At 42.0% G+C, this 144,179-nt stretch overlaps 3 protein-coding genes across 4 annotated transcripts in view; 2 read left to right on the top strand and 1 right to left on the bottom strand.

The window, feature by feature from the left end:
- The window catches only part of gart (phosphoribosylglycinamide formyltransferase), a 42,954-nt gene extending 1,168 nt beyond the window's left edge, over nt 1-41,786 (bottom strand). The window contains exons 1-21 of one of the 2 annotated variants that reach the window (XM_072585537.1): nt 41,658-41,786; nt 34,665-34,813; nt 32,321-32,416; nt 25,097-25,271; nt 22,898-23,009; nt 22,352-22,420; nt 21,527-21,652; nt 19,229-19,316; nt 18,392-18,477; nt 18,088-18,256; nt 16,701-16,932; nt 15,344-15,438; nt 14,424-14,533; nt 14,107-14,305; nt 13,292-13,543; nt 11,169-11,321; nt 9,608-9,811; nt 6,904-7,047; nt 6,295-6,425; nt 5,153-5,294; nt 871-986 (exon numbers count right to left, since the gene is read on the bottom strand). In XM_072585537.1, coding sequence (XP_072441638.1) covers nt 871-986; nt 5,153-5,294; nt 6,295-6,425; nt 6,904-7,047; nt 9,608-9,811; nt 11,169-11,321; nt 13,292-13,543; nt 14,107-14,305; nt 14,424-14,533; nt 15,344-15,438; nt 16,701-16,932; nt 18,088-18,256; nt 18,392-18,477; nt 19,229-19,316; nt 21,527-21,652; nt 22,352-22,420; nt 22,898-23,009; nt 25,097-25,271; nt 32,321-32,416; nt 34,665-34,809 — 2,844 coding nt within the window. In that variant the 5' untranslated portion in view covers nt 34,810-34,813; nt 41,658-41,786. Of the gene's footprint in view, nt 1-870; nt 987-5,152; nt 5,295-6,294; nt 6,426-6,903; nt 7,048-9,607; nt 9,812-11,168; nt 11,322-13,291; nt 13,544-14,106; nt 14,306-14,423; nt 14,534-15,343; nt 15,439-16,700; nt 16,933-18,087; nt 18,257-18,391; nt 18,478-19,228; nt 19,317-21,526; nt 21,653-22,351; nt 22,421-22,897; nt 23,010-25,096; nt 25,272-32,320; nt 32,417-34,664; nt 34,814-41,454; nt 41,599-41,657 lie in introns of those variants that run through there. The other variant, XM_072585538.1, reaches the window with a different exon arrangement.
- A 4,274-nt stretch (nt 41,787-46,060) lies between these two features.
- dnajc28 (DnaJ (Hsp40) homolog, subfamily C, member 28) lies at nt 46,061-48,397 on the top strand. Its single transcript, XM_072585536.1, has one exon. The coding sequence runs from the start codon at nt 46,356-46,358 to the stop codon at nt 47,433-47,435; it is 1,080 nt and encodes a 359-aa protein (XP_072441637.1). The 5' UTR covers nt 46,061-46,355; the 3' UTR covers nt 47,436-48,397.
- Nucleotides 48,398-56,314: 7,917 nt separating this feature from the next.
- On the top strand, nt 56,315-133,059 carry LOC140486424 (transmembrane protein 50B). Its single transcript, XM_072585535.1, has 7 exons — nt 56,315-56,446; nt 75,860-76,026; nt 101,293-101,405; nt 106,831-106,898; nt 119,055-119,147; nt 122,081-122,138; nt 132,380-133,059. Exons 2-7 carry the CDS (start codon nt 75,928-75,930, stop codon nt 132,423-132,425), a joined length of 477 nt encoding a protein of 158 aa, XP_072441636.1. The 5' UTR covers nt 56,315-56,446; nt 75,860-75,927; the 3' UTR covers nt 132,426-133,059.
- The last annotated feature ends 11,120 nt before the right edge of the window (nt 133,060-144,179 follow it).

The following is a 144,179-nucleotide window of genomic DNA, read 5'->3' as shown; positions in this document are numbered from 1 at the left end:
TGCCTTATTCAAGCAGTGAGGAAGCATTGCAGATAGAATGCCAGCATGTCTGTATCCAATTGTTCAGGACAATTTTGCCAAGTCTTTTCATTCAAAAGCCAATCAGGACCAGTTATTGGGGGTTCACCAGAGTTGTTTCTGGACAGGTGGCTACTGTGCATGTGAACAACATGGCAGAAATATTCAGCCTGCAAAGAGAAAGCAACAATATCTCTCTCACCTTCTGCATGGAGAAACCCCTAACAATTTGCTACTCCTAATCTCCTTTCTCTGCAAGTTGTTCTCTCTGCAAATCTGCTTTTGAAAGCAAAAAGGGGAATAAAGAACATCTTTCAAGGTACTGAAGTGGTGAATCCTCAACCAATGAAAGAAAGCATGAGAACTGATGCATCATCGGCCTTGCCTCATCAAATAATTAGAAGGAATCAAATCAAAAAACAAGGGCAACAACTCATTTATGTTGGTGATCTGGAGTGGTGCCAGAACTAGAACGCAAAATTTCAAACTGGTTTAATTGGCAGTAAGAAGCAGCCTGGGACATTATATAGTATTTTCCATGCCTACACAAATACAAATCTTTCTTCCATACTGTACCTTTAATTCGGAAAGTTAGGACAGTATAAAATCACTGCACTTATAATAAAAATCCAATACAAAAAAAAACGTTCTGCCCTGGAACAACAGCATGGCCCATTGATCCTGTCTGTATTGGGAATGTCAAATGTCATACATCTTTCACGTCAGTGTTCAGTGTTCAAATCTCACTTGAAGAGAGCAGGGTAGTCGTGAGGGGATTTGGGCCAAAAAACTGAGAAAGAGAATCAGAAAAAGGGAAACCAGAAACTGAAAGCTCTAGAGGAAAATACTTACAGCTACAAAATGCACAGTACAGCCAGACACCCGTACTCCAGCCTGCAGCACCTGTTTGTGGGCATTAACTCCCTTGAAAGAAGGCAGCAGAGACGGATGGATATTCAGTAGTTTCCCTGGAAGTTAGATTTTAAAAAAAACATTATTTAATGAAGTCTTTAAGAGACAATTACTTGTTTACAATTTAATTTTGGAGCCCTTCTTGCCATATTTTTAACATTCCTCAGCAAAGAATTGCTTTCAGCTATTTAAAATGCATGACGACAACTGCAGCAAGTCACCTTAGTCTAAATACAACTACTAATAGAGAAGAATTCGGGGACTAAAAACAGTTTACTCACCCAATAACGGTCTCATGTTCAAAATCGTATCAGATCTTTAATAATCAAACTGGTGTTCAACTCTCAAATTCAAAATATGTTGAAAACAGATCTTTACCATGGGTCCACAAGACCATGAGACAAACTAATAGGCCAATGTTCCAGCATTCAATGAGATCGTGACTGATCTGATAACCCTCAGCTACATTTTTCTGTTTTTTCACCATAACTCCAAATTCCCTTCCCGAATAAAGACCTGTGTCTGCTTACTGTATTTTTAAATAACACAGCTTTGACAGTCCTCTGCAATGAAAAGAGTTACAGAGATTCATTGTTCTCCAAGAAGAAATTCCTCTTCACCGGTGTCTTAAATAAGTGGCCCCTGAATCTAAGATTATGCCCTCCAATCCTCTCCCACAACTGGAAACAAACTCTCTGTATCTAGTTCGTCAAGCCTCTCAGAATCTTGTACATTTCAAAAAAGGTCACCTTGCATTTTTCTAAGTTCCAATGAGCACAGGCCTAATCTATTCAACCTCTTGTTATTGGAAAACCCTTCCATGGACAGGATAAAGGGGAAAAAACTGTTCACAGTATTTCAGCTGTGGTCGGCCTCATATAATTTTGATAAGAAATTTCTACCCTAATACAATATTCCTTATAAATTAATGCCAATGTTCCACTTGTTTTCTCTATTTTCTGCTGAACACATAGGCTAGCATTCTGTGATTTATGCAGGAGGACCTCCTGTTGCAGCCTTTTCTCATTTAAAGAATATGCAGCTCATCTGCTCAAAGTGTATCACCTCCTATTTTGCACATTATTCCAGCTGCCAAATTTCTGCCCACTCACTTAACCTGTCAATATCCTTCAGGAGACTCTGCCCATCTTCCTTACTCCTAACCTTCCCAATTATTTGTGTGTCATCTACAAACTTGGCAATAATTCATTCACTTTCCACTTCCAAGCCATTGACTTATACGGTAAATGACTGTGGCCCCAGCACAAACCTCTGTGGCACTCCAGTAGTTATCAGCTACCATGTTGAAAATGCCCCCATATCTCAACTCTCTTCTATTTGTTAGTCAATCCACTATCCATGCTAATATACCAGAAAATGGAATGAGTTGCATGGTGGCATGATTACTGGACGAGTCATCCAGAATCCCACTGGGGACATGGGTTTGAATTTAATTAAGGCAAATGGTGAAATTTTTGAATTCAATAAAAAATCTGGAATTAAACACTAGTTTAATGGTGACCATATAACCAGTATCAATTGTCAAAGAATCTTGAACCGTACAGCAGTGGACAAGGCTCTTTGGCCCACCATGTTTGTGCAACCATGATGCCATTCTAAAATCAACCCATCTGCCTGTACATGGTCCATATCCCTCTATTCTCTGCCTATTCATGTGACTGTCAAAGTGCTTCTTAAACTTTGCTATCGTATCAATTTCTACCACCTCCCTTAGCAGTACATTCCAGGCATCTATGACTTTGTAAAAAACAACTCACCTCGCTCATCTAGTTAAAAAAATTTCCCCTTAACCCATTAAACCTATGTCCCCTAGTATTTGATATTTCCATCCTGGGAAGGAGACTCCAATTATCCACCCTATTTTGCCTCATAATTTTATATACTTCCATCAGGTCACCTCTCAGCTCTGATGTTCTAAACAATTCACGTTTGTCTAACTTCTCCCTTTCACTAATACATTTCAATCTAGGCAATATCCTGGTAAATCACTTTTACACGCTCTCCAAAGTGTCCACTTCCTTCTTATAGTATGGTGACCAGAATGAAACACAACACTCCAAATGTGACCTTACTAAAGTTTCATGCAGCTGAAAAATGACTTGCCACCTTTATACTCAAGTCCCCGATTAGAGACCTAGTCATAGAGATATACAGCACAGAAACAGACCCTTCGATCCAACTCGTCCATGCCAACCAGTTATACCAATCCAATCTAGTCCCACCTGCCAGCACCCAGCTATATCCCTCCAAACCCTTCCTACTCATATATCCATCCAGATGCCTTTTAAATGTTGTAATTGTACCAGCCTCCACCACTTCCTCTGGTAGCTCATCCATACACGTACCACCCTGTGCGTGGAAAAGTTGCCCCGATGTCTCTTATATCTTTCCACTCTCACCCTAAACCTATGCCCTCTAGTTCTGGACTCCACGACCCCAGGGAAGAGACTTTGTCCATTTATCATATCCATCCCCGTCATGATTTTATAAACCTCTATCAGGTCACCCCTCAGCCTCCATCGCTCCAGGGAAAACAGCCCCAGCCTATTCAACCTCTCCCTCTAGCTCAAATCCTCCAACCCTGACAACATCCTTGTAAGTCTTTTCTGAATCCTTTCAGGTTTTACAACATCCGTCCAAGAGGAAGAAGATCAGAATTGCACGCAATATTTCAACGGTGGCCTAACCAATGTCTTGTACAGCATGACCTCCCAACTCCTATACTCGATGCTCTGACCAATAAAGAGTAGCATACCAAATGCCTTCTTCACTATTCTATCTACCTGCGATTCCACTTTCAGGGAACTATGAACCTGCATTCCAAGGTCTTTTTGTTCAGCAACACTCCCTAGGACCTTACCATTAAGTGTGTAAGTCCTACTAAGATTTGCTTTCCCAAAATGCAGCACCTCGCATTTATCTAAATTAAACTCCATCTGCCCCTTCTCAGCGCACTGGCCCATCTGGTCAAGATCCTGTTGTAACCTTCTTCACTGTTCACTGCACCTCCAATTTTGGTGTCATCTGCAAACTTATTAACTATGCCTCTTAAGCTCACATCCAAATCGTTTCTATAAATTTCAGTAAGTAGTGGACCTAGCACCGATCTTTGTGGCACTTCACTGGTCACAGGCCTCCAGTCTGAAAAACAACCCTCCACCATCACCCTTAGTCACTGAGCCACTTCTGCATCCAAATAGCGAGTTCTCCCTGTATGCTGTGAGATCTCACCTTGTTTACCAGTCTCCCACGGGGAAACTTGTTGAATGACTTACTGAAGTCCATATAAATCACGTCCACTGCTCTGCCCTCATCAATCCTATTTGTTACTTCTTGAAAAAAACTCAATCAAGTTAGAGAGACATGATTTCCCACACACAAAGCCATGCTGACTCCCCTTAATCAGTCCTTGCTTTTCCAAATACATGTACATCCTGTCCCTCAGGATTCCCTCCAACAATTTGCCCACCACTGATGTCAGGCTCACCAGTCTATAGTTCCCTGGCTTTTCCTTACCACCTTTCTTAAACAGCGGAACCACATTAGCCAACTTCCAGTCTTCCGGCACCTCACCTGTGAGTATTGATAATACAACATCTCAGCAAGTGGCCCAGCAATCACTTCCCTAGCTTCCCACAGAGTTATAGGGTACACTTGATCAGGTCCTGGGGATTTATCCACTTTTGTGTGTTGAAAGACACTCAGTATTTCCTCTTCTGACTGAATGTGCCATAAGCCTTCTCTAACACCTTATCCACTTGCTCTTGCAAGGAGCAATGCACTTGCACCCAAGGTCCCCCTGTATATTAATACTTCTCAGGGTCCTGCCATTTACTGTTTACTTTCCTCTTGCAATTTTACTTTACACTTGTCCAGATTAAACTCCATTTGCATGTTGCAACTACTTCCCCTTGTTATTGCATAAAACCTACCCATATGGATTCAACATTTTCTGATACCAGATCATTTCTTGCTTATTCCATCTCGTACTAATGAAGCTACCCCACCACTTTTCTTCCTGCCTGCCTTTTCAAAAAGTCCCTGATTATTTAATTCCAGCTTCATTTTCCTTAAAAGAATGACTCTCTCTTTGCGATTTTTGAGAAGTTTTTTTGAAATAAAGAGATTCTCTCCTTATTTGTGACATAGCGCTATTGACACTGTTCAGATCAACTGAAGGGAACAAAATATCAATATTTACCATTCCACTTCTTGACGAAGGGACCAGAGAGAATTCTCATAAATCCTGCTAGACAGACCAATTCAACGGAGAATTCCTGAAGGACCTGATCAACAGTGCTATCAAACTCCGAGCGACTACCATACAATTTATGGTCAATTACCTATAAATTTTCAAAAGCAAAAAAAAAACAATCCAAATCAGGCAAAATGAGCAAGTGCTTTCACCAGTCATGTAATGTACAAAAATGGAAAGGTGATCAATTTTTTTTTCTGAAAGTCAAATGTGACTTCAGAACTATTGCCCAGCCAGTTAGAACCCATGTTGATTTTTGCAATTGCTATTTAATTTTGCAATACCATTTAATAACTAGCTCTTACATTACACATGTCAGTACATGGGTTCCTGTTTCAAGGTTGATCCGAGCCATTAGTTAACACTGCATTTGGATAATTAAAGTGGTTGCTTGATACTCTTGCATCCATTCTCTCTCACACTCTTCATTTGTGTAAAGTTTATTATGTATCTATAATGAAGCATACTGACATGGCTCAGTACTGCTGCCTCACAGCACCAGGGTCCCAGGTTCGATTCCAGCCTCAGGCAACTGCCTGTGTGGAGTTTGCACATTCTCCCAGTGTCTGCGTGGGTTTCCTCCGGGTGCTCCGGTTTCCTCCCACAGTCCAAAGATCCAAAGATGTGCAGGTCAGGTGAATTGGCCATGCTAAATTGCCCGTAGTGATAGGTGCATTAGTCAGAGGTAAATGGAACTGGGTAGGTTACTCTTTGGAGGGTCGGTGTGGACTTGTTGGGCTGAAGGGCCTGTTTCCACACTGTAGGGAATCTAATCTAAATCAATGTATATATACTGAAACCATGTCTCATGCCTCAATGATGCTGTATATATCATATTTACCCATGTATGTATCCACCATTTCTTTCCCTCTGCTCACTGTAACCTACAATACTGGTTTGTTCCAAACTGGTGTATTGTTGGATTGAACATGGAACGTAAACCACTAACCACTGGCAAAATGTTCAACAATAGTGTCCCTCCTGTTGGGGGCCTACACTTCGCCACGCATCTTGGGATTTTACTTACACGTGACACTTATTTGTTATTATTTGTGTTTGGTCAGCCCAGATGGCTGAGGTACTCTCACCCGTGTAGGAATGCCAGCTCGAGTTGCTTTCTTCAGTCCTTCAACGCCAATTTTGTTGGAGATAACTATTACAATTTCCACACAGCTCGCAGGATCCTTGGTGTGCTCTATAATGGCTTGAAGGTTTGTCCCTGATTTAAAAAAAAGCACAGAAAAATGTAAACAAGAACCAACTTGTTCAGACCATCTTCTTCTATTTCTTGAAAATGCTCTGGTGATTCCTCTAGAAGAACTGGGCTACTCATGGATTGTGGAAATAGGAACAGATGTGAAAGCAGATTCCAAACCTTTTCTGTATACAATGTCCACCCCAACAGGTTGGAAATCTAATCAATACCAAATTCAAGATCACTGAATGGTCAAAACTATACATTGATTCTCCTTTTGAACGGAGATCCCATAGTCTGAAAACACACTAGCTTTCTTTCCATACACTCAATGATGGCTTTCAGAATGGAAAAGCAGATACTTTGGGATTATCAATGAACAAAAGGAGTGTCTCATTAAGGAAATATATCTACATTCCTTCTTCAATAAACAGTATTTCAAACCAAGTACGTACAGTTCTGGTCAGAGCTGGAGAAATACAAACAAAATGCAAGAACCCACCTGTTCCCGAGATGAGAACACCCACTCTCATCTTCCGAGTCTGTGAGGAATCCCATGATAAACCATCACCTGACGCACATTGATTAGACTGCTGGCTTAAGTGAAGCATTTTCATGAGATTTTTAATTGATACCTTTTCATAGCCTAACAGTGGAGGAGAAAGGAAAAAAAAAAGTGTGAAATCCTTGAACAGGTTTTTTAAAAAAAATACTCAAATCAGCTTAGTTTGATTCTGATATGCACAAATGATGCCATCTTGGAACAAAACAAGTGGACTAAGAACATCAAATAAAATATTTTCCACATTATGAAACGGTCAAGATGACTGCTGGTTATTAGACCCTTCAGTCCAACTCATCCATGCCGACCAGATATCCTAAATTAATCTAATCCCATTTGCCAGCTCCCTCTAAACCCTTCCTATTAATGTACCCATCCAGATGCCTTTTAAATGCTGTAACTGTACCAGCCTCAACCACTTCTTCTGGCAGCTCATTCCATACACGCATCACCCTTTCGTGAAAAAGTTGCCCCTTAGGTCCCTTTTAAATCTTTCCCCTCTCACCTTAAACCTATGCCTTCTGGGTTTTGGACTCACCCACCACAGGGAAAAGACCTTGTCTATTTATCCTATCCATACCTCTCAATTTTATAAACTTCCATGAGGTCACCCCTCAGCCTCCGACGCTAAAAAAAAGGCAAGATTTTATTTTCTGTTCAATGTTGTTTCAAGGGACAGCTGTGCTCCCCTCCATACACCACTCCATCTCTCCACCAGTTGGAAATATGGACCATGATGAGCAGTGGCACAAAAGAACACCATGAAGAACCAGTTTATGCAGTCATAGAGCATGGAAACAGACAGTTTGGTCCAACTAGTCCATGCCAAACATAATCCCAAACTAAACTAGTCCCACCTGCTTGCTCCTGGCCCCTTTCCCTCCAAATATATCCTATTCATGTACTTACTCAAGTGTCTTTGAAACGTTGCAGCTTTACCTGCAACCACCACTCCCTCAGGAAGTTCATTCCACATGTGAACTACCCTGTGTAAACTAAACTAAACTTAGCCAGCAATTCGACACAGAAAAAAGCATAAGACATGAACATTAAATGCAGCGTTGCTTTGATCTCTACCTCAATTTCTTACCAAACTCTCTGAATCACACCTTTACTTTTCTGGAGAATGTTCACTAAGCTAGTGCCCACAGATGTAATGACAGTCCTGCAGCAAACCGATATGGTAGCTATCAGCAAGCATGAAGGACACCACAGCTCCATGTAACCCTTTGTCAGCTGATATCCACACTCCTACTTGCCAGGAAGAGTCATGAGACAGCCTTCAGGAGGAGTGTGACTTGCTGATTAATTTGCTTCCCCTTCCAGAGATCCTAGCTGAAGTCAGACTAATTCAACACAAGTTACATACCTAGCTGCTGTCCAGCTGAGGCTACAGGAGAAGTAGGTACTTTGACTCCTTACCCCAGGCATTAACTCTCAATCACCATAGAATATAGAAGCCGGATTAGGCCATTTGGCCCTTCAACCCTTCACTTTGGTCATAGCTGATCATCCAACTCAATAGCCTCTTCCTGCTTTCTCCTCATATCCTTTTGACTCAAGTGCTATATCCAATTCTTCCTTGCAAATATTCAATGTTTTGGCCTCGACTGTTTTCTGTGGCAGTAAATTCCACAGGCTCACCACAGTCTGAAGGTTTCTCCACATCTAGTCCTAAATGGCTTATCCTTTATCCTTTGACTGTGACCCCTGGTTCTGGACTTCCCGGTGATTGGGAACATCCTTCACGCATCTACCTTACCTAGTTCTGTTCAAACTTTATAGGCTTCAATGAAATTCCCCCTTTTCATCTAAACTCCAGTGAAAATCATCATAACCAATCTCGTTTATCTTCATACATCAGCCCTGCCATCCCAGGAACCATCCCATCTCGCTCCTGGCTGAATGAGATGGTCTCATTTAGAACATACAAAAGATCAGATTCAAGAAAATCTTGCTATTATGTCTCAGACCCACACCAATGGTACATTTTGCTAGCAGTAATCAACTGAACAGTTGATAACACCCAATTGCTAAACTCCATCTATTCTGTGTACATTGTGAATTCAGTAAAAATGATCTTGAACAAAAGAAAAAAGAGAAATTACTCAGCAGATAATGCACTGTCTCTTCTGGATTCAAAACAACAATTTATAACGTTCCATCATTGCCATATGCCTCACTTTTGTAGCCTTAAATGTTGGCAATGATAAATTCCAGTCGTTATTCACACCTCCCCCAAAACTTTGTTTTGTTTCTTTCCATCAGCATCTCTTTTTGTCTTGCTGGATCATCATTTTGGTAATTTAATCTCTTCTTGACATTATCACATTTTTGTTTCTTTCTCTGTATCTGCTTTAAACACAATACATCTCTGCATGGATATTCTTAAGAAGGATAATCGTCTGAAAAGTTAATGCTTCTTTCCCTCCACAGATACTGCATGACCTGTGAAATATTGAGGATTCTCTGTTCTTTCAGATTTCCACTGTTTTCAATATTTTGCTTTGGTAGGCAAATAATTCCTGTTACACCAGCGAAATTTACAATTGCAATTCAACTAAATATCAGAGACTGTAACAAACAATATTTTCGACAGTCTTCCCCTTCCCCATTCATACACATCTAATGGATAAGAAGTAACCTGTTTTATGCTGCACAACTGTTCCAATTGCCCATGCCTCGTGATGGCTCTGCACACTTTGCAGCACATTTTCAACTTTCGCTTTGTCCACTATAAGCACGGCTCCAATTCCACAGTTAAACGTACGAGCCATCTCCTCTTCAGAAAGGGCTCCATGTCTTTGCAACCAGGAAAAGATTTCAGGAATCTTCCAACATGACGCGTCTTTTAAATGACAATAAAAGTAGTATTATTGTAAGTGAAAGAGAAGGATTTGAATGTCTTTGGCATTCAGAAAGTTTCTAACTCATTCCCTTCCCCCAATACAGGAATGTAATATCAATAAGTGAATTACTTAGGAAGAAAAGATTTGTAGGCACTTCAAAAATAATTACTTAAAATTCAACATGATTAATTGTATCATAAGTCCAAGTCTTTTCAATTGGATCATGTTGGATTACAATCTCACAAACCAAGATTTGTGGGCGGCACGGTGGCACAGTGGTTAGCAGCGCCAGAGACCCAGGTTCAATTCCCGCCTCAGGCAACTGACTATGTGGAGTTTGCACATTCTCCCCGTGTCTGCGTGGGTTTCCTCCGGGTGCTCCGGTTTCCTCCCACAGTCCAAAAATGTGCTAAATTGCCCATAGTAGGGGTAGATGTAGGGGTATGGGTGGGTTGCACTTCGGCTGGGAGGTGTGGACTTGTTGGGCTGAAGGGCCTGTTTCCACACTGTAAGTAATCTAATCTAAGACTCAAATCTAACTCCGAGAGATCTGTTCAAGCCGTTCAGTCCAATTCCTTGTATGTATAAATCTATGTCCCAAGACAGGCTGTCATTTACAAAGGGAGTCGTACTAAATATTTAGGTGACAGTGTTGTATACAAAATAAAAATCAGTCATACTGGCACAGTTCTATTCTAATGCTTCATTCGATGGGAGGAATTTAAAAAAAAAATTCTTTCATGGCACCTGAGCAATCCCTCGCAAGTCCAGAATTTTTTGATCATCTCTCAAAATGGTGAAGGTATTACAGGAAGCCCTCGTTATCCGAAAGTAGAGCATTCCCAGAAACCTTTTGTAAGCTGAAAATGGCCTAAAGCGAAGGTGCACGGTTTGTATGGGAAAAAGTCTCACCGATTTTCGTAAAAGTGAAAATCCTCTTTGGTTTCGAAAAAACAGGTACTAACGTAGGTCTGTCATAAAATTCATAAAGTGAACTTTCATACCTGTACCTGGAAGTTGTTTAATGAGGTATAGATGCATCTGCCATGATTGGGATCCAAATCACTCACATCCCAATGAAAGTTCAACTTGCAATGTGAATAGCAGGCCCTGGTTTATGACTAGCAAATAGATTTTAACAAATGCCTTGAAACCCTTTCTCATTACGAATTTTGATGTAAAGAGAACAGAGGTAGAATTACGTCAGCAAGTTTATCAAATGATACAATCAAAACAAATCCAGAATTGGGATTGAAAGAGAGCATTGCATGATGAACAAAATGTCACGGCAACTGAAAAGGTGAATGAATTCTTTCTATGGTGCACCATTCTATACTATGTGAAGAAAGCTCTCACCTAATGCAACACCAAGCTTTTCGGGAAGCACCCTGGGGATGTTCTCCAGCAGTCCGCCTCCGGTGATGTGAGCGTAAGCCTTCACATGTCCCAGGCGCAGAATTGGCAACAAGGCCTTAGCATAAATTCTGGTGGGAGTCAGAAGGACGTCTCCTACAAGAGAGTTGAAGATAAATTTTATAAACCTAAACTGAGGAGTGCCCAGAGGGGCAAACTGCCTGTTCTCTCACGTTATGGCTTGAACCTTTGTTTTCTATCAATGGAGGCGAAGAACTAGTTATAAAACTCGAGCTTTAAAAGTAACTACTGGTCAGCAGTACTATTTTTATTATGCACGTTTGTTCTGCTATAATGAATATTTCTTCAATGCGAATTGGCGTTAACATGATTGAAGAATTTAGACCCTTATTTGTAGAATGCAAACTTTCCTTATCTGTATTGGCTATAATGCAATTCCAGCCCCATTAGTTTAAGTGGCGCGACTATTGCGTAATTTTCATGTAATGCGAGATTGCACAAGAACAGAACCATTATGCTTTATCAAAGCTTGCTCATGTAAAGTTAGCTTTGTGATGCATGGTGTGTGGGTTATATAGATTTTAATTTTAGTTTCAATTATTTTAGAGTTTAGACTTTGAACTAGTGGCATATTGCTTTAGCTCTGTGTCTGAGAGGGTCTAATGATTAACATGTACATTTTTCTGTAGCCATAGTGATTTATCATAAAATACAGTACGAGACTTCTGGAGAGTAATAGACTTCTATTTTCATTGCATGAGTTTTACGAACAGAGTAAAAATTATGCATTAGAAGGATCTGGAATTTTGTGTTTTGGCATCGGGCAACCCCTAAAGTTTGAAGAAAGCTTTTTGTTTCAAGCTGCAGAAGTCTTGGCTGAAACTGAATGAGTAAAACAGTTGCTGCTATAGAAGGGAGTTTAGAATTGTTAAGAAATAGATTACCTCAATGTAAGGAGTGCAGTTTTAAAGCTCCAGACCAGAATTGTTTGATTAAAACCTTGAAGTGAATTATTCACAGCTGAAAAGTATATTAAACTCAACTCAATTGAAGAATCAGGAAGAGGTGGTCAGATACTTAAGACTGCGAATCGAAGCGACAATAAAATTAATTCCTATAGTTGTGCGTGTGTGTGTGTGCGCGCGCGCGAGAGAGAGAGAGAGAGAGAGAGAGAGAGAGAGAGAGAGAGAGAGAGAGAGAGAGGTCCCTGGTGCAAGTCCTGTAAAAGGATTGCTGTTCACACTTATGGAATCTTTGAAGGTGGTTTAGCTTCTTTTATTTTGCCATAATTTCTTTTGCATAATTACTTTCAACCTAATTGTTAAAGAAAAATCTGTAGTATTACAGATTGGTTCAATTAAAGACCACCTCCACCTTCATACCAAATGAACTTCAAGACTGTGCATCCACTGCTTTGAGAAATTAAAAGCAAATCATCTATTTAGATGTTACATGCACAGACAGAAGCCACAATAAATGAAACAAACACTTTGGAATACGGTTCATAAATTCTACTCCTTTTGGATGTAGGTTGTAATCAAATCAAGCGACATGTTCAAGAGTTACCCTAACGCATTGACCTCAATACCAAACATGTGCTGGTCTCGGAACAGCAATATTTGTTTACCTTTCAAAAGGGAAGCATGAGAGTGGCAACATTGTCCTGCTGCCTGTATAATATGTTATTCTCATGTGAGAGGGTTAATGGTAGGTCTCTTTTCCCTAGGTTGGGGGATTTCAAGAGTAGGGGACATATTTTTAAAAGTTGAGAAGAGAGAGATTTACAAAATACAGGAGGGGCAATTGTTTTGTTTTACAGAGCATGTTTCTCGTGTGGAATGAACTTCCTGAGGAAGTACCGGATACAAGCAAACTTACAATGTTTAAAAGACATTTGGATAAGTACATGAATAGGAAAGGTTTGGAGGGATATGGGCCAGGAGCAGGCAGGTGAGACTAGTTTATACTGGGATTATGTTAGGCATGGACTGGTTGGACTGAAGGGTCTGTTTCCTTGCTGTATTACTCCATAAATGTTTAAGTCAGGTTCAAGGCATACTTATCTTAAGAAGGTCTCATAACCAATATTTTTTCTGAAACCTTACCAAGGGTCTTTGAACCATAGCTTGATGGTGCTGGGGAGGAACACTGGAAAGAGGACTTCTCCAAAATGGTTCGAACGAGGCTAAAGCCATTACTGTGGAGGCCAGATGATGCGATGCCAATGATAGTATCACCTGCAGAGATGCTCTCCAGCTGTGGGAGAAGCTGTTCACGTTCCACTGCTCCAACTGCAAAGCCAGCCAGATCATACTGTCCTGGGGAATACATGCCTGGCATTTCAGCTGTTTCTCCTCCTACAAAACGATAAACAAGAGAATAAAACTGCCATGGTTAAAATGGTCATGACAGCACAATAAGAATGTGGCACTGTCATAATGAGAAAAAGATCAGTCTGCCAATTGTTTATCCTGCATAATTTGTAATGATCGCACCTTTATCAGAGACATTCGTCCTTTGAAAAGGAATGATCAGATAAGAGGTCTTTAAAGCTCTGAATAGGTCAGATAAAGTAGATGTGGAAGACATGTCTTCATTTGTGAGAGAATCAAAAAAACTAGGAATCTGCAGCATGAGATATTGCAAAAAACAGACACAAAAAGTAATGTGAACCAACAACTCTTATGCCCAAGGCAACCATGATATCACTAAAACTAAGGCTGCCACCTTGACCATTTTATAATTATGTTGCACCCATTAAATATGCTGTCTGTCCTAGTTCATTCTCAAAACAAGACCCAATAGTTAGCTTTGCTCACTGTAATTGTAATGCATTGTCTTAGAAAATTGTTCAGAGTATATTCTTACTTTAAGAATTAGCATCATTGGGAATTGTACTGGTGCCACAGTATTGCCTTACCCAGCAGTGCACATCCAGCCATTTTACAAGCCTCTGCAATACCAGCAATCACGGTCTGTGCCACACCGACATCCAATGTCCCACAGGAAAAGTAGTCGAGAAAGAAGAGTGGTTCTGCTCCTTGTGCCAGAAGATCATTTACACACATCGCTACCAGGTCTTGACCCAATGTATCATGCTTATTACATATCTGGGCAATCTGTCCATAGTCAAAATGGGATGTGAATGGGAAGGGAATAGAGGAATAAAGAAATTTAGAATCAAAAACTTTACATTTTTTAGAATCCTATTACAATCGCAACACAAGTAAACATCACCTTAAGTTTGGTTCCAACTCCATCAGTTCCAGAGACAAGGACTGGATCAATGTATCCAGCTGCCTTCAGGTCAAAAGTGCCTGCAAATCCTCCAAGCTCAGCATTACAGCCTAAGAAATAGACAGAAACAATTTTTTAGATTCATAGCCATTTGACCCACCATATCTGCGCAGTGTTAGCCCCATACTCAATCTTGTTTTATCACAGTAATTACTAGTGCTTATTCAATTCCATTGTAAATGCTCAGTGTAGCTTAGCTTCAATGATCACTTGTAGTATTACATTCCATATTCAAGTCATGCTTTGCAGTGAAAACAATTCTCTTAATCTCGCCTTTACAGTTTTAGTACTCAGTGTAACTTTATGCTCCTCTGTTTCCCAATTCATTGATCTATGGAAATATTTTTCAACTCCTTACTCCTACAGCTGCTTCATAACCTGGAACCTGCTATTAAACTCCCTTATAACTTCCACCACTTCTCTGGGCTTCCAAGTTGTTGAATATAACTCATTTCACTCTTCCTTCAACATTATCTAGCAAATTTACATCACCCTACCATCGCCCCAATGCCCTTTCCATAATGAACTGTCCTAAACTACTTTCGGTTTTCCAACCTTAGCCCAACCAAAGTATTGTACTATTTCATAATCACATCCTAAAGTATATATTATCATCCTATGAGTCAGTTTCCTTAGAGTACAAGCAATTTAATTTGTATATAAAACAAAACCAACTCCTCATTTATGTTATTTTCTGATCAGAATCTATTCCACAACTGGTACTTGAGCATGCTACTGTTTAATGCCTACCTTCCAATGATATCTTATGCTTAAAAATGGTATTTTATACATAGATCAAATGTATCTATTGTTAATACAACTAGTGGTACTACATTCAATTAGAGTGGCTGCCTGCCCACCTGGTCTGGAGGTAGCTGCCGCAAGTGGTTTTATCGAATGAACCAAAGCATTCCCAGCTGCAATATCAACACCACTATCTTTGTAAGTCAGTCCTCTGTGGAGAGGGGTAGTGAAGAAAAAGATGCATTCAGCAGACACAGAAAAATGTGAATGTTTTTACAAAGTGTAGTTCAGGTTAAACTCAAGGTTGTTTGAAATATTGCAAAAAATTTGTATTACACAAATTCCAATCATGTACATTTTGGGTCTTCTTTAATGAAACGAACTGATTGATGAGTGACCTGTATTTATACAACAGCTATAGCAGCCATTGGCAGATTTGAAAATAACTGTCAAATTTGACTAGCAATTTCAAAGATAAAACATTTCAAAGATAAGACTTGGCTCATGTTGAATTGTACATGAAAGTAAGGTTGTTTTGCTTCAGTGATATAGGACATTGGCGAGACTACATTGGGAGTGGGAGCATCTCTGAATATGATAGCATTTATTGCCCATCCCTATTTGCCGACAAGACAATTAAGAGTCAACTGCATTCCTTATATAGGCCAGAACAGTTAAGGATGGCAGATTTCCTTCCTTAACGTAGCAATATCGAAGATAGAAGCAGGAGTGGCCATTCAACCCCTCAAGCCTACTCCCTCAGGTAATAGGATCACGCTTGATTATCGAACTCAATGCCCTAATCCCATCCTTCCCTTCCAGTTTTGCTCTTCTTTCTTGAACTGTTTGACCCATACTAGGGTATGACTTAATAGGCATTGCTGCTTCTGATACCACAAATGCCAATCTCCCCTTATTACCCCAGACTACAGCACACAGGTCACCAGGCTGGTTGAACCTACAAATCTCACAGCAAAACCTGCATATTCATACCCATTCCACTAACGTAAATATCCATATATACAAAAACTACATACTTATTCTGGTAGTAGTTACCAATAGTAATCAGAGAGATTTCGCCCTCTACACTTTCACAGTGTTTTTATTCCATGAAGCAACAGTGCACAATTGTTTAATGCTGTGGTTCCATTGCTACTTTGACAAAGATTAGCTTATTCACCATAGATTGGGATCGAACCACGGACCAGGTTAAGCATGTTCAGAGATAAGATCAGGCAGTGAGGGGGTTTAATGAACTTATCTGAACTGCATGAAATAATCTGCAGTCACTCTAAATCTTTTGCAGTTCACATGATACTCCAGCAAGACATTAGATAAATGTACTGTACACAGCAATAGTGGGCATTTTAAAATACATTTGCTCATTTGAAAAGAGCAGTAATTGCTTCCTAGCCCCATGCTCAAACAGAATTCAAATATCAGGAAAAGATTGATTCGCATTTCAATACAAACCTAGACTGTTCTGTGAATGCAATGGCTCGATGGGCAATATCCTTTCTGTAAATAGCAGCTTGAAACTGAACAGTTTCAACCCCTTTATTTGCTTCTTTTACTGCCTGAATCAGGTCTTTACTGACAGCAGTTACTGTAACCACTCGACCACCACTTGTCACAACCTTCCCATCCTTCACTGCAGTGCCTGCGTGGAACACTTGTAGGCCCATATCCTTCGCGAGTGACAAACCTGCAAAATAAACTAGTTTTCAGTCAAAAGAAATTAAATACCATTCATCAATTGTTGTTCTTCTGTAGAAGTTGTGCCCTACACTCAATTCTGGTGTCCTGACACTAAACGTAAACTCAAAATTAGAATTACTCACCTCCATCTCAGTCTTGCCTTTCCTTACAATCTTTCATTTCTCTTCTTCACAACAATATTTCTTCCTTCCACTCCTCCAGAAGGCGATCACTGTTTAATGAGGTTCCAGCAGCCCTCCAATGTCAAACCAAATGGCTTACTGTTTGTGTTTCACTTGAGACACAAAGTGTCAGTAAGCTAACTGATTATGGGATATCACAAGTTTAACTAGTGTACCCAACATCACATCAAGCAAATCCCTACAGCATTTTGATTTCCTTAATGCTGCAGGATATCACGGTCAAATACAGCAGCCAGGATCAGCATATTTTACATAAACCAGCAACTTTTCTGATCCGTATGGTTCAATTGATCACTGCCTTGACTGCAACACGCTGACATTTTACAGGAGGTACCTAGAGGCTTTTAAAACAAACAATTTGATATGGCCTTCAACCTCTCCCTCTCACACACATCCTAATTAACAAACTCATCATCAGGGCTGTATCGTGAATGTTTAGCTAGATAGGAAGTTGTCAAAGCCTTCAGAAAAAGATAGAAGGGGGTTGAAATTCACAACAAGAAGTTTGGGGACACCCCTGCTTTGGTTTAGCTCGTTTTCTGCCTTATTCTCCTGAATCTTAAAATAGTGGTGAGCACAATGACATTTGTATATTTATTAATGAAAAAAAAACCCAAAGTAAAAATTTACATAACTGGATTGCTCTACAGAGACGGAGCATGGAACTTGATGAGCTGAACAGCATCCTCCTGTGCCACGACTCTAAACAGTAGCAAATTTATTCACAAATAAGCAAAGAAGAAATGCATTTTGTGATCTCATTACAGGCACACTTACATGTCAGCTGATTTACAGATTGCATAAAACTGAATACCTTTACCCAAGTCTATTCCATTGCATTTTAATACAAACATATTCCTGTAATTCACTGCTGACACAAAAGAACTACAATTTTATTAAAGTAATGAGCACCGCTCTATTAGTCTTAACACAACTTATCTGCAGCGTAGAGACTCTACCTGTGATCACATGGCCCTTTGCATAGCTGCCTGGATAACCACCGCTGGCCATAACTACAGTCACAGCTGCACTGTTTTCCAGCCAAGATGGCATGGCTCTAGAAAGCTTTCCATCCACAGTTGCTTGTATTACTTCATATAAATCACTGTTTAATAAGGGAAGAATGACCTGAAAATAGAGTCAAGAATCAACATGAGATTCCTCAGATAAAACAAAAAAAGCATAATGAAGCCATATTATGTAACCTGGATCCCTGCTTTTGTAAACACCTCAGACACAGTACACAGATAACAGTATTATTACCTGACATTCTGGATCGCCAAAGCGACAATTAAACTCCAATACTTTAGGTCCATCTTTGGTTAGCATCAACCCTGCATATAATATCCCTGGAAAGAAAAGGAGAAAAATGTGGTCTGTTTCATGCAGATCTGTCACTTCAACAATGCTGGCATTTCACAGTGGTCACCTTACGGATTTCACTTGAAATCTTTATCTCATAAATATAAATACTAATTGAAGAATGGAGATGTGCAAATCCGCACACCTTGAAGCACAAATAAAGGAATACATTGCTTTTTCAGAAAAGCCAACTAACTACCTCAGATAAACAGCAACAAGATTCACTGCAATACTTTACACATGTTAAAAACCCATTGGCACAAACAGGGAATGAAAAATGTGTCAGGTGAAACTCACTATGAAAGACTATTCAGATCAGAATATCAACTATGTGTGTTCGTTGCCTGTTAACTGCCCTGAAGCTTCAAGGATTGATGAATCACCAACAATCTTCAATTGTCTCAAAATGTCTACTTTTTAACATCAGTTTTGATCACAAATATGCTTTGACAATTGATCAAATTACTGTGGAGTCTACTCCTGCTCTTACAGCATAAAAAAACCTTACCAATGGAGTCACGAGACAGGAATTTTGACAGATTTTCTCCTACCTAACTCAGACAATGCTGTGGACAACTGCAATACCTAAAGGATAGTCTCAGTGGAGATCATGTGTTAACTCAGCACACATGCAAAATGAGCTCAGATCAGTTTAGCTCAATCCCAGTAGGAGCAAGTAGTTTGTCTACACGCTTGGGGTTTGAGACACTAATTTTAACAAAATCAAACAGCACTCACCAACATAAGGGGCTCCTTCTTGTCTCATACCATCAACTGTTTTCTGAAGGATCTTTTCCCTGATCACTTGCAGAAGGTTTTTGGAAACCTAAAGAGCCAAAATTTAAAAAATAAAAAAATCCCAAAAATCAAGAACTGACCAGCTAGAAAGAGATTACAGACTGGTCATCATCTGATTAATCATTCAGTTGAAAATCTTTAAAGTCCCACAGTCAGAACTGCAAGCAAAATGTCCTAGATGTCAGTTTAATTATTTTATTGAATACATTTAATGCTACAGTTTGACACTTGCAGGAATGGAACAATTTACATTTATGTACCCAAAAAAAGAAGGAATTAGTTTCGACTCCCTTCTACATTATTGCAATCCCTCACACAATGGTAGTTTCTCCATTTAAGATTACTGAATAACTGGCAGGGATGAGTTTGATTGAAAAATAAATAGTTGCATTTAAACAGCATTTTTCATGACACCAGATGCCATATCATTTTACATCAGTAACATACTTTTGATGTGTCGTCACTGTTGTAGTGTAGCAGTGAACTTGCATACAGCAAGATCCCAAAAACAACACTTAATAATAACCAGATCATCAAAAATCACAAAACAAAATTCAAAAGCCAAGTGATAAATATTGACCAGGACACCAAGGATAAATCCCTTGATCACCCTTCAAATAGTGCTCCAAGATCATTTATGCCCACCTGCCTGGCAGATAAGGCCCTAATTTGACAGGTGACACCCTTCACCATGCAGGAATCTCACAGTACTGTCAGCCTTGACACTACTGCTGAAGTCTCTGGAACACTGAGAACACAACAAACTCACTTGGCGAGTTCTTTCAATTAAAACCTCAGCCAAGATAGCTCTATCTTCTTTCCCCCTCAATTTGTAACGTTAAGTAAAAGAAATTAAGCCAAGAAAATCCCTGAGGAACTGTGCGAATGAAGACAAGGGACGCAAATTGAATAATGTTGCTTTCCAGGTCAGATTTTAATACACTATTAATTTTTTACGCCTAAAGAATAAAGCTCCTGATCTTGAAGCTCCAGAAAAGAATGAAAGTTAGGAAGTCATCACAGGTTTTAATTTCATATTCTCCACTAATCTTAGAACACTTCAGTCCACAAAGTTAGGTACCAATAAAGCTGATTTTAATTCCCAGTGGGAGTTATGTTGGCAAGATTTGTGTGGATGGTAAAACTGAGTCTTCCACAGAATGAGACCTGGAATATTTAATACCCTTATCGGCACAAGACTTGTCTGTCATGTGCCTGACCCAGACCAGGATCTGGGAGCTATGAATGATAGACTAGACAATATAGTGATTGAGGAAGAGAAGCCTGAAGTAGGGAGACTCAGGTTTCTCAACATGAGCCCAGAGGAGCACACAAGCCATCACCTTATTTATGCAAGCCTTCAGCTCAAACTGTAGCCCAGCCTTGATGATGCTATATATTTTCTAATAGTTCCCCTCAGTTTCTCAAAACAGTCAGTTAAAACTACAAATGGTGAAATGGCAACATGAGCAGAGCACGTCAAGTTACAGCATGAATAGAGTGAATAGCCAATGTCTTTTTCCGAGGGTGGGGTAGTCCAGAACTGGATGGCACAGATTTAAGGTGAGAAGGGAAACATTTTTTTTAAAAAAAAGGTTCCGGGGGGAACCTTTTCACACAGAGGGTGATACATGTATGAAATGAGCTGCCAGAGGAAGTGCTGGAGGCTGGTACAATTACAACATTTAAGCGGCATCTGGATGGGTATATGAATAGGAAGGGTTTTGAAAAATATGAGCCAAATGCTGGCAAATGGGACCAGTTCAGATTGGGAAATCTGGTCAGCACGGATGACTTGGATGGAAGAGTCTGTTTCTGTATGACTCTAAGTTGCACTGGCTATTTGAAACTTGACTCTTTAGTTTATTGCCAAATTTCATTGAATAAAGCATCACTTGATGCAGACTCCAATTGTCATAATATTCCAGTACAGGGCACATGACAATTCCACTGAGGCAATCTCAGTATACAAAAAAACCCACCAAAGAACTGCTGATGCTGGTAATCAGAAACAAAATAAGAAATTGTTGAAGAAAAAGACTCAGCAGGTCTAGCAGCATCTATGGAGAGAAACCAGAATTAACAGGTCTGCTTTATCTTCTTTAAGAGTCACTAGAACTCTGTTTCCTCTCCACAGATGCTGCCTAACCTGCTGAGCAATTTTTACTTTTATTCCACTATTAAACTCTACTGTGAAATAACCATCTTCAATTACTATTCAAGAATTTATTATTTTACCTGAGGGGTGGGGCAATAAGCTCCCATTCCACCTGTATTTGGCCCCTGGTCCCCATCCAGTAAGCGTTTATGATCTTGAGCTGGTGGCATACAGGCAACGGTAACACCGTCACTGAAACACAGGCACTGCACAATATCAACAGAATGGCATTTTAAGTAACAGAGTTGACTACCCACAAGTATTACTTCCTGAACTCCAGCTGCTCAGAAAAACAAAATGGATTCATGATATCTTAGCCAATTGTGATCACCCACTAGTACAGCACTGGAAATAGTAAACTAAATGCAAAAGGCTACATTCAAGTTTAATTGAGCTAACAAACTAAAGCTGCTTAAACCTAGAATTCCTGATGAAGGGTTTTGGCTCGAATCGTCAATTTTCCTACTCCTCGGATGCTGCCTGACCTGCTATGCTTTTTCAGCACTGCTCTAATCTTGATTTGAGAATATCACACAATCACTAGACAACAAGTATTTGGCACTGCTATTAATGCCAGCAACTGAAGGGGAGAAATGAATGACTCTTGCACTGGATTTCTCCATAGCAGTAGTATTTAGAACTACAAATCACTCCCCAGAACAAACTTCATTTCCCATTATTCTGTGGTGCAGTAAATTCAATTGACCATTACAAGGTTGTGCCAAAAATGAATGAATGACCTTCTCCTATGACCTGGTCTTTCAACCACAGTAAACCTTTATCAAAGTCACTCATGGTATAGTCCATTTTGAATCACTCTACACATACAATTGTATAAATGTTGCAATGATAAACAGAAAATAAACTTCAAATACTTCTGGGCCAGCAGAATAAATCTTACTTACAGAAACTTCCTCTCCTTCAAGCAGCTCCTCCACAACTATGGTTTCACCAGCTGAACCAAAGGTCTTTTCCTTCAGGAAAAAAAAGAAGTGTATTTAGTTCTGTGCACTGCGTACCAGACAGGAAAGATCTCAGCTGATTTGAGAGAACTACATTCGATCCAGTACACTGAAAGATTTAATAAACTTAAGTTTAAGCCGCATTATTGTCTCCAGTTCCCAATTTAAAGCCTGAACAATTCTCTTCACGCATGCCACTGAAGAATGCCAGTGACCTGTGGCACTGCCTGCCCTGAGGAGTCTGTGCACAGCTGATTAATTTCTCCCGCCAACAGTACTGTTACTCAAATTACTGAATGCAAAAGGATATGAAGCAGATGCTCAGTATCAAAAGTTACATGCAAAAAAGAATGACTACAGCATCACAGAAATCCTCTGGGAGAAGGCCACAAAAGGAATTTCATCAGGAATGTTCCCTTCATTTACTGACAACCGGATAGCTTTAAACAGATTAAGCCTTAGACAAAAAAAAACTCTGTGGTAACACACCTGCATTATGTCTCGAACTGCTTTGGAAGCCTCGCTTACATCAGCTGCTATAATAACACCTTTCCCAGCTGCTAAACCACTTGCTTTTACAACCAAAGCAGGGAAATCAGCACTAAAAGAAAGGCAACAATTAATTCAATGTAATATGTGGGGTTTCCTTGCTTTGAAGTCTCCCTTCCTTGTACCATAACACCGGGCTATAGTCCAACAGGTTTATTTGGAAGCACTAGCTTTCGGAGTGAAGGAGCTGCGCTGCGAAAGCTAGTGAACATAGAACGTTACAGCACAGTACAGGCCCTTCGGCCCTCGATGTTGCACTGACCTGTGAAATTAATCTGAAGCCCATCTAACCTACACCATTCCATTATTATCCATATCTATATCCAATGCCCATTTAAATGCCCTTAACATTGGTGAGACTATTACTGCTGTAGGCAAGCTGTTCCACACCCCTACTTCTCTGAGTGAAGAAACTACCCCTGATCTGTCCTAAATCTTCCAAATAAACTTTTTGGACTGTAACCTGGTGTTGTGTGATTTTTAACTTTGTTTACCCCAGTCCAACACTGGCTCCTCCAAAATCATTCCTTGTACCATACCTCTTATTCCCAATTTGAGGTTTTTCAGACAAGTAGCATATTGCTTGTACACCCAGGAAGTAATCTAGGGTAAAGCAAGAAGCCGAATGATGTACACCTTGAGTTCTGCTGCAGATATTAAATCAAATTATTTTGTTACACAGTTATGCAGCCCTTGAATAACTTTCATAGAGTCATAGAGATGTACAGCACGGAAACAGACCCTTCGATCCAACTCGTCCATGCCGACCAGATATCCCAACCCAATCTAGTCCCACTTGCCAGCACCCAGCCCATGTCCCTCCAAACCCTTCCTATTCTCATAGCCATCCAGATGCCTCTTAAATGTTGCAATTGTACTTGCCACCACCACTTCCTCTGGCAGCTCATTCCATACACGGACCACTCTCTGCGTGAAAAAGTTGTCCCTGAGGTCTCTTTTGTATCTTTCCCCTCTCATCCTAAACCTATGCCCTCTAGTTCTGGACTCCCCCATCCCAGGGAAAGGACTTTGCCTATTTACCCTATCAATGCCCCTCATGATTTTATAAACCTCTAAGTTCACCGCTCAGCCTCCCACGCTATAGGGAAAACAGCCCCAGCCTGTTCAGCCTCTCCCTATAGCTCAAATCCTCCAACCTTGGCAACATCCTTGTAAATCTTTTCTGAACCCTTTCAAGTTTCACAACATCTTTCCGATAGGAAGGAGAACAGAACTGCACGCAATACGCCAAAAGTGGCCTAATTAATGTCCTGTACAGCTGCAACATGGCCTCCCAACTCCTGTACTCAATACCAATCAAGGAAAGCATACCAACGCCTTCTTCACTATCCTATCTACCTGCGACTCCACTTTCAAGGAGCTATGAACCTGCACTCCAAGGTCTCTTTGTTCAGTAACACTCCCTAGGACCTTACCATTAAGTGTATAAATCCTGCTAAGATTTGCTTTCCCAAAATGCAGCACCTCGCATTTATCTGAATTAAACTCCATCTGCCACTTCTCAGCCCACTGGCGTAGATCCTGTTGTAATCTGAGGTAACCCTCTTTGCTGTCCACTCCACCTCCAATTTTGGTGTCATCTGCAAACTTACTAACTGTACCTCTTATGCTCGCACCCAAATCATTTATGTAAATGACAAAAAGTAGAGGGCCCAGCACCGATCCTTGTGGCACTCCATTGGTCACAGGCCTCCAGTCTGAAAAACACCCCTCCACCACCACCCTCTGTCTTCTACCTTTAAGCCAGTTCTGTATCCAAATGGTGAGTTTTCCCTGTATTCCGTGAGATCTAACCTTGCTCACAAGTCTTTTCATGGGGAACTTTCTTAAAATTTGTGATGAAACCCAAATTGTATTTCATGAGTGGGAAAAACATGGAGGCAGATAAATCCAACTTTAATGTTGCAATTGAGATTTAGTTGCAAGTCAGGACTCAAGGACATTATCGTTTAAAATATTCAGCTTTCAGTCTTGACGTTTACTGTGGAGCTGCAAACACTGAATTACAGAAGATCAGTCGTATATCACATCAACATTAATGGGAAGGCCTGCAACACGACAGAACGAAACCTCAATATAATGACCACACTACTGTATGTAGATGAACGTCCTGCTTACTGCTGGATGAAACGACATGCTTCCTCAGGATCAGTGAAAGCTTTCCAACGAGCAGTAGGGATAGCATGTCGATCCAAGAATTCCTTAGCAAAATGCTTGCTAGCTTCCAATTGTGTTGCCTTTGCAGATGGACCAAAGCATCTCACTCCTGCAGCTGTCAGGTCATCAACAATCCCTGAAGAACATCAAGAGTTAGAAAGCCAACAGATGGCGAACACTGCCAGACAGTTAAACAAATTAGTTGTTGCTTAAAAAAGTCTTGAATGGTTTTCTGATCCTCATCTAAACTCAGATGCTGGAGAATACTGAAAGGGAAGAACTGGGCAGAAGGAAAACAATGTTTAAACTCAAACAATATTCATCTCACACCCATCAACGGCCAACGATTGATTAGAAATCCTGCACGATTCCCCCTATCCCAGTGTTCACGAATATAGTCTTCACCTCAACTAGTAGTTGATTTCTTGGGAATCATGACTTTAAGCAACTGCCATTTTCCCATTTAAATCAAGATCAAAGCTGTAGTTTAGTTCTACAGAACATTTCTAATCTGAAACAATGCATTAAAGCATCATACCTTGTGAATTGAATTTTTTTTAATGGCTAAACTCCTGTATAGGTAAATGAAAATCCTTTCAACATAAAATGAATTTTAAAATTTACTGCAGAGGGAAAATGGTAATTTCCTTCTTGCTTTGCTGTCACTGCTTACCCTGCTTGGTGAAATTCTTCACGGACCGCTTGTCCCATGCTGACCACCCTGTTGCGGTCTCTCACTGATTCTCTCAACTGCAGCCTCTGCCTCTCCCAGACTCACCCTCTCACCAGTCCTTAGTCTTGCTGAACATGCCACTTGCCTCTTCACTGCTCTTGAGCCCTCACCAAGAATGGGGGAGCTGTGGTGACATTAGCACTCTGGGGATATAACTGCAGGGAGATTATGAATTGTACCAGCTCCAACACGATACTTCTGCACTACCAGGAATGTGCTTTCAAAACAACAGACTTCTGAATTTGCAAACTACATTTCACCTCAGTTCTGAGCACAGATAACATCTGAAGCCAGAGCTCCTGAGCTGTGAAAGTGCGGACTTGGAGGTATCAAAATCCATATCTTCATTGCAGTTGCATAGCCTGGGCCTTGGCATCACCCAAACTTCCTCAGGAGCAACACCACTGCAGTGCAAAATGACCATGGTAATATAGTAGGAAACTCAGGCCCTGAATTGAAAAGCAAGGAACTTTAGTGACAGGAAACCCTGAGAAACAGTTATTTGGGATTAAAGAAATAGCCATATGGAAAAGTGAAGCAGCACAGTGGCCAGCACTATTGCCTCACAGTGCCAGGGACCCAGGTTCGATTCCAGCCTCAGGTGACTGTCTGTGTAGAGTTTGCACATTCTCCCAATGTTTGTGTTGGTTTCCTCCCACAGTCCAAAAAGATGTGCAGATTAGGTAGATTGGCCATGCTAAATTGCCTATAATGTCCAGCGATGTACAGGCTAGGTAGATTAGCCATAGGAAATGGACAGTGTAGGGGGTTGGGTCTGGATGGATGCTCTTCAGAGGGTGGTTGTGGACTTGATGGGCTGAATGGCCTGCTTCTCCACAGTAGGGATTCTATGATTCTAAGTTTAGGCTGTTTCAGAACAGGCATCATTGATTTTTTTTAAGGCAAAATCATTTTTAACTCATTTGGATATTATTTGAAGAGATAATTGAAAGGGTTGATGAGGGGAAGGCTTTTGATATAGATTTGATATGTGGACATCGAAAAGGTGTTTGATATAGTGCCACACACAGACTTGAGAAAAGTGATAGGTCATGGAATAAAAGAGATAGCAGCAACATGGATACAAATTGGCTGAGGGATAGGAAACAGCGAGTAAATGGTTAACTGGTATTTTTCAGGCTGGACGAATATTTAGAGTTCCCAACAGACCAATATTACGTTCCCTGAATTTCCATAATAAATGACTGATATTGTGGCACATTGATCAATTTCAATGTTTGCAGATGACACAAAACTTGTGTCACAAGTTACAATGAGACATTTAAAGGGCACTGTCTGTATTTAAACAAATTATCCAATGTTAGAGTTATGGGGAAAAAGACAACAGATCGGCACCAAGTTAAAATACTGAGAGACAGTGCAGATAAGATGGGTTGAATGGTCTCCTTCTGCACCATAACAATTGAGATTCTCTGACTTAAAAATGAATCCCCTAAACAAGAATACAGACCTCAGTAACTGAGCAATGTTGAAATGAGAACCAAAAGAACTGTGGATGCCGGAAACTAGAAACAAAAAACAGGAACTGCTGAAAAAGCTTAGCAGGTCTGGCAGCATCTGTGGAGAGAAATCAGAGTTAATGTTTCTATCAAGTTCTCCACAGATGCTACCAGACCTGCTGAGCTTTTCCAGCAATTTTTGTTTTCATTTGTGAATGCGGAGGTGAGACAATATAAAATCAAGTAACTTTAAATATGAACTTACTGCCTTCAATTTTTCACAGAATGTAAAGTCAGGTTAGAACAGAAGGGATGCTTTCGAAAGCTCATTCATATTTTTGAGATGTAAGGGCAGGATTTTTGTGGAGTTATCCCAACTCTGCAGATCTCCAAAAGAAAAACTTGGAACCAAGACTTGAGAATCCCAACCCCATTTCCAACAGTTTGCAGCTAGGGAAGAGAGGGTGGGCTGTGATTTGCACATGGGGGAAACTCAAACTCAAGGGCAATTTGAACAGCGTTGTTCAGACAGACCCAGTTTGACTAATTGACCCGCATCATGAGAGTCACAAGTTGATGGAATAGATTTAAATGTTCTTGAAAACAGGATAAGGTCTTTTTAAAAAAAACTTCCCACTTTTAGTGTATGAAAAATAGGTTGCAGTTAGCAGTGAACTTTTAAAAAAAAACTCTGCATATTACTTTGATTGTCGGGCCCGGTATATAGTATCTGTTCTAGTAACTTCAACACTTGTTTAACTAGATTTCCCTGACAATTATCAACCTCTGACTGAGTTCCAAAAGCTACAATTTTCTCAGAAGGGTTTCATGTTCATAGTTTGGTTGACAAGTTAAACAGCCTATAAAGAGTTAGCTGACTTTGATGTAGGATCTGAAGAAATGTTTGTGTGTTCTGATAAGAAATTAAGTAATTGAGTTGTAAAAGCTTTGAATGGACTACCACGAACATAAATTATTTTACTATCAAAGTCTTTATGGTGAAAGATGTATTCAATTTGTAAGACTTTATTTAATCACCACATAGCCTCCTGGTCTGCCACTGGCAGATACCGGGTTAGTTGTCATGGAATTGGCATGGGAATATTTGGAATTGAGCTAACATGGAAGTATAGCAGGCCATGGTGAGGGTGTGAGGGATGATAGCATTAAAACTTTCTAACATAACCAGATTAAGTTCACGATAACCGAGGTGTGTGTTCTGACCAGGCTGCCTCAGCTATCCACATCTGCTTCTGGGGTCAACCAGCCCAACTCCACTTCTGGTACCCACCTCAGTCACCAAAATTCATCCCTAACTCATTTCAGCTTCCATATTGGAGCAAAATGTAATTATTTGTAAACAATCCTAAGGGAGCCATTTTAACCACACAAAGTAAGTACATTAGGAACCAGATTGGATGTTGAAATTTTAAAAATCTCAAATTTGCCCATTAGTTTAACAACTGCACAGTTAGCAGACCAAACAGCTTATTCCCATGATATTGGTCATCTAATATAAATTACATCGACACTGAACTGACATAAGAGTTGGACAACCCCTAACAAACACACTGCACTTTCTTCAATATCAAGTTCTGGGAGACAACATTAAATGTTACATCATGAACGACTAAAAGAAAAATTCTTTTTATCACAAATTCAGAAATAGATATAATTGGTAATCTGACTCAGTTTTTGACAGGGAATCAGTGTTGCATAAGTCAATGCCCAGCTTTTCTTATGGCAATGATTGTGTCCTTGTGAGATTAAGCTGACTGAAGTTGCTGGCTTATCCATGGACTATAATACTCAGCTTAGTTGGGTTTATTCACTTGGATAAACATGATGGCAGGAGATTAGCAGTGTAAACAAAAAAAAAGTCACACTAAACAAAAGTAAAATTAAATTGCAAACTTTTTACTTGGGAAGAAATGTGCAGAACAAAACCAAACTGGAAAGAATACATGATCGTTACCATGCAAAACAATACAGGCAATTTTGTAAATATCTAGACTGAAATTAACACCAAAAAAGGTAAAAACAATGACTGCAGATGCTGGAAACTAGATTCTGGATTAGTGGTGCTGGAAGAGCACAGCAGTTCAGGCAGCATCCAAGTAGCTTCGAAATCGACGTTTCGGGCAAAAGCCCTTCATCAGGAAAGGGCTTTTGCCCGAATCGTCGATTTCGAAGCTACTTGGATGCTGCCTGAACTGCTGTGCTCTTCCAGCACCATAATCCTGAAATTAACACCAACTTTTCAGCATTGTAGACAGTATTTAATATCTCCAAATAAAATTGCACCTATTATCTAAATCTATAAGTCAGAGTGAAAACAATATTGAACTGTCAAATACAAGCAGCTCTCTGAAGAAAACTTTATTTAAATCAGGGAATACTTTAATAATGACACACAATTGAATATTGCTGCAAGCCAAAAGGAGTAAAGAAGAGGCTCAAATCATCCTGACCTATTGGGAGAAAGTGAGCACTGAAGATCAGAGTCAAAGTGCGTGGTGCTGAAAACGTACAGCTGGTCAGGCAGCATCCGTGGGCAGGAAGAGGCATTCCTGATGAAGAGCTGATGCTCAAAATATCGATTCTCCGGCTCCTCGGATGCTGCCTGACCAGCTGTGCTTTTCCAGCACCACACTCCAACTCATCCTGACCTACTGCCTTGTTGAAACTATGCAACTGATAGGCTTTGTCTGAAGGTAACATCACTAATAATTAATCATAACATCTTCAACACAGCTGTATTATGTACAATGTGTGCTGTTGTACTGCTGGGCAGAGGAATGTGATTTCAAAGCCAACAAACTCCAAGGTGTACAACCTAAACCAGGTCCTTCATCAAGAGGATGTGACAGTCAAATAACATATTCCCTGCAGAAAGTGAGGACTGCAGAAATTGGAGATCAGAGCTGAAAAATGTCTTGCTGGAAAAGCGCAGCAGGTCAGACAGCATCCAAGGACCAGGAGAATCGACGTTTTGAGCATAAGCCCGAAGGAGTTATGCCCAAAACGTCGATTCTCCTGCTCCTTGGATGCTGCCTGACCTGCTGCGCTTTTCCAGCAACACACTTTTCAGCACATATTCCCTATCTATCAATCGATCTAGTGCAGTGGAGATTAACACTGAAATTTAATACCACACCCCCAAAGCAAGTTTGGTAGCAGGGAGCAATGTCTTTAACTGGGACAGAAAGCTGGATGGGGGCACTATCCTAACAAGAAAAGCTAACGGATGGTTTTTGAAGCTGCCAATAGTGCCAGCTCTCACTGAAGGATCGTATCCTAGCCGCCGCTGCTACCACTGTGATGGTGCTGTTGTTTGTGGCGGTATTACTCATTGAATGACCCCAACATCGACAGATTGGGGAGGGTGTCGATAAGTAACATGCCACCTTTGCTGCTGACTCCCCTGCAATCTTCTTCCTTTCCACACTGACCTGCAGCCTAAGTCTCTCGGCAAGCCTGGGCCTCATGTTGGGTGTACTTCCTTCAGCAGCCATTCTCCTCGTTTGGCACTGCCAAACAACACACATGGCTGTCAGGGAGAAGGACATTCACCCAAGGTCACTGATCCCAGAGAAAGCATTTTTAAAAAAAGACTCTCAAGGCATTGATGGCACTGGCTAGGCAGCAACTATCGTTCACTTCAAGTTACCCTTGAGAAGACGGTGGTGAGGTGCCTTTCTGAACCACTGCAGGCCATGTGCTCTAGGTAGACCCACGAAGCCATTAGGGTGGATAGCTGAGGATCTTGACCAAATGTCAGCTAAGGAACAGTGATGTATTTCCAAGTCTAGATGTCGAGTGGCTAGGAGGGGAACTTGCAGGTGGTGATGTTCCCATATGTCTGCTGCTTTTGTCCTTTTAGGTGGTCAAGACCAAGGGTTTGGAAGGTGCTGGCTTGGAGCCTTAGTGAATTTCTGAAGTGCATCTTGTAGATAGTTGCAATAGTGTGTACGGAGTGTCAGTGGTGGAGGGAGTGGATGCTTGTGGTTGTGGTACCTAATTGGTCCTTAATTCAATGCTTCTCAGAAGTAAATGATGCAGGAGTCTTGGCAGGTCTCCAGCCAGCGAGCAAGACCTCCATTACCCTCCATCTACATTAATTTCCACCTCAGGAATGGAGAAGAACGAAGGGAAAAATCAGAAAATCAGCAGCTCGCTAGAAAACTTGACTAAACCAAAAGTTCCTAGCACAAGATTTGTAGATAAATGTGTTAAAAAAAATTCTTGAAACCCTTTAAAGTCGTGATCAAAGCTGGCAATGTAGTTCTTGGAGTTGTGTTGATGCAGGAAGACAATGGCAGAAATGAAAGGCCAACTGGTTATTTTTCAAAGAAACTCACTATCCACAAGAGAAAATACTTCACCATCAAGAAAGATTTATTGAGTTTGGTACTGGCCTTACAATGTTTTAATGTTTATGTTGTAACAATGCTTCACAGACAGTTGTTTACATGGACCACAATCCTCTCACCTTTTAAAGACAAAGGTATGATACTATGTTGTTGGAGTCTTATGTTACAGACTTTTAGTTTACAAATTGTACATGTTGCAGATCGTAAAAAATGTTATTGCAGAGGTGTTATCTCAACCATTTTATGGATTACCATTACAACTACATTTGTAGAGAGCTAGCTTTATTAAAAGATCTAGGTCCTAAATTCATGCTATGAAATTTCAATGAACAAAACACTGCAGTTTTGGTAAAAAAAAAACACAAGAACTGCGGATGCTGTAAATCAGAAACAAAAACAAAAATTGTGGGCAAAGCTCAGTAGATTTAGCAGCATCTGTGGACAGAATGCAGGGTTAACGTTTCGGGTCAAGCGACCCTTCCTCACAACACTATAGTTTAAAAAGAGCGAAACAATCAATCATTCTTCAAAAATCTAGTGATACAAATTTTAAACAAACCTCCTAAAGCTGTGGAAAACTATCATCTTGTGTAATAATCCCAGGCGCCCTTTTGCTTACCAGCAGCAAGTGGAGCCTCTGGTCCAACCACCACCAGGCCGATGTTATGATCTTTGCAGTATTGAGCAAGAATTGCATGATTGCTGACAGAAACAGCTACAAGGAGAAGAAACAAAAAAAAATTGTGTCTCCAGTGCATGAAATCACCTTTTGTCTTCACAGTTTACTAAAAGTAGTGTCATATTTCTACCCATCAGCTTCATTCAGCGATTATTAGCCTCAATCTTTGATATTAATGAAACTTGCATCAAAACATGACACCATTCCAGTCACACAAAACCAGAGCATCAAGATATGTAGCAGATCATATTTTTTCCCTCTTTCTTTTATGTGTGAGACCCAGATACTTCAAAACTCACCACTTGGATTCCAGCATTTCTGATTTAGTGGCATTCAGTCAATCAACCATAATTTTTCAGTTTTAAACCAGAGGAATTAAAAAACGTGAGGCAAAAATTCAGTATCACCTGACAAAGGTTTCATTAAAAGTAGTCGCTCTTTTTCCCCTGAAAATTTAAATTCTTTCAAAAGGAGTCATTTATTGATTTACTCATTGGTCAACAGCGAAAAGGGCTAAACTAACTGAGATAAATATATTGCTACAGAGATTTCTAGTTGAGTTCAGGAGGCCAGGTGAACAATGTCAGTGTTTTGCAATCTTTAACTTTTAATAGATTAGATTGTTTTAAAAAGGTGAAAGCCCGAAATCTGAAATTAAAGTCAGAAAATTTATTGATTTCATCATGTCTGCTTCAAGCATAAACTCTCCTGACTTAGTGTATTAAACTCTTCAAATGTTTTGAATACAGTATTAATATTCTAAAACTCCTTGTGAAGTTTTTCTTAATACATTCACAGGATGTGAGCATCACTGGCTAGGGCAGCATTTATTCCCTTAAGAAGGTGCTGCTGATCCACATTCTTTGCTCACTGCAGTCCATGTAGTCTGGGTACACTCACCGTGCAAAAAGCACATTCCAAGGTTTTGATACAGTGACAGTGAAAGAGTGGCAATGTATCCAAAGAGTCTGGGTGGGGTGGTGCTGGTAGTTGGAGCGGGTGGGGAGTGTGAATGCAGGCAATGATGCCCCAGACATATGCTGCCCATGTTCATCTAGACGAGAGAGCTCACAGGTTTGGAAGGTGCTGTTGAAGGAGTCCAGGTGAATAGCCTTGTGCACCCTGGAGAAGGTGCACACTGCTGCATTTGCAGTTCAATGGCACAAGAAGTGAATGTCGAACATATTAGATGGAGCGTAAATCAAACAGTCTTCCTGATTTGTGTTGGCCTTCTTTGTGTGTGGCACAGGAAGAGGTTACTTGGCCCCGTTGGTCAGTGAGGGCTGAAAAATGTGCCACCCAGTCTCATCCCACTTACTCAATCCACAGGAAAATTAGCATTCTTAAGTGTTGTTGGAGCTGCACACATCCAGGCAAGGTGGACAGTACTCCATCGCACTCTTGACTTGTGCTTTGTTGATAGTGGGCAGACTTTGGAGAGTTAGATGGCATGCATTAGTCACTGCAGGATTCCCAATTTCCACCCTGCTTTCGTAACCTTATTTATATGGCTCGTCTGGATCAGTTTCTGATCAATGTTAAAAGCAAAGGATTCAGCAATAGTACTGTCACTGTTTTCAGGGGCAATGGTTAGATTCTCTCTCATTGGAGATGGTCATTATCTGGTATTCATACGACTCAAGTGTTGCTTGCCTGGGAAGCAACTCTGCGGTTCAGAACAAAACACCAGCAGTATAGGTTTAATTCCCATTCTGGATATGGATGACTTGGTATCTATAACCTCAACCTGCTTCTGAGAGTAGAATGCAGAGGCAAACCAATCTTGATTAAAAAAAACTGCCTAAAAATGGGTCAGGATGAAGCACCAGAAGATAATAAGTCTAACATTTGCTTTCAGTTGGAGCACACACAAAAGAATGAACAATGATTAAAACACAGTTTTATCTTGTTCAACATGGCTTAACATTATAAAGCTTTTTTACTGTATCATGCATAAAAAGTTGAAGGTCATGTCAAACTACAGATCCTTGATGACTGGATCTGTGATGATTATAACAGTTTTTATAAAGTACTGGTAAAAAACTATAACCCAAAATTCCATGTCAATATATTTAGGACCACCAATGGAAATGCTAAAAAACACAATCATACTGACCAGGGTACCTTAAAGATTTCCCTATTGCTCGTCACAACTGGCCACAGCAATTTATTTATGAATTAGTTGTGTAGTCATTTTCAGTTTCTTGATTATAATATGCACACTAAAAATATAGAGCGTTAAACATATCACCTGAAATAGAATTAAGTAACAAGAACACCTCACCCGAATTGGAGATTTTTCCACTCTCAGCTGTTCCCGCATTCCCAGGAGCAACCAGAACCTGCAGTACATGTGGTGACTGGGCCAGCTTCCACGCCAGGGCATGTTCACGTCCCCCGCTGCCAATAACAAGTACTCGCTCAGCCATGGTCCTAAACATAAAATAACCAGGTCCATTGCAACAGGTTGTTTTATTTTGAGCACACAATGACCCAGGACAAATCCAGCCATTAGTATATAGATCCACTGCACGGCTTATAAAACAAAAAAGGGCATCTTCCTAGTTCTTTTAGTGGCAAATCAATTAATCAGTCCTTCACACACAATGACAAAATGACCAAGGTAAAGATCAAACATTCGTCAGCCAACATTGTATTTACAATAAAATTAAACAACTAACTAACAAATAGCAACATAATCGGAAAGGAAGACCGCATTTAACAACAAATAGCTTTGATAAAATATGTTTTAGACTCAATATGACAGCCCATAAAATAAAGAGGGATATTCAGTCGAAATGTAAACAGCAAAGAAACAAACTTCAGACAAGTTAATTAGAAACCGACCTCAATAAGCAGGAGCTCTCAAATCTGACCTTTTAAAGCAGCTCAAGATAAAGTAAGGTCCTATCAATATTGTGTAAAAGAATGCAATGATACATTTCAAACTTTTCTTCAATTTTCACAATTTCTAACTAACTTAAACCAGATGGGCCACAAATTTACAAATGCAGCTTGAAAAAAATATCCCCAGACCACGGAATATACAGTTTTGTGAATAAAAAGGATGAACATAAAACACAATTTATTTCACAAGTCATGCAGGCGGACAGACCTCATGATCCACTTGTGACTCCCATCATTCAGTCTTCAATAAACCCTTATCAAAAGAATCAGCTTGGCCTATTATACTATCTATGGCATGAGATTTAAAAAAACTTTAAAATATATGGTCACAAAATAATTATTGACAAGTAAGGTCACTGGGTCCATCTTAATTCAATCAAGCAGAAAGACTCCTTACATTCAATGGTTTCTTAAACATTCCAGCATAGAGCAATTTAGTCCATGGGATAATCGCTCTGGGTGAAGACGTTTTTAAGATTTATCCTTACATTTGTCCTTCACGAGTTTTAACCATATCATTAAACAATTGCACACTATTTCCTCTCAATTTCCCCCCCTCCAGATTGAAGAGCCTAAATTTCTACTCTTTTGTCACAAGTCAAACTTTTGACAGAAGCAAGCAGCCGTGGGCTCTTCCTCTGCCCTAACTGGCATTTCAATGTCGATTACCTCTCGCCAATCAGTACCAGAGACATTATTCAAAATAGTTGATTCCACCATCTGCAAATTTGATTACTTTGCATTAAATCTCTGAACCTAAGATAACATATAGAACATTTTAAATCAAAACTTTACAAACTAAACAAGTAAATGTGGGTGAAATCATTGCTTTTTGATTAGTGCAATTCACAGATAGATCAGTAATGTCATCAGTAATGTGCAAACTTTGAACATCGGTGTTACATGTTGAAACCACCAACATGTTCTGTCACGGAATCATACATCTTAAACAGGGCTATTTTCAGGTTGGCAGCTGTAATTAGTGGAGTCACATGGGGATCCATTCTTGAACCTCAACAACTTACAAACTATCATCACTAAATTTGTTGATGATAGAAGTGGGATGAGATTGCAAACAACACCACCTCGCATTGCAGAATGAAAACACTCCTGTGACCGTAAGACATAGAAGCAGAAGTGGGCCATTCAGCCCATGAAGTCTGCTTCGCCATCCATTGTGATCAACAGCTGAACTGATAGTCAGCAATTTCACTCTCTTACCTTCATCCAAAACCTTTGATATTCCTACCGATCAAAAAAAACCCATCTCAGCCTGGAGTATACTTAACGATTTACCCTTATAGTTCTTCACAGTACAGAATTCCAAAGGCACTATGCTCAGAGAAGAAATTCCTCAACTTTGTCTTAAATGGGAGATTACTTATTCTAGAGGGCCTCTCATCCTAGAGTCTCCCACAGGGGAAGCAACCTTTCCATATTGTATCCATAAGAATCTTTGTAGGTTTCAATAAAGGTTGCCTCTCAATCTTATAAACTCCCATGAGTACAGGCCCAATCTTTTCAACTTTTCCTCATAACACAATCCCTCGATACCCGGAAGCAATTGAGGGAATCATCTCTGGACTGCCCTGCCAGGATATTTGTTCTTAGATTAGGGGACCAAAACTGTTCAGACTACTCCAGCTTTGATTCAATTAGTGCTTTCTATAGTTTTCCCAACACTCTCTTATTTTAATATGTCAATCTCTTTGAAATAAAGGCCAACATTCCATTTGCCTTTCCCTCTACTTGCTGACCTTGTACATTAGTTTTCTGTGATTTGTGCATGAGGACTCCCAATTCCCTCTGTTCTGTAGCTTTCTACAGTCTTTCTCTATTTAAAATAATATCAAATTCTTCCATTCTTCCTGCCAAAGGGCACAAGATCACATTTACCCACATTACATTCCACCTGCCAAGTCTTTGCCCACTTGTTAAACTGGTCTATGTCCCTCTGCAGACTGTATCATCCTCATTATTTGCCCTTCCACCAATTTCAATGTCACCTGCAAACTTGGCTATGGCACATTCACTTTTCTTATCTAAGGTTATTTATAAAAGTATATAAATATAAATATATCGCATCAGTATTGACGCCTGCAACACCCCACATGTTACAGGTTGCCATTTTGAAAACACCTCACTTATCCCAAGTATTTACCTTATATTAACTAATTCTCTATTCATGCTATGAAGTACCTTGGGATGCTAACAGACAAGATCTGACACCAAGCTGTATAAAGGACTATTCCAAGCTGTATAAAGGACTATTCCAAGGCTTCGGCAAAAAGAGTCAACTTTTAAAGGGTCAAAAGAAGGTGGAGAAAATAAATTCCAGTGCTTAGAATTTGCACAGCTAACAGCAGAAGATGGAAAGTTAAAAAAAAATCAAATTTCAATGAACAGAGAATTCTTGGAGGGTTGTACAGTTGGAGTTCACAGGAGTTATTATGACCACTGTAGATGTACATTGATCATACATTTTATGGAGCTTACCGGTTTCTGAGAGTACATTTAAAATGTTTCCAGGGCCTTCTGTGTAATGTTCAGGCACACACTCCTGACTAGAACAAGTGAACAGAGATCCTATATACTGCAGGATAATACCTCTATCACTATTCCAGAAGCTCTAGGGTCATGTCCCATTGGAGGAGTGGACAACTACAAAATAGTAGCACAGCCAATCAGGTTGCTTGCCAACATGCAAATCCTTGCAATATGTCTATGACAGACAATACGAGCATGAGAGGTTCATGGACAACCACACTTGATGCACAGTACAGCCCCTCAAACTGCAGCCATTGGCTTCAGGGTAGTGACCTCTTTCAGGAAAAAAGAGCGATGGAGACAGATTCAAGGACATGCTTAGTGTGCCTCATACAGAAAATCTAAGCTGATGAGAAGTAGTAACATTCAATGTTGTAATTACGGCAGAATACAGAGGATGCAGGAGATCTGAAATTAAACCAGAATGTGTTAGAGAAACTCAACAGGTCTGGCAGTACCTGTGGATGGAGAAACATGTTGCAAGGTCACTATAACTTCTGCAGAACTGCAGTCAAAATTATTTCAGTTGGGAGGTGTACTTATTGAGTATAGTTTTTGTATCAATTTATGGGATGCGAGCAGTGTGCTTTGGTAATATTAATTGCCGATCCCTAGTTGGTCTGAAGAAGGTGGTGATGAGCTACCTTCTTGAATTTCCACAGTTCCTGGGATGTAGGAAGACAGCCAATGCATAAAAGGTACACTAATGTCTTTAAAAAAGAAAGATCTGCAGATACTGGAAATTGGAAACAAAAACAGAAATTGCTGGAAAATCTCAGCAGGTCTGGCAGCATCTGTGCAGAGAAATCAGAGTTAATGTTTCAGTTCCAGTGACCCTTCTTCAGAAAACTAATGTCTTTAGAACACTATTGTCTATATTTCCAAGTCAGAATTGATGATTGACTTGGAGAGGAACTTGAAAATAGTGGTACTCCAATAGGTCTGCTGCCTTTGTCTTTCTAGGCGGAAGTAGTCGTGTGTTTGAAAGGCATTGTCTCAGGATCATTGGTGAATTTCTGTTGTGCATCTTGTGGATAGTACACACTGCAGTGACTGAGCATTGGTGGTGGAAGAATGTCTGTGGATGTGGTGTCAATCAAGCAGTTGCTTGACCTGGATGGTATCAAACGTCTTGAGTATTTTGGAGCTGCAGCCACCCAGGCAACTGGGGGGTATTCTATCATACTCCTGACTTGTGCCTTTTACCTGATAGCCTGTGCTTAAGGAAAGTACATCTGGGAGAGTTGGTCTAGTAGGCAAGGGGAAATAAGTTAGACAATTGTCTTCTTAGAATTTATTAACTCCACTTCAACAAAAATCTGAAAAAAATCATCCTAAGCAATAAGTGAAAGTTTTTTTTAAAAACCTCCCCTTCAAATTCTTACTGCTTGTTACTCACATCACTAACCAGTAAAGCATTAACATGGTGTACCTAATTATAAAGCGCAGCAGGTCAGGCAGCATCCAAGGAGCAGGAGAATCGACGTTTCGGGCAGGAGCCCTTCTTCAGGAATGAGGAAAGTGTGTCCAGCAGGCTAAGATAAAAGGTAGGGAGGAGGGACTTGGGGGAGGGGCGTTGGAAATGAGATAGATGGAAGGAGGTCAAGGTGAGGGTGATAGGCTGGAGTGGAGGTGGGGGCAGAGAGGTCAGGAAGAAGATTGCAGGTTAGGAAGGCGGTGCTGAGTTCGAGGGATTTGACTGAGACAAGGTGGAGGGAGGGGAAATGAGGAAACTGGAGAAATCTGAGTTCATCTCTTGTGATTGGAGGGTTCCTAGGCGGAAGATGAGGCGCTCTTCCTCCAATCGCCGTGTTGCTATGGTCTGGCGATGGAGGAGTCCAAGGACCTGCATGTTCTTGGTGGAGTGGGAGGGGGAGTTGAAGTGTTGAGCTACAGGGTGGTTGGGTTGGTTGATCCGGGTGTCCCAGAGGTGTTCTCTGAAATGTTCCGCAAATAGGTGGCAAACATCCCTGGTGGTGGGGGAAATGATGACGGATGATACGTTGTATATGGAGGTTGGTGGGGTGGTAGGTGAGGACCAGTGGGGTTCTGACCTGGTGGCGATTGGAGAGGTGGGGGTCAAGGGCGGAGGAGCAGGAAGTGGAGGAGATGCGGTGGAGGGCATTGTCGATCACGTCTGGGGGGAAATTGCGGTCTTTGAAGAAGGAGGCCATCTGGGTTGTACGGTACTGGAACTGGTCCTCCTGGGAGCAGATGCGGCGGAGACGAAGGAATTGGGAATATGGGATGGCAGGGTGGGAGGTTAACCAGTGGAGTTCTTTTCCCTCACCTCCCCTATCAGCGTTCTGAAAAGACCACTCCCTCCGTGAATCCCTCGTCAGGTCCACACACCCCACCAACCCAACCTCCACTCCCGGCACCTTCCCCTGTAACCGCAAGAAATGCAAAACATGCGCCCACACCTCCCCCCTTACTTCCCTCCAAGGCCCCAATGGATCCTTCCATATCCGCCACTAATTCACCTGCACCTCCACACACATCACTTATTGCATCCACTGCACCCGATGTGGCCTCCTCTATATTGGGGAGACAGGCCGCCTACTTGCGGAACGTTTCAGAGAACACCTCTGCGACACCTGGATCAACCAACCCATTCACCCCATGGCTCAACACTTCAACTCCCCCTCCCACTCCACCAAGGACATGCAGGTCCTTGGACTCCTCCATCGCCAGACCATAGCAACACGACGATTGGAGGAAGAGCACCTCATCTTCCGCCTAGGAACCCTCCAACCACAAGGGATAAACTCAGATTTCTCCAGTTTCCTCATTTCCCCTACCCCCACCTTGTCTCAGTCAAATCCTTCGAACTCAGCACCGCCTTCTTAACCTGCAATCTTCTTCCTGACCTCTCTGCCCCCACCCCCACTCCGGCCTATCACCCTCACCTTGACCTCCTTCCACCTATCGCATTTTCAACACCCCTCCCCCAAGTCCCTCCTCCCTACCTTTTATCTTAGCCTGCTGGACACACTTTCCTCATTCCTGAAGAAGGGCTCATGCCCGAAAAGTCGATTCTCCTGCTCCTTGGATGCTGCCTGACCTGCTGCGCTTTTCCAGCAACACATTTTTCAGCTCTGATCTCCAGCATCTGCAGTCCTCACTTTCTCCTCGTACCTTATTATAACCCTTCTCAATAATCTTGAACATCTTTTAAAACTGACAGAAGTCAAATTAGACAGGTAATCTTTTATTTTCACCACTCCAGTGAAAAGTACCTCTCATAACTACAACCTTGGTATTAACATTCCGGTAAATCAGTAATTTCCTGATGAAGGGCTCATGCCTGAAGCGTCGATTCTCCTGCTCCTCGGATGCTGTCTGACCTGTTGCATTTTTCCAGCACCACACACTTCCACTCTGATCTCCTGCATCTGCAATCCTCACTTTCTCCCAGTAAATCATTGCTGGCACTTTGCACTGTTTTTTTTTAATTTTCATATTACTAGGTTCCACTGAAAACATTAGTAAATAAGACCCATGCATGAGCAATTCCATCACTGCAACAAAGGAACAGAGTTCAAGGCACCATAACTACAACATTAAGTCTTGCAAAACAGCAAACCTCCAGGCTCGCTACTGAATTAGCCCACTCCCACCTTTTACACAGTCTTCTTTGCACGAGCTGTATTACTTCTTACGGCTGGCGCGAATACACAGGAATGGAACACATTAAAGTCAAATCTGATAGCTAGCTGTTCACAATCTCGCCTACTGAAGATTTGTGAGATGTAACAATAAAACACGTGCTTGTAACAGGAAGCAAAATCAATTTTAAAAAGTAGAAGCTGCATATACTCACGTGGATGGCGCTGCCTGCAAAGGCGTAAGAATGACTGAACTGTAAACTCTCAACACAGCGAATCGTCAAGGCTTAAAACTGAATGGTGGGAGGTTTCGCTCCATACGGCACGGGAGCACTTTTTAAAATTACTTTGTTAACTTCGTGACCTGAATAATGAAGGAGAATAAAAGCAATATTTGCAAAGTAAACTTACTTTTAATTACAGAAAAAAGTGTTTTTTTAAAGAATTTGGTTATGAGCAGAAGGGATTATGGGTTTTGTAGTTTCTAATTTGCTCTTATTTGGCCAGAGTGCAAAGCAGAGACCAAGTTATTTACGAGCATGTTGCTCCATAATAAAACCAAAATACTGCGGATGGTGGAAATCTGAACTCAAACACAGAGAATACTGCAGAAACTCAGCAGCATCTGTAAAAGAGGAACAGAGTTAATGTTTCAAGTATGATATGACTTCTGATCTTCTATGCCAACTAAGTTTCACCAGCATTCTCTATGTTGCTTTGTAATGCAGCAACGTGATCAACGTAGACGGAAGGAATTTTAGTTTTGAATTTGTGCTGGGTTCGAAATGTTCAACTGTAATTTTTTGGTAGATAAGCAGCTAAGATATATATCATTGAAAAGGATAAGTGTGCAAATCTCAAGAGGGGTGAACAAGTACAATATTCCAAATTGCCTCCTGTGTTGAATGATTGCTCTGTTTCGAATGGCTAACAACTCAGTCCAGTACAAGTTGTTTCAGACAATATTTCACTTTTGGTTTTGTGGTTCAACAAGTTAATTGGAAGTTGCACTGGGCCCAGTTGTTCAGTGATTAGATTAGATGAGATTCCCTAGTGTGGAAACAGGCCCTTCAGCCCAACCAGTCCACACTGACCCTCCAAGGAGTAACCTACCCAGACCCATTTCCCTCTGACTAATGCACCTAACACTATGGGCAATTTAGCATGGCCAATTCACCTGACCTGCACATCCGGACTGTAGGAAGAAACCGGAGGACTCGGAGGAAACTCACGCAGACACGGGAAAATGTGCAAACTCCACACGCCCAAGGCTGGAACAAATCTGGGACCCTGGTGCTGTGAGGCAGCAGTGCTAACCACTGAGCCACCGTGCCGCCTTGGCTTTTGAATAAGAAAGTGGTTTAGAGTGTACTAAAGAAATTGTGGGCTGTGCATGATTATCTTAAATATAATTTGAACTGATTATTGTAATGGTAACATTTTTGAATTGTTCTTTTTGCACCTTCTTTAATGCCCTCTACTTTTGCTGCCATCCTTGGCTTGATTCTTTCTGAAGTCTGTGTGCAGGTTCCTTCTGTGCCTCTTTTGAACTCCTCCTATGCACCCGACAAAGTCACTCATTGCTGTCATTTTAAGCACAGTAACTCTGAGTACCCTAATCTGTTCTTACAGGAACATGGGAACAGAAATAGACAATTTACTCCTTCAAGAGTGCTTCACTACTGAATAAGATTGAGGTTGGTCTGTGGTCCATGTTCCAATTCTGCTCTGGTTCCTCCCCACAACTCTTTCTCCAGTACATTGATGACATAATCAGCGCTGCTTCCCTGTCTCATTCAGAATTTTTAAAAATTATCAATTTCATTTCCAATTTCCACCCTGTGCTCACTTTCACCCAATCCATCTCCTCCATTTCCTTTCAAAGAGTGTGGTGTCGAATAAGCACAGCCAGTCAGGCAGCATCCGAGGAGCAGGACAGTTGATGTTTCGAGCATAAGCTCTTCATCAGGAGCACAGGTAACTGTCCGGTGGAAAAGTCAAGTTTGAGGCAGTGTGGTACAATGCCATTTGCATTGGTGAGATCCAGTAAGGACTCATAGTGGTGACGGCATCGGTGGAGGCACAATGGCACCAAAGAGTGGCAAATTTCATTCCAGTGTCACACCCAGCTTTCTGGGCACCATTCTATTTTCCCAGTTTTTCTATCTCTATTGCATCTGTTCTGATGATGCCATGTACCACAATAGGACCTCAGGAATGTCCACCTTTTTCTTCAACAGAGGATTCTCCGCCACCATGGTTGGCAGGGCCCTGAGCCATGTCCAACCCATCTTCCAGACTTTTTCCCTCCTACCTTCTCCTCCCACCTACAACAAGGTTCCCTTGGGTCCTTACTTTCACCCCACTAGCATCAGAAGCTGCTATATCCGCCACGTCCAGTGGGATGCCACTGACAGACACATATTTCCCTCCCCTCCCTCATCAGCCTTCTGCAGGGACCTTTCCCTCCAAGACACCTTGGTCTATTCTTCCTTCTCCATTCTGAACACATCCCCATAACTCTATGGCACCTTCTCTTGCAACCACGGAAGGTGCAATGCCTACCCATTTATCTCCTCCTTCCTCACTATCCAAGGCCCGAAGTATACCTTCCGAGCAAAGTAATGATTTACGTGCACTTCACTCAATCTAGTCTACTGTATTTATGGAACATGTAAGATGGTGGTGGAATAAGGTTTCTGAACACAAGCTTGTCCACTCTGCTTTTTTTTTCTGTTGCTTTCTTTCCTCTTTTAAATTTTTTTTCTTTGCTTTTTTTCTTTACTTCTTGTTGAAGAGCTTGGTTGCGGCAACGGTAATTGGCGCCAACAAGTAGGCCCAGCATAGACTCATGGTGGCGGAGGCAGAGAGAGTTTGGTTCCCAGTGGCTTCTGCATCGATGAGCTGGTCCTGGGGCGGACTCATGGCTCCTGCAGCAGAGACGAGTTTGGGCCCACTACCAATCTCTGCAGCATCGGCAGTGGCTACATTGGTGAGTTGGGCTCAAAAACAAGCTCATGGCGGCGGTGGAATAGAGTTTGGGCTGGTGTGGTACCTGGCAGATTGGTGGCATCTGCATTGGTGAGATCCAGCAAGGACCCACTGTGGTGAGGGCATTGGTGGAAGCAAGATGGTGCCAAAGAGTGGCAATTTTCTTTCCAAGAAGGACTGTAAGGTTGAAAACTTTTTCTTTATTTTTCTGCCTCAATATTCTATGTTTTGGTTTATTTTTCTGTGCTTTAAGATGGTGCCAGAGTGGCGACACTATAATACCTTTCACTGCATTTTGTAACAAAATACATTAGGCAATAAATAATTCAAACCAAATCTAAAATGACATGAGCTTCAATTACCTGCCACTTCAATACATCACCATGTTCCCTGGCCAGTATTTCTGTCCTGGGCTTGCTGCAGTGCTCCAGCAACGTTCAGCACAAGCTGGAGTAACAGCACCTCATCTTCCACTTAGAGACACTGCAGCCCTCAGGAGTCTTCCACTGCAGCCTATTGAGTTTAACAATTTTAGGGTCTGAACACCTGCTTCCATTTCTATGACATGGGCCATTTTCACCCACTCGTAGTCCCATGTATCAGTTTTTCTCCTTTCCTGGCTATCAGAGTAAAAATGTGTGGTGCTGGAAAAGCACAGCAAGTCAGGCAGCATCCGAGGAGCAGCAGAGTCAGTGTTTCGAGCATCGGCTCTTCATCAGGATGATCTCCAGCATCTGCACTCCTCACTTTCTCCTTTCCTGGCCATCAGTGAATCCTTTGTCTACCTAGTTGACTTTCTCTCTATATATATTCCATCTCCACCACACTGCTCACTCCTCCCCCCCCCACCATCCCATATAAAATACCACCTTTTTCTAGCTACTATCAGTTATGAAAAAAGATCACTGTTCTCAAAACCTTAACTGATTTCTCCCCATGGATTCTACTGGACCTGCTTAGTTTCTCCAGCAATTTCTGTAATTGCCCATAACCCTTGTCTATCAAGAATCTAAGGCTGCCATAAATAAATTCAACGAGCCTCTCTTTCTTGGGGAAGAGAATTCCACATACAAATAACCGTCCTCCCCCACACCTCTCCGAGTAAAAAAAGACTCCCTTTAACGGGAGAGTTCTTTTCTCTTAAACTGTATCTCTTAGTTCTAGTCTCTATTTACCTGAGCTTGCCTCTTTCTCTGGGTTCCTCTCTAAGTTTACCTTGTCCGTGAGACCCAGTAGACGGCTGACCAGACAATTTCTCCGCCTGGTCCACACCTGAGCTAACATTCTTGATAGTTCTCTCTCCTGAAATAAAGTCTCTTTTTCCTGATCCAACATCTGCAGTATTTTGCACTGGTTTGTTTTTAAAACTTATTTTTCTCGTTCCTGACAACACCTGGATTTTGCACCCAAGCATTTGCCAATGGGTTTTGTTTCCTGCTTAAGCGTTTTCATTTAAACTTCTACCACTCCGTTCTGGAACAATTTAGATTCGAAAGCCCGCAGTTTTACTGCATCAATTACTTCACCATTTCTCCCAGTTGAGAGCGCTCTACCTGGAGTTTTCAAGAAGTGTTTTTGAAGAGCAAAACTACAGCTCCCAGGATTCACTATCCACAACAGACATGGCTCCTAGCTGAGGGCTAGAAACACAAGGTGATTTCAGAGCTTGCTTTTACAACTGAGTTTCCCGACACTGTGCCCAGCATCTGCTGGATGCTTTTAGTGTAGGTCAACAGCTTTGTTTAATGTGACAGACAAATCTCATTCATTGCTGGTACGACATGTACTCAATCCTGTCCTGTAAATCCCAGCAAGGAATGCAATGTTTCTTTTTTATATCTCTCTTAAGTGCAAGTTGAAGTGGTCCCCTGCGGTGTCCCAGTTCCCATACGGTATTAGACATCAATCAGTGCGGCGACAATATGCTAACAGCGAAGAGAAGTTGTGTTGTGACCTGCAGTGGAAGCGTTAGGATGCTTTCCGGTTACAAACTCATGAGCAAAAGCCTCCAAGACTGCTACCGCCTGCTTAATGTACAGGAGAACTGCAGCCATGACGAAGTGAAGGAGGCTTACCTCAAACTGGTAAAGTTGCACCATCCGGACAGTGGTTCTGGGGCAGATCCTCAAAAATTCATCCAGGTGAAAGAAGCTTACAAGGCTGTCGTCAAACATATAGCCGAGACAAGAAAGGCAAAGTCTGATGAAAGATCAGACGACGAGGAAGAACCATCCAAATATGTGGCACCTCAACATAGACAGTACCTTAGCTTCGAAGGCATTGGCATCGGGACGCCGAGTCAGCGAGAGAAACAGTACAGAAAATTTCGGATGAACCGTGCCACGGAGCAGGTCCTGGACTACAGAAAGCAGAAGCTGCAAGATCCAGAGCTTGAGAACACTATGATGGTGAAAGATGTCCAGCAGAGCCAGAAAATAAAGATAACCCAAGCAGTGGAACGACTGGTGGAAGACCTCATCCAAGAATCAATGGCCAAAGGTGAATTTGATAATTTAAGTGGTAAAGGGAAGCCACTGCAAAAGTTTTCACAGTATCCATACATTGATCCCATGACTCATAACCTGAACAGGATACTCATAGAAAATGGGTATCAACCAGAATGGATTGTCCGGCAGAAAGAAATAAAACAAACTATAGAGAAGCTCAGGAGTGATATGGTAGGCTATCGAAGAAAGCTTGGTGAGTCCCTCACCCTCTCCAACCAGAAACAGTGGAATCTAAAATGTGAGCAGTTCAGAGACGATATTAAGCAACTTAATAAAATGGTAGATCGTTTCAATTTAATTGTCCCTCTACTGAACAGGCAGATGTTGCACTTCAACCCAGAGAAGGAGCTTGCTGTCATATTGAAAGAATACAGCATATTATTGGAGGCAAGCAATGCCACTTCAGAGATTATGGAAGAATCAGCTGAGAGAACTGGCACATCAGTATATGCAAAAAACAGCCTGTTTTCTTGGATCAAACTTTTTCTAAAATAAGGACTTAAGAAGTGAACAATTAGCACCTTTAGTGATCAGAATGCCAAAGATTTGTCATCAGATGTTAATATGCCTGTTTAATTATAACTACAATGTGTATGGGAAAGCATATCAGTTACAACAGGAAGAGGTCATTTGGCCTTCCGAACTTGCTTCCTCATTCCTGTACTTAGTTCTGGCATTAGATCATGACTCACCTGGAGCTCAGTCCCATTGCTTATGTTAGCTCTATACCATTTGATACCTTTACCTAATAAAAGACTGATAACAATCTGATTCATGAAAACTCTAGTTGCACCCTGAGATGTTTATAGGGGAATAAAGTTCATGTTTTTAACAGACATTTGAGTTAAAGTGGTTCTGAAAATTCCCTCCTAAATACCCGCCTCAAAGCACGTGGATATTTTCTTCTTCAGCCTTTCCAGGGTTGTTATTGGAGCAGGTGGGACTTGAAGCCAGGCGTCCTTGTTTAGAGGTAGAGCTGCTGTATTATGCAAATTCATTCTTGATAAACCCACCTGTATAACGAGTTTCTCAGTAGCTACCATTTTGGTCAAATTGGTTCTTGTCTGTTCATGAATGATTTTCGCAGCACTGTTTAATTAACTTATAAAGTTTCTGTGCCCTCGAATATGCTGTTCCCAACAAAAAAAAGCTTGTTTTTTTGTAATGGGTGGTTAGTAATTATTGTTGCACTTTTATTGGCTGATGGGTTGGTGTGAAGCATTCAAAGTGCCACTAAGTGGAAATCGATTTTAATCTGATTTTTTTTTAAGTAGTGAATTCACAAAATGGAACTGTAGCAATTTCACTGTTAACAATGCATATTTTGTTGCACAAATAGTATGTTATATAAAATCTCAGGCTCAGATTTCATTCCTGGAAATACATTTATTCAGTACGTAATCTCTTGTGAAGCTTTGCACATTGTAACTGAATAAAGTTGAATACATCAATTACAATCTAAGGCTTACAAGTTTTATAGAAAAAGTATTAATGTTGCCTTCTGATATGGCTATGCTGTTGTTGTACTCTAGTTAATTGAAAGGCAAGGATGGAACTACTAATGGAGGCCAGCAAAAGATCCATGGTGAAATTAGTATATTTTGCAACAATAATTCTTTAAATCCCCATCTTCTATGTTATCCTTCCTATATCATTCATTTAATACCATTCACATTCCTTTCGTCCCTCTTGTATCTTCCCCATCCCTTACCTCTTCCCATGCTATCCTAAAGGCTATTCTAAACCATTCCTCCTGTGTATTCCAACTCCATGTCATGTCATGTTCCCTTCCCGTTCCTGATCCACTCTAGCTGATGTTTTATTTTTAAGGTAGCCTCATATTGCCATTTCTAAAAACTTTGTAACATGGCTCAACTTCATCCCTGTCTTAGATTATCTGCTGAAACCTACATTCATGCTTTCATTACCTCTAGCCTTGTCTTTTCCAATGCACCCCAGCTGGTCTCCTACATTCTATATTCTGTCAACCGAAAGTCGAGAAGTCTACTATCTGTCTTAATCTGGAATACACCCAGCTGTCATCATGTTATTGCTGATCTATGCTGACTCCTGATTAAGCCATGCCTTCTTAAAAAAAAATTCTCCCTGGGTGTCTCTGGAGAAGGAGCACGCAGTGGCCACCAACATCCTGGAGTTGTTCAGGGAAAGGTGGGCGCCGCAGGGAGTGGAGTGTATTATTTCCCCCTCCAACTCTATTTTTATTTAATCCCTACCCTCCCCTTCACTGTTTGATCACACAGCATTGCCCTTTGATGTGAAAGGCACTGCTTGTCACTGGCCACTCGGGGGTTTCCTTTCTTCCTGGTGGTGGAAACTGAATAAAGATTTGTGCACCTTGTGTCTTTCACTGTGTCTCACACCTGCACACACACAACATGGGTGCTGGGGAATAAAATAAGCACTACCGTAGTTAGGCGTAGTGTCAGGGTTAGAAAAAAAGAAAAAAAAAACAAAGAAAAGAAAAAAATTCTCCTTGTTTTCAAATCCTTCCATGTCCTCATCCCTCTCTGTAATCTTTTCCAGCCACACTAGCCTCTATAATAGCTGTAATTCTGGCCTCTTGTTAATTCTTAATCATAATTATTCCACCCTTGGTGGCTGTGCCTTACATTGCCATGGTGCTAAGCTCTGGATTCCTTCCCTGAACCTCACCTTGCCCCATTACTCACAATCTTCTGAGAGAAGAAATTCCTCATCTCAGTCTTAAATTGTTGCGCCTTTATCCAGAGACTATGTCTTCTGGTCCCAGACTTTTTCCCACATAACATCTCCTTGTTTATCTGCAGCCACCTACTAAGCAAAAGCGCCACCCAACCAGATGTTATCAACAGGTGGATGTAGGATCTTGAGTGTGAATTGATCCAACGTCAGAGAACAATAGCTTGTTCTTAGAAGATTGACCTCAGACTCTGCCTGGTGTATAGCAGATGTCTGATTGAGCAACTGTCAGCTCGGCATCTGTTATACTATGTAAATCCGTGGCGATCTGGAGCACATTGGAATAGCACCGGACCATTCTAAGGAAAGGTGTGCTCCCCATGATATCATCAATAAAGTTTGTCAATCCTCAAAGTCTGAGTCCAGAGAATTTCTTCAACATGCCTTTATCCAGAGACTAGGCCTACTGGTCCCCATGAGCATTTACTCAGCATTTACTCTGTCAAGCCTATTAAGAATCCTGTATATTTCACACATCACCTCTCATTTTTCTAAATTCCAGTGAGTAGATCCCAACCTGTTTAATCTTTGCTCATAAGATAATCCCTCCATACTGGGGATCGTCCACGTGAACCTTCCCCGCACTGCCTTCAAAGAAATGATATCTTTCCTTAAATAAGGAGACAAAAATTCCAGATGTGGTCTCACCAGCACCGTGTACAGTTGCAGTAAGAATTCCCTACTCTTACATCCCAAAACATTTGAACTAAGGGCCAACATTCCATAAGAATTCCTGGTTATTTATGTGCTAGCTTTGTGTTTCGTGTATACGTTCCCCCAAGTCCTTTTATGTTACAGATCTCTGCAGCATTTCTCCATTTAAATAATATTCAATTCTTTTTTTCTTCCTTCCACATTTTGCTGCAGTTGTCGATTTTTGCACACTAGCTTAATCTAATAATACTTTTGCAATCTGTTTGCATCTCTCTCACAATCTGCCTTTCCCCCTATTGTAAACAGTTGCAGTCCTAGAACTGATCCCTGTGGAATCCTACTGGTTATGGGTCACTAACTGAAAAATAATTCCCTATCCCCACTTGCTGTTTCCTGACCAATAGTTCTTTATCCATGCTAAAAGAAAAACTACCTCCAACACTGCTGCTTCTTATGACTAACCTTTTGTGAGGTACCTTGTAGAATGCCTTCTGGAAGTCCAAACACAACACATTTACTGGTTCCCCTCTATCCACTGACTTCCTTGAAAACCTCAAAATACATTTCCCATTCAGGACTATGCTTGATTAGATTATGATTCTCCAAATATTCTGCTATTACTTCCTTAATAATTGATTCCAATACGTTTCTAACAATAAATGTTAGGCTAATCAGCCTATTATTATCTGATTTTTGCCTCCCTCCTATTTTGAATAGGGAAATAGTGTTATACCAGTTTACTGCTGTTATGTTATTGAAATTCTAGAGTATTAAGATATTATTGCCTTCCATCAACAATTTATTGGAGTAATGGAGCCAACTTATTTGTTCATGACCTTTCATCGATTTGGTTTTGTTTTAAACTGATATGTACTTTTCCGCTAGCAGGGTATCTTTACTGGATGCAGCAACATTTACATCATCCTTTGTAACAAAAGAAATTGGGATATGATTTTGAAAAGATACAAATGTTGTTTATTAAAGCCCACACATTGACATATCCAGCCATTTCAGTGACTGAGCTAACATTAAGTCTTCTGGTCCTAGACTTTTTCCCACAAAGAGTAGCCTCCGTCTACATGTCATGCTTCAGATGATCTAAATTCAGATGGAGTCTGAGACCTTTATTATACCATCAGGCCACATTCTGTGAAACAGAGATGCTGTAATGAACACATTTCTTAATGGCTTACAGATTTACAGTACTGTGTTTCTTAGAAGTATACTGAATACACGATATAGCACAACATATAGTTTGTGAAGCATAATACTTGATGTCAACGTGACTGGCTCCTGTGCTATAATATTGTACCAATCTATTCTGGACTTTGGTTTTATACCATTCATTGAATGTTCATTGACCTTAAGGCCCTTTCATCAAATATCACCTTTGATGAACTATCTGCCATAATTGAAAAATCATGCAAAATATCATGAAATAATTCCAGAAAATGATTTTTTTTACTAATACAGGAGAGATTTTACGATTAATGTGAAAGAATCTCTAACCTCCCGTCACTTATATTTGGGCAGTGGGAAGTTATGTATAATGTATTGGTTCTGAAAGAACTAGCACTAGCTCCATCCAATATATGATGTAACACAATCAGTTGAATGCCGCCTTGCTGTCAAGAGCTGTCACTCTCATCTCACCTCTGGAATTCAACTCTTCTGTCTATGTTTGAATCAAGGCTGTAATGAGGTCAGGGGCTGATTGGCCCTGGCAGAACCCAAACGGGGTGTCACTGAGCACTTTATTGCTGAGCAGATGCTGCTTGATAACACAACTGATGACACATTCCATCACTTTACTGATGATTGACAGTAGACTGACGGGGCGGTAATTGGCCAGGTTGGATTTGTTTTGTTTTTAATCCACCATTCTTTTGCCATTAGACAATAAGATGTAGGAGCAAAATTAGGCTATTCAGCCAATCGAGATAAAAACAATGACTGCAGATGCTGGACACCAGATTCCGGATTAGTGGTGCTGGAAAAGCACAGCAGTTCAGGCAGCATCTGAGGAGCAGTAAAATCGATGTTTCGGGAAAAAGTGCTTCATCAGGAATACAGGCAGAGTGCCTGAAGGGTGGAGAGATAAATGAGAGGAGGGTGGGGGTGAGGAGAAAGTAGCATAGAGTATAATAGGTGAGTGGGGGAGGGGATGAAAGTGATAGATCAGGGAGGAGGATGGAGTGGATAGGTGGAAAAGAAGATAGGCAGGTAGGACAAGTCATGGGGACAGTGCTGAGCTGGAAGTTTGGGACTGGGGTGAGGTGGGGAAGGGGAAATGAGGAAACTGTTGAAGTCCACATTGATGCCCTGGGGTTGGACTGTTCCGAGGCAAAAGATGAGGCGTTCTTCCTCCAGGCGTCAGGTGGTGAGGGAGCAGCATCCGAGGCAGAGGATGAGGCGTTCTTCCTCCAGGCGTCGGGTGGTGAGGGAGCAGCTTACCGACATTTTTTACAATGACTTGACACCAACATTTTTACAACGACTTGACACTGACATTTTTTACAAACCCACCGATTCCCACAGCTACCTCCTGCAAAAATACCATCCCGCATTCCCAATTCCTCCGCCTCCGCCATATCTGCTCCCAGGAGGACCAGTTCCACCACAGAACACACCAGATTGCCTCCTTCTTTAGAAACCGCAATTTCCCTTCCCGCATGGTTAAATATGCCCTCCAAAGCATCGCGTCCACATCTCGCACCTCCACCCTCAGACCACACCCCTCCAACCGTAACAAGGACAGAACGCCCCTGGTGCTCACCTTCCACCCTACCAACCTTCGCATAAACCAAATCATCCGCCGACATTTCTGCCACCTCCAAATGGACCCCACCACCAGGGATATATTTCCCTCCCCGCCCCTTTCCGCCTTCCGCAAAGACCGTTCCCTCCGTGACTACCTGGTCAGGTCCACGCCCCCCCTGCAACCCACCCTCCCGTCCTAGCACCTTCCCCTGCCACTACAGGAATTGCAAAACCTGCGCCCACACCTCCTCCCTCACCTCCATCCAAGGCCCTAAAGGAGCCTTCCACATCCATCAAGGTTTTACCTGCACTTCCACCAATATCATTTATTGTATCCATTGCTCCCGATGTGGTTTCCTCTATATTGGGGAGACTGGACACAGACTGGATCGAGCAGAGCGCTTTAGGGAACATCTCCGGGACACCCACACCAATCAACCATACTGCCCTGTGGCCCAACATTTCAACTCCCCCTCCCACTCTGCTGAGGACATGGAGGTCCTTGGCCTCCTTCACCGCTGCTCCCTCACCACCTGACACCTGGAGGAAGAACGCCTCATTTTCCGTCTCGAAACACTTCAACCCCAGGGCATCAATGTGGACTTCAACAGTTTCCTCATTTCCCCTTCCCCCACCACACCCTAGTTCCAAACTTCCAGCTCAGCACTGTCCCCATGACTTGTCCTACCTGCCTATCTTCTTTTCCACCTATCCACTCCACCCTCCTCCCTGACCTATCACCTTCATCCCCTCCCCCACTCACTCTATGCTACTTTCTCCCCACCCCCCACCCTCCTCTCATTTATCTCTCCACCCTTCTGGCACTTGGCCTGTATTCCTGATGAAGGGCCTTTGCCCAAAACGTCGATTCTGCTGCTCCTCGGATGCTGCCTGAACTGCTGTGCTTTTCCAGCACCACTAATCCATTCAGCCAATCGGGTCTGCTCCACCATTCGATCATGGCTGATATGTTTTTCAACCCTATTCTCCTACCTTCTCCACATAACCCTTGTTCTCTTATCAATTAAGAGATGACACCAGGTCATAGTCCAACAGGTTTATTTGAAATCACAAGCTGTTGGAGTGTTGCCCCTTATCAGGTGACTTCTAACAGCTCCTAATAGCAGGAAAAGCTGCAGCTCCACAGGCCAATTGTTGCTTTTCGTAATGCCACAACATTGTTTGTCTGGAAAAAAAACACACATTCTTTCCGCATATGGGGTCCATTCATTGATGGTAGGGTCAAACGAATCAAGCTTCCCAAACAAAGGCATAATGTAAGAAAAGCTTACCCTAACTCAAAGATGACTGTTGTGAATCAGTTTCTTCAGAAATGTGCTGTACTGTCATTGCCACTGAAATAACTCTTCAGAGGCCGATATGCTGTCACCAAGTCAACTTTTATGTTACACACGACAAGTCCTTGAAACTTGTACTGCCTCTTCAGAATCTCTGACACTTCTCATTTTATCTGACAATGGCAATTCTCCTTCCATTCAGTACTCTGCTGTCATCGTGTCACCATAAGGTAAGCTGTGATTGGTGGTTGCCGGGGATGCGGTGGTGTCTATTGGATTACAGAGTTTCGATCAGAGTGGTGCTGGAAAAGCATAGCAGGTCAGGCAGCATCTGAGGAGCAGGAAAATCTACGTTTCGGGCAAAAGTCCTTCATCAGGAATAGAGAGAGGAAGCCTCCAGGGTGGAGAGATAAATGGGTGAGGGGAGGGGTGGTCTGGGAAGAAGGTAGCAAAGAGTACAATAGGTGAATGGGGATGGGGATGAAGGTGATAGGTCAGAGAGGAGGGTGGGGGAAAGTAACAAAGAGTACAATAGGTGAATGGGGGTGGGGATGGAGGTGATAGATCAGAGGGGAGGGTGGAGCGGATAGGTGTGAAGGAAGATTGGCAGGTAGGACAAGTCATGAGGACAGTGCTGAGCTGGAAGGTTGGAACTGAGGTAAGGTGAGGGGAGGGGAAATGAGGAAACTGGTGAAGTCCATATTGATGCCATGGGATTGAAGTGTTCCGAGGTGAAGATGAGGCATTCTTCCTCCAGGCGTCAGGTGGTGAGGGAGCGACAGTGGAGGAGGCCTAGGACCTGCATGTCCTCAGTAGAGTGGGAGGGGGAGTTGAAATGTTGGGCCACGGAGCGGTGTGTTTGATTGGTGCGGGTGTCCCAGAGATGTTCCCTAAAGCGCTCTGCTAGGAGGCGTCCAGTCTCCCCAATGTAGAGGAGACCGCATCGGGAGCAACGGATACAATAAATGACATTATTTATGGAAGTGCAGGTAAAACTTTGATGGATGTGGAAGGCTCCTTTGGGGCCTTGGATGGAGGTGAGGGAGGATGTGTGGGCACGGTTTTTGTAATTCCTGTAGTGGCAGGGGAGGGTGCCAAGACTGGAGGGTGGTTTGTTTGGGGGGGGGGGTGGGCGCGTGGTTTACAGATCGAAGTTGTGTGGACAGAGACTGCAATAACTATTGGCTGTTAGGGCCATCCATCACCGTTAAAAGGAGAAAGTGAGGACTGCAGATGCTGGAGACCAGAGTTGAAAAATGTGGTGCTGGCAAAACACAGCAGGACAGGCAGCATCTGAGGAGCAGGAGAATCGACATTTCGGGCATAAGCCCTTCTTCAGGAATGAGGCTCCAATCTCCAGATACATCGTATCATCCTCCGTCATTTCTGCCACCTCCAAACAGACCCCACCACCAGGGATATATTTCCCTCCCCAGCCCTAATAGCGTCTCCTGATTCTCCTGCTCCTTGGATGCTGCCTGGCCTGCTGTGTTTTTCCAGCACCACATTTTTCAACTCTCATCACCTAAAAGGGCAGAGGTGCTGTTGTCCCTTGGCTTATAGAGATGTCGATCAAAGTTGAAAGGGGGTAGACCACGCTGAATATTGGCTGCTAGGGTCATCCATCACCGCTGTAAAGGTAGGTACAATGTTTCCCATTGGTGAAAATTGCTGTCGATCAAAGCTGGAAGGGCGACGACCAAGCCACTGAGTGGCTAATAGGGCCATCCATCACAGATGTAGAGGCAGATACAATATTACCTATTGGCGGACAGTGCTGTCGATCAAAGGTGGAAGGGCGGAGACCACGCTAATTATTGGCTGGTAGGGCCTTCCATCACCGGCGTAGAGGCGGATACAATATTGTCTATTGGCGGACAGTGCTGTCGATCAAAGGTGGAAGGGCCGAGGTGATGTAGGCTGTTGGCTGGCAGTGCCGTCCATCACGGCTGGGTGGGGCTGCGGTCGGTATGCGGACGCCTGGAGAGAGGACGGAATAAGAGGTGTCCGGCCTGGGCCTAGGACCTAGGACCGAATTGTCAAGGCCGAGTCCAGGTTAGCTGTTTATTTTTAGTTAAAAAAAATATAACGAGAGAGATAGACTCGAGGGTCTGGTGTTTCTCTGACTTTGTCCTTTCCTGTGGTGTGCGGGTGGGAGAAGCTGCAGCAACGCCTGAAATAACCATCTGGGTCCTGTCCACCCCATTCTAGAGCAACATTACTGACCGTAAAGATGCTGTTAATGCCATCTATATTACAACCTCAGCATGGTCATCCGGTATCACCTTGAACCCAATGGAGGATAGTGACTACTGGTGGATAATACTTTCCCAGCCCATTTAGCTCTCGCCTTTTCTTACCCTTATATTGCTGACTGTGAAAAACTTCACGTTTTTGTGGGTTAGTTGGGGATGGGTAACTTAACGGCGAGACAAAATATATTCGAAGTAAAGCTTTACTTTTCTGACTAACTTGTTCCAATTCGTTAAAGGAAGTAAAAGCAGGAAGCGTTTCTTGTTGGGAGACTTGTTCTTTGAACAAACCTGTTAGGACAGATTATGACACACCTCTGGGACTGGTTAGTTTCAAGTTTAGTGGTGCTGGAAGAGCACAGCAGTTCAGGCAGCATCCAAGTAGCTTGCCTGAACTGCTGTGCTCTTCCAGCACCACTAATCCAGAATCTGGTTTCCAGCATCTGCAGTCATTGTTTTTACCTGGTTAGTTTCAAACTGGGTCAATGGCAGGGATACTCATTGACCCTCAATGGGAATCAATGGAAAATTCTGCACTTCGATTCATTCCTATGGCAGCAGAAGATAGTTGTGGTTGTTGAAGGCCAGTCACTTCAGCTCCAGGACAGCAGTATAAGATTCCTCAGTCTTATGTCCTACTGTTCTTAGTTTCCTCAGTGTACTTCATCCTTCTGTAAGATCAGGAATGGGGATGTTTACAAATGATTGCAAGTGTTTGGTACATTACCATTTGGTAGAAGTGAAGGTGTAATGGTAATGCTGCTGGACTAATTATTTAAAGGCCCATACTCGTGCTGTAGGGTATTGGTTCAAATCATGGAATCTGGTGCAATTTTAAGTTCAATTAATAAATGTGGGATATGGTTTATTATAAAGCCTGTTCACCATGGAGGTTTATTAATATCATGAGAAGTGTGGACAAGGGTAAATAGACAAGGTCTTTTCCCTGGGTGGGGGAGTCCAGAGCTAGATGGCATAGGTTTACGGGGAGAAGGGGAAGATTTCAGAGAGACCTAAGGGGCAACTTTTTCACACAAAGGGTGGTGTCTGTATGGAATGAGATGCCAGAGGAAGTGGTGGAGGTTGGTACAATTACAACATTTAAAATAAATCTGGGTGGGTATATGAATAGGAAAGGTTTAGAGGGATATGAGCCAAGTTCTGGCAAATGGGACTAGATTAATTTAGGGTATCTAGTCGGCATGGACAAATTGGACCAAAGGGTCTGTTTCCATGCTGTACATTTCTGTGACTCTATGACTCGTGTGGATGTGACTTGAACCTGGACCTTTTGGCTTTAAATCTAGCATACAAAGCTCATCTGTGTTGGTGGCCACCTACCATAGATTGTCATGAAAACCCATCCTGTTTAGTAATGTGTGTACTGGCAAGTAGTCATTTAATAGGGTCCTTTTCTCTGCAAAGAGACAATTTACACACACTGTGCCTGTTTCAACTCAACAGTGCCAGCTGTTTGCTTGTTCACTTCACAGGGCTTTGATTGTCAGATTGAACCTGCCTGGTTTAAAATTTCAACAAAACTTGACATTTAACAGTTGATCATTATTAATTGGTGCATTCTTCATGGCAACATCATAGCGAATAGATTCAATCAGCATTCCTCTTCTGTAGTATAAATGCTGGTTTTCCTTTTGAGTTGGTATTCTTGTGAATTGTTCTGATTTGAGTACAAGATGAAAAGCTTTGAAAAAATGTGGCTTTTTATTCCAAGTCCTGTGCGAACTGACTATTTGAATTAGCTTTAGTCTGAAAGGACAGGCTGAAAAGTGGTATCCGCAGGAATTCAAATTGAACTGCAAACAAATGATGGTGAATCCCTCACAGTTCTGAGACCTAATCTGTCTTTCAAGGTATAATTTCATATGTGCTGCAGGGTCTTGTGGGTTCTTGTTGTTGTATTGCTGAGTTAAGCATTTTTATCACTATTAATGTTAAAGCTGCTGTATAAATGCAGGTTGTCTTGTGTGTAATCTTGATGCTTCTATTTTGTATGGAGGATGTAAAAGTAGGAAAAATGACTTGTATGTATTTGAAAAATGTTAGTGCCAAATGAGCACTTCCTACCAAGCTGTAACATTCATTTGATTGAATAAGGCCAGTATGTATATCTGCTTTCTTTTAACACTTTTTCAAATGATATTGAAATACATGTATAGGCACAATAACATTGTTGTAGGAAGAGTTATTGGTAATTCAATCCTCTCTTTTCCATGGCTTGTTAAAGTTCATAAAGATTACATGAAGCTAGCATACTACTTTTAAGTGAATCCTGAAAAAGTATCAGTTATACTAAAGTAGCCTCCTTCCCGTCAGAGTGCTACATAATCTTTGATGTAAACGCTTGTGCTTTAGAAAAAGCAGTAGTTGCTTTCCAACTTCTCTGTGCAGGCAACTGTTACCTTCTAGAGAAAGCAACAAAAGTATTTGTTTCCTGTTCACTAACACCTTTTGTGCAGTGTTAAGCTGCTTTTATACTTAGTGTGACTATCTGCATGAGTCCTGCATAGCTATGGCTGACTGCCAGAATGGCCAGGTTTCCTTTTTTTAGATTTATTCCTGTCCTCCAACCTTAGCAAATCCAACAGTTTTACAGTCTGAAGAGGACATCATAGAAACAAAGAAAAATGTCAACATGGGTAGACCATTTGGCCCTTCGAGCCTGCTCTACCATTCAATATAATCGTCCAAATCGATACCCAATATCTGATTTCTCGCCATGCGCTTTAAGCCCTTTAGTCCTCCGAATGAAATCGTAATTCCTTGCAAACATTAAATGTTTTGGTCTTAACTGTTTTCCGTGCCAGAGAATTCCACAGGCTGACCACACTGAGTGAAGAAATATTTCCTCCTATATCTGTCCTAAATGGTCTGTTCCATAATATTAAAATGTTCACCCTCAAAGACTGGTGGAGTGGAAAGTGAGAAAAGCATAGCTCTATCATTGTTCTGGGAAGGGGGGAAAAGGTGGATGAAGGGTGGAAACTAGAATCAAATTGCTGCAAAACTGCTGAATTTTTCCATCTCTGTATAAGAGTAGAAAGCAGCACTGATGACCTCAATATATTGGAGAATGTTACGGGTTGGGATCCAAGTAGGATTTTAACAAGGAATATTCTTTTGTATCTACAAAGAGACAGCATAACTGGCACCAATGTGGGTACGCATAGCCACACCTTTTGACTTGGAGACACAGAAGTGAATTAAAGGAGAAATTGTTCAAACTTGAAAATGAGCTCTGCTAGGGGAAAAAGGATACTCATGGATACAGACTTTGTTTTATTTTTGTTAACAAAAAAATGCTATCTTCAGACCATACTGATGGTGGATGGACATTGGTGAGGAAGAGATGACCAGAACCAGAAAACTGGAAGTTGTGATGCCAACGTAAAGCATTGGTAGAATTGCAAAATTAAGTGGGGAGACACTGAATCTGGGTCAAAATCAAGTCAAGAGAGGAAGAAAGAAGTTCAGTGAGGCTGGAACAGGCTGGATGGAGGAACTGAGATGAGAACTTTGGAGAAAATTCTACAGAGAAAGTGAGATTAGTGACAGTTCTGGAAATTACTGTTTGGTATTGAGTGACGGGGTTACTGTTCACACTCGACGAGTCATGCTCTGCCACTTCTGCCACCTCCTGCTGATGCCATCATCAAACACACCTTCCTCTTCTCTTCACGCCATCCTCACATCAGCATTCTGCAGGGACTTTAACCTCCACGATACCCTCATCCATTCTCCATCTTTCTAAACACCTCTCTCTCCATGGCACTTCTTCATGCAATTGTACAATGTTTAACACTTGTCCATTCACCACTTTCCTCTTCACTGTCCAAAGCTCTAAACACATTTCATTTGAACCAATGTTTTACTTGTACTTGCTACCATGTTTGTTGCTTGAATTGTGCTTCCTCCTTTGGATTGGCGAGACCACATGCAGACCACTTTGTGGAACATCTGTTTCCAAGAATGGCCCTGACCTTCCAGTTGCTTGTCATTTCAACATACCACCTTGCTCGCATGCAATCTTTCCTATCCTGGGTCTGCTGCAGCGTTCTAACAAAACATAATGCAAATTGAAGAACAGCACCTCATTTTCCACAACTTTTGACTTGGAGTCTGCATTGAATTTGATGACTTCAGACCCTGGCCCCATGATAGCTGTCCTCCATTTTTCTTAGATTCTGTCTTTCCCCTCCAGCCCCCAATCCCCACAGCTTATCTTGTTTACTTTGCTCTCAACCAAGAGGACAGATTGTCACCCTGAATTTACATCCAGTTTACATCTCCATTTCTCTTTTGCTCTAAGTAGCAACCTTTTTGACTTTTGCACTGGGGCCTCCACTTCATTTGTTCCTGCATGGAATGTGCTGCAAATTGAGCTGGGAGAAGCAGATACTTCAGCAACATTTTAAGAGGCATCTTTATAAGATACAGAAATAGGCAGAGTATAGAGGGGTATAAACAGGGAGGTAAAAACAATGACTGCAGATGCTGGAAACCAGATTCTGGATTAGTGGTGCTGGAAGAGCACAGCAGTTCAGGCAGCATCCAAGGAGCTTTGAAATCGCCGTTTCGGGCAAAAGCCCTTCATCAGGAATAAAGGTAGTGAGCCTGAAGCGTAGAGAGATAAGCTAGAGGAGGGTGGGGGTGGGGAGAAAGTAGCATAGAGTACAACTCAGCACTGTCCCCCATGACTTGTCCTACCTGCCTATCTCCTTTTCCACCTATCCACTCCACCCCCTCCTCCCTGACCTATCAACTTCATCCCCTCCCCCACTCACCCAGTGTACTCTATGCTACTTTCTCCCCACCTCACCCTCCTCTAGCTTATCTCTCCATGCTTCAGGCTCACTGCCTTTATTCCTGATGAAGGGCTTTTGCCCGAAACGTCGATTTCGAGCTCCTTGGATGCTGCCTGAACTGCTGTGCTCTTCCAGCACCACTAATCCAGAATATAGAGGGGTATGGACTATGTAGAGGCCCGGAGCTTTCAAGTTAGAAAGACATCACATCAGCGCAGGTTTCGTGTCAAAGGGAGGATCTCCTCGCCCACAAAGTAACCCAAGGAAGAATGCAAGTAATTTCCCTTTGCTGTGCAATTGTTCTGAGACTGGTCATTAGAATGCGGGTGAGAGGACATGAATAATGACTTTTGTTCCCCAGACCCATCTCCACTATGAAGTGTCATACTCTGATTTATTTTCTATTTTATAGGAAGTTTTAAATGGTGGTGAACACGCTTTTATAATCAAACAGCAAGCTAATTAATGCCAAACTCCTGACATGTCATGTGCCATGATATGATCCCACACTACTTGGTCTAGAAACTCTCCAGATGTGGAAAGAAATTGTCAAGTCCATTTATGTGCTGCTGCAAATTGCTTTATTAAATTAGAGACAAAAATATTAATTCTCTGCCTAAGTCCAACTGACATATAAGTGGACACCCCCCCCGCCAAAGAAAAATCAGTCCCCAAATAAGGAAATATTTAAATTCATCTAAGTGCTGCTCTTAGTGCTTGCATTTTAATAAAGCCTTTGAGAATAGTCTTGAGGTCTTCAAAAATATGTAACAGACTTGACTTGGGTGGTGGTGGGGAAAAGGAAATGAGCCAAATTTGAAAGAAATTTTCTGGAAATTTTCAAGGAGAATGATGACAGAGGGTTTAGTGTGATTGAAAGATTGGAGGTCACCAGAAGGAAAGTGGAAGAAACAAAATGTAGGAGAGTTGCAGACTGGAGACTAAGAGCAGGGACTTAATTTGTAACCTAATTGATCCCCCTTTACCTACTTACAAGGTTAATTTGTGACACAACCATTACAAGAAAAACATAAAAACATGACTTATCAAATGTTGATGCTGTTACTGTCTGCAATTAAAAGCAGGAAAAATAATTTGCAAAGTTTGACTTGTTGAACCTTCAGTAATAATTAATACCTTTAATCAAATAACAAAAAATGTTAAAATATTGAACTGTATAGCACATGTCAAGCGGTACTAATCCCTTCTACCTGCCCTTGATCCATATCCCGCCATTCCTTGCATATTCATGTGCTGATCTAAAAGTCCCTTAAATGCCTTTATCATAGCTGCCTCCACCACCAACCCTAGCAGTGCGTTCCAGACTCATACTATTGTTTAAAAAAAATCTGCCTCTCACCTTTCCTTTGAACTTTCTCTAACCTTAAATTCTGCCCCCCCCCCCCTTACAATATTAACATTTCAACTCTGGCGTGAAAAGATTTTGACCATCAACCCTATCAATGCATCTCATAATTTGATAAATTCCCCCTCAGCTTTCACTGCTCAAGAGCAAACAACCTAGGTATTCTAGTCTCTCCTTTACAGTTTGTACCTCTAATCCAGGTAGTACCTTGGTAATCCTCTTCTGCAAGCTCTTTGCCACCTCCACATCCTTCCTGTAATTGAATGCAACACTTAGTGAGGTCTAACCAAGGTCTTTTAAATCTGCAACATGACATCCTGACTCTTGTAATCAATTTCCTGACCAATAAAGCCAAGCATGCCATGCACTACCTTTACCACCCTATCTACTTGCATGTTGACTTTTTTACTTTTATTTTTCATGCATGTTCTCCAACCCTAACAAGAAACATAAATGCGTTTTTTGAAAGTCTTGATGCTGTTTGACAGATTTTAGATTCATAGTTCGTGAATCCAAACTGCTGGAACAGATTCCCGAGCATACCTACCACTCCCATGCCTTTTGTTGCTACTTGCTACTGTGTGATGGTGAAGAAAATTTGAGTTATCTTCCAGAACTGCTTTGCTAGACTGTCATTAACTAGTTGAAGGATGCTGAACTAACTATCTGCACTGCAAGTTAAATATAAAAAATGAAAATGTTTTATAAATTAGATGAGTGGAGTTGTTTCTATCTAAATCCAAATGTTTGTTTATGCTATTTCTCTCCCTTTTCCTTCTGGTGAATGTTTGGTGAGCTGTTAGGAGAATATAATCATATTTTGATTTTTCTATAATATTATTTGGGTTGTCTTTTTATTGAAGCATATGTTACAAAAACAATTTGTTCCACAGTTTAAAATAGTCATGTCGTCCAATTTCTGGGTCCAATACATGTTTTAAAGAACTATGTTCTGCTTATATTTGCCCAGTTAATTGTGAAGAGATAACAAGCTAGTATAGTAAATGTTTTCCTCACTGGCACTTCAGTTAAAACTTTGAAGGATTAAGGCAGATAGGGAGAAACAAAACATTAGAACGAGCTCACTTGTGAGGGAGTTGAGAAAAGAATATAATTTTGATCCGGTGGCCTGGATTTTGGGAAACCAGTGCCATCAAAGATTCTGCTCATCAAGATTTACAAGCCTCGGTGGTATGGATTTCAGTTTTAATGATATAAATTTAATTCCCATGTCACCTTGTTCAGGTGGCATCTGGCATCCATCGACAAGAAAGTTCTCCTGGACAGAAATCCAGGAAGTAAAATGCACCAATTATTTTTCACTTTTAATTACTTTTACTAGTTGTGAAGTAAATGTTGAGATGTAGGATTAAGGTAGAAGTGGAAATATCTAACTTCACAATCTAATTCTTTTAGCCATTTTATGTGAAAGATTTTTTTAAACAACCCCAATGAAAGAATTTGACATTGTACAAATTTTAATGAGTTTATTGAGCCAGAATTCTACCCTTTACAATTCTACAGGATATTCGTCACTCAATGTTATATTACCTGCAGTTATAGAGTCAGAGATGTACGGCATGGAAACAGACTGTTTGGTCCAACTCGTTCATACCAACGAGTTATCCCAACCCAATCTAGTCCCACCTGCCAGCACCCGGCCCATATCCCTTCAAACCCTTCCTATTCATAAACCCATCCAGATGCCTTTTAAATGTTACAATTGTACCAGCCTCCACCACTTCCTCTGGCAGCTCATCCCATACACGTGCCACCCTCTTCGTGAAAAAGTTGCCCCATAGATCTCTCTTATATCTTTCCCCTCTCACCCTAAACCTATACCCTCTAGTTCTGGACTCCCCGACCCCAGGGAAAAGACTTTGTCTATTTTTCCTATCCATGCCCCTCATAATTTTGTAAACCTCTATAAGGTCACCCCTCAGCCTTTGCTCCAGGGAAAACAGCCCCAGCCTGTTCAGCCTCTCCCTATAGCTCAAATCCTCCAACCCTGACAACATCCTTGTAAATCTTTTCTGAATCCTTTCAAGTTTCACAACATCTTTCCAATAGGAAGGAGACCAGAATTGCACGCAGTATTCCAACAGTGGCCTAACCAGTGTCCTGTACAGCCGCAACACGACCACCCAACTCCTGTATGCAATACTCTGACCAATAAAGGAAAGCATACCAAACACCGCCTTCACTATCCTATCTACTTGCGACTCCACTTTCAAGGAGCTATGAACCTGCACTCCACGGTCTCTTTGTTGAGCAGCACTCCCTAGGCCCTTACCATTAAATATATAAGTCCTGCTAAGATTTGCTTTCCCAAACTGCATCATCTTGCATGTATCTGAATTAAACTCCATCTGTCACTTCTCAGCCCATTGGCTCATCTGATCAAGTACCTGTTGTAATCTGAGGTAACCTCCTTCGCGGTCCACTACACCTCCAATTTTGGTGTCATCTGCAAACTTGCTAACTATACCCCTTATGCTGGCATCCAAATCATTTATGTAAATTACAAAAAGTAGAGAACCCAGCACTGATCCTTGTGGCACTCCACTGGTCACAGGCCTCCAGTCTGAAAAACAACCCTCCACCACCACCCTCTGTCTTCTACCTTTGAGCCAGTTCTGTATCCAAATGGCAAGTTCTCCCTGTATTCCATGCGATCTAACCTCGCGAGTCAGTCTCTTGTGGGGAACCTTGTTGAGCACCTTACTGAAGTCCATATATATCACATCTACCGCTCTGCCCTCCTCAATCCTCTGTTACTACTTCAAAAATTATGCTAAATGCATTCATATCGAGTGGAAAGTGACCTTGGTCGATATCAGTGTTCTTAGCAAGAAATAGATTTGTATTAGCTTACTAACAGTATTTATTTTGTGGAGCAAACCTCATCACTTTGATGCTTTGCATGGAACCTAAACCTCGCTCTTTCTTTTATCATTTTGATCAACTCTTGGTGAAAAGGAATTTATTTGATTTTTAAATATTACAATTGTCTCAAAACTCTTGGACTTAGTAGCTCTTCTTAAAAAAACTTATGTTGCCCTCCCTCAAGTGGAAGCTTTTGTTTGCTGAGATTAATGCAAAGTAGAATTATTTCCCTGTAGCAGAGACAATAAAGTTGTCTGCAACACACATTCATTTGAAAGCACTTGGGAAGGTCAAGTGCTTGAAGTCTTGTTGCAGTTGTTTCCTGTTAGAACAGGGATTTTCTTTCTGGGAGGGTCTAACAGTATTAAGCACTATTGGATACTTGAGAATTTGCTGGCTATTGTATGCTTTAAGGACCAAAATTTGCTGTATTTCGGAAAACAATGAGGAGCAGAAAAATAAACTTGTAATTAGAAAACGTTAGTAATATCCTTCCTTTGAAAACTATGCACAGAAATCCCAATGGAACCAATTTTACTTAAGCAACATTAAAGACTGTGTTTTGCCAATAAGACCCAATTTTTTTTTTCACTGTTTTCCATTGTAGCCAAACATCAATATCCAAACAGCACTTGTGGCATGACACACCTAATCTCTCTCATTAGTTGCTGCAAAAGCAAAATCAATTCCTTGTGTTTATAGATTCTAGCATCATCAAAACAAACATTGTTCCAGCAAATGGAGCTAATTATGCAATTTATATTGTATTATTATTCATTGGATGTGGATATCATTGGCATTGCCTGAAACAAAAACTGAAATTGCTGTAAAAACTGAGCAGGTCTGGCAGCATCTCTGGAGACAAAGCAGAGTTAATGTTTTGTGTCCAGTGATCCTTCTGTGAACTGATTGATTGTAGATAGGAAAAGGTTGCTTTATATGCTGAAGCTGGGTGCAAGATAAGTGAAGATGGAGCCCAGAGAGAGAACAGCATAAAGGAATGGGTAAAGGTCAGCCTGGGAGAATTAGTAGCTGACAACAGTTTGGTTGTGGTATGAGCCCATGTTGGTCAAGGCATGGTGTATGGGGGTTGGGGTAAGGAAATGGGGAAAAGGTGGCCAGGTCCTAATATTATTGAACTCTATTAAAGCCTGATGGCTGCAGGGTCTCCATGCAGGAAATAAAATACTGCTCTTGAAGCTTGTGCAGACAACCTGAGACAGGTATTGGCTAGAAAACATTGTATTGTGTTGAAGTGGCAGGCAAAGGGAAGTTCAGGGTCTTTTCTTTTTGCACGAATGTAGGTGTTCCGCAAAGCGGTTGCTCCGTCTGCATTTCACTTCCTCACGTTGTGAGCAGTGAATACAGAAAACTAGATTGAGTGAATTGCAGGCAAATTGTTGCTTCACCTAGAAGTAAGTGAACAGGTATCGCATCTTCTGCGATTGCATGGGAAGGTGCTTTGAAGAAGGCTGACAAGTAAGAGGACGGGAATGTGTCCTTTGACAGCATTCCCAACCCCCACAGCAGTTGGCTCATGATCCTTCGGATGTAGGTTGGTAAATGAGGGCAAGGTGACCCTGTTGGTGTTGCCAGAGGGAAGAGAAAGGGTGAGGACTGACATATGGGAGAAGAGTGGGACACAGCCAAGGACCCTGTCAATTACTGTGGTGGGGAGAAAGAAGATGGACATTTTAGAAGCCCTGTTGTAGAAGCTGGCACCACTGGAACAGATGTGATGGACCGTGAAACTGGTAGAATGGAACAGAAAGCAAATTTGGATGTAATGGTGTTACCGTTAAATAAAGGTAATTACAGGGGCATGAGAGAGAAACTGACAAAAATTGACTGGAAGCAGAGCCCAGTGGGGAAAACAGTAGAGCAACAATGGCAGGGGTTTCTGGGTGTAATTGAAGACACAGTACAGAGGTTCATCCCAAAGAAAAGAGAGGTTATCCGGGGTGGGGTGGATTAGACAGCCATGGCTGACAAAGGAAGTCAGGCAATGTATCAAAGAAAAGAGATGGCCTATAAAGTGACCAAGAGCACTGGGAAATCAGAAGATTTGGGAAGGTTGAACATATAGAAAAACATAGAACATAGAACAATACAGCACAGAACAGGCCCTTCGGCCCACTAGGTTGTGCTGAACATTTGTCCTAGCTTAAGCACCTATCCATGTACCTATCCAATTGCCGCTTAAAGGTCACCAATGATTCTGACTCTGCCACTCCCACAGGCAGCGCATTCCATGCCCCCACCACTCTCTGGGTAAAGGACCTACTCCTGACATCTCCCCTATACCTTCCACCCTTCACCTTTAAATTTATGTCCCCTTGTAACACTCTGTACCCGGGAGGAAAAGTCCCTGACTGTCTACTCTATCTATTCCCCTGATCATCTTATAAACCTCTATCAAGTCACCCCTCATCCTTCGCCGTTCCAATGAGAAAAAGCCTAGCACTCTCAACCTATCCTCGTATGACCTATTCTCCATTCCAGGCAACATCCTGGTAAATCTCCTCTGCACCCTCTCCAAAGCTTCCACATCTTTCCTAAAATGAGCCGACCAGAACTGCACACAGTTCTCCAAATATGGCCTTACCAAGGTCCTATACAGCTGCACCATCACCTCACGACTCTTGAATTCAATCCCTCTGCTAATGAACATAGGCCTTCTTACAAGCTCTATCCACCTGAGTGGCAAATTTCAAAGATCTATGAACATAGACCCCAAGATCCCTCTGCTCCTCCACCTTACTAAGAACCCTACCGTTAACCCTGTATTCCGCATTCTTATTTGTCCTTCCAAAATGGACAACCTCACACTTGACAGGGTTGAACTCCATCTGCCACTCCTCAGCCCAGTTCTGCATCATATCTAAGTCCCTTTGCAGCCGACAACAGCCCTCCTCACTATCCACAACTCCACCAATCTTCGTATTGTCTGCAAATTTACTGACCCACCATTCGATTCCCTCTTCCAAGTCATTAATAAAAATTACAAACAGCAGAGGACCCAGAACTGACCCCTGCGGAACTCCACTTGTAACTGGGCTCTAGGCTGAATATTTGCCATCTACCACCACTCTCTGACTTCGACCGGTTAGCCAGTTCTCTATCCAACTGGCCAAACTTCCCACTATCTCATGCCTCCTGACTTTCCGCATAAGCCTACCATGGGGAACCTTATCAAATGCCTTACTAAAATCCATGTACACTACATCCACTGCTCTACCCTCATCCACATGCTTGGTCACCTCCTCAAAGAATTCAATAAGACTTGTAAGGCAAGACCTACCCCCTCAAATCCGTTCTGGCTGTCCCTAATCAAGCAGTGTCTTTCCAGGTACTCATAAATCCTTTCCCACAGTACCCTTTCCATTACTTTGCCTACCACTGAAGTAAGACTAACTGGCCTGTAATTCCCAGGGTTTCCCTATTCCCTTTTTTGAACGGGGCACAACATTCACCACTCTCCAGTCCCCTGGCACCATGCCCATTGACAGTGAAGACGAAAAGATCATTGCCAACGGTTCTGCAATTTCCTTTCTTGCTTCCCATATAATCCTAGGATATATCCCGTCAGGCCCAGGGGACTTGTCTATCTTCAAGATTTTCAAAATGCCCAACATATCTTCCTTCCTAACAAGTATCTCCTATAGCTTACCAGTCTGTTTCATACTCTCCTCTTCAATAGTACGGTCCCTCTCATTTGTAAATACTGAAAAAAAGTACTCATTCAAGACCTCTCCTATCTCTTCCAACTCAATACACAGTCTCCCATTACTGTCCTTGATCGGACCGACCCTCTTTCTCGTCATTCTCATGTTTCTCACATACGCATAAAAGGCCTTGGGGTTATCCTTGATCCTATCCGCCAAGGATTTTTCATGCCCTCTCTTAGCTCTCCTAATCCCTTTCTTCAGCTCCCTCCTGGCTATCCTGTATCCCTCCAACACTCTGTCTGAACCTTGTTTCCTCAACCTTATGTAAGCTGCCTCCTTCCTCCTTTCAAGACATTCAACCTCCCTCGTCAACCAAGGTTCCCTCACACGACCATCTCTTTCCTGCCTGACAGGTACATACATATCAAGGACACGTCATAGCTGGTCCTTGAAAAAATTCCACATTTCAACGACATCCTTCCCTGACAGCCTATGCTCCCAATTTTGTGCTCCTCAGATCCTGTCTTGCAGCATCATATTTACCCTTCCCCCAATTGTAAAACCTACCCTGTTGCATGCACCTATATCTCTCCATAACCAAGGTGAAAGTCACAGAATTGTGGTCACCATCACCAAAATGCTCACTCACTAACAAGCCCATCACTTGTCCCAGTTCGTTACCAAGTACCAAATCCAATATGGCCTCCCCTCTGGTTGGACAATCTACATACTGAGTTAGAAAAGCTTCCTGGACACACTGCACAAACACCGCCCCGTCCAATCTACTTGATCTAAAGAGCTGCCAATCAATATTTGGGAAGTTGAAATCCCCCATGACTACTACCCTGTGGCTTCTGCACTTTTCCAAAATCTGTTTCCCAATCTGTTTCTCCACATCTCTGCTGCTATTGGGGGGCCTATAGTAAACACCCAACAAGGTGACTGCTCCTTTCCTATTTCTGACTTTAGCCCATACTACCTCCAAAGGCAGATCCTCCTTGAACTGCCTTTCTGCAGCCGTTATACCATTTCTAATTAGCAACGCTACCACCCCCCCAATCTGACTGAAACATCTGTAACCAGGAACCTCCAACAACCATTCCTGTCCCTCTTCTATCCACATTTCCGTGATGGCCACAACATCGTAGTCCCAGGTACTGATCCACGCCTTAAGTTCACCCACCTTATTTCTGATGCTCCTTGCGTTGAAGTAAACACACTTGAGCCCATCTCTGTGTCCGCAAGTATTCCTCCTGTCAGTGCTACCTTCTCCACAGCCTCCCTACATTCTTGGACATCCTGAAAAACAGCTAACCTATTTGCTGGACTACAAGTCAGAATCCCATCCCCCTGCCAAATTTGTTTAAACCCCTCCGAAGAGTGCTAGCAAACCTACCTCCCAGGATATTGGTGCCCTTCTGGTTCAGGTGCAACCCGTCCTGCTTGTACAGGTCCCACCTTCCCCAGAATGCAGTCCAATTGTCCAAATACCTGAAGCCCTCCCTCCTACACCATCCTTGCAACCACATTGCACAAACAAACAGAGGATAACAAAGAGAGAAATAAGGAAGGAGAGGATCAAATATGACGGTAGGCTAGCCAGTAATATTAGAAATGATAGTAAAAGTTTCTTTCAATACTTAAGAAACAAACGAGGCAAAAGTTGAAATTGGGACACTCCAAATTGATGCAGGAAGTCTGGTGACGGGAGATAAGGAAATAGCTGAAGAACTTAGTAAGTACTTTATGTCAGTCTTCACAGTGGAAGACCTGAGTAATATCCCAACAATTAAGGAGAGCTGGGGGCACAGTTGAGTATGGTAGCCATTGCAAAAGAGAAAGTGCTAGAAAAGCTAAAAAGTTTAAAAATTGATAAATTTCCTGACCCTGATGGGCTACACCTTAGAGTTTTGAGGGAGGTGGCTGAGGAAATAGCGGAGGCATTGACTGTGATCTTTCAAAAATCACTCGAGTCATGGAAAGTCCCAGATGATTGGAAAATTGCTGTTGTAACCCCTTGTTCAAGAAAGGATCAAGACAAAAGGTGGAAAATTGGGGCAGAAGCTGTTCACTTTATATATAAAGGATCTAAATTAAGGGACTGGGGGTATTCTGGCGAAGTTTGTCGATGATATGAAGTTAGGTGGACAGGCAGGTAGTACTGAGGAGGTGGGGAGGCTGCAGAAAGATTTCGACAATTTAGGAGAGTGGTACAGGAAATAGCCGAAATTTGTGAGCAAATGCGAGGTCTTGCATTTTGGAAAGAAGAATACAGGCATGGACTATTTTCTAAACTGAGAAAATTCATAAAGCTGAAGTACAAAGGGGTCTGGGAGTGCTAGTCCAGGATTCTGTAAGGTTAACTTGCAGGTTGAGCCTGTGATTAAGAAAGTGAATGTAATGTTGTCATTTATCTCGAGGGTTGGAATATAAAAGCAGCGATGTGCTTCTGAGACTTCATAAAGCTCTAGTTAGGGCCCATTTAAAATAGTGTCCAATTTTGGGCCCCACCCCTCAGGAAGAGCATACTGACACTGGAGCATGTCCAGCAGAGATTCACACGGATGATTCCTGGAATGGTAAGCCGAACATATGATGAATGACTGGGGATCCTGGGATTATATTCATTAGAGTTTAGAAGGTTGAGGGGAGATCTAATAGAAACTTACAAGATAATGCATGGCTTGGAAAAGGTGGATGCTGGGAAGTTGTTTCACTGGGGCCCGTGGGCACAGCCTTCAAATTAGAGGGGCCAATTTAGAACGGAAATGAGGAGACATTTCTTCAGTCAGTGTGGTGGGCCTGTGGAATTCATTGCCACGGAGCGCATGGAGGCCAGGACGTTAAATGTCTTCAAGGCAGAGATTGATATAATTTTGCTCTTGCAAGGAATTAAGGGCTACGGGAAGAGTGCAGGTGAGTGGAATTGAAATGCCCATCAGTCATGATTAAATGGTGGAGTAGACGCGATGGGCTGAATGGCCTGCCTTCCACTCCTCCGTCTTATGGTCTTGCTACAAAAAGCAGAATGTGAAGGTGCATAGGTATTGGATATTGGTGGCCAGTCTAACCCCAGAAATGGAAACAAACATTGAGGAAGTGAAGGGAGGAGTCAGATGGACCATATAAAAGTGAGAGCAGAGTAGAGGAAGTGAAATTGATAAACTTCTCCAATTCTGGATGAGAGGGGCAAGTCGAAACAGTTCCATGATCTTGACCAAACAAAAGGCAAGGAACGGTGATTATAGTTTCAGGTCAGAATAGTACGTGGTTTGGATGGATCTGCTGCACTTGTCCTTCTGGAAGATGAGGTCGTCGGTTTGGAAGATGGTGTCAAAGGAGCTGCAGTATATCTTGTAAATGGCAAACATTATTGAGTCAGTGGGCTGCTGTTAGAGTGAGTCAGTGTTTAAGTGGCGAATCCACTGAATAAAGGACACTGCTTTGTCCTGGACAGTGGTGAGCTTCTTTGGTATTGTTAAAACTGCACTTATCCAGGCAAGTGGCAGGTATTCCATCATACTCTTGAATTGTCGATGGTGAATGGCTTTGGGGAATCAGAGGGTGACCCAGCTTCTGATCTCTTGCCGTTATATTGTGACTTGTCCAGTTCTGATTCTGGTTCCTTCAACATTCTTGTGGTGTTGAGGAATTCTGCAATGCGATTGAAAATCATCAAAGAGGTGGCTATGCTCTTGATGGAGATGGCCAAATGTGTTTTATACAAATTTTATTTGCAACTTAACAGCCCAGACTTGATTTTGACAACGGTCTTATTGCACGTGTGCACTGATAACTTCAATTTCTGAGGAGTTTCATGTAGAACTGACCACTGCATACTAAATGAAGAGAGGGTCAAAATGTGTGTTTGAAGATGGTTGGAAGCAGGACAGTACCCTGGATAACTTTCCACTTTGTCACCTGTTCACCAGTGTTACAGTTGTATGGGAGCATACACATTGGCTGAGTTATAGTAATTTTGGAGGACAAGTTTTCATTACTGAAGCTAGGATGCTATTGAGTACTACAATCCTTTGATGTATTCAGTTTGGAGGTAAAGAGATCAATCCTGAAAATGTATATAATTGATCAAACTTTGGCACTTGTGAAGTTTGTGACTCAAGAGGAAGTTGGGATTGATGTCCACATGACATTTCTGATGGATGAAGGTAGCTGATATTTGGAATATTTTTGTGCAGATATGCTGGGTTCTGTTGTCATTGAGGGTAACACCACCACCTTTGTTTAGTTGATTAATTGTCTGCTACCATTGACTGCTTTGTGGCCAGATTGCAGATCTTTGGTCTCAGCCGTTTGTTGTAGAATCACTTAGTGTACTGTCTCTATTGTTTAGCACATGTCTTAATATCATAAGCCCATAAGATGTTGTAGCTGATGTAGATTAGAGTGGTGTTGGAAAAGCACAGCAGGTCAGGCAGTCGGTGGTGGGGGGGGGGGGGGGGGCGGAGGCGGATAAAGGTAGTAAAGGTGGATGGAGGTGGGGATGGAGGTATAGGCCAGAGGGGAGGGTGGCTGTAACAAGGACAGAACCTCCCTCGTCCTCCCCTTACACACTACCAACCTTCGCATTAACAACATCATCTGCCGACATTTCTGCCACCTCCAAACGGACCCCACCACCAGGGATATATTTCCCTCCCCACCCCTTTCCGCTATCCACAAAGACCGTTCCCTCCGTGACTACCTGGTCAGGTCCACGCCCCCCCCACAACCCACCCTCCTGTTCTGGCACCTTCCCCTGCCACCGCAGGAATTGTAAAACCTGTGACCTCCCCTCCATCCAAGGCCCCAAAGGAGCCTTCCACATCCAAAGATTTTCACCTGCACATCCACCAATGTCATTTATTGTATCCGTTGCTCCTGATATGGTCTTCTGTACATTGGGGAGACTGGAACGCCTCCTTGCAGAGCGCTTTAGGGAACATCTCTGTGACACCCACACCAAACAACCCCACCCTCCCGTGCCCGAACGTTTCAACTCCCCCTCCCACTCTGCGGACGACATGCAGGCCCTGGGCCGCCTCCACAGCCACTCCCTCACTACCCAACGTCTGGAAGAAGAAAGCCTTATCTTCTGCCTCAGAACACTTCAACCCCAGGGCATCAATGTGGATTTCACAAGTTTCCTCATTTTCCCCTCCCCCCCCCACCTTACCCCAGTTCCAAACTTCCAGCTCAGCACTGGCCCCATGACCTGTCCTACCTGCCAATCTCCCTTCACACCTATCCGCACCATCCTCCCCTCTGACCTATCACCTTTGTCCCCACCTCCATCCACCCATTGTATTCTTTTGCTACCTTCCCCCACCCTACTCTCTGACCTATCACTTCCATCCCCAGCCCCATTCACCTATTTTTACTCTTTGCTACCTTTTCCCTAGTCAAAGCCACTCCCCACCCCAATTTATCTCTGGCTCCCTGCCTCCATTCCTGCTGAAGGGCTTTTGCCCACAACGTTGATTTTCCTGCTTCTCGGGTGCTGCCTGACCTGTTGTGCTTTTCCAGCACCACTCTAATATAGACTCTGGTTTCCAGTATCTGCGGTCCTCAGCTTTTGCCTAGTTGTAGCTGATGTGGGCTATTAAACCCCATAAAGTCTGCTCTGTAAATTCAATTAGGTTTAGCACTCTGAAGGTAGTCAATCAATGGAATCCTTCAATAACCTCTGTGGCAAGGTTATTAAGCACATTCCAAAAGAATTAGAGGTGACAGAGTTGAAGCGCGAGGCTTGGGGAACTTGACTGGGTAAATGTAAAATGGTTGTTTCTCCTTGTGGGAGAGTCTACGAACAGAGAGCATAATCTCAGTAAGAGGAAGTTCATTTAAAAGTTGAGAAATTTCTTTGCAGGAATTCTTTATTGTAGAGAGTTGTTGAGATTGTATCAAGGTAAGTTTATTCAAGGTTAAAATGGAACAGATTTTTAATCAGTAAGAGAATACAGGATTATGGAGAAAAGGCAGGAAAGTGGCATGAGGAATATCAGATCAGCTATCATTAGTGAAGCAGATTCGATGGTCTGAATGGCTGACATTGATTCCCGCATCTTATGGTTTTTATCATAATTCTGTTTAGTATAGGTCTACAGATGTTAATGAGCAGGACTGTGCATGTTTGACTGCATTTAACTTCTGTCATGCCTGGGTCAATTTGCCTATATATTAATGTAGCACTTTGTAAATGGAATTAATGTTGTATTCATTTCTTCCAAGTTATCTGATATAAAAACTGAACAAAAGTAGATACTCTACAACTTGAGAAAATAGTTTTTTTTAAATTCCTGAAGCAAAAGTCAGATGGAATGCAAACTAATACCAGTGGAATACAGGGAATGGGGAAAATCCAGCATTTAGTCCAGCTATAAAGTGGATTTGGCCAGTAGTTTCTGTTCATCAAAGAAGCAAGGCCAGAGTGATTATTTTTCCTAAAGATATTGTGTATTTCTTTCTTTCAGTGAAACTTGAACAGAACCTGAAAGGTGAAGTCCAGTGAATCGAATACAGTCTAAACAGTAGTTTTAAGATGGCTGGATTCCTGGACAACTTTCGCTGGCCGGAGTTTGAATGTATTGACTGGGGAGAAAGCAGAAATGCAGTTGCTTCTATAGTAGCTGGGGTGTTGGTAAGTTCTGTGAATAAATTTGTGAACAGGTAACTATTATTTTAATGCCTCACTTTAGAGATGTATCCAACATTACTACCTACTTCTTGAAAATACTGTGCTAGTGATCCATGGCATAGCCCAAGAAATTATTTTAAGTGTTATACGTGAATAATTGCTACACGCAGCCATTTTAATCCCATCAGTCCCTGTGGAATATAAATATTAACATGAACAAATATTATTGATCATCTTTATCTGCCTGTTACTGGGAGAAAGTTAAGACTGCAGATGCTGGAGATTAGAGTAGAGTGTGTAGTGCTGGAAAAGCGCAGCCAGTCAATTAGCATCTGAGAAGCAGGAGAATCGACGTTTCGGGCATAAGCTCCTTGGATGCTGTCTGACCTACTGTGCTTTTCCAGCACTGCCATGCCTGTCACTAGATGTATTATTCATATCTTGTTCAATTCACTCTTGTGGAGATTTGAGATCCATGAAATGTTGTCACTACAGTCTTACCAGACCATAGGGGCTGCTCTCTTGTTAGAGAGAAGCATCTGGTGGTGATTTAATGGTGGTACTTAATGGTAAGGTCCTAGAGAGTGTTGCTGAACAAAGAGACCTTGGAGTGCAGGTTCATGGCTCCTTGAAAGTGGAGTAGCAGGCAGATAGAATAGTGAAGAAGGCGTTTGGTATGCTTTCCTTTATTGGTCAGAGTATTGAGTACAGGAGTTGGGAGGTCATGTTGCGGCTGTACAGGACATTGGTTAGGCCGCTGTTGGAATATTGCATGCAATTCTGGTCTCCTTCCTATCGGAAAGATGTTGTGAAACTTGAAAGGGTTCAGAAAAGATTTACAAGGATGTTGTCAGGGCTGGAGGATTTGAGCTGTAGGGAGAGGCTGAACAGGCTGGTGCTGTTTTCCCTAGAGCGTTGGAGGCTCAGGGGTAACCTTATAGAGGTTTATAAAATTGAGGGGTGTGGGTAGGATAAATCGACAAGGTCTTTTCCCTGGGGTGGGGGAGACCAGAACTAGAGGGCATAGATTTAGGGTGAGAGGGGAAAGATATGAAAGAATCCAAAGGGGCAACTTTTTCACGCAGAGGGTGGTCCGTGTATGGAATGAGCTGCCAGAGGAAGTGGTGGAGGCTGGTACAATTGCAACATTGAAGAGGCATTTGGATGGGTATATGAATAGGAAGGGTTTGGAGGGATATGGGCTGGGTGCTGGCAGGTGGGATAAGATTGGGTTGGGATATCTGGTTGGTATGGATGAGTTGGATCGAAGGGTCTGTTTCCATGCTGTATGTTTGTTACTCTTTTTAACCTGAGGGTCACCAGACCTCCGATGAGGAAAGAGGTTGAGAAGGAGAGTCCTTCATGGTAACATCAAACCAGTGATGGAAATTGGACCCAAGCTGCTGGCATCATGCTGCTCTGCAAACCAACAATCCAGCCAACTGAGCTAAACCGATACCTGATCCATGGAAATATAGTTTCTCTGAAAGGAGCCCTTATCTTCCTCATAACGATGACCATAGCTAAAGTACAACCTAGTTTAATGTAGTAAAACGTTGAGTCACTTCATGCAGATAGTTGTCAAATAAAATTTGACTGAGTGACATCGGCTGATATTAGGAGAGGTAACAATGTTGGTTTGAGAGGTAAGTGTAAAGAAACAGAACAAAATTAGGAGGCAATTAGAGTTTGGCTCTTATGCAGCTGATCTAAAATAAGATTTAGATCCATGGCTCTTCATGCCTGCTCCATCATTCAGTAGAGTTATGGCTAACTTGATTGTGGTTCAACTTTGGTTTCCTGCCTGCTCTTCCCCAAAATGCTTGCCTGTATTATACACATGACTACAAATGCAGTCTCACCAAGACCCTAAACAATTGACAAAATGCCATCCTTTTATGTTCTGTTCCATTAATCTTGCCAGTCACTTGCTGTACCTGCAGACTAATTATGTGCAATCCATGTACCAGAGCACCCAGATTGTTCTGTACAGCAAATGTCTATGGTTTTTTTTTGCTGTTTCTCAGTACTATCAACTTTCCCCCACTTGCTTAACTAGTCTGTATCCGTTTGTGCATTCTTTGTCCTCTTGATGATTACTCTCCTACCTGTGTTAGTGGCCATTGGCACATTTAGTTGTCATGCATTCCAACCTTTCATCCAAACCATTTGTGTGCACTGCAAATAGTTGAGGTCCCAGCCCTGATTTCTGCAACACTCCATACTGCAGCTTGACAATCTGAAAATAACACGCTTTTTTACTTTTGGCTTTCATTTGAGGTAACCGATCCTTTTATCCATTTCTAGTATCTCTACCCAATGAACACTCAAGTCGTGAAATTATGTTTTGAAATAGCATCTTATCAAATGAACATTGGCATGACCTTCAATGGTGGGATGAAGAAGACCAGGTCTGTCAGCAAGAGCCCAGAATGGGATGAGCATAGAGGTTTTGTAGGGCGAGAGGAAATGGGCAGGGATAAAGCAGCTATTCCATTCACCTGTCTGAAAAAGAAAGCATTCTGAAGTGGTTGCAAGAGGAACAATTTCCCGATGGACAGACGAGACCAATTAGAATAAAGGGAATTTTTGAGTTCCAGGTTTAAGCTCAAGATTTTGAGAGGAGGCAAGAATGAGAGCAGCCTGGAGGAAACTGAAATGGTTGAGCCTAGAGGTAACAAAGGCACAAATAAATTGAATTGAATTTGCTTTATTATCACATGTTTTCAGATCCGTTACAGCATCATCTTGGGTGCAGAGGTACATGGGTACAGATACTTCACATAAAATTCTTAGGGGAACAAAATTAGAAAAGTAAAGAAATGAATAGTCAGGCATTATAGGTCATAGGAAATAACTAGAAAAATAATGAACTGACAAGTTCAGAATATCAGTCTTCCGACTCGATTCATGCCAGCACCAAGCCTCAAGGGAGACATCTACCACCTTGCCGCTGCCAACACCAGACCCTATGCCATGTCTCTCTTGTCTCAGCTTGTCAGCTGCTAAAAACGAAAGTTGTGGAGGAGTCTTCGTAACAGAGGCTATAAAATGAAGTGCTTAATTCCAGACTAGCAGTATTGCCTCATTCAGTGGTGGGTGAGACTTGGGGAGATGATACAATATTGAAACTAAAAATATTTTGGCACTGAGGATATTGAGGGATTTTGGGATGGACTGGGAAAGTGAAGAAAATGTATGTAATCAGCCATAATCTTCATGGATGGTGGAGCCAATGCAAAGAAATCTGCCATTTCTCATCATCTTAGCAAGTATCAGTATGGCTAGGGAACAGAGTTTGTAACAGGAATCAAAGATAATAGGTTTGGTCTTCCCAGCATTTCATCAGAGGAAATTTCTGCTCACTGGATGTTGGACAAAGTTAAAAATCACACAACGCCAGGTTATAGTCCAACAGGTTTATTTGGAAGCTAATGCTATAACATGGTGTTATGATTTTTAACTTTGTCCACCCCAGTCCAACACTGGCACCTCAAAGTCATGGATGTTGGGCAAACAGCATGACATCAGTGATGGAAAAGTTGAGAGGGGAAGTGGAGTTTAGCTTTGTCATTCATGTACATAGTCATACATAGAACATATAGAATATTACAGTGTAGTACAGGCCCTTCAGCCCTCGATGTTGCGCCACCCTATCATACTAATCTGAAGCCCATCCCACCTACACTATTCCAAGTACGTCTATATGCCTGTCCAATGATGACTTAAATGCAATTAAACTTGGCGTATCTACCACCGTTGCAGGCAAAGCATTCCATACCCTTACTACTCTGAGTAAAGAAACTACCTTTGACATCTGTCTTGTACCTATCTCCCCTCACTTTAAAGTTATGTGCCCTCGTGTTTGCCGTCCCCATACTTGGAAAAAGGTCTCTCCCTGTCCACCCTATCTAACCCTCTGATACAGCACAGAAACAGATTCTTTCATCCACCTCATTCATGCCAAACTGAACTAGTCTCATTTGCCTGCATTTCACCCATATCTTCTTAAACTTCTCCTTTTCATGTAACTGTCCAACTGTCGTTTAAATATTGTAACTGTACCTGCACCTACCACTTCCTCTAGCAGTTCATTCCATTTGTGAACCCTTCTTTGTGTGAAAAGGTTGCCCTCAAGTCACGTTTAAATTTTTCTTCTCTCATCTTAAAACTGTCCTTGAATTTTGAACTCCCCTACCCAATGGAAAAGGCCTTGGCTATTCACCCTATCCATGCCCCTCATGACTTTATACGTTTCTATAAGGTCACCCCACAACCTTCTCTGCTACAGTGAAAATAGTGTCAGCCTCTCCAGCTTCCTTTTATTCTCATGCAGATCTTTTTGTATAAACAACAAACAGCAGTGAACCCAGCATTGATCCATGCAAAATACCACTGGCTCCTGGCCTCTAGTCTGAAAACCAAATCTCCATCATCGCCCTCTGTCTTCTACCATCAAACCAACCATAACCTCGCACATGATCCTGACAAGGAATTTTGCCCATACTAAACCAGGCATCCTACTTTTCGGATTATGTTGCCGGGGGATGGTATCCTGATGAAGGGCTTTTGCCCGAAACATCGATTTCGCTACTCCTCAAATGCTGCCTGAACTGCTGTGCTCTTCCAGCACCACTAATCCAGAATGTAGATGAGAAATGGTTGGCTTTGGGGTATTCCAGATATATTGGTGCAGTAGTGGGATGAAGCACCATTTAAAGTGATTCTTAAACGAGCTTGATTGGCATGGAACTAGGAATGGGAAGATTCATGCAGTTGGGTCATGAAGAGGTGGTGTTGGGGGAGATTGGTATGGCACAATTGAAATGTGGATCTTATTCAAGGAACAGCTACTGTGTGTCCTTGACAAGTGTATATCTGTCAGGCAGGGGCGAAGTGGTCGAGTGAGGTGGCTGTGGTTTACTAAAGACGTTGAATCTCTTGTCAAGAGAAAGAAGGTGGCTTATGTTGGGATGAGATGTGAAGGCTCACTTAGGGTGACTGAGAGTTACAAGTTAGTCAGGAAAGACTTAAAGAGGGAGCTAAGAAGAGCCAGGAGGGTACATAAGAAGTCATTGACAGGTAGGATCCAGGGAAACCATCAAGCTTTCTATAGGTATGTCAGGAATAAAAGAATGACCAGAAAGATTAGGGCCAATCAAGGATAGTTGTGGGAAGTTGTGCATGGAGTCCGAGGAGATAGGGGAAGCACTAAATGAATATTTTTCATCAGTATTCTCATTGGAAAATACTGAGATACAGGCTGCGAAGACTGTATGGGATTGACGTTCACAAGAAGGTGGTGTTAGTAATTCTGGAAAGTGTGAAAATAGCTAAGTCCCCTGGGCTAGATGGAATTTATCCTAGGATTCTCTGGGAAGCCAGGGAGGAGATTGCAGAGTCTTTGGCTTTTGATCTTTGTTGTCATTATCTATAGGAATAGTGCCAGAAGACTGAAGGATAGCAAATGTTGTCACTTTGTTCAAGGAGGGGAGGAGAGACAACTTTGGTAATCATAGACCAGTTGTGGGTAAAATATTAGAAAGGGTTATAAGAGAGAATTTATAATCATCTCCTCCAGAAGAATAATTTGCTGAGGGATAGTCAACACTGTTTTGTGAAGGGTAGGTCGTGCCTCACAAAGCATATTGAGTTCTTTGAGAAGGTGACCAAACAGGTGGATGAGGGTAAAGCGATTGATGTGTATATGGATTTCAGTAAGGCATTTGATAAGGTTCCCCAAGGTTGGCTAATGCAGAACATATGGCAGCATGGAACTGAGGGTGATTTAGCAACTTGGATCAGAAGTTGGCTTGCTGAAAGAAGTCAGAGGGTAGTGATTGATGGGAAATGTTCATCCTAGAGTTCAGTTAGTGGTTGTGTATTACCAGGATCTGTTTTGGGGCCACTGCTGTTTGTCATTGTTATAAATGACCTAGATGCGGGCATAGGAGGATGGGTTAGTAAATTTGTGGCTGACACTAAGGTCGGAGGAGTTGTGGATAGTGCAGAAGGATGTTGCAGGTTACAGAGGGATGTAGATAAGCAGCAGAGCTGGCAATGGAGTTTAATGCAGAAAAGTGAGAGATGATTTGCTTTGGAAGGTGCAACAGGAATGCAGAGTACTGGGCTAATGGTAAGATTCTTGGTAGTGTGGATGAGCAGAGCGATCGAGGTGTCCATGTCCATAGATCCCTGAAAGTTACAACCCACGTTGATAGGGTTATTAAGAAGGCTTTTCTTAAGGGAGTGTTAGCCTTTATTGGCAAAGGGATTGTGTTTCAGAGCCATTAGGTCTTAGTGTAGCTGCACAAAACTATGGTGCAGCCGCACTTGGATTTTTGCATACAGTTCTGGTCTCTGCATTATAGGAAGGATGTGGAAGCTTTGGAAAGGGTTCAGAGGAGATTTAGTGGGATGTTGGCTGGTATGGAGGGAGGTGAACAGTACCCCTGCTCATGCCTCCACCCCCATTCCCCCCACCGTCACACCCACTCCAGGTACAGGCTCCGACCCCACTCCCAGCTCCACACCCACACCAGATCCCAGCTCCCGGCCCTGCCGAGTTTTCACCATCCCTCCAGACCTCCCACTCACTGAGGACGAACGATCAGTCCTCAGCAAAGGGCTCACCTTCATCCCCCTCCATCCACGCATCAATGAATTTAATACACGCCTGACATCGAACACTTCTTCAGTCGCCTCCGCCTCCGAGCTTACTTTCACAATCAGGACTCCCGCCCACCTTCCGAGGACCCCTTCGCCCACCTCCAACACACTGCATCCACCTGGACACCCCGCGCTGGCCTATTACCTGCCCTCGACCTCTTCATTTCCAACTGCCGCCGGGACATTAACCGCCTCAACCTGTCGACCCCCCCTCCCCCGCTCCAACCTCTCACCCTCACAACGCGCAGCCCTCCAATCCCTCTGCTCTAATCCCAACCTCACCATTAAGCCAGCGGATAAAGGGGGCGCAGTGGTAGTCTGCCGCACTGACCTCTGCACCGCTGAAGCCAAACGCCAACTCGAGGACACCTCTTCCTACTGCCCCCTCGACCATGACCCCACCCACCATCACCAAACCATCATCTCCCAGACCATACAGAAACTCATCACCGCAGGAGATCTCCCACCCACAGCCTCCAACCTCATAGTCCGGGAACCCCACACTGCCCGGTTCTACCTCCTTCCCAAGATCCACAAGCCTGACCACCCTGCCCGACCCATTGTCTCAGCATGCTCCTGCCCCACTGAACTCCTCTCTACCTACCTCGACACTGTCCTATCCCCCCTAGTCCAGAAACTCCCCACATACGTTCGAGACACCACCCACATCCTCCACCTCCTCCAAGACTTCTGTTTCCCTGATCCCCAACGCCTCATCTTCACCATGGATATCCAATCCCTCTACACCTCCATCCGCTATGACCAGGGCCTCCAAGCCCTCCGTTTTTTCCTCTCCAGACGTCCCCAACAGTACCCTTCCACTGACACACTCATTCGTTTGGCCTACTGGTCCTCCCCCTTAACAATTTCTCCTTTGAATCCTTCCACTTCCTCCAGACCAAAGGCGCAGCCATGGGCACACGTATGGGCCCCAGCTACGCCTGTCTCTTTGTTGGCTACGTAGAACAGTTGATCTTCCGTAATTACACCGGCACCACTCCCCACCTCTTCCTCCGCTACATTGATGACTGCATTGGCGCCACCTCGTGCTCCCGCGAGGAGGTTGAGCAATTCATCAACTTCACCAATACATTCCACCCTGACCTTAAATTTACCTGGGCCATCTCTGACACCTCGCTCCCCTTCCTGAACCTCTCCATCTCCATTAGTGATGACCGACTTGACACTGACATTTTTTACAAACCCTTCGACTCCCACAGCTACCTGGATTACACCTCTTCCCACCCTACCTCTTGCAAAAATGCCATCCCGTATTCCCAATTTCTCCGCCTCCGCCGTATCTGCTCCCAGGAGGACCAGTTCCACCATGGAATACACCAGATGGCCTCCTTCTTTAGAGACCACAATTTCCCTTCCCACATGGTTAAAGATGCCCTCCAATGCATCTCGTCCACATCCTGCACCTCCGCCCTCAGACCCCACCCCTCCAACCGTAACAAGGACAGAACGCCCCTGGTGCTCACCTTCCACCCTACCAACCTTCACATAAACCAAATCCTCCGCCGACATTTCCACCACTTCCAAAAAGACCCCACCACCAGGGATATATTTCCCTCCCCACCCCTTTCCGCCTTCCGCAAAGACCGTTCCCTCCCTGACTACTTGGTCAGGTCCACACCCCCCCTATGACCCACACTCCCATTCTTGCAATTTCCCCTGCCACCGCAGGAACTGTAAAACCTGTGCCCACACCAGCTCCCTCACCTCTATCCAAGGCCCTAAAGGAGCCTTCCACATCCATCAAAGTTTTACCTGCACATCCACCAATATCATTTATTGTATCCGTTGCTCCCGATGTGGTCTCCTCTACATTGCGGAGACTGGGCGCCTCCTAGCAGAGTGCTTTAGGGAACATCTCCGAGACGCCCGCGCCAATCAACCAAACCGCCCTGTGGCCCAACATTTCAACTCCCCCTCCCACTCTGCCAAGGACATGGGGGCCTCCTTCACTGCCGCTCCCTCACCACCAGACGCCTGGAGGAAGAACGCCTCATCTTCCGCCTCGGAACACTTCAACCCCAGGGCATCAATGTGGACTTCAACAGCCTCCTCACTTCCCCTTCCCCCACCTCATCCTAGTTTCAAACTTCCAGCTCAGCACTGTCTCCTTGACTTGTCCGACCTGCCTATCTCCTTTTCCACCTATCCACTCCACCCTCCCCTCCCTGACCTATCACCTTCATCTCCTCCCCCACTCACCCATTGTACTCTATGCTACTCTCTCCCCATCCCCACCCTCCTCGAGCTTATCTCTCCACGCTTCAGGCTCACTGCCTTTATTCCTGATGAAGGGCTTTTGCCCGAAACGTCGATTTCGCTGCTCGTTGGATGCTGCCTGAACTGCTGTGCTCTTCCAGCACCACTAATCCAGTACCTGGTATGGAGGGAGGGTCTTATGAGGAAAGGCTGAGAGGATGTTGAGAGGTGAATGGTGATGGTGGTGAAAGCATTGAATGCTTTCACCTGATATGGTGAAAGCATTTTACTTTATCCCAATAACAATGAAGGAGAAGTCTGATTGAAATACTGGGCTTTGCTCAATTGCTGGATCTCAAATTATATTAATTTTGGATTTGGTAGAGACTTGTAATTTTTTAATGGGTGGGTAGAGGGGAAAGAAAAGAGCAGTGTCTTTATTCTGTCGTTCTTCATAGAGATGCTGATTGCCATGACTATCACTAAAAGTTGCGTTCCATCAAAATAGGCTTATTGTAAACTGAAAGGTATTTATTTTTAGTTCAGATAAAGGAGGGAATGAAGTGGTCATTTTACAGAAGTAGCTCCCTATAGCATGTCCCAAAAGAAGAAAGCGATGATGATGTTGAATATTTTAATACTTTGTGCTGTCAATTACTCATTTTCACCCTCTTCAAAAAGAATACGTAATCTTAAAAAACCAGGTAACAGTCCGGGAACCCCGCACTGCCCGGTTCTACCTCTTTCCCAAGATCCACAAGCCTGACCACCCTGGCCGACCCATTGTCTCAGCATGCTCCTGCCCCACTCAACTCATCTCTACCTACCTCGATACTGTCCTATCCCCCCGGTCCAGGAACTCCCCACATACGTTCGAGACACCACCCACACTCTCCACCTCCTCCAAAACTTCCGTTTCCCCGGCCCCCAACGCCTCATCTTCACCATGGATATCCTATCCCTCTACACCTCCATCTGCCATGACCAGGGCCTCCAAGCCCTCCGTTTTGTTTCCTCTCCAGACGTCTCCAACAGTACCCTTCCACCGACACACTCATTCGTTTGGTCAAATTGGTCCTCGCCCTTAACAATTTCTCCTTCGAATCCTCCCACTTCCTCCAGACCAAAGGGGTAGCCATGGGCACATGTATGAGCCCCAGCTATGCCTGTCTCTTTGTTGGCTACGTAGAACAGTCAATTTTCCGTAATTACACCGGCACCACTCCCCACCTCTTCCTCTGCTACATTGATGACTGCATTGGCGCCATCTCGTGCTCTCGTGAGGAGGTTGAGCAATTCATCAACTTCACCAACACATTCCAACCTGACCTTTAGATTTACCTGGACCATCTCTGACACCTCCCTCCCCTTCCTGGACCCCTCCATCCCCATTAATGACGACCGACCTGATACTGACATTTTTTACAAACTCACCAACTCTCACAGCTACCTGGATTACACCTCTTCCCACCATACCTCCTGCAAAAATGCCATCCCTTATTCCCAATTCCTTCGCCTCCGCCGGATCTGCTCCCAGGAGGACCAGTTCCACCGCAGTACACACCAGATGGCCTCCTTCTTTAGAGACCGCAATTTCCCTTCCTATGTTGTTAAACATGCCCTCCAACGCATCTCGTCCACATTCCGCACCTCTGCCCTCAGACCCCATCCTCCAACCGTAACAAGGATAGAACGCCCCTGGTGCTCACCTTCCACCCTACCAACCTTCGCATAAACCAAATCATCCGCCGACATTTCTGCCACCTCCAAAAAGACCCCACCACCAGGGATATATTTCCCTCCCCACCCCTTTCCGCCTTCCGCAAAGACCGTTCCCTCCGTCACTACCTGGTCAGGTCCATGTCCCCCCCCTTCAACCCATCCTCCCATCCTGGCACCTTCCCCTGCCACTGCAGGAATTGCAAAACCTGCACCCACACCACCTCCCTCACCTCCATCCAAGGCCCTAAAGGAGCCTTCCACATCCATCAATGTCTTACCTGCACATCCACCAATATCATTTATTGTATCCGTTGCTCCCAATGCAGTCTCCTCTACATTCAGTCCAAAGATGTGCAGGTCAGGTGAATTGGCCATGCTAAATTGCCCGTAGTGTTAGGTAAGGGGTAGATGTAGGGGAATGGGTGCGTTGCGCTTCGGCGGGGCGGTGTGGACTTGTTGGGCCGAAGGGCCTGTTTCCACACTGTAAGTAATCTAATCTAATCTAATCTACATTGGGGAGACTGGACGCCTCCTAGCAGAGCGCTTTAGGGAACATCTCTGGGACACCTGCGCCAATCAACCACACCGCCCCGTGGCCCAACATTTCAACTCTCCCTTCCACTCTGCCAAGGACATGGAGGTCCTGGGCCTCCTTCACCGCCGCTCCCTCACCACCAGACGCCTGGAGGAAGAATGCCTCCTCTTCCGCCTCGGAACACTTCAACCCCAGGGCATCAATGTGGACTTCAACAGTTTCCTGATTTCTCCTTTCCCCCCCCCCCCCCCCCCCCCCCACCTCACCCCAGTTCCAAACTTCCAGCTCAGCACTGTCCCCATGACTTGTCCTACATGCCTACCTTTTCCACCTATCCAATCCACCCTCCCCTGCCCCCCCCCCCCACCCCCCACTGATCAATCACCTTCATCCCCTCCCCCACTCACCTATTGTACTCTATGCTACTTTCTCCCCACCCCCACCCTCCTCTCACTTATCTCTCCACTTTTCAGGCTCTCTGCCTGTATTCCTGATGAAGGGCTTTTGCCTGAAACGTCGATTTTACTGATCCTCAGATGCTGCCTGAACTGCTGTGCTCTTCCAGCACCACTAATCCAGAATTTTAAAAAGCCAGTTCATTTAGCACTATGCAGTACCTCTAGGTGGCAGTATAACATAACTACTGGATATGCGAGAGTCCAGAATAGAATGAGACAAAACTGGCTGTCTTTACAGGAGAAAAAAGGTACTATAGGTTGAACGGAGTACAAGTTTAAAAACATAGAATGAATTAGACAAAAAAAATTAAAGAAACATAGTTAAAGAAATAATTAAGACGAGGTCTGTGAATGCTGGAAATCTTGGGGAAAGAAGGAGGAAGTGCTAGAAAATAAACCACTAACAGAAATAATCACAGGTTTTGCATTTCCTTATGTTAATGAGCTTGTACATTCCTAGCACTCTTTCAATTTTTATCTTCTGAAAATAAATACCTTTGACCAGAAAATTATGAAAAATATGATGCGTATGATTCTGTAATGCTAATGTATACAACCACTGTAATATATATTCATATGGTATTTTATCATAAAATTATACTTTGTTTTTCTAATGTTTTGGAATTTTAAAATAATTCAAATATGCGGTATGTCCTACTAGATGTTATCACTTTTTTTGATTTTGACTTAAGCTAAGCAGAAAAATTATGTAGATGGAATGGCCAGATTCATTCATCTTTAACTCCTTATCATCGAGTAATAGAGATGTACAGCATGGAAACAGACCCTTCGGTCCAACTTGTCTATGCCGACCAGATATCCCAACCCAATCTAGTCCCACCTGCCAGCACCTAGCCGTTTCCCTCCAAACCCTTCCTATTCATATACTCATCCAAATGCCTCTTAAATGTTGCAATTGTACTAGCCTCCACCACTTCCTCTGGCAGCTCATTCCATACACAGACCACCCTCTGTGTGAAAACTTTGCCCCTTAGGTCTCTCTTATATCTTACCCCTCTCACCCTAAACCTATGCCCTCTAGTTCTGGACTCCCTCACCCCAGGAAAAAGACTTTGCTTATTTACCCTACCTGTGCCCCTCATAATTTTGTAAACCTCTATAAGCTCACCCCTCATCCTCTGACACTCCAGGGAAAACAGCCCAGCCTGTTCAGCCTCTCCCTACAGCTCAAATCCTCCAACCCTGGCAACATCTTTGTCAATCTTTTCTGAGCCCTTTCAAATTTTACAACATCTTTGCGATAGGATGGAGACCAGAATTGCATGCAATATTCCAACAGTAGTCTGACCAATGTCATGTACAGCCGCAACATGATCTCCCAACTCCTGTACTCAATACTCTGGCCAATTTAAAAAAAAGCATGTCAAATGCTGCCTTCACGATCCTATATCCCTGCGACTCTACTTTCAAGGAGCTATGAATCTGCACTCCAAGATATCTCGACAAAAAGTTACACATTTGGGTGAAAAGAAAAGTTCAGTTTCTAAATTATTTTTGCGAAGATTTTGTACAGAAATGAGGTGAAAAGAATTAGCAACTGTAAACTGTAGACCTAGAATACTAAAGTCAGTGAAGAATGAAGGTGATCGACTACAAATAACCAATAGAGGAAGCTAGAAAAATCCCAGATAATTAAAATGTTTTGACCGATGCATGTATCTGGGTTGCTTGGTTGTGGGGGTCACTAAACAAAATACAAAACTGCAGATGCTGGAAATCCGAACAGAAATTGCTGGAAAAACTCAGTAGGTATGGCAACATCTGTCGAGAGAAATCAGAGTTAGTGTAATTTCTGTCCACAGGTGCTGCCAGATCTGAATCAGTTAGCTCAGTTGGCTGAAGTTGTGATGCAATATGATGTAAACAGCATGTATGAACGACCTTCCTCCTTGACTTCTTCCATTGCCTGAGGCATCATAAACCTTGAGTTAAACTAACACCAGTAATTTTCCTCTGGGAGAGCTCCCTCAATGTCCTCTGCAACAATCATGACTTGCCTTTTATATTGTGTTTAGAGTCAGTTTTCCAGGTTTGAGAGTTGTATAGAATACATTTTTGTTTTCTGCATTTAGTTAATTTTTTAATCATTTCCTTTTGTGATTTTACGTCTGCATCTTTCATCATTAATTTAGGCGTTATAGTGAAGGGTTGGAGGTGTGCCTACAATCTCTCAGCACTGGAGAAGAGCTTGTATGTTGATCAATTAATTAAATCAGATGTTCAACTCATAAAGTGACTGAAAACAACAATTTATCTAGAACAACCCTGTCAATGTCAATGGTTTTCTTGTAAAGGCCAGGCAATACAGAGTATTGTGGAGCTTTTTAGATTAGATTAGATTACAAAACAGTGTGGAAACAGGCCCTTCGGCCCAACAAGTCCACACTGACCCGCCGAAGCGCAACCCACCCATACCCCTACATTTACGCCTACCTAACACTACAGGCAATTTAGCATGGCCAATTCACCTAACCTGCACATCTTTGGACTGTGGAAGGAAACCGGAGCACCCGGAGGAAACCCACGCAGACATGGGGAGAACGTGCAAACTCCACACAGACAGTTGCCTGAGGTGGGAATTGAAACTGGGTCTCTGGCGCTGTGAGGCAGCAGTGCTAAACACTGTGCCATCGTGCCGCCCAAGCTATTTGACTGTCAGATCATCCTAGAAATTTGGCTTGATCTGTTCAAACCACGACATTGGTCACGTAGCCCTTCTCCAACAATTTCTACGTTTGTTTGTTACTATCTCCAGCATCCACAGATCTTCGTTTTGTACTTTTTCATTTCTTTGGTCACCATTCCTGTAATACAAAAAGCAGAGAATAGGGGTGTTACACCTGCCATAGTGTGTTTTGACCCTTATATTCGGCAAAGAACTGCAAATCAACTCTAATAGTAATAAGAACTTATCTATCTATTTTAGCACAATGAATGCTCTAATAACAAATACACTACAAACTAGCCATTAACACTATAAATAGAATTAACTATATCATCATCTTTAGCTTAACCTTGATTAAATGCCACCACATTTGATCTTGGCCTTGATCCACGTGGTAATGATTGTCTGGTCGTTGTCTTCTGGTGGTCCCAGGGTCGTCATCTCTTCACGGTTGTCGGTCTCAAGATACCACTCCAGAGGGTGGTGAGAGTTGATTCTTATGCCTGGAAGCTTTTGCCCTGATCGATCTGGCCCAATCAGTCATTGATGTGTTGATGGTAGTGGGTCCTTGGGCCTCCATTCCTGAAGGTGTTAGGGGTATGTAGGTCAGGTAGCCTTTCCCAAATAAAGGTGTGAAGCACCTCTTTGTTCTGGAAAGCAACTCAATGTTTCCTAATGCGCTGTGTCAATTGTGTATTGTGGAGTCTGTAGCTTGTTTATTTGAGTTTTTAGCGCAGATATTTTTGGCCATTGCTTGGTTCGATTTCCCAGCATGCATTATTTATGATCTGGTTTTTCCTAAGTCTGCCATTTTGAGTGGCCTACCCGGCCACTGGCAAAACAAACACGAAGTAAGAAGAGAAATAACTGAACCACTAGATTTTTCTGAGTGTAAGACAAACAAATTCAGATTCAATGCAAATACATTTGCCGATTTTGTATTGTGATATGAACATTGTATCCCTCAGGAGGTGGTTTGATCATGTTATGCATTTTGTGATAGGATTTTCATTTCCTCAGCAGTCAAATTTGACTTTGTATTGCATTCCCACGTGTGCTGAAATTAAATATTGTAGTTTAAACACTAACTGAAGTGTTGTGCAATCCACATTCTCTCGGGTCTAATTTAATATTTATTGCAGCAAATTTAGTCATTTGCTTTTATTCCAGAAGAGAGACGATCTGTTACTATTTAGTTTGTGGGTTACCGGTTTATGTAATCCATTATATTTTGTGAATTGTAGGAAAGTAATGTAGGTTTTTCATGAATATGTTTGTGTTGCTGCAAGTCTCCTTTGAAATTCCATTACCCTCCCACAAGGTTATCACTTTGCAAACTGAAACCAGGAAGTAGCTTTACAGTAAAATGCTGTTCTGACTAAATAAGGTAATTTGGGCCAATTTTGAATTGGTGAGGTGTTGATGATACTGTTACTTTGAAAGATAAGTTTGTATAACTAAGGCTTTTTTAATATTTCTTCAGTTTGTCCATAAAGGGGACTCTTGTGGTGCAGTGCTAATATCCCTACTTCTCAGACAGGAGATCCAGATTCAAAGATATGTAATAACCTCCCTTGAAAGGTTGATTAGAAAGTATCTATTTCCACTAAGATCCTTCCTTCAAGTTGTAGCATCCACTTACAAAAATGGTTTCAGAATTTCTGCTTGCGTTATAATTTTGAGGAATGGATTCACACTCGAGGGTTTTGTTGAGTTATGTGGCACTGATCCGTAAGTCAGTGACTAGAGTGCATGAATGTCAGATGATCACCAGAGGTGAAAGACGGAATTTGGACTTAAATCAATGGCATTATGGTTTACAAAACCTTATTGGTGAAAGCGTCTGTACCAATATCTCTCCCCTCTTGTGGTTCAGTGAAACATTTTTTTGATCACACTCCTCTGAAGAGTCTTGTGATATTTGCCTATGTTAAAGGTAGAATATACAGGCAAGTTATTGCTAAATTGGAATATATAATAGCTTTCAAAAGAAGCGAATACATTTTTTTTTATCAAGAACAAATTCAGTAAATTCTGGTGAACAGCAGAGGAATTGAACTCCGGCTAACATTTCAGAGTCACCACAGGTGCATTGAACTAAATCTCACTGCTAGAAGGTTGAGACTTTTGAAATCATTCAGTTCAAAACTTGAATTTTGTCCCGTTTAAATGAGCACGTCCAATAATGTTCTCTCCAAGCCAGACCATTGCAAACTGTAGGTGGTGATCCTGTAGCCTGGGATCACAAGTTTCAAGTCATCAATAACTATCTTAGAGTTCTGGTTAACCCCTTGTAGTTATGTAGTCCCTTTTTAAAATCAGTGCATTTTTTTGAATAGTGACTGTTTCCTAACCATCCGATACTCAATGCTTGGTTGCCTCCTTGGATAAACCTGTGGAAATGAAGGTGCTTTTTGCATTGCCTTTTTTAGCCTCCTGCCACCCTGTTGTGGGTTTCTTATCTCCTCCTTTTCTAACCTTCCCACCACTCCAACTGCCACAGCTGTCTCAGCACCCACTTGTTCTCACAGGTCTGGGCTCATTGCAATTTTAATGCACCTGAATCAGGTCACAATGGGAAAAAAACTGTGGAAGCGTTGTCCAAAGCTGCACAGCCAGAAAGCAATCTGTAAAGTCTTGTGCGTGCCAACTGCACAGTTTGATACAACCTAAATTGCCACATGTCTATGCTAGGATATGTAAAGGAGGCATGCTCTTAAATCACATGCATAGTTGAAGCAAGAAATAACTAGGTGCAGGAGTAGGCAGTTCAGCCCCTTGACCATGCTCTGCCTCTTACAACGATCACGGCTGATCTCATCTCAGCTGGAACTCCACTTTTCTGCCTGTTCCCTTTAACCCTTCAACCTATTGCCAATTAAAGATTCTCGAATGTCCAAGCACCCACCAGACTCCCGGATAGTGAATCTATATATTCATGACCGTTTGAGGGAATTAATTCCTCCTTATCTCTATTTTAAGTCTGTTTCCTCATTCTAGATGCCCCAGGTGAGGAAACATCCACTCTGTCTACTGTGTCAATTCCCTTTTGCATCTTAAATGCCTCAATTATAACTCCTTGGGATTCTTCTAAACTCCAGACAGTATATGGATAAACTATTCCAATCTGTCTTCATAAAACAAGCCTCTCTTAACTGGAATCAATCTAGTGAATCTCATCTGAACTGCCTCCAATGCAGCTACATCCCTGCTCAGGTAAGGGGACCAAAACTGAAATAAATACTCCAGGGACAGTCTCACAAATGCCTTGTACAGGTGTAGCAACATTTCCTATTTTTATACTTCATTCCTTTAGTAATAAATGCCAAAATGACATTGACTTATCATCTGTGCTACCTGCTGATCGATTTTCTGCAATTCATACGCAAGGCCATCCAGATACTTCTGCGGCAAACTGATGTCAACCTAGCTTTCTCAAGAAACATCGAATTTGGTGAAACTAATCATTAATGAATTATGTGGGCAAAGAAGTCCTGTGGGTTTTGAAGTCCAGGGGAATGTGGGCCCAGAATAAGAGGGTGATTTGACTAGAGCAAGAGAAGTCAGTGGCTGTCCATGATGGAGGGGCAGTTGAAAAGGAGTTCCAAGGCCAGATTGGTGCAAGTCAAGCATTGTAATCCCTTGTGAAGCTCAGTGAGATTGAATGACCTACTGTGTCATTACAATTTGGGACTAAAGCAATCCTTCTTCTGATCTGTGTTTGCTATTTATGTGCTGTGCACTGTTTATTATCAATGTTTGCCATGTTAAATATGGGTGTCAGAAATAAGTTTCTTTTATTGCAGATGATATTGTTCTAGTTTGTACAGTAATTCTTGATTTGTTTGTGGCTTTATTTTCCTAGCAAGTACCCTGGATCTTGCTTTCAGTCTAGTGTATTTTTATATATAGCTAACTGTTCCTGAACAAACTTGTCCCATTTGGGATTAAAATAATAATAGATTTGCTGGTCTCGCCTAGGATCCTAATATTCTACATTGACTCTTGGCGTAGTAGCTAGATCTATCCCTTCCACTTCATGTTCTTATGGTCTGCAACTCTCGTAGTTCCTCCTAAAGGTTGACTTCCTTTTTTTCCCCCCTAATTAGACATTCAAAACAGCTGTGCAAACACAGAAGACTTGCAATCAACTCCTATGATTTCTTAGGATCTTGCCTTTTTTTTTCATTTCATGGCTGCCTCAACATTGCAGGCTTTGTTTCTTCTGTAGTCCTCTTAACATGGGCTTCAACCCCATTGTAGCCCATGTAGCAGAATCTTTCTGGCTTATTTAATCTCTCAAATATCCTACTAGAATGCCAGTAATTTACTTTGACATTAGCGATATTGAGGAAGATATGACATTTGGACTGACATTAATGAATCTTAAAAGAAATAAAGAAACAATGACAAAGACCACTACTGAGCAGTTTTTATAATTAAAACAGCAGGAATGAGAGAAGTTAAACAAAACAACAGAATCTGACACAGAAGAGAATTGTTGCAAGGTTTGTAGCTCAGGTTGAGGTTTAGGGTGTAGGTTTGCTATCCAGACGTTTCATTACCTACCTCTTCTACTAGGTATTTCAGTCTTGCATGTAGTTCTTCGGCCAGTCTGGAAGTTGGTGTTCCGGGTAGTGAGAGAGTTGAAAGAAAGGAAAATGGAGAACTACAAACCTGCGTATACAGAAAACTGACATACTGACCAAATACTTAACTACACCAGCAACCATCCCAACACACACAAACAAAGCTGTATCAGAACACTATGCCAATGAGCCACCACGCACTGCAGCACAGACAAACTTCAGGAAACGGGAGAATCACCTATACAATGTATTCAAGAAGAACGGATACTCAAAAAATAGTCTGCAGGTTCCTCAAAAACAAACCACGACAAGCAGACCAAACACAGCCAGAAACCCTAACCACCTTACCATACATCAAAGAAGTTTCAGAAATGACAGCCAGACTACTAAGACCCCTCAGAATCCTAGTAGCACACAAACCCACCAACACTCTCAAACAAAAACTAACAAACTTAATAGACTTAGTACAGCCCATGGACAAAACCAACGTCATGTACAAAATTCCATGCAAGGACTGCCACAAACACTACATAGGACAAACAGGAAGAAAGTTAGCCACCAGGATACACGAACACCAGCTAGCCACAAAAAGACACGATCCTCTCTTCCTCGTAGCCCTACACACGGATGAAAAAAACCACCATTTCGACTGGGACAACACATCTATTCTGGGACAGGCTAAGCAAAGACATGCCAGAGAATTCCTAGAGGCCTGGCCAACCACAACGCCATAAACAAACGCATAGATCTAGATACCACCTGTCAACCCCTCCAGAAAACGAACAGGAAATGACATCACCACAAACCCCAGGAACCTCATCCAGGACAAACATATAAATAAAAAGCAGGAGACAACTGCTTCGTTTCACTTGGAAGTCGCCACTGATGAGGTTACCTAGCCAGGTAATGAAACGTCTGGATATCAAACCTACAGCTCAGTGAGCAAACCTACACCCTAAATAGAAGAGAATTATAGTTGGAGAGGTATGGATCTTATAGATGTATTTTTTCAATCTCCTGAAGTTCTTCAAAATTTGACATATGCTTTGTTAGTAGTCATATTTTAGTTTTGTGTACAGTGACACTTGGGGAATGGTGTGGGTGTTGGAAGAATTTACAGGCTTTGAGCATTTGTGTGTTCTGTTTATAACCAGCAAGTAATAACTCCCTTTTAACTTGTACAAACAAGCCATGTTTTGAAATGATAGGTCTTCACGGGTAGATGGAGAGGGGGTGGTATAACATTGTGACATCAGAGGAAAACCCAAATGAGTTAATGTCTGTCAGCAACTAATTAAAATAAAGATGTTAAAGACTGTAATTGAAGTTAAACACTCCTTAAATGGCTACCTTTTACAGAAGAGAAGCTAATGAGTCCATTGCTTTAATTTTAAGTGGTAAAGTTCATTGCATTTCTAAGTTTAAAGTAGAATATTTTGAATGATGGTGAATAACAGCATTAATTAAAAGAAGTGATTAAGGAAATAATTAGCTAATTGGAGAGCAGAACTGAACATGGTAGATGTAATGTAGAAAGATATGCTATTATCTCCTTTTTTTTGGTCAGGAAAGAAATTAAATGAAGAGAGATTGAAAAGTGTATGTATTTGGACCCAAGAAAGGATTGAATTTACCATAGGAGGAGTGAAACAAAGGCTCGCCAGATTTTCTGATATAACGTGATCATCCAATGTGGAGAGTTTCTTTTATTCATTCATGGGATATGGGGTGTCGCTAGTTAGATCAACATTTATTGCCCATCCATAATTGCCTAGAGGGCAGGTCGGAGTCAACCATATTGCTGCACTCACCTGGTCTGACCAACAGGTGACAGCAGATTTCCTTCTTTATGATCATCATGAATGGTGGTGCTGGCTTGAAGGGCCAAATGGCCTACTCCTGCGCCTAATGTCTATTGTCTACTCTATTGCCTATTTTAAAGGGCATTATCGAACTAGTTTTTCTGGTAATCTAGAACACTTTCATGTTCATCTTTCAACTCTTAATTCCAAATTTTATTGATTACAAATTCCATTATCTGTCATCACAGGTCCCCAAAGCATTATCTGGGCTGATGGATTAATAGTCAGGCAATACCATTAGGCTATCGCCTTTCCTAATAATTGAGGAGACCGGGGCACACTTCTGTAGAGGCTTGACAAATGAGAGGTGATCTAATTGCGATGCAAAAAAATCTTACTGGGGTTAACAGGGTAAACACTTGAAGGATAATCCTCCTAGTTGTAATTCTAGTATCAAAGGAGACTGTGTCTCAGACAAGCAGGAGGCTGGAAGGATACATCAAACCAGGCAGTTGTAGGAGGTGGAGAAGTCAACGTTTCGGGTGTAACCCTTCAGGACTGTTGAACTGTTGACGTCTCCACCTCTTGATGCTGTCTGGCTTGTTGTATTCTTCTAGTCTCCTGCTTGTCTACCTTGAATTCCAGCATCTGCAGTTTTTCTGTCTCAGATTAAAGAATGGGCCACTTCGGACTCTGAGGAATTTTTTCACTTAGTGTGGTGAATCTTTGGAATTCTCAACCTCCAATGTCACGGAGGCTTGGACATGGTCAAGTGAAAGATTTCTAGCAGTAGAAGATCATCCATGATCTAGTTACCTGGTAGAGTACATTCAGGGTTGAAAGTCCACTTCTGTTCCTATGTTCCTAATTAGAAATCCTGTATCTAATCTGGTCAGTGTGCATTTGTGTCTTGCACTTCAGTGGAGCAGACGAAATTACACTTCCAAGGTGATTTCAATCTTTCACTTCTGTCACATTCAAGCACTAGTTTCGCTGCTATCTCCAATCTTATAACGGAACTGCTCAAGAACACCTTCTCACCTTTGCAAAATGTTTCATCACGCATCATAATTTTCAGTCTATTAATTTGTTTCACTTGTAAAGTAAAATGGATATGCTGATATTTTACTAAACTGTTGTGTCAAAACCACAGGCTCCTAACTTGATAGGTGAGAGTGAATGTGAGAGTCTTGGCTTGGTAATTCTCATCTCCTGAGAGAGGAAGTTGTGGGTTCTGAATCTGGGTTAATGTTTCATATTTCAGTGCTGCACCAATGATGTACTATTGTTTGAGATGACATACAGTCTCTTCATCTGATCTTTTACACAGCTTTAAGCTTCCAATCAACATAATGAAAATGAATTGATCATTTTGTTTTTACTGCACTTGCACCAAAAAAATTTCCAATTTGACCTCTGTATTCTATTTCGTTGTACCAGCAAGCACCCCTCATTTGACTGGGAAATAATGCAAGCCATCCAGAAAACATGAAAGGTCTTCTATAAATTCAAGCTTGTTCTATGCAACAGTAGTATTAAGGCAGTTGGATCAAATGCTTGATATAGGGAACCAGGGCACAGGCTTCAGGTATTTTGGGTATAGACATTTTTTTAAGAGATGGTGTCAGCACTTATTCTTATGGAATAAGGGAAGATTAAATGCAAACCACTTATGGAGTTGGTCTCAACCTTTCAGTCTTGCATTAGGTGCTGGTCCTTACCAAAAAGCTCAACCCCCTATCACCTTTCATCTTCAATCATTTCCCCTTACAAAACTCCTGTCTTTTGATATCAACCTCTTGCACTTTGTTGCCTGCCACTCAATTTCTCGTTTCTCAATTGTTTCAATCTATCAGTTGTAAATTGCATGTATTTCTCAGTCTCTTGCTTTCAAAACTGTCATCCATGAATACTGTCCCTCTTAAATTGATTCTACTCCTGTCTATACTGTTGTAGGTTTGAACCTTCATAATTGCTTCTCATCTTTTGCCCACATAGTAAGTTCCAGTATTCTAAGGTTGCATACTTAATTCACCTTATCTCCTGCATTTGCTTCTTTGTATCATTTATCTATGTCTATCCTGTTTATGTGCTGACAATATTACAGAATTTGCATCAATGTAAAAATTCTACCACCTATTTTCCTTCACTGAGTCCATTTTTGCACTGCTGGACAATCTATTTGATATAATCATGTGTAAGTCTCAACTTTGCCTACGACTTGCATTAATATCCTATTTTTCACGACCGCTGAGTGTCTCAACACTTTGCATCAAAAAAATTTGTACTGACTGTATACTCCCTGTTTTAACAAAGAAAATGTGATCATTATGTAAAAAGCAAACATCAACAAACAGTAATGTGGTGAAGAAACAGTTGATCTATTTCTTGTCATGAGGAATAAATACTGAAGGGGACACCAGGGATAACTCTCCTGCTGCTCTTTGAGTGCAGTAGGTTCTTTTATATTTTCCCAAGTGGGCAGTTGGGCCACAATTTAACATCTCATCCAAACGATTACATCTCTCATAGGCTAAAGTTGTTAACTAGCCTGTGCATTCTTCTAACTCTCTGCAGCACTCTCCAAGGAAGAGAGATTGCCAAGAAATGCGAAACAAAGAAACAAACTTAAATCTGTTAAGTTGAAAAATTTGAGATTGATGTCAGCTGAATGAGAATTTGTCACAGATTTTGTGCCTTTCCTGACTGCAAGTTCAGTCAATTGCTGGATGTGTAACCATTTTGTTGTTAATTACAACAAACTTGACCTCCACCTCACTGAAACTGCTTGCTTGATCTTCACATAATCTCCTTCCCCTCATTCCCACACTTGCTAAAATCCATTTATATGTTAGAGTAACCTTTTTGCATTAAAGATTCTCAATACTCTGCTTCTGGTATCACAATTAGCATAAAGTTTTATGTAAGGTCATTAAAAAAATAGAAGCAGATGTAAACCATTTGGCTGATCAAACCTCAACTATTCTTTACAATTAGCTGGTTGTGGCCTTAACTGGCCCCATAATCCTTGATTCTCTTGTCAATCAAACATCTGTCTAACTCAGCTTTGAATATATTGAATGTTCTAGCATCCACCTTGTCTGGGAAGGAATTTCCACAGACTAACAATCCTCAGATGATGTTCCTCATCTCTGTCTTAAAAGGAAATGTTTCTGCTCCCTGGTTCTCTATTTCTTGAGGAAGCGTCTTCTCAACGTCTACCGTCAAACCCTATTGTAACTTGTATTTCAATAGGATCACTTATCATTCATCTGGACTGCAATGAGTATTGACCTAACTGCTCAATCTTTCCGTTTACAGCAAACCCCTGATGCCATGAATCAGACTCTTAATTTTTGCTGAACTGATTTTTGACATAAGTATACCTTCAAGTAAAGAGACCAGAGTACACCGTACACTAAGGGTGGTCTCACCAATACCTTGCACAATTGTAGCAAAGGTTCTTTACAGAAAATTAAAAATTTAAAGTACTCATGCTTGCCTGTACTCTTCACACACATGCCCACGGCACTCCCTCACCTCTTGCTCCCTTTTCTTTTCTTTGTGTTTTGCTCTCTTTTTACATATTCAAGCAATTGCCTTTATTTAATTTTGTCATCTAAATTTCTCATCTTCAAACTGAATATAGCATCTTTTGATCGTTCAACACATAGAATCCTTTTACTGTTTTCTTTACCTGGTTTAGGGTGAGGGTATCGGGAGCATTTATTGCCCAGAGGGTGGTTAAGAGTCACCCAATTTGCTGTGGGTCTGGAGTCACATGTAGGCCAGACCAGATAAGGATGGCAGTTTCCTTCTGTAAAAGACAGAACCAGATGGGTTTTTCGAACAATTGACAATGGATTCACGGCATCATTAGACCTTTGGATCCAGTTTTCAAAATGAAATTCAAATTCCACCATCTGCCTTGGTGGCATTTGAACCTGGGTCCCCAGAGCATTATCTGTGTTGTTGGATTAACTGTTCTAGCAAGAATACCACTAGATTATTGCCTCCCTTTAAACTATTAGGTTGCTAATTAATCTTGTCTCATTATACATTGCCAGTTCTGAAATAGCCTGATCTCTAGTTCTAGAACTTGTCCTCAGAAGCTATCCTAAGTGCATACTTGTGAACTTCTCCAGCTATTTCCAACAGTTTGTTTTATCTATACTGTATGAAGATTAAGACCTCTTGCTTTGATTAGTCCGTGGATCCAACAAATTAGCTTATGCAGACTATTTAACTGTCTGACAAGGAGAACCAAGGCAAGAGGGTGATAAATGGTCAAGGTTGAATATGATGTGCACAAATGTGTTCTTTCCAGTGGTGAGTGAAATGCCAGATAAAAATGAGGTCCCCAGACCTATCTATCTCTTTTGTCCTACCTCCCTCCTGATGATTCTGTGATCCATATGACTATATTCTACACCAAAAAAAAACTTAGTTGTTAGAAAAGCTATTTCTGACCTTTCTAAATGCCAGCTTCATAAATCATTTTTAGAATGGGATTGATCTTTATATTGCTGTTTTACAAACAAAAATTTAATTGCATAATGTAATCTCATGCTGTATTGTTTAATTTTTGCAGTTCTTTACTGGTTGGTGGATAATTATAGATGCTGCAGTGGTTTACTCAAAAAATGGAGAATTGAATCCTGCTTTTCACACATGTGGAGTCATGTCAACTGTAGCTTTTTTCATGTAAGTTCTTTATTGGATTAATACAATAGTGTTCCTTGACTATCTTTCTTCGTTTAAAAGCATTGTGCGATGGACGTTCATCTCATAAAACAAATCTCACTAGTATCAGCCTTAGCTGAATGTGATAAATGTTGTCTGTGAATCAGAAGGATGTGGATTGAATGGGAATGAGGATTTCAAAAATGTATTAAAAGTCATAGAGTCATAGTCATAGAGATGTACAGCATGGAAACAGACCCTTGGTCCAACCTGTCCATGCCGACCAGATATCCCAACCCAATCTAGTCCCACCTGCCAGCACCCGGCCCAAATCCCTCCAAACCCTTCCTATTCATATACCCATCCAAATTCCTTCTTAAATGTTGTAATTGTACCAGCCTCCACCACATCCTCTGGCAGCTCATTCCATACACGTACCACTCTCTCGTGAAAAAGTTGCCCCTTAAGTCTCTCTTATATCTTTCCCCTCTCACCCTAAACCTATGCCCTCTAGTTCTGGACTCCCAATCCCAGGAAAAGACTTTGTCTATTTATCCTATCTATGCCCCTTATAATTTTGTAAACCTCGATAAGGTCACCCTCTGACACTCCAGGGAAAACAGCCCCAGCCTGTTCAGCCTCTCCCTGTAGCTCAGATCCTCCAACCCTGGCAACATCCTTGTAAATCTTTTCTGAACCCTTTCAAGTTTCACAACATCTTTCCAATAGGAGACCAGAATTGCACACACTATTCCAACAGTGGCCTAACCAATGTCCTGTACAGCCGCAACACGACCTCCCAACTCCTGTACTCAATACTCTGACCAATAAAGGAAAGCATACCAAACACCTTCTTCACTATCCTATCTACCTGCGACTCCACTTTCAAGGAGCTATGAACCTGCACTCCGAGGTCTCTTTGTTCAGCAACACTCCCCAGGACCTTACCATTAAGATTATAAGTCCTGCTAAGATTTGCTTTCCCAAAATGCAGCACCTCGCATTTATCTGAATTAAACTCCATCTGCCACTTCTCAACTCATTGGCCCATCTGGTTCAGATCCTGTTGTAATCTGAGGTAACCCTCTTTACTGTCCACTTCTAGATAGTAAATGTAGGAAAGATGTTCTTGATGACTGGGGATTCCAGAACCAAAGGTCAGTAATCTAAGGATATGGGGTAGGCCATTTAGGACTGATTATGAGAATATTTTCTTCACTGAGATGTTGGTGAGCCCTTGGACTTCTTTACCACAAAAAGTGGTTGAGGTCAAAACATTGAATATTTTCAAGAAGGAGTTAGCTATAGCTCTTGGGGCTAAAGGGATCAAAGTACATGCAGCAAAAACAGGGGCAGGGTCCTGAGTAGGATGATCGGCCATGATCATATTGAATGGCGCAGCAAGTCAGCTCTTCAAGCCTATTTTCTCTGTTCCTATTTTCTCTTTGCTATAGAGTTGGACTTCATAGAGTCCTGAAGTTGAGCTGTTGGAGGTACAGTTTCTAAGGTGAACTCTTAAACCATGGCCTTGCATTCTTTCACAACTGTATATAAAAGATTCCACAGCACTATTTCTAGAAAGATCAGAGTCTTCCTCATAATCTGGGCAATCATACAACTCCTAGTTGGTCAAACAGATTAAAAGATTATTATTTAGTTGCTGTTTGTGGAACCTTGTGTGTAAATTTGCAACAATGTTTTCTGCATTTATTAGTATGAATGTTTTGAGTTTTTTTAAGGTGCTAATTACATAGAGAAGATTCCTTCCTTCCTTATTTTCTACTTAAGAATCAAAATCAATACATAAACAAATTTTGTATCTGGTTAAATCTGCCAGTTAAATTCAAATGAAAGAGGTGTATTTTTAGAACAGTAACCTGGTTCTTGCTAGACCTAAAACAGAACTCCACCATGTCGATTTGGGCTTAAAGGGTGATTGCAGGAGAATGTTATAAGGAAATGTTGGGAAAACTTAGATTCTTCAACTTTAAGCAAACACAAAAGAGGGAGGGCATTCCTGAAGTATGTACGAAAAGAGGGACAGGAATGGTTGAAATTTGAGATTGTTTTTGAGTTAATCTACAGTTGCTGGACAAAGGAACATGGGTATGAACAGATTTAAAGCAAGCCCTGAACTGACATTAGGAAGCATCTCATATGGAAACTTTAAGAATTAAGAGCAGGTGTAGCTCAATTGGCTCCTTGAGTTTGTGCCATCAGAAGGGTCATTGAGGATTTATAAAATTTCCACCTTCTCTCCTTTCTTTGCCTTGCTAGATTCCCCTTTTATTGTATCTTTAATAACATTAGTAATCCATATTGGCTTGCATTGATGGCAGTAATTGCATTTTAATCTTTATAAGAGAGATTTAATGCATGAGCGATATGATAAAGAGACCATTATCCATTATTCCACTAGTTGACATATGATTTTGATCCAACAGGTCTAACAAGTGATCAGTCTGTTGTGGCAGTTACGTTGGTACTGATCTTTTACCCCCAATTATGCTAAATGTTCACAATTTTTGGTAGTACATTATATCATTCAAATTTGACATGACTGTGGAGATCAATTTCCTTCAATAGAGTACCTGAGGAATCTCATTGCACAAGCCAACAGGTTTATATGTACTTTTCTCATCAAATATTGTCCTGTACATATAACCGAAGAAATCTGATACAGAGGAACTAGAAACCCTGTGTACTATTGTAGGAGAACCTTGCTGGCCTATCCTTATTGAATTGGAGCAGCAGCTTCCCCAAGCTTCAGTGTGTTGCTCAACATCAACTGTGCCGAACTGCAACACTGTCATCGGTTCTTTTCATTGGAAGGCTAACAGGTTCCAAGCACACCTGAGTGTATCTTTCAATAAATTTAAGGTCCTCCAGAAGCAGGATGTTTCTGCCGTTGCTCTTCGCTGAGAACAGACCTGTGTCATGATGAACCTTGATGCTTTAGGCTGATGGGGCAGATGTAGATTTCTCTATCCAGCACTGGCCTTATGCTATTCAGATGTCGTCAGATCTTTCAGGAAGATCTTTGATGGAAGGTCCAAACATTTACTAACTCCAATGCATATTTGACCCAGTTGATTACAGTGTGTCTCAGAATTTTTTTGTTAACATTTATGTTGGTATAGTTTTTCCAAAAACTCACTTTATTCATAAAATTTGTGGAAAGAATATTGGATAGGAGCTTCAGTTAAGGCATTTCATCTGCATTCCTATGAGAGCATAACTGGCTCTGCTTGCTGTCCTGTTCTGCTATTTCAGCTGCACTTTTAATTTAGGCATATCTTCTTACCCATTAACTGCCTTAAATTGTCCAGCTTCTCTGACTGTCCCAATTCCCTAAAATTAATCTGCATGTGGAAATTTTAGTAGTTTCTTACCTAATACAAATAATACTAGGTAAACTGACACTCTCCCCATGCCTGTGATTATAGCATGGTCTTGGCTCTGAATTCAGCAAAATTATCATGCACTGATTAGTTCCCACATGAGTTGTTCAATAATCTAGGCTGTTAAAACTTCTACATGAGTAAATAATGTGCTATGGCTCAACACCACACTGCACTTTGTTTTATTTTGTGATTCACAAGAAGTGTGCTGACAGATGCATTTTCTAAGTAAACACTTGTCCTCATGATTTACTGAAGAATTCCCTCATCAAATATTATAAAATTCTTAATTCCCAATTATTTAAAAATCTACCTTGGGCATGCTATGGCCTTCTGAAAGTTTTAAAGTTCACAACCTTCTGAATGGAGAAAAGGATCTCCTCTGTGTTGTAAATGCTGACCCCTTTATCCTGAGACGATATCCCCTAGTTTTGGACTTTTCAGTCAGAGAAACATCCTTCCGTCAACTACCCTGTCAAGCTCTCTTTTTATCCCCCTTATATTTGATTTGGTTTATTATTGTCATGTGTACGGAGATACGGTGAAGTGTATTGTTTTACGTGCTGTCCAGGCATCCTGTCTTTCATAAGAACATAGGGGTAATACAGCAGAATTAGAATATAGTGTTTTAGATGTGGAGAAGGCGCAAAGAAAGATTGACTCTAATACGAGAGGTCAGATCATAAATTCTGATAATAGCGGGGAAGAAGGAAGAAGCTATTCTTGAATCTGTTGGTGCGTGTTTTCAAATTTTGTATGTTCTGCCTGATGGAAAAGGGTGGAAGAGAGTATGACAAGGGTAGGAGAGGGCTTTGATTAAGTTGTCTGCTTTCCCAAGGCATTAGGAAATGTGGACAACATCAAGGGAAGAAAGGCTGGTTTTCATAATGGCCTAGGCTACATTCACTGCTCTGTAATTTCTAGTGGTCTTGGGCTGAGCAGTTGCCATAGCTCTATGAATCACCTATAAAAATTGTAAGTGTCATTATGGACCTGCTGAATTTCCTTAGCCTTCTGAGGAAGTAGATATGTGGTGTGTTTGCTTGTCTGTAGCATCAACATGCATAGACCAAGACAGATCGGTGGTATTCATTCCTTGGAACTTGAAGCTCTTGACCACATCAACATCTATCCATCGATAGAGATTGGGGGTGTCCTCCACCTCTGCTTCCTGAAGTCTATGACCAGCTTTCTGGTTTTACTGACATTGAAACAGAGATTGTTTTTACACCTTGCTGCTAAGCTCGTGCTCTCTATCTCTTTCTTTCCCATACTCTGCCCTTTCATTGTTTGAGATCTGACCCACTACTGTGGTGTTATCAGCTAATTTTTAACTGGAATTAGAGCTGAATTTGGCTGCACAGTTGAGTATATAGGCGTATAGTAAGAGACTGAGTATGAAGCCTTGTGGGGCACTGATGTTGAGGATTATTGTGGAGGAGATATTGTTGCCTATCCATAATGATTGCATCCAGCAAGTTGAGGATCCAGTTGCAGAGTGTCCTCGATTCCAGAGTTTTGAGATGAGTTTTGTTGGAATTATGGTGATGAACGCTGAGCTAAAGTCTATAAATAGCAATCTGATGAGGGTGTCATCATTAGCCAGATGTTCCAGGGATGAGTGTAGGGCTGAGGAGATGGTGTTGCAGTGGAACAATGAGAGAATCTCTCATTTGGTTAAACTGCAGAAAATAAAAGGCTGATTTTTCTTCACCCAGAGGAATCTGGAATGATTTTCTGCATTGTAGTGGAACTAAAAAAAAGCCTTGAATCTTTTAAAAGGCAGTTGGATGTTGTGAGAGATAACAATAGATTTCTCTGGAAGAATACATTCGATGAGCTGACCCTCTGCGCTTGTTTTGTGATCAAAGCCTATTCTCTGGTATGAATTTTTGAACATAAGTTATCCTGCATGTTCCTATGAGAGTCATTTGGTAGTCTAGGTTATGGAAATTCTTACAAAACTTACGTAATGTTCTTACTATGGCTCATCATGCTGTACATTGAATTATGTAATATAATCTGTTTCCAAATCTAAATTTTAGGATAAATGCTGTGTCTAATGGACAGGTCCGAGGGGATGGATACAGTGATGGCTGTTTGGGAAGAACAGGTAATAATGCTTAAGCTATTTACTTATTTTAGTAGTTACTATAATCTGAGAAATACTGAAGAATAGTGACCTAACAATAATATCAAAGACTGAACTGATGAGAAAATCTGATGTATTGTCAACAGGGATGCGAGTTAAAAATACAAAGAATTAAACCAGCTTCTTGAAAAGAAACTTCAGCACTGTAAAGAGTAATAGCTATGAGGGTATTTTATTCATTCATGGGATACACACACTCAACAGCCAAGGCTAGTATTTGTTGCTTATTCTCAATTGTTTTTGTGAAGGTGATGAGCTATTTAGAGTCATAGAAATATACAACACAGAAGCAGACCCTACGGTTCAGCTCGTCCATGCCGATCAGCTATCCTATATAAATCTGATCCCATTTGCCAGCACTTTGCCCATATCCCTCTAAATCCTTCCTATTTATATACCCACCCAGAAAACTTTTAAATGTTGTAATTGTACCATTTCAATACTTCATCTGGCAGCTCATTCCAAACATGCCATCCTCTGTGTGCAAAGGTTGACCCTTGGGTGCCTTTTAAATCTTTCCCGTCTCACTGTATATGTATGCCCTGTAGTTCTGGACACCCCCACCTCTTGGAAAAGCCCGTTTCTATTTACCTTATCCATGTCCCTTGTGATTTTATAAACATCTATAAGGTCACCGCTCCGCCTCCGACGCTCCAGAGAAAACAGCCTCAGCTTATTCAGCTTCTCCTAGCTGAAACTCTCCAACCCTGGCAACATCCTTGTAAATCTTTTCTGAACCCTTTCAAGTTTCATAATATCTTCCTAAAGGTATTGCACACAATATTCCAAATGTGCCATAAATTTCTGCAGTTCCTGTGTAGATAGTATTGCGGAGAGAGTACCAGGATTTTGATCCAATGACATTGAAGGAACCGCAATGCCTCTAAGTCAGAATAGCCTGATTTGAAGGGAAACGCCCAGCTGATGCTGTTCCCATGCACCTGCTGCTCATGTCCTTCTAGATGGCAAAAGCCACAGATTTGGAGCTGGCATAAAAGTCAAGAACATTGACTGAGCAGTTTGAATTATTGTGTAGTTTTTTTGTATGGATTTATGTTCAGTTGTGCTAGTCTGTTAACTAGAGGTGATAACTAGTGAAATGATATGTTTTTCAAAGTTTGGGAGAAGATTTGTAGCTCGGGTGCTCGTTGTTGTGGTTCTGTTTGCCGAGCTGGGAATTTGTGTTGCAGACGTTTCGTCCCCTGTCTAGGTGACATCCTCAGTGCTTGGGAGCCTCCTGTGAAGCGCTTCTGTGATGTTTCCTCCGGCATTTGTAGTGGTTTGTCTCTGCCGCTTCCAGTTGTCAGTTCCAGCTGTCTGCTGCAGTGGCCGGTATATTGGGTCCAGGTCGATGTGCTTATTGATTGAATCTGTGGATGAGTGCCATGTCTCTAGGAATAACCTGGCTGTTCTCTGTTTGGCTTGTCCTATAATAGTAGTGTTGTCCCACAGGGGATTCCTAGAGGCATGGCACTCATCCACAGATTCAATCAACAAGCACATCGACCTGGACCCAATATACCGTCCACTGCAGTGGGCAGCTGGAACTGACAACCGGAAGCGGCAGATTCAAACCACTACAAATGCCAGAGGAAAGATCACAGAAGCGCTTCACAGGAATCTCCCAAGCACTGAGGATGTCACCTAGACAGGGGACGAAAAGTCTGCAACACAAATTCCCAGCTCGGCGAACAGAACCACAACAACATGTTTTCTCAGGGTTCAACAGTGGGAAATGTCTCTCCATTCAGTCATCTTAAGTAATGGCTTGAGCACAGGTTGGTCAACTAGAAATGATATGTTGGTTTTGGTGCTGGGGGTGGGGGAGGGACAGACGAAAGCAAAAAAAATTAGATGTTGAGAATTTTTAAAAATTTCACATTGAGTCATTTGAAATGAAAGAGAATGGGGTGAAACCATAAAAATTGTCAAAAATAAACTATAGTTTCTGCCTCTACGTTTTGAGTTCTAGCTTATTTGTCATTTAATGAAACATTCAGTAAGGTGCAGACCATAAACTAGAGTGAAATGACGAGTATAAAAATGTTCATTTCACTCGAATGTAGTGTGGTGCATTGCTGATATCACACCGGGCTAACTGTTGTTCTTTTGTTTAATTACATCTGAACATTACACTCTTGGGTGATTAAAATCATTCCTGTCCTGAGTTATTAGTCATATGGAAAGCAAACTATTTTTGTTGGTCACTGAGGAAGCTACAGGTTTTTGTTTTTGTTTCATTTTTGTATTTGCTAATTTTTTGCAAGTTGTTTACTTCTAGACTTGAGTTGTGTGCTCTCTCAGGCTCTGGCTCTTTGGGCATTCGTCACATGCAGGAGTAAAATGGGAGGAGGTACACGTGAGTGAGTTTCCTCTGAGTCCCTCCTTCTATTCTGTCTTGTAGCCCCTTGCATCAACTTTGTACCCTCTGCATCAGTGAAGCTGAAGTTGGTAACATTGTGGAGCAGTGCAGGTTTAATATGTGTACAGTTACCACTTGTTTTTATTCCAGCCACCTATGGCACCATGCTGATTTAGTTCGATTTTCATTCTTTCTAGAGAACAGGTAGCCAAAATCAGGCTAGCACAAGATAGACACTAATGCTGGAACCAGCCATCAGTTGAATTTTGGAAATTGAGTCAAGTTTGTTTTTAAAAACCAGATGGAAATGTTTCTGTTGAGATTTGATTTTTCTATCCTGTTCTGCCTCCTGGAGGCAAGAGAACTCACGGGTGTGGAACCAAGGTGGTCAGATAATAATATCTATCAAACATTGCGTGCTTGATAGGCTGAACAGCTGACCATAGTTCCTACAATAATTACTTGTACTGGATTTACAATGCCAGGAGTCATCCTCATACCTTGCTCCAAGTAAACGTTAATTTGAGGCAAGATTGTGGAGAGTGTTTACAGAGCTGAAAATGTGTTGCTGGAAAAGTGCAGCAGGTCAGGCAGCATCCAAGGAACAGGAGAATCGACGTTTCGGGCATAAGCCCTTCTTTATTCCTGAAGAAGGGCTTATGCCTGAAACGTCGATTCTCCTGTTCCTTGGATGCTGCCTGATCTGCTGCGCTTTTCCAGCAACACATTTTCAGCTCTGATCTCCAGCATCTGCAGTCCTCACTTTCTCCTCAGTGTGTTTACAGGCCTGCTTGATCATATTTTCACTCAACATCCATAGATATACTTACTAGCAGGATTAATTGGATAGCAATTAAGGATAGGAGACCCGCAGTATTTTTTAAAAGGATATTTTTCCTGTTGGATCTCAAGATGGAAACAGTTCATAGCATTTCAGTTACTGCCATGACCAGAATCCATAAACTCCCCGATGACGAGGAGCTGAAGTCCTGGCGTTTTCTTCTTGGCTCAGTGCTGCAGTGATGCTTTTATTTATTGGGAATGAGATTTTGTTTTTCAAACAATAACTGCCTGACCAGTGTTATGAAAATCTTAACATCTTCACAATATTAAGTCCTTGGCATCAGAATTACTTTGATAGCATGTGGTGATTTTAAGTATAGACCTACTACATACCATGATTCTTTCAGCTTGAAGAATGGTGGGACATGATGTCTCATACTTTACTATCAAGATGTATTTTTAAAGGTTTTCAATTGCAAACCAAGTGTGCAAGTCAGGTGAGTGAAATATTTTCCTGCTGGCTGAGGATCATTATCCTAATTAAAATATAGTAAGTTTGTTTTATTGTAACTTCTCAGGAAACCATAAAGTTTAGAGTTGGATTCTTTCTTTATTATGTGGTCACTGTCTGATGCTTACATTTTAAGACCCACTGTCATTTCTGTAAACTGTTCTGAGCAAACATTTGTTATTTGTAAATCACTGTTGAATGGTGTGCATGCTGTGGTAATGCTATTTTAATGCCATAATGTATTGTTATCTTCAAAAACAAAATCGTTCCATATGTTGCTATTAATGGGTGGAAACTTGCAAATTGCCAATGTTGTTGGTGCTGCTGGAAAGTGCACTTGCAGACAAGAAAATGTTGAGAAGTTTCCTTGGTTTGATCCACTAAAGAGTTCTTTCGGTACCTTAGGTCAGAGAACATAGCAAAACTCAAACAGCTCAGGGGAGATGTTGAGTTCCAGTAGTCAGTCATGAGAAATTTCAATAATCTTGAAAGGAGACAAGTTTGTAATAATGTAAAGTAGATACTTGTCACTCTGCAAATGGAAAGCATTTGCATCCTAAGTTCTCTTTTGCCCAGTGCTGCTCTAAATCCACTTTGAAGCATCTGACATCAGCTGAAGTTAGATATAGCTGCCAAACATTATGTTAGCATATGTGAATGTGAGAAATTCCATATTCTGGGTGAAAATTTATAATGGAGAGTAATCATTGATCACTGGAGCAGATCTACAGGAAAAATCTGTATGGAGCTTCAATGAAGCTCCATATTTGCAATTTATTTTTCTGGTTTGAAATTGAGTGAAATGGTGCTAATAAATGTTCTAGAGTCAAGACCAGCAAAGACAAAGACTTACGGGTTTTCTGTCACCATATGCAATGTAATGATGACCGGACATGATACAGCCAGCAGTACGTCAGCATTGTTCTATTGGAGATGATGTGTCATTAGAAGATGGTGTTCTTTAAACCTAATCTAGAATAATCAAAACTCGAATAATATGCAAAGAGCAGCTCCACAAGGTGCATGAAGGCCATGTGGAATGGAGAAGAAACTCTGACCTTGTTCAACTGTGTGCTGCATGTACAAAAATATCAAAAAAGTGTGTGTCATAAGTACGGACATATACAGCAGGAAGAAAAGGCAATAGCTATTGAAGTGTGGCCTCAATCTGGCATACTATAGAAACTGATTTAGTCACACACAGTCAAGACTATTATCTCTCACTTGCAGGCTGTTAGTCAGTTCATTTTTGTCTGAAGAACAAAAGATTTGAGCTATTGAAACATCTTCGTAGGAAGAGTTCTGTTCACTGAGCAAGGGATTCCTAACAATGTAACTCCAGGTGACTTATTGAAAATTTAAGGAACTCGCTTAACAGTATAGGATCAACCCAATCAAGACATTTCCTAAAAGAATATTGGTTTGGAGAACAGCACATCCAAATGGTCAAGAGAGCCCTCCTGATGCTGGGAGTTTCGGGTAGACCCAGACCTTGACTTACTGTCATTCCCTGAGCTACACCTCCAACGCTGATGTAAAATCACCTGCAGAACTGGTGAATGGAAGCATGTATAAGATAACACTGCCAAATAAGATACTGCCTCCAAGAGACCGGGAGGAAACAGCATGAGAGCTCAATGCGTAGGTAGAGCATAGGACTAAGAAGCAGGAATAGGGATTTCAGTCTCTCTGCCCGAGGCATCATTCTGTAAGGTCATTGACGATTTGATTATGAAGGAGGTCTACAATTCAATAGACATGTTAATCTGTGTTGTTGAAAGCATAGACTTTATAATAATCTAATTATGAAAGTCTGGATCCCAGCAAAACTGTTGAGGTTGAGACCTCAAAATTATGTGTCATTGAGACCGTAACCAATAAGCAAATGTGAAAGAGCAGACCTCTACTCAAGGTGCAAAAGAAGGAAAGATCAATGAGACCAATAACATCATGGATCCATGAGACAACCCTGTTAGTGACATAAGATGAGTCTTCTAACTCTGAGACAACACTCCTAACATCTGCTGTTAAACATTCCAATTCACTACTTGATGTGATGTATATCAAATCTACAAGACAGTGGCACAATATCCTTCCACTACAGTGTTGCCATGAAAAATCTTTTCGAAAAGAGAACTCGAGGTGTTGTAGACTCTAAAGTTGTTTAAATTTTAAAACTCATTTGTGAATCTTTTAATTAGATCTAATTAAATGGTTTAAACAATTATATTTAAATAATCATAGAATCCCTACAGTGCAGATAAATGCCATTCAGTTCATCTGTCTGCACCCCACCCAGTCCCCTAACTCTGCATTTCCCATGTCTCTTCCTCTTAGCCTGCACATCCTGGCACTATGGGGCAATTTCGCAGGGCCAATCCACCCAAATTGCACATCTTTGGACTGTGGGAGGAAGCTGGAGCAGAGACCCAGGCAGACATGGGGAGAACATGCACATTCTACATAGACTGTCATCCAGGGCTGGAATCCAACCAGGTCTCTGGCACTGTGAGGCAGTGGTGCTACCTACTGTGCTGTCCCTAATGTTTTATTTCAGAGTTGTGTTTTGAAGAGGTCATGTATATGAACCGGAAGTGCTGGTCTATCATATTTTAGTGATTTGCCAGAAACTCTGTCTTTGCTGGTAGAAGTTTTTGTTTTCACCTGTTGGATAATGTTTCAACTTCCCCTCCAGCTGAGGTGTGCTGATGTGGTGATAAGTGTCTGTGGGTGATGTGGTCAAAAGCCCTCATGATAAGGACTGCGTTTCCAATTTAAAAATCCTCTAAAGTTTCTTTCCAATTGGGCACTGACTGCATCTATGTCCTTAATGAGAGCCACTCCAATGCGTTGGTCCTTTAGGTACTTGTTCCATAGATGGTCTTGACTTTGCTGAAGAATCCATACATCATTGCTGTTGGCAACTTGTTTCAGTTCCTGGTCTCTTTTTCTACCCATTTGTTCTTTATATTATGGCTTTTTTTTTGGTCCTCTACCATCATTTGTCTGTATATTTGCTTTAATTCCTTCATGTTTTGATGTTTCTAATTCAGGGCCACCTTGTGCTTGCAACATAGTAGCTCTTTGATCTTTTGGTCCTCCTTGTTATTCCTGTCTTGATCTCTCCTGGTAGAGAAACCTAGAGTCTCCTTGCAAGTGCTGTTTATGATGGATTTAAGGGCAGATCAGGCAGTGTGGATGTCCTGTAGTTACTGATCATTAAGCATTTCAGAGTTGACTGTGATCTACTTGGATAGGGGATCAATCTTCAGTGGGTCCTTGAGTACATCAACATTTTATGAAACTTCCCTCTGGTGTGGAGCTAATTTACAGGATGAGTGGGATACTTTTCAACTTTCATTGTCTGTAGTCCAGAACAAGACCACTCCAGTCTCTGTTCTGTTCAGTTGCAGTGTGCAGAAAACACTTCGATGTATACACACTCAAGTCAGAGAAAGAATGAGCCTTAGGCCATCCAGCTGAAAGACCGAGGTACTCTACCGCTCTCACTGCTAAATAGTGTCCCTCAATAATCAAGACCAGTGGACAATGGGAATCAATTCCTGTATATTGGGAGTGTCATCTCAGTTCGGGTAGACTCACCTTCAGTATTCTAGTGCCATTTTGGCAGTCTGAGCAACAGAAAGTTTAAGTGACCTAAAGTCTGACAGCAAAGGCAGGGTCTATATGATAACTGTATTATCAGTCCTTCTGCATGTGTGACAGACACGAATAGTATCCAGCAGATATCTCAAGCTACTTGAGAAATACCATCATCAATGCCTGTACAAAACCCTGCAAGTACACTAACAGTCATACAAATAATAATTTTAAACCTATGAGAAAAGGAAAATACAACAAATTGCAGATGTTCTGTAAATGTTAAGGAAAATTCCTGCATCTGGTGCCTGATTTCTGGAGTTCATATATTTGCATGATATTCGGTAAATATGGTATCATCGTGCAGTTGAAGCTTCATTCGGCTATACTGAATTGTGGATGGGCAATCTTCATAACTGAGAGTATGAAAATATCTTACCAGATGGGAAAATTAAGGGTTTATGTTTGGAGTCCCTTTTTATATGCTGGCCATGGGTACTACTGAAGTTTGTAAGAAAAGCTCTGGTTTTCTCAACTAGTTGCATCGTATATTATGGGCATTGTGCAAACTGCAGAACTTTAAAATAAACACTACAAACCTTTTGGTTCTGTAAAGTCTACCATGAGTGACACCATTCCCTTTTATGTTTACATTCAAAATATGGATTTGGTTTTGTTTTTGTCCTCTGAGTCATGTCCCCTTGTTTTCAATGGTGGGGCTTTCCAACGTGAGAGTTAGGACCCTAAGTGGAGCTTCAAGTTGAACTTTGAGTCACAGGCTCTGGGGCATTATTGGTAGCTGTGGAGCTCTGAGACCAAATTGGAATAGCTGGTTTCCCCTCAACTGAAAACCTCCCCTTCCCAATGCATGTTCAGTTCCACCTGGTGAATCACAATTATTTTCATTTGAGCTCATTTGGGTCAAAGTTTGAGGAAGGAAGGTTCTGTTCTGTTCTCATTGTTATCCCTATATTGTATAGCTACTCAACAGCCTTATTTTTCCTTCTGAGTTGTGCTGTGTCCTAAAATATGTCATTGCTACTTTTTATTAAACGTGATTCCTTGTGTAATCTCCAGAGTACTTAAGTGGCTCTATAAATAGTGGATGCATTGGTGATCCTCTTCCAGGATTCAATAGACTCTGGAAGAGTCCCTGCAAATTTCAGAGCAACTAATGTTACTCCAATATTCAAAAAGGGAGGTAGAGAAGCTAGGGAATTATAGACCAATAAGCCTAACATCGGAGTGTGCAGTGGGACCTGGGTGTCCGAAAGCACCAGTTGCTGAAGGTAAGCATGCAGGTGCAGCAGGCAGTAAAGAAGGCAAAGGGTTTAGAGTACAGGAGAAGAAATGTGTTGTTGTAGTTATACAAGGCCTTGGTGAGGCCACACCGAGAATACTGTGTGCAGTTTTGATCTCGTTTTCTGAGGAAGGATGCTCTTGCTCTTGGAAGTACAGAGAAGGTATACCAGGCTGACTCTGGGGATGGTGGGACTGACTTATGAGGAGAGATTGACTAGGTTATGATTGTTTTCGCTGGAGTTCAGACAAGTAAGGGGGCAATCTCATAGAGACTTAAAATTCTAACAGGACTAAACCGGGTAGATCCAGTTAATCCAGAACCAGGACTCATAGCCTAAGGATTGGGTGGACCATGTAGAATGGAGATGAGACACTTCTTCACCCAAAGAGTGGTGAGCCTGTGGAATTCATTACCGCAGGAAGAGGTTGATGCCAAAACATTGAATGTATTCAAGAGGCAGCTGGATATAGCACTTGGGGCGAATGGGATCAAAGGTTATGGAGAAAAAAGCAGGATTAGTCTATTCAGTTGGACCATCAGCCATGACAGTGAATGGCAGAGCAGGCTCAAAGGGCTAAATGGCCTCTTTCTGCACCTATCTTCTATGTTTTTATCAATTACTGCCTCTGAACATTGTGTTGCTGTTCAGGTAGCTTTAAGTCATCTTCAGTACTTGTTCCTTTTATTTTAACAGCCCTTTACAGCTTTTGTTTATAATTGTTGATTACCTAGCCATGTTGTTACCCTTTATATCTTATCTTTTAGTCTCTCTTGAGCGAAGGTCAGACAAGAGTAAATCTAAAGAATATTGCAATATTGAACACAGAAAATATGGTAACAAATTACAAGCTTAAACTTTAGTTGAACTGATAGTGATGTATTTGAAAATCAGAAGTGTTCTATGAAAATCAGCAGTGAGAGTTGCAGCAGACTGTCACTCCACTTTTACTCAACTTGCATTTTGACAGTCTAACTGGCCCAGGCAAAATGCCATCACCAAACTCTCACCCCTCCCGCTGCCCCTTTCATGCTCTTCTTCCCCCCCCGCCAATCTGTATTCTGAAGGGACTCTTCCCTTTGTGATTCCCTGGTCTGGTCTTTTTTACCTCCTTCATCCAACACTTCCTTACTGTCCAAAGCCCCAAAGATTCCTTCCAGGTGAATTTACTTGTAATTTCAGTCTCTTCTTATGGAAGACCAGCCATAGACTGTGAGCGACTACTTTATGGAATATATCTGTTCGGATGCAAGCATAATCCCAAACTTCAGGTAACTTGCCACTTTAATGCACTATCTTACTCTCGTGCTTCCATTTCTGTCCCACGCTTGCTGTAGTGTTCCACTGAAGCCTAGTGCAAACTGGATAAACAGCACCTAAATTTCCATTTAAAAAATTTACTACCTTCAAGCCTTGACATTGAGTTTAACAACTTCCTTTTTTTTGTACCTCCCACCCCACCTTCATATCAGACTTTTTTCTTGCTTTTTACTTTTAGTAGAGAATAACCTATATTCTGCTTTAGCACTTGGTCTGGACCCATCCCTCTACAGCTATTACCACTCCCTTTGTCTTTTGTTCTGTGAGGGACCTGTGACCTCTTGCTTCCTTTGCCCTCTAACCTTCCCTTCTGTTCTATTTGATCCATCACATCATTCTCACCCTTCCATCTTGCTCTTCAGTTCTGAAAAGGTCATATTGGACTCCATTTTACTTGCTCCAGTTTGTTTTTATTGCAGGAAAATTGTTTTATTGTCTGGTCAGTTGGTTCCTTTAGTTGTAAGAATAAAAAGGATGATAGGGTGGTTGGGGGAAGAAATTGTGTTGGGGGGAACTACAATGGCTAGAGGTCAGTACAAACCTGCAATGCTTGAAATACAGATTTGTGCATTAGCTGTGAAGGGAAAAACCACACATTATAACATTTTAGATCTATCTGAAATATTAGTTATTTTTTTTCCTCTAACTAATCTTTATCTTAATTCTTAAATTTCTATTTCACTCTGTAAGCATAACTACCTCTATTTGAGAGAATAACGCAGTTAGCGCTTATAGTAAGCTTTTAATATTTTATACTGTGCTAGATGCTATTGGCAATTATAACAGTTATTGGTTTGTGCTTTTAACAGGGCCTTGTGTCAAAATACTTGAACAAAAAAAAATGACTGTTAATGGAGGTGAGGACCATGTAGAATGTGGTTAACCAGGGAGAAAAGGATGTGGTTTACAGGAATGGTTTTATGTTAATTTGCAACAAAGGACAAAAAAAATGATGACAAAGTAGTTTTCCTAACAACCGATATTTCATCTGAGTATACCTGTCTATTGTACCAACCAAGTGATAAAATTGGACTACTCTGAAGAGCAGCAAATTGGTATGCCTCAATGGGGCTAGTCTGTAGGAAATCGGTTCCCACTATTCCCAGAGTTCTCACAAAAGTTAAGGATTTTTGAAAAAATTCATCTGTTCACACGTATTCAGAACTAGCATGGACCAGGTTTCTGTACTTCACAAGAAGTCCATTTAATACAATTACAGGTAAACGGTTGTAAACTATCAGCATATAACTCTATAAGTTAAAACTCTAAGCCCCCTTTTAAACTTCTCTACACACTCTCAAATATGCACACAAAAAGAAAAGGTGTTATGGACAGTGTAAGACTGGAAAAACAGTTGCTATCTGCAGGGTCTGCTGAGTTGCTAATCAGAACACTGCTTCTCAATCCTCCTTCTCCAGATACTTTTATTTGCAGGAATCACAGGGTGAGTGGTTCATATTTATAAAGGTCTTTAACTTAGCAGTTACACAACTTACAGCAATTGGAAAAGAGAATTAAATGGGCTGCCCTCAGATGGTTTTGTTTTATTTTATACTGCAGAGTAAAAGCAGCTCCCTTCGTTCCTGAGGGCTAATGGTTTCTGCACAAACATTCAAACATAAGCATCATTGGATCAGATGTAACAGAATGCAATCCCTCCTGAATGTCAGTCCACACAGCTGAAAGCAAAGACCACAAAACCCAAACAAGACAAAGCTGGGGTTAGGATTGGGTGCCCTTGCCAATATTTGTCCCTCGATCAACATCTCAAAAGCAGATTATCTATTCACTTTTCTCCTTTCTGTATATGGGGAGTTCATTTTATATAAATTGCCTGCCATGTTTTCCTACATTAAATACTAATGGCAATTCAAGAATTCTTCACTAGCCTTTAAAGTACTTTCTTTTCCATGACCGCAGAATGTGTAAATGACTAAAATTGCATGCCGTTCTTTCTTGTTTCTGCATCTGCCTCTTTGTGCATGTTTCTGTCACCATGTGAAGAATTACTTCTAATTTGGGCAAACACCCAGACTCTTCCCTTTTTCCTCATTTAGAAATAACAGTTCTGTTACAATTCCTCTCTGTTCCTTTACCAATCATTAGGGAAGTCATCAGAACCAATTGCTCAACTGAAGAAATGCAAGTTCAGCTTCGAAAGAGTTTTTATTTGTCAATATTTATTAAAGAAACAGTGCACAAGTAATTGTACATGTTAACATTGTCGCTTTCTTTTACAGGTGCACGAATCTGGCTTTTTGTTGGCTTCATGCTAATGTTTGGATCTCTCATAGCTTCCATGTGGATCCTGTTTGGGGCATATGTTGTACTTAGTAAGTAACATCTCTTAAATTCTCCTATAAACGCTAAATCACTGACTTTCTAAAAATATGCCAATCCCTGTGTTTATGACACAAGCAAATGTTCTGTGCACTACTTTATTCCAGTTATCAGATTTGTTTTAAATGAAGACAAAGGGTCAGTCAAGTCAAGGTATCAGGTGGTTGATAAACAGTAAAAATATCGCTGCAATACTTTGTATGAGTCCCATTCCCCAGATGGCAGGCTTCCTTTATTCTAATCTGCTGCTGTGGGTCTTAATCAAAAGCCATTGCTTGTCATACATAGTAAACCCACACAACCAACCGATTTGTGTTTTGTGTTTTCTTAAATCAAATCAAATCAAAATAGTGTTTCCTGCTGTACATTATCCCTATTACCCCATATCTTCAACAATTTCAATTATTTATCTACTATTTCCTTCAAAATAACCCCTGCTCTCTGCCTCAGATATTGCTTGTGACAAATCACACTGTACTTGTAATAAACTTATGTTCTTTTTGAGGAGGTAACACTATGAATAAAGGGAATCTGATGGATGTACTTGCGTGGATTTCCTGAAGGTATTTGATAGAATGCCACATCAATTGCTCAAAGGAAGGAAGCACATATATACTGATTTACGCATTTACAGATGGCACAAAACTAGGTGGCAAGACACTTTGGGAGAGGGATACCAACAGTTTGCAGAGAGATATTGATAGGTTAAATAAGTGGGCAAAATGTTGGTAAATGGAGTACAAATGTGGGAAACTGCGAAGTTGTTCATTTGAAAGGGAGGACAAAAGAACAGACTATTATTTAGGTGGCGAAAATTTGCAGAAAGCTGCAACACAAAGGGTGCAGCGGGTAATCAAGAAAGCGAGTAGAATGTTTGCCCTTCTTTCAATAGGATTGGTGTTTTAAAGGAGGGATGTCTTATTCCAACTGTATAAGATGCTGGTGAGACCATGTCTGTTGTACTGTGAGCAGGTTTGGTGCCTTTATTTAAGGAAAGGTATCATTTCATTGGAGGCAATTCAGGGAAGTTTCACTAGGATGATCCCTAGTATGGAGGAATTGTCTCAGGAGCAAAGGCTAACTCGGGTGTGACTCTTCTTGCTGGGGTTTAGAAGAATGAGAAGTGATCTTATTGAAAGATGTGGGTTTCTTATGGTGCTTGACGGTTAAATCCAGAGAGGATGTTTCTGCCTTAGGCGAATCTAGGACTAAAGTGTGTAGTCTCAGAATAAAGGGGTGCCAATTTAAGACTGAGAGGAGGATAAATTTCTCCTCTTTTAGAGGGCTGATGTATGGGAACTCCTTGTCAAAGAGGGCTGTGGGAGCACTGGCCTTGTTTGTATTTATGGCTGAGGTAGATTCTTCATTGCTAGGGGAATCAAGGGCAATGGGGGGGAAATGCAGGAATATGGACTTGAAGAATGTCAGATCGGTCATGATCCTATTGAATGATTAGATTAGATCCCCTAAAGTGTGGAAACAAGCCCTTTGGCCCAACCAGTCCACACTGACCCTCCAAAGAGTAAACCACCCAGACCCATTTCCCTCTGACTAATGCACCTAACACTGTGGGCAATTTAGCATGGCCAATTCACCTGACCTGCACATCTTTGGACTGTGGGAGGAAGCCAGAGCACCTGGAGGACGCCCACGCAGACACGGAAAATGTGCAAACATACCAGGCTGTTCTCTGTTTGGTTAACAAGCCAAACAGAGAACAGCCAGGGAATTCCTAGAGGCATGGCACTCATCCACAGATTCAATCAACAAGTACATTGACCCAGACCCAATATACCGGCCACTGCAACGGACAGCTGGAACTGACAACCGGAAGCGGCAGATACAAATCACTATAAATGCCGGAGGAAACATCACAGGAGGCTCCCAAGCACTGAGGATGTCACCTAGACAGGGGATGAAACGTCTGCAACACAAATGCCCAGCTCGGCGAACAGAACCACAACAATGGTTTTAAAGGTCATGGCAGGGAATGAAAGGCCACTGTGTATGGAGTAGCGTATTGGTATGCATAGAAGATTTGCTCTCTAACAGGAAATAAAGTAGGCAACGTATTTCCTCCGCCCCCCCCCCCCCCCCCCCCCCCAAGATTGACAGGGTAGTGAGTGGTGTTTCGTAGGAAGTTATGCCTGCATATCAATGTCTACAATGTATATAAATGATGACTTGAGTGAAAGAACAAAAAGTATGGTTGTTAAGTATCTGACAACACAAAGATAAATAGAAGCATAATTTGTGAAGAGGACTCAAGTCTACAAAAAATATGGATAGTTTAACAGAGTGGGTAAAGATGAGACAAATGGAATGTAATATGGAAAACAATAATTATAGACCATTTCCAAGAATAAAAACGAACTGTACTATAAGTCATGAGAGATTACAGACTCGGAGATGGAGAAGGATCTGAGTATCCTTGTATGAAAATCGGAAAAGGTTAGTGTGCTGGTACGACAAGGATACCCAGATCCTTCTGAGAAAAATCTCTCAAAACCAGTAAAAGTTAATACTTGAATTAATCTATTCATAGGTGTAAACAAAACTATTACTGCTCTACGATCTGTTGCTGTGGGTATATTGGGTAAAGTCTTAAGTGCTTTTAATCAGTCAGTTGAAGTTAAAATGGAGTTCTGATGAACAGTCACAATCCCTGAAACATTTACTTAAGTTTCTTTCTGCACAAATGCTGCCAGGCCTGCTGAGCATTTCCAACATGCTCTGTTTTCATTTCACATTTGACTTGTATTTGGGTTTAATTTTAATTAATTTTGCTATAATTAGAATCTCCAGCTTCAAATTATTTGTGGAACTCCATACAATCGAAGGAATTAAAATAGAATATAAAATCCACCTTGTCTAACAAGTCAATTAAAATTTGGTTAATTAACATTCCTGTTCTTTTATTTTGCAGAGGTTAATGTGTATCCAGGCCTGGCTGTGTTCTTTCAGAATGCATTAATATTTTTTAGGTAAGTTGGTATTCAGGAAATAACAGTTTCTGCATGACTTCTCTGACAGAATCTTAGTAGTTTCCCATGTTTTAAACATTAATTCCAGCTCAAATGTTTTTATTGGGGTGTAAATTTTACCAGGGATGCAACTTTCATGATCACCTGTCAACTTGGCTTACAACCACTTGGATTATCCTGCCAAATATTATTTTTCTGCCTTGGAGTTAGAACTATTTTTATGTATCGGGTCACCAAAACGTACATTAGTTGGGCAGTATGGCCCATGGTGTTACCTTTTGATAAATGTCAATAGTGTGCCTCCTTCCCTCCCGAAACTGTTTTAATTCCATGATTTCTATCTACATTTTGTTTGCCAAAGACACACAACTACCGTTCACAACTCAATATTGAAAAAATCTAAAGTCCTTTCATTTGACCCTTTCCAGAAACTCTGCTGTATTCTTGCCTGCCTTCTTGGGTGCTAACTCTAGCTCAGCACTCAACTTCAACATGATGCTTGATACTGAGCTGAGCTTCAAATATCTCTGTCTAATACCCATTTCAGCATTGTTCCCCACGCTCTCAACACCATGCTCCATTCACCGCACCATATTTGTGCTTATTTGAAGCCCACCCACTGAAACCTTACTCCCATGCTTGCTGATAATGTGACTTTTTTTCCCCCATTTTTTTCTTGTAGAATCCCTATATATCGCCATCCTTCTCCCAACATTGCACATTCCTTCACAGTTATTGGGTCAAAATCTTAGATTTTTAAAAATCTTTTATAGATTTACCTGCACCCTGAAGACTTCAGACAGGCAAGGAAGCCACTCATGCAGGTCATTACTAATTTTTCAAGGGCAATTAAGAATGGGCAATAAATGTTGACACTTGCATCTCATGAACAAATAAAGAAAGCCTATCCTAATGTTCAAGCCATCTATTCTCTTCTGTCTCGCCACTAATAGTCTTTTGTTGTATGATACTTTAACATACACCACTATTTCCTCAAACTCTTTTTTTCTTTTTCAATCCAACCTATTTGGTTTCGATCCTGCTCTCAACGATCAGATCACTCTCTAATGTCAAAAATCCACTATTGTTAGATTCTTAACTTGGTTATCTCTCTTCAAAATGTAGTCCTTGGATTTCCACTATGTAACATATTGCAATTTAATTTAATAAATAAAACTGTTTCATTTTACTTTCCAAAATGTCATTTTTTAAAACCAGAACTTTAGGAATTTTTTTCTGTGCACTGTAGTTTGTGATTGAAACTGCAATTTGGGAAAAGTTGTGTACCAGACATTTTATGAAAATTAGTGCAATTTGTTGTAGATGTACATTTTTTAAACTGGCGTAATTAATTCGTCACATTGTTTCAGTTCATTTTTTTAATCTCAGATTGCAGAGACCAGTGGTGGTATAAGGATGTTCTAAGATTCATTTTCTTCTTCTCTTGGGACTTTAGTATAATGATACAATATTTTGAAATGTACTATGCAAATTTTTGTGTGAAGTCTGAAGGATTAGTAACTAGAGGACAACCAACATGAGGTGATTGACAAAAGGATCAGAAGCAACGTGGAAAAAAGTTTCTTACTGTGATAAAGCTGTATAAATAACCTTTTGGATTTTAAAGTAATGGGGCAAAATAGATTTGTGGTTTCAATTCTAGGAAGGTAAATATTTTTTAAAAAGTTCAGAATGTCATTTGGAGCAAGGAACCAGCCGCAGAATTTCTGAGAAAGCATATGATATAAATTTAAATGCCTGAATTAGATGCATGTGTTTAATTGATCAAGTTTCTGCAAAATTGAACTTCTATGATATATAGAAAAAAAAGTTCAGGGACCAATAGTAGCTGATTTCAGTTTAGAAAAGAGGTTTCCAGATTGAAGAACAGTTTCATGTCAACAGCCTCACACGAATATGTTGCAATTACTAACCAGCAGAGTAAACTAACTGGGGGAAAAAAAAAGCTTACAAACTATCAAGCAAGTTCCACTCAGATATGACTTTTTATTTACTCACTCATGGACATGGGCACCACCAGGTGGTCAGCTTTCATTGCCTGGCCCTCATGGCCCTTTAGAAGGTAATGATGAGCTGCCTCCTTAAACTGCTGCAGTTGTCCCTTTGTTACCATCAGCTGGGTTTACAACAATGCAGAAAGCTGTTGTGATCTTGAATTTATTACCCAAAAGCCTGCAAGATGCAGATTAAAATGTAACTTCCAAAAATACACTAAATCAATAGTTGCAACAAAAACGTTTACACAACTTTAAGAAGAGAGTAGAATTGGATAAAATGTATAGCTTTTCCAAAGACTTTGGTACACTGGAATAGAGTTATAGAGATGTACAGCACGGAAACAGACATTTCAGTTCAACTAGTCTATCCGACCAGATATCCTAAATTTAATCTAGTCCCACTTGCCAGCATTTGGTCCATATCCCTCTTAAACCCTTCCCCTTCATACACCCTTCCAGATGCCTCTTAAATGTTGCAATTGTAACTGTCTCCTCCACTTCCTCTGGCAGTTCATTCCATACACGTACCACCCTCTACATGAAAAACATTACCCCTTAGGTCGCTTTTATATCTTTCACCTCTTGTCCTAAACCTATGCCCTCTAGTTCTGAACTCCCCCACCCCAGGGAAAAGAATTTGTCTATTTACCCTATCCATGCCCCTCGTGATTTTATACATCTGTTAAGTCACCCCTTAGCCTCTGCTCCAGGGAAAACAGTCTCAGCCTCTCTCTATAGCTCAAACCCTCCACCCGTGGAACCATCATTGTAAATTAGAAACGTTATTGTAGTATGTCACTAGTTTTTAAGATTAACAATGGAAAGGTTCAAGACAAGATTGAGGGTTCTTTATCGTTGCAATTTAGATTCCTCCAGATATAAACAGCACTCGGTTAATAAAAGGAGTATTTGGGCTAGTTAAGGGCCAAAAAGGGGATTTACATGAACAGGGCATGACTGAGCTCTTAAATCTCTGGTTTGCATCTGTTTTTGGTGAAGAAGACCGTGCTGCCCAAGTCAAAGTGAACAAGGAGACGCTAGATAGGCTTTAAAAATTGATAGAAAAGAGGCATTAAATAGGCGGGCTGTACATAAAATAGAAAAGTCGCCAGGATCAAATGAGATGCATTCAAGATTTTGAGGGAAACAAGGGTGGAAAGTTGTGCATATTAACTTTAATCTTCCTGCTCCACAGGGGTGGCACCAGTGGACTGGAGAAATGAAAATGTTAAACTTGTTCAAAAAATGTAAAGGATTAGCCCAACAACTATAGACAAGTTCCAGGAAAACGTTTTGTAAGGATGAAATAATGTGACAAAATTTAAGTTATCTAGACAATGGCTAGATAAGAAAGGCCAGCAAGGATTTGTTAAAGTTTTTGACAAATTTAGGTTTTTTGCTTGAGTAATCAAGGAAGTATTTTGGAGGTAATGTAATTGATGCAGTGTACAAAGACTTGCAAAACATATTGATAAAATGCCAAATAGCAGCTTGTCAATCATGTGATTAAAAAGAACAGTGACAGCCCAGGTAGAAAGTTAGCTGAGTGAGAACAACATAGTGTTGAATGGACTGGAGGAAGATAGAAAGTGAGATTTCCCAGGTATCTGTGTTGGGACTACAGCTTTTACAACTAAAGTGAAAGATTATAAGTGGGCTATTCGGCCCCCACCAGCACCACTCACCTGCATTCTGCTGACATGCCCCCCACAGACCCCACTGTCACTATCCCCACCCCCAGAACCCCAAGGGGAACACTACCTGTGCACATGACTCCACCCCCATTCCCCCCACCATCACACCCACTCCAGTTACAGGTTCCGCCCCCACTCCCAGCTCCACACCTACACCAGATCCCAGCTCCCAGCCCTGCCGAGTTTTCACCATTTCCACCCCCCCCAGACCTCCCCCTCACTGAGGACGAACGATCAGTCCTCAGCAAAGGACTTACCTTCATCCCCCTCCGTCCACACATCAATGAATTTAATACACGCCATGACGTTGAACAACTCTTCCGTCGCCTCCACCTCCGAGCTTACTTTCACAATCAGGATTCCCGCCCACCTTCCGAGGACCCCTTCGCCCACCTCCATAACACTGCATCCATCTGGACACCCCACCCTGCCTATTACCTGCCCTTGACCTCTTTGTTTCCAACTGCCGCCGGGACATTAACCGCCTCAACCTGTCGACCCCCCTCCCCCACTCCAACCTATCACCCTCACAACGCGCAGCCCTCCAATCCCTCTGCTCCAATCCCAACCTCACCATCAAGCCAGCGGATGAAGGGGGTGCAGTGGTAGTCTGGCGCACTGACCTCTACACCGCTGAAGCCAAACGCCAACTCGAGGACACCTCTTCCTACTGCCCCCTCGACCATGACCCCACCCCCCATCACCAAACCATCATCTCCCAGACCATACAGAACCTCATCACCTCAGGAGATCTCCCACCCACAGTTTCCAACCTCCATATTCCGGGAACCCCGCACTGCCCGGTTCTACCTCCTTCCAAGATCCACAAGCCTGACCACCCTGGCCGACCCATTGTCTCAGCATGTTCCTGCCCCACTGAACTCATCTCTACCTACCTCGACACTGTCCTATTCCCCCCCTAGTCCAGGAACTCCCCACATATGTTCGAGACACTACCCTCGCCTTCCACCTCCTCCAAGACTTCCGTTTCCTCGGCCCCCAACGCCTCATCTTCACCATGGATATCCAATCCCTCTACACCTCCATCCGCCATGACCAGGGCCTCCAAGCCCTCCGTTTTTTCCTCTCCAGACGTCCCCAACAGTACCCTTCCACCGACACACTCATTCGTTTGGCCAAACTGGTCCTCACCCTTAACAATTTCTCCTTTGAATCCTGCCACTTCCTCCAGACCAAAGGGGTAGCCATGGGCTATGCCTGTCTCTTTGTTGGCTACGTAGAGCAGTTGATCTTCTGTAATTACACTGGCACCACTCCCCACCTCTTCCTCCGCTACATTGATGACTGCATTGGCGCCACCTCATGCTCCCGCGAGGAGGTTAAGCAATTCATCAACTTCAACACATTCCACCCTGACCTTAAATTTACCTGGACAATCTCTGACACTTCCCTCCCCTTCCTGGACCCATCCATCTGCATTAATGACGACCGACTTGACACTGACATTTTTTACAAACCCACCGACTCCCACAACTACCTGGATTACACCTCTTCCCACCCTATCTCTTGCAAAAATGCCATCCCGTATTCCCAATTCATCCGCCTCCGCCGTATCTGCTCCCAGGAGGACCAGTTCCACCACAGAAAAAAGCAGATGGCCTCCTTTAGAGACTGCAATTTCCCTTCCCACGTGGTTAAAGATGCCCTCCAATGCATCTCATCCACATCCTGCACCTCCGCCCTCAGACCCCACCCCTCCAACCGTAACAAGGACAGAACGCCAATGGTGCTCACCTTCCACTCTACCAACCTTTGCATAAACAAATCATCTGCTGACATTTCCGCCACCTCCAAAAAGACCCCACCACCAGGGATATATTTCCCTCCCCACCCCTTTCCGCCTTCCGCAAAGACCGTTCCCTCCGTGACGACCTGGTCAGGTCCACGCTGCCCCCCGAACAACCCACCCTCCTATCCTGGCACTTTGCCCTGCCACCGCAGGAAGTATAAAACCTGTGCCCACACCTCCTCCCTCACCTCTATCCAAGGCCCTAAAGGAGCCTTCCACATCCATCAAAGTTTTACTTGCACATCCACTAATATCATTTATTGTATCCCGATCAGTCTCCTCTACATTGGGGAGACTGGGCGCCTCTTTGCAGAGCACTTTAGGGAACATCTCCGAGACACCCGCACCAATCAACAACATTGCCCCGTGGCCCAACATTTCAACTCTCCCTCCCACTCTGCCGAGGACATGGAGGTCGTGGGCCTCCTTCACCGCCGCTCCCTCACCACCAGACGCCTGGAGGAAGAACGCCTCATCTTCCGCCTCGGAACACTTCAACCCCAGGGCATCAATGTGGACTTCAACAGTTTCCTCATTTCCCCTTCCCCCACTTCACCCTAGTTCTAAACTTCCAGCTCAGCACTGTCCCCAGGACTTGTCCGGACTTGTCCTACCTGCCTATCTCCTTTTCCATCTATCCACTCCACCCTCTCCTCCCTGACCTATCACCTTCATCCCCTCCCCCACTCACCCATTGTGCTCTATGCTACTTTCTCCCCACCCCCAACCCTCCTCTAGCTTATCTCTCCATGCTTCAGGCTCTCTCCCTTTATTCATGACGAAGGGCTTTTGCCCGAAACGTTGATTTCGAAGCTCCTTGGATGCTGCCTGAACTGCTGTGCTCTTCCAGCACCACTAATCCAGAATCTGGTTTCCAGCATCTGCAGTCATTGTTTTTACCACCCCTCAACAGGACAGGCTAACCTGAAAATTGTTCACGTAAAATACCTTCCTTTTCCCCATAACACTTGAGATTCATTTACTGATTTTAAAATCCATCTTATCTCAGTCACTTAATGGCCGAGACTTGACAGCCCATTGTCGTAAAGAATCCCACAGATTCACTATCCTTGAGTTTTTTTTAAAAAGTGTTTGGCAGGTGATAGCCTGGTCGACCCAGGTATAGTTCAGGGGACCGAGGTTTGAATCCTGCCACAGTATATAGTGGAATTTGAATTCAATAAAAATGTAGAATTAAAAGTCTTAACAATGACCATGGAACATTTTCAATGTTCGGCAAACCTGTTCTGTTTCACACAGAGTCATAGAGATGTACAGAATGGAAACAGACCCTTCGGTCCAACCCGTCCATGCCGACCAGATATCCCAACACAATCTAGTCCCACCTGCCAGCACCTGGCCCATATCCCACCAAACCCTTCCTACTCATACCCATCTAAATGCCTCTTAAATGCTGCAGTTGTACCAGCCTCCACCATATCCTCTAGCAGTTCATTACATACCCATACCATCCTCTGTGTGAAAAGGTTGCCCCTTAGGTCTCTCTTATATCTTTCTCCTCTCACCCTAAACCTATGCCCTCTAGTTCTGGACTCCCCAACCCCAGGGAAAAGACTTTGTCTATTTATCCTGTCCATGCCCCTCATAATTTTGTAAATCTCTATAAGGTCACCCCTCAGCATCTGACTCTCCAGGGAAAACAGCCCTAGCCTGTTCAGCCTCTCCCTACAGCTCAAATCCTCCAACCTTGGCAACATCCTTGTAAATATTTTCTGAACCCTTTCAAGTTTCACAACATCTTTCCGAAAGGAAGGAGAACGGAATTGCATGCAATATTCCAACAGTGGCCTAACCAATGTCCTGTACAGCCGCAACATGACCTCCCAACTCCTGTCCTCAATACTCTGACCAATAAAGGAAAGCATACCAAAGGCCGCCTTCACTATCCTATCTACCTGCGACTCCACTTTCAAGGAGCTATGAACCTACACTCCAAGGTCTCTTTGTTCAGCAACACTCCCTAGGACCTTACCATTAAATGTATAAGTCCTGCTAAGATTTGCTTTCCCAAAATGCAGCACCTCGCATTTATCTGAATTAAACTCCATCTGCCACTTCTCAACCCATTGACCCATCTGGTCAAGATCCTGTTGTAATCTGAGGTAACCCTCTTCGCTGTCCACTACGCCTCCAATTTTGGTGTAAGCTGCCAACTTACTTAACTGTACCTCTTATGGTTACATCCAAATCATTTATGTAAATGACAAAAAGTAGAGGACCCAGCACCGATCCTTGTGGCACTCCACTGGTCACAGGCCTCCAGTCTGAAAAACAACCCTCTGTCTTTTACCTTTTGAGTCAGTTCTGTATCCAAATACTGGATTAGTGGTGCTGGAAGAGCACAGCAGTTCAGGCAGCATCCAACGAGCAGCGAAATCGACGTTTCGGGCAAAAGCCCTTCATCAGGAATAAAGGCAGTGAGCCTGAAGTGAGGAGAGATAAGCTAGAGGAGGGTGGGGGTGGGGAGAGAGTAAATGGTTAGTTCTCCCTTTATTCCGTGAGATCTAACCTTGCTAGCCAGTCTCCCATGGGGAACCTTGTCGAATGCCTTACTGGTCCATATAGATCACATCTACCACTATGCCCAAACTCATCCCCTTTTCAGGAAGGAAACTGCTGGCCCTACCTAACCTCGTCTACCTGTGACTCCAGACTAACAGCAATTAGGGCCAGACAATAAATGCTGGCCTTTGCCAATGCCCACATCCCATGAATGAATTTTTTAAAATTATTAAATAAAAGCATTGCATCAGACTATGGTGAAAAAGGAGGAAATTCTGTTTCTTGAAGGGCTTAAAATTATTGTCATATAGCATGGAGTCTAACCTTGCTAAGACTCCTCAGTCCAACTTGACCATGCCAACCACGTTTCTCAAACTAAACTAATCCCACGTGTCTACATTTGGCCTATATGCCTCTAAACCTTTCCTATTCACGTACCTATCCAAGTGTATTTTAAATATTGTAATTGCACCTGCATCCTCTGGCTGTTTATTCAACATACAAACCATCCTTTGTCGAAATTGTTGTTTCTCAGGACCCTTTTAAATCTTTCTCCTCTCACCCTAAAAATATGCCCCTTAGTTTTGAGCACTCCTACTTGGGGAAAAGACCTTTGCTACTCACCTTACCTATGCCCTTTGTGATTTTTACAACCCTCTATAAGGTCACTCCTCAACCTCCCTATGCTCTAGTGACAGTGAAAAAGGTCCCAGCCTGTCCTGCCTCTCATCGACCCTGTAGTCCCGGCAACATCCAGGTAACACTTTCCTGAGCCCCCTCCAATGTAATAATATCTTTCCTACAGCAGAATTGTGCATAAAAATCCAAGTGTGGCCTCATCAATGTCCTGTGCAACCTCAACGTGACATGGTTATACTCAATGTTTTGAGCAATGAAAGTAAGAATGCTAAATGCCACTTTGACCACATTGTCTTCCTGTGACGCAACAAACAATGCACTTAAAACCCTAGGCCTCTGTTTGGCAATACCAACTAGAACTCTACCATTAACTGTGTATTAGTCCTGCCCTTGCTCACTATAAAATTACCATACTGAGAGTACTAGGAAATGCAAACATTACATCCTGCTCAATAGAGAGTGCAAGGATAAGCTGAGCATCCACAGACCAGTCAGTCCAGCTTTGGAAAATTGCCAGAAACTAGCACAAAAATTATAGTCACATGAACAAATATTGATTAATTAAGGAGAGGTGTTAAGGATTTCTAAAGGGAAAATCATTTTTAACTAACTGGAGTTAATCAGGGCCATGTAGTTGATGCTGTGTACATGGATTTCCAGAAGGTATTTGATCCAGAATTGAGAGCTCATGGAATAAAAGGGGCAGTAGCAAGGTGGATACACAAATAGTTGAGTGATAGGAAGCAGAATAATGATTAATGGATATTTTTGAGTGGGCAAAAGTTTGTGGATTTTCCCCTGTTTTTGGGACCCTTGCATTTTCTGATCTGTATCAAAGATCTAGATCTTGGTTTATGGGGAACACTTTCAATATTTGCAGCTAATACAAAACCAGGAACATTGTCAACTGTGTGAGGAAGTTAATGTGAGAGCCAGACTGTCTTTCTGGCTTGACAACAGCATCTGCTCACGTTATTACTGTGTAGTAATGCTATGAGACGGCTTACTTCCTGTTGTGCATACTTTTCAGATACCTAGAGACTTTGACAGTGCAGCACTTCTTTAGTGTCAGTCTAGATTGTGCAATTAATTCCGACCTCTCTCATATCAAGGAGGAAATCGCTGTTGTGAGGTTCTGAGATTTATGAAAAATAATCTTCAGTTTGCCCAATTGGCCATTCTTTAATGTTTGATCCTAGAAATTATGTTGCTAGTCATGTGACTGTAGTTGGAGATGCAGATCATATGAAACTTTTATCTGTTTTATGCTCTCTCACTGCATAGCTATGATGATTGGAAAACATGAATGATTCACCAATCCCTTTCCTTTAAACAGGTTGCTTCCCTATCTGAAATCATCTGATGAACTTGTGCTAAAGTTCAAACTTAAATGCTCTGGCTTATCACTGCATCTCTACTGTTATTTGAAAATCAGATATCAATTATTTGATATGTAGTGTAATTAACTTTTGACTTCATTAAGTGTGATTTAGTATTTAGTATTCAATCTGTAATTGTAGGTATCTATTAAAGATCTTGCCTTGTCCTATTTTGCAGCAGCCTAATCTATAAGTTTGGAAGAACAGAGGAACTCTGGGCATAACCTGTATCATCTCTGCACTGATTCAGGATATTCTGCACGTGAATGATAACTGCAAATACACATTGCTTCTAATTGGCCAAATATTAATTCAAGTTGATTTTAGATAAAACTTAAAATGTATTATTAAAAGATAATTTTGAAAGACTCATCTTTTTATTTTATGAACATTTTAGTATTTTATATTCCAATACTGCTTTGTGAATACTAGTTATATTGAGTCATATAAACAGAAGATGATGCGCTGTTTGGGCTGATAACTGTCATATGACCTCTGTTAAATTCAGTGTAAAATATATGGATAATATATCAGATATGTTGCTAATACTATTATTATTGCTCTAATTATTGCGGCTTTGCATTTTGTAAAAGAAAGTCAAATTCTCTACACCCCCAAAGCAGTATAAGCTTGTAAACTTTGGATTTGTGCAAAATATTTGTAAGGTTTAGAATCATAAGATATAATCATAGTTGCCTGTTTAATTCTTTTAAATTTCAAAATCACTTCATGCATATTGCTTTGAATCAGAATGTTTGCTGCAACTCTGTTGTGAATTGTCTAAGGAGGGATTGCCACTATTAGCTAGGTTTACCTTTTCCTTTTGTTATTTATGAAATAAACTTTTTCAACAGTGTATTTTATTGTGAATTTCTCTGTTCAACAAAATTTGTGAAATAAACGTATCTGTTCTGTTAAATGTCTGGAGAAAAGTAACTATTCGGCCATTAAGTCAGTTAAATAGAATGTCTGTTGTTTTATAAGAAGTTTTCATCTTGAGAGCTTTTATTCTAACTGCTGGTTTTACAAATATAATGAGACTTCAACTTGGCCAGTCTTAGATTTCTTTATAGAGAATTTCCTTTATAGAGAATGGGTGCTGAATGTACAAAATGACCAAATGGCAAATTAATCATTTAAGAGAAATGTGGAACTTTTTAAAAGGGAATCACCATACAAATGGGACTAATCTACTTGAGGCTAACCCATTATACAGTTACATCTGGGCTGTTCTGTAAAATTCAGCTGCTTCTGTCTTGTGTGTGATGTCCTTGCCTAATAAGTCTGTCAATACCATTCTTCAAAGTTTCAATTGAGCGGTTCCCATAGTCTTTAAGGAGAGAATCCTAGATTTCTACTGTGCTATTTCATAGTTTCACTCCTGAATATCGTTGTAAGCACAAATTTCTTAGATTAGATAAACACTTTTAATGTGGGTTTTTTTGTGGAAGTAACCCAAGTTGAAAAGATTTTTCTTGATTTCTGCAACAACTGAGCTGTTGACTGAGTATACCTTCTGATCTTTTTTTGGGAATTTCCCTTCTTGCTTATGTAGTTAAGATTGATATCAGCTAAGTTCTGTTTCCTTCGAACATAAGATAGAGTCATGTTTTAAGGAAGAAAATCTTAGCTTATGTGATCCAACTTTTCCCGTTCTCATTTGTTGCCTTTCCTGCCTCTAGAATGAATGGCCCTGTATCCCCTTAGCAACTCATTTGTTTTTAACTTTTATGTTGATACAAATATTTATTTTGGGTACATTGCTCATTCACTGAAAAACTGACGGTGGCGACTGGAGGAGGGTTAGGCTATAGAGAGGCAAAGAAGGACTTTTGAAGCGGTTTCAGTTATTAGTAATATGAATTTTACTATTTATGAAATTTATTCGGTTATTTATTTTTTAATGCAAGATGGAAAAATGTATTAAAATCAGTCAATAATCTTGGCTATAGCATGTATCCACATCCAGACATCCAACTCCTGTTAAATATAATGGGTCAGGTGAATTGGCCATACTAAATTGCCCGTCGTGTTAGGTAAGGGGTAAATGTAGGGGTATGGGTGGGTTGCGCTTCGGCGGGTCGCTGTGGACTTGTTGGGCCGAAGGGCCTGTTTCCACACTGTACTGTAATCTAATCTAATCTAATTTCTATAGAGAAAAGTACAAGAGTTCAGGCATTATTATCCTGCATCTGAGGCTTTGTAGCCATTTCCATGTACACATCCAGCATTAACACTTCGACACATTCAAGAACAGGTTTTGTCAAGAAAGACCAGCTCATCAAATACTGTAAATAAAAAACCAAGAGAGCTATGGATGCTGAGAATCGGAAACGAAAACAAATTGCTGGGTAAGTTCAGTAAGTCTGGCAGCAAGGAACAGTGTTTAATGAAAAAGCTCAGCAGGTCTGGCAGCCTGTATTGTGTTTTAAAACAAAAATCATTTTGACAAAGCTTTACATATTGTACTCATCAGGACAATTTGAGTGAACATCAATTCAAATAGCATGAGATGAGAGCACTGATTGGATTCTGATTCTTTGAGGAATTAATGAGTTAGACAAACTGGAGTTACTGGATCTCATCTATAATAGTGCCCTCATATCCACGGGGGATGTGTTCCAAGACCTACCACTGATAGGAACGGACACGCCATTTAAATGGGAAATTTACCTCCCTGGCAGCCCTCTGTTTCTAGAATGTTCCATGTGATATTTTTGGGCCATGGCAAACTGCAGATAACTGAAGCCACGGAAGCCGATTCTGCGGATACAGTAGTTGCCCATACTTCGAATTCCAGAAGGCCTTTAGAAAAGTGCTAAGCAAATAAAACCCCTGGTATCCAGGGTTAGGAGTGGGGATATATGGGTCTTTTGCAGGATGGCAACTGGCGACTAATGAAATTCTGCAGTAGTTAGTGTTGGGACCATAACTATTCATGTTATATGTGAACGAGTTGGATGAAGGAATGGAGGCCATTGTTGCTGAATTAGAAGGTGACACACAGGTGGAGGGACAGGCAGTGTTGAGGTAGCAAGGCTACAGAATGACTTGGATAGGCTAGGAGACTGGACAGTGTCGTGGGTGGCACGGTGGCACAGTGGTTAGCACTGCTGCCTCACAGCGCCAGAGACCCGGGTTCATTTCCCGCCTCAGGCGACTCTGTGTGGAGTTTGCACATTCTCCCCATGTCTGCGTGGGTTTCCTCCGGGTGCTCCAGTTTCCTCCCACAGTCCAAAGATGTGCAGGTCAGGTGAATTGGCCATGCTAAATTGCCCGTAGTGTTAGGTAAGGGGTAGATGTAGGGGAATGGGTGGGTTGCGCTTCGGCGGGGCGGTGTGGACTTGTTGGGCCGAAGGGCCTGTTTCCACACTGTAAGTAATCTAATCTAATCTAAAAAAAACAAAGTGGCAGAATGAATACAATGTGGAAAAGTATGAGTTTTTGCACTTTGGAAGGAAGAATAGAGGTGTATTTTCTAACTGGGGAAATCTGGAACTCAAGAGGATATAGAACTCCTAGTTCAGGAATGTCTCAAGTTTAACATGCAGGTCAATTGGTAGTTAGGAAGGCAAATGCAAAGTTTGCACTCATTTTGTTAGGGCTGGAATATAAGAGCAGCAATGCATTGCTGAGGTTGTATAAGGCTCTGGTCAGACTGCAAGTGAAATATGAGCAGGTTTGGGCCTCCTATCTAAGCAAGGGTGTGTTGGTCTTGGAAAGGGTCCAGAAGAGATTTACAGGAATGATCCTGGAATGAAGAGCATTTGAAGACTTGTAGGTGTTTAGAAGATTAAGGGGAATTTCACTGAAACTTATAGAATACTGAGAGGCCTGAATTGAGTGGACACAGGTGTTTCTACTAATATGAGAGTCTAAAACCCAAGGGGAGAGCCTCAAATTGAAGGGGAGACCTTTTTGAACTGAGATGAGGTATTTCTTCAGCCAGAAGGCAGGGAGAGCTGTGGAGGTCAAGTCATTGAGTGTATTTAAGACAGAGACAGATTGATTATCTCACTAATCATGAAACCTAAGGTCACAGGGAGAAAGCAGGAGAATGGGATTGAGAGCATATCAACAATGATTGAATGACAGAGCATACACTATGGACCAAATGGCCTAATTCTGCTCTTTTATCTTATGGTTTTATCGTTCATGTGGTAGATGAAGAGCCCAAGGCAATGTACTAATTAATGATGATTGATAGTTAATGCCAAACATTGCTTCCGGTAAGATGGTGGTTTCTGAGCCTAGGGCTCATTTCTTTCTCTTTCTTTTGTTATTTATATTTTTTATTTTATTTTACTTACCTCTTGTTATGGTATTGGTGGTAATGAGTGGGTCCAGTGCGGACTTGAATGGGCCCAGAATCGACTCATAGTGGTGGCATTGGAGGCGAGTTTGAGTTTGCAGCAACTTATGCATTGACAAGGTGGTCCAAGTGCTGACTCATGGCTGCCATGGCAGTGGCAAGTTTAGATTCCCAGCAGCGCCTGCATCCAGCGCAGATTGGAGGTGAGTTTGGGCCCAAAATAAAACCTGGCAGTAACAGTCGTGGCTGGATCATTGAGGAGGCCCGAGGCAGACTCATGGTGGCTGAGTCGAGTTTGGGCCCGTGGAGCAGCTGGCAGCATCGATGGCATCTGCATCAGCGAGCTCTGTTGAGAACTCATAGTGGCAAGGGGGTGTCAGTAAAGGCAAGATGACACTGTAGAGTGACCACTTTCATTCCAGTGGCAGTGGCATGCTTAAGAGGATTTGTATTAATGTCTGTGGTGCTGGAAAATTTCCGATCAGGCAGTGTCCGAGGAGCAGGAGAGTCGACATTTCAGGCATAAGGGCTTATGCCCGAAACAACGATTCTCCTGATCCTCAGATGGCGCCTGACTGGCTATGCTTTTCCAGCACCATAGACTTTGATTCTGATCTCCAGCAAATGCAGTCCTCACTTTCTCCTTAAGAGGGTTTGTGCTTGGCCAACAGGCCCATGACGGAGCACTTAACAACAAGGATCGTAAAGTTGAACACTGTTCCACTATTTGTTTTTGCCTTTATATTCTGTTTTGGTTTATATTTGTGTTTTAAGATGACACCAGAGAATGGTGACACTCTCCCAACACTTTCACTGTATCTTATAACAAAATACATGTAAACAATAAATAAATCCAATCGAATCAAATTTTAAACCAGACTGCTTGACATTGCCCTGAAAAATGAACCTATGTTTTGTTTAAACACACACAACATACTTACATGTTCTTTCTGGTTGCAAAGGGTAGGGCTCTGTATTAACATATGCAGAGTCCTGGGCTTGCAAGTATACCAGACTGTGAACCTGGTTGATATTTCTAAACTGGTTGTGAGTGTCACCTTTCACAGAGTAGGGATGGTCTGGACGATTCTCATTCCTGATGATGGGCTTTTGCCCAAAGTGTCGATTTTCCTGCTCCTTGGATGCTGCCTGACCTGCTGTGCTTTTCCAGCACCACTCTAACCTTGACACTGTCTGGACAATGTTGTCCAGTTGTAGAATCGCATTTCTAAACTGGCACCATGATGCTCGGTTCTTGTTTATTGCAAATGGTCTAAGAGATTTGCTATTTGCAAAGACAGGAAGATCTTATCAATGTACAGTCTACACATCCAGCATTACACCATCATTGAAATACATATAACCATGTTAATCATGTGTGTGATAGGCAGAATGTATTCTTGCTTAACGGTGTCAGTGGTCACATTCAGGCCTTTCGTAAGGTTCTACGACAGAGAGTTCTCTGGGTCGGCTGATCTTACAGAATAGGCTTTGATGCATCCTTCATCAGAATCAAATGTGTAGGATGATCAATTGGCTTGGGCCCTATTTATGGTAAGCCTATACAGTGTGTGGAACAATAGGAATCCAATATACACACTGACTAGTGAGGGGAGGTTTGTGATAGACAAAATATTTCAAATCTTCATTCTTAGGATCTGAGCCTCACTAACAAGGTCAGCAGTGGTCGTCCACTCCTCACTGCTCTGGAAAAGGTGACAGTCAGCTCCATTTTTGAACTGCTGCAGTTTAGCTGGTCCATCCACAATACAGATAGAGAGGGAGTTCCAGGAGTTTGGCCCACTAGTAAAGGACACTCTTGGCTGATTTCTCAATGATTATATTGAGGAAAGGGAGCCCATTTGACTGTTCCATTTTAAATGTGAATTAGATTGCAAGTTGGAGTCAGTTTAGATGTTAAAGAAAGTTCTTGCCGCTGCAGATTTAAGTCTTGTAAAGTATATTAGCATATTGGAAATATTCAATTGGTAGGAGGTTAGGTATTATTCCATTGAAGACATGATTCTCATGAAATCCTTCAAAGATATTTCTGATTGCTAAACAGAAATCCGATGGAAACACTACCTCTATCATCTCTGCACCCTTAAAGAGTTTGTTTTCCAAAGACACTGGTATCCGATGATATTTCCAAAAAGAATGGCAGTCTCAATGATAGCCCTCCACTGCTGACTGAGCCAGTATTTAATGTCTATCCCTAGTTGTCCTTGAGAAGGTTAGCTGTCTTTTTAAACCGCTACCGTCTATGTGGTATAGATAGACAATGACCTGATTCCTTTTTGACAGCCTGACTAAGCCTGCCCCCACCATACACTCAGGCAGTGAATTCCAGACCTGAATCACTCACCGTGTGATGAAGTTTCTCTATGTCTCCATTTTGTCTCCTGCTAATTTCCTTAAATCTGTGCTTCTTGTTCTCAATTATTCTGTACATCCCTACCCATCTAGGTGAGGTGGATTGGCAATGCTAATATGCCCGTAGTGTTCAAGGATGTACAGGATTAGCATGGGAAATGCAGGGTTACAGGGATAGGTACAGAGGGATAGATCTGGGTGGGATGCTCTTCAGAGGTTGGCCTGCTTCCAAATTTTAATGATTCTATGATTCTATTTCATCTTATTATCTATTTTGGTACCTAAATACTTGTAGCCGACATCATAACCTTTCACAACAATAATATAATTGACTGACATTTTTCCTTAAATCTACAACTAGTCCTTGCATTTGGTTTAAGGGAATTTTTATCCCATCATTTTATGAATATTTTCATTTACATCCTTCAGTTTACTGATAGGGTTATTACTGAAGGGTGCCATAAGCACCACCCACTATGCTGATGCCATATGGGTATGTAGGCAGAACAGCTTAACATTTTGAATGAGACATAAGATTAGCTCCTCTTCAATGTCTTCGCAACGATATCAATGTCACCTATAACTGGTAGCTAACATGGAATAAACCATATCCTGTTAACTACGAGACAGATGAGACATGATGGGCTAGTGATGTTATCATTAGACTATTAATCCAGAGACCCTAGGTAATGTTCTAACAGGATCAAATCTCACCATGGCAGATGATGGAATTTGAATTCAGTAAAAAGTCTAATGGTGACCATAAAACATTGTCAATTTTCAGAAAAACCCAACTGGTTCACTAATTCTTCTCTGGTCAGGCCTACATGTGAGTGCAGACCCCCAGCAATGTGGTTGACACTAAATTGCTTTCTGGGCAATTGGAGATGTGCAATGAATGTTGGTCTAGCCAGAGATGCCCATAACCCAAGAATGAATAAGAAAAGGACTATTCTAGTGGTTTTTCTCCACCACCCTAGAGCATCCAGGCCCTACAGTTTCCTCCACTTGTAGATTGAGGCAGTAACCTTCATCATGAACAGCAACCCATTGGGTGTTGAGAGCTGTCACCATCGACCAACCAGATTGTACCTTCTGCCTGTGTTCACCTATCACCACCCTGCCACCCCGCCCCCTATATCCGCAGCTCCCCTTACACCCATCCCCAGTCCTAAGGAAGGATTACACCCAAAATATTGACTTCTCTCCCTCCTGATGCTGCCTGGTTTTCTGAATTCTGCCAGCCTTCTGCTTGCCACACCTATACAATAATGTCTGTTGAGACCCATAAAAATGGTACTATTTCAGGATTATTATGTCTCATTATTCTGATCAACACTTATTTGTATAAAGGATGAAAAGTGAATAGGATCAGCCTGAGGAAGTCCAGTATTTGTTAACGTGCTGCAAAGAAAATCTGTAAAACTAATATCTATGAATGTTGCTGCTAAGGAAGTCACCGATCTAAAATAGGAGAATAATATTAACAATCAGACAATACTTTTGTTGCTACTGAAACAACATTGCAGCCTACTTCTCCTTTAGAGTTTCACAGAATGAGAGGTGGCCTTTAAGACTGTAATCTATATTTGGCTCTTGGCCAAGCCAACCAAAACTGGTATGGAAATTGTTTCCACATACATTCTGGCAATATTGAACTCCGATGCTCCACAAACACTCCATCCCATATTCAGCCATTCCAAGAGAATGCCGATGTTACTTACTAAAGATTTATAAGGATGTGGCCGGGGTTGTAGGTTTGAGTTAGGTTAGGGTCAGGGTTAGGGTCAGGATTACGGTTTAGCTTTTTTACCTGGAGCATCAGAGATTGAGATGTGACCTTATAGAGGTTTATAAAATCATAAGGAGCATGGATAGAATGAACAGCCAAGGCCTTTTTCGCAGGCTAGGAGAGTCCCAAACCAGAGGGCATAGGGTTAAGGTGAAAAGGGAAAGATTTAAAAGGAACCTGAGGATAACGTTGTCAGCACATGGTGGTGCATGTATGGAATGCGCTGGCAGAAGGGGTGGTGGAGGCTGGTACAATTACAACATTTAAAAAGCAACTGGATGGGTATATGAATAAGAAGGGTTTAGAGGAATATGGACCAAATGCTGGCAAATAAGACTTGGTCAATTTAGGATGTCTGATGGACATAGATGAGTTGGATTGAATGGTCTGTTTCTGTGCTAGATGGTCAGGGTATTGAGTACAGGAGTTGGGAGGTCATGTTGCGACCGTACAGGACACTGGTTAGGCCACTATTGGAATATTGCGTGCAATTCTGGTCTCCTTACTATTGGAAAGATGTTGTGAAACTTGAAAGGGTTCAGAAAACATTGACAAGGATGTTACCAGGATTGGAGGAGTTGAGCTATAGGGAGAGGCTGAACAGGCTGGGGCATGTTTCCCTGGAGCGTCAGAGGTTGAGGGATGACTGTATGGAGGTTTACAAAATTAAGAGGGCCGTGGATAGGGTGAATAGACAAAGTCTTTTCCCTGGGGTCAGGGAGTCCAGAACTAGAGGGCATAGGTTTAGGGTGAGAGGGGAAAGATACAAAAGAGATCTAAGGGGCAACTTTTTCACATAGAGGATGGTACATGTATCGAATGAGCTGCCAGAGGAAGTAGTGGAGGCTGGTACAATTGCAACATTTAAAAGGCATTTGGATGGGTATATGAATAGGAAGGGTTTGGAGGTATATGGGCCGGGTGCTGGCAGGTGGGACTAGATTGGGTTGGGATATCTGGTTGGCATGGACAGGTTAGACCAAAGGGTCTGTTTCTGTGCTGTACATCTCTATGACTCTATGACTCTCCTTCCTCCAGACAGCAAAATCAAAATGTGTACTCTTGCTATATCTCCCATCACCCTTCTTGGATACTCAGTCATCCTGAACTAGAAATTGTGCATCTCTGCTTTCCAATCCAATACCATCCATTACTGTGACTGCTTACTTGCATTTTGCGGACAGCTCCTATCCATGCCTTTAATCTGTTCTACAACAGCTGAAAATCTATTTTATGAATCTTTTTAATATTCTGACTCAACTTCTTTAATACTCTTCTTACTGTTATGCTTGATTAACTCCACTGTCAACAAGTTCTAACTTGCCAAATACTGTGTTGCTTGCAGCATGTGTGACAATGAATTTCCCTCATCAATCACTGCGGTCTAGCCAAATTTCATTCCGCTCCCTGTTCTTTGATATGTTGGACCAGGGCAGGCGTCACCAAGTCATCAAGCCTTTCTTGGTACCATGTCTGTAGGCTTTTCTGGAGCTCTCTTCAATTGCCTGACAGTCAATGTAAAAGAAACCCCTTGGTGTCCACAGCCATTCTCTTGTATCTTTGCCAGCAACTAGAAAAACATCTGTGGTTACAAGAAATAGGTAGTCCCATTTTGGTAGCTCTAAAAGTACTTAATTTCTATGTCAGTCGGTCCTTTCAGTGAGGTACAGAGGACCCAAGTGCCATTTCACAGTCTTCCACTCATAAGTGCATCTGGTACTCTCTGATGTTCTATTTGCAAGCTTATACTGATTTATAACTTAAAGAAAATGAGGACTGCCGATGTTGGCGATCAGAGTCAAAAAGTGTAGTGCTGGAAAAGCACAGCCGGTCAGGGAGCATCTGAGGAGCAGGAGAGTCAATGCTTCAGGCATAAGCCCTTCATCAGGAATGATTCATAACTTAGCTACTTGATGCAGGGAAACTGGTTGCCACAGCTTTCGGCTTCACTAACTTTTCAGGCTTCCATCAGGATCAGGGTGCAATCAACTGCAACCAGACAGCAATCCGAGGCCCTGACCACCAACCTGCACTTCTATAAATAGAAAAGAGCTCCCCTCCCTTATTCAAAAGATCAACAGGTGCCAGCCCAGTGGTGTTACCACTGGACTGGTCATCTAATGTGGTAATGTTCTGGGGACCTGGGTTTGAATCCCACCATGGTAAATGGTGGAATTTGAATTCTGAAAAATCTGGAATAAAGAGACCATGAATTTATCGTCAATTGTCTGAAAATCCATCTGGCAAATCCTTTAGCAAAGGAGACTGTCGTTCCCTTACCTGGTCTGGTAACGCCTTCATTCCATGAATAAACAAGTAAAAACAATCTGTCATCACAATGACCAGACAATGCAGGTCTGTGCAGAATATCCAGGAAGTTGCCATGATTCATACATCCTGGATTGTTCGCAGGTGTCTGCACTCTTCATACCTGAGGCATAAACAAGAATGGTTCTACACAACAAGGGGTACCTTCCAAAAGCTGGCTGATGACACAATTCAGAAATCCTCAGACTCTGAGGTGAATTACTGTATTGTTCATGTTTCCTCAAGGGGCCATTGTAAAACGGACAATAGGCTTCCTTAAAATAAAATGTTAATAGTAAGACACCTCAATGTAGTCTGCTCCAGGCAGGGTGTGTCCCACCTCATAGTAGTGTACTCTGTCCTCCAGAATTCAAGTCTTGGAAGAGGAGGAGCTGCAGGAGTGAGAAGAAATATTGGAAAGTCAACTCCCTGCAGAAGTCTGCTGGCTGTCCTGTTCCCTCAGCTTGCACCTTATGCACCTTACTCTCTCACTATCCCTGCTGGAATGTAGAATAATACCCTGCAATGCCTAACCATCCTCACTTACGACATTTTTACTAAATGGGTTCCAAAGCTCTGAGCTGCTCCTATTATTCTGGTCATCATGCAGCTCGGTAGAAAATGGCATTAAACAAAACTGAAGAAGGGTTAAACCCAAAACATTGACTTTTCCAACTCCTGATGCCGCCTGGCTTGTTGTGTTCTTCCAGCCCCCTGCTTGTCTACGTTGAATTTCAGCACCTGCAGTTTTGTTCTCTCAAACAAAACTAAGGCAGCAACAACAGCAGCACCAACCAGCACCAGCTGCGGTCCGTCCTGCAGAGAGAAGAGGACCAGGGCAAGAGCCACCACATTGAAGATGCCTTTTACAAAACCATCTCCACTTTCACCACCTCCACTCGTCTGCAGGCTTCAATGGAGCCACTTTCCAATGACTGACAGACAGCATAGGAGACACCTTGTGACGTCCAGAGCCATCATCTCATACATCTCCCAGCAGCTGTAAGAGGAAGAGGCAGCTGTCTCATTTTGGAAATACTAAAGATAACAATTGCCCTTAATTTCTATGTCAGTGAATTGTTTCAGGGAAGTTCAGTGGACCTATCTGATATATTGCAGTATCTCAAGCTTAAGCATATCTAAATGCTGATGCTCTCTTTGCCTAGTGGATTACCCGAATTGTTCCTTCCAACC

Source organism: Chiloscyllium punctatum, chromosome 15 (assembly GCF_047496795.1).
Source record: "Chiloscyllium punctatum isolate Juve2018m chromosome 15, sChiPun1.3, whole genome shotgun sequence".
Taxonomy (NCBI): Eukaryota; Metazoa; Chordata; class Chondrichthyes; order Orectolobiformes; family Hemiscylliidae; genus Chiloscyllium; species Chiloscyllium punctatum.
The sequence above is the reverse complement of the archived record's forward strand: the minus strand, read 5'-3'. Positions and strand labels throughout refer to the sequence as shown.

Coding starts and splice junctions, on each gene's coding strand:
- LOC140486424 (XM_072585535.1), top strand. CDS start 75,928: ATGGCTGGATTCCTGGACAACTTTCGCTGGCCGGAGTTTGAATGTATT. Junction 101,406..106,830: donor TCAACTGTAGCTTTTTTCAT/GTAAGTTCTTTA, acceptor TCTAAATTTTAG/GATAAATGCTGTGTCTAATG. Junction 106,899..119,054: donor TGGCTGTTTGGGAAGAACAG/GTAATAATGCTT, acceptor TTTCTTTTACAG/GTGCACGAATCTGGCTTTTT.
- dnajc28 (XM_072585536.1), top strand. CDS start 46,356: ATGCTAACAGCGAAGAGAAGTTGTGTTGTGACCTGCAGTGGAAGCGTT.